Below are 144,179 nucleotides of genomic sequence, written 5' to 3'. Positions count from 1 at the left end.
AGAGTGTGCAAAGCAGTAATCAAAGCAAAAGGTGGCTACTTTGAAGAACCTAGAATATGACATATTTTCAGTTGTTTCACACTTTTTTTGTTATGTATATAATTCCACATGTGTTAATTCATAGTTTTGATGCCTTCAGTGTGAATCTACAATTTTCATAGTCATGAAAATAAAGAAAACTCTTTGAATGAGAAGGTGTGTCCAAACTTTTGGTCTGTACTGTACATAACAATTAACAATTACAGATATGATTATATACAGTGAGCGAGGCCCGTGTAGCAATATCATATGTAAGTTGTCATCTTGTTTAATTTCCTTTTTATTGATCATAAAAAAAGTCTCCCTTTTCATATTTCTTACTTTATTCAATGATGTTTTTATTGTCTGGATATTGCTTATTTAAAAATTGTTGTCTTAATTGAATAGCTTCATTTTCAAATTGTTCATCTAATGTACAATTACGTTTGTTATGTATATAATTGGGTAATCAGCGCCTGTATACTTACAAGCACTCGGTAGCAGAGAGGATGGAGGAGGCAGGCCGGGAGGATGGGCGCTGACAGCGTGAGTCACTATGTCACGGGCCTGCGCAGCCCACTTTGTGAATGAAGCAGGCGGCAATGGCGCATGACGTAGTGACTCGTGCTGCCAGCGCCCGTCCCACCTCCTCCCTCCTCTCTGCTACTGAGCGCTTGTAAGTATACAGGCGCTGATTACCCGATTATATACATAACAATTAACAATTACAGATTCGATTATATACAGTGAGCGGGGCCCGTGTAGTAGAATACAGTCACTGCACGGGCCCCGCTGTCATTATAAAAGCAGATGCGACCCCCACCCCCTGTATTGGGGTTCATTTACACTAGAGTGACACTGTTATGGAGGGTGTCTGTGGATGACACATAGCATAAGATGCTATATATGTGTCATCCACAGACCCCCCATAACAGTGTCATCCACAGATCCCCATAACAGTCCCATCCAGAGACCCCAATAAGTGTCACCCACATATCCCCCGTAGCAGTGTCACCCACAAATCCCCCATAACAGTGTCACCCACAGATCCCCCAAACCAGTGTTACCCACAGATCCCCATAACAGTGCGCCATCCACAGACCCCTGTAGCAGTGCATCATCCACAGATCCCCCATAATAGTGTCATCCACAGACCACCATTAGTTCAAAACCCACCAAAAGCACACCTTTTGGTTCAAAATATGTTTTTTCTTATTTTCCTCCTTAAAAACCTAGGTGCGTCTTATGGGCCGGTGCGTCTTATAGGGCGAAAAATACAGTAATTTGTTGCTGTTTTAACAAGCTATTAAGATGTAATTGTCTGTTCAAAGCCTGCATTCCTTGGTTATGATCAATTGGTGTATACAGTAAATTAACATCCATGGTGCCAAGTATCCAATCGTCTTGGACTTCTAGTTTCTCCAGAGTAGATATAATATCTGTAGTATCTTTTATATAAGACAGAATCTGTTTAACTGTAGTTTGTAGTAATTTATCTATATATTGTGACAAATTAGAGGATATTGAGCCTATGCCAGAGATTATGGGGCTCCCTGGTGGTTCAGTATAGTGCTTATGAATTTTAGGGATACAATAAAAATTATACATTATTATTTTTCTTTCTATACACCTCCGAGGTGAGCTCCCAACACATATACCATAGATATTGGGAGTTTTATGTTGGAAACAACTAGTAATCATATTAACCCATCAAGACCTACTGTAGATATGTTTAGGGAATTGGAGAAATTATTCTCTAAACAACTAAAACAAAAATGGGAAATTAAGTCACTTAATTATTTAGAAATTGGAATAATGCCCAAAAGTTTACTGATCACAAAGGACTTAGCACAAGATTTATATAGTGAGCAGTTTTACACAGAATGGGACAGGTTTTTGAAATCACAATCACATATGTTAATACAGATGATCCTAAAAAGATGGACACTGATTATATAGCCGACTGTAAAACAGATTACAATATTAAGAGAATACATTGACAAACTACTAAAGGATAAAATGTATATTAAATGGCAAAAGATAATTTGAAAATTAGAATTAGAACAGGAAATAATAACAAAAAAATTATAATAATTAGGACAAAACATACAAAAAGAACATACACCAAAGCATCCAGATAAAAATGTTAGAATGACACCAGACAAAGATGTGGTGGTAAATGAGAAAAGTAATAAGTAATAAAACAAATACACAAACCAATACAATATACCAACAACCAAAAGATATTAGTCATTATCAACAACAATTTTTTTTAGATCAGACCCTACCTCATCACAAACCAAGAACAAGACACATACACCAGCAATCCCCAAAAAGGAGATATATGAGGACACAACCACAACCACACAAATATAAATTGAGACAGAGGTATCACAACCACAAGGATAAGACAGAGGACAGTTGAGCGTCAGACCACAGATACAAGCACACAACATAATGACTAGTGTTGATCGAGCACCATAGTGCGCGGGTGCTCGGGGGCTTGGGCCGAACACATCGGGATGCTCGGGTGCTCTACCGAGCACCCGAGCACAATGGAAGTCCATGGGAGAACACGAGCATTTAACCAGGTACCCTCTGATTTGAAGAGGGGAGGATGCCTGGTTCATAGGAAAAGGTCAGAAATTGATGAAAACACCACCAAAATGGTTCGGGAACATCATGGGGGGATGTCTGGTTACATCTTGGACTCCCAGGTTGCTGCTGGGAACGATGTTATCCGAGTAGTATGCGACTTTTACAGACTGACAATAATACACACAAAACCGAAGAGAAAATCGATTTTAGAGGAAACATTGTTAGGAAACATTCTTTCCTGTATATTTACTTTTATATACAGTGCAAGTGCTGCCAAAAATTACAAGGAAGAGGCACTCCGATACAACCTGTATATCACATAAAGGCGGGCCTAATTCACATTGTGGTACAATTGTTCAAGTAGTAGGACTCCTACACTCATAAAGCCTATGCACTAAGTGAAAGAACTGCCAAAATTTACAAGGAACCAACACTTCAATACACCCTTTGTTACACATAAAGGAGGGCATCATACACAGCCTTGAAAAATTATGATTGATAGCCTGCTGGTGACCCTCAAAAGCATTTGGAGCAAGCGTCGGCTGATCTGACCATCTAAAACATTATGGGCGAGGGCCTGCTGCCGCTTTGGTGACTCTAGATAACCTGGGGCCAATCGCACGTCTCTGTGATGGTGACGATCCATTCGGATGTCTGCCCTATCAACTTTAGATGTTATTTTCAGCGCCAATCACGGTGACCACGGGTAAGAGGGAATCAGTGTTCATTTCCGGAGAGGGAGCCTGAGAGACGGCTACGACTACCACATCCAAGCAAGGCAGCGTGCGCGCAAATTACCTATTAGGTATAATTAGGTGAGGGCCTGCAGGTGAGATGACAATGTAAAAGATTGTAGGTGAGAGCCCTGCTGGTGAGCTGACCCTCTAAAACGTTATATGCGAGGGCCTGCAGGTGATCTGACCCTCTAAAAAATTATATGCAAGGGCCTGCTGCTGAGCTGACCCTCTAAAACATTATGGTTGAGGGCCTGCTGCTGAGCTGACCATTTAAAAAATGATGGGAGAGTGCCTGCTGCTTAGCTGACCATCAAATAAATTTACGGTGTTCAAAGCAGGCCGGGTCGCCTGAATACTTCAGCTAGGAATAATGGAATAGGACTCTTGTTCTATTTTGTTGGTTTTTGGAACTGGGGCCATGATTAAGAGGGATGTCTGGGGGCATCCGTATTGCGCCGCTAGAGGTGAAATTCGTGCTTCGGTGCAAGACGAATCAAAGCGAAAGCATTTGCCAAGAAAGTTTTCATTAATCAAAAACGGAAGTCGGAGGTTCGAAGACGATCAGATACCGTTGTAGAACCGATCATAAACAATGACGACCAGCGATCTGGTGGCGTTATTCCCATGACCCGCCAAGCTGCTTTTGGGAAACCAAAGTCTTTGGGCTGAGAGGAGAGTATGGTTTCAAAGCTGACAAAGTACACTGTATGTCACAGAAAAGGTTTTTGAAGTGCACACATTACACTGCAGATGTGGCCCTGGTAAGGTCACTGTTAGACGCGGACATCGTCTACAGAAAAATTACATTGTATGTCATAGGTAAATTTTTTAAGCACACACGTTACACTGCAGATGTTGACCTGGAAAGGTCACTGTCAGAAGCGGACACCGTCTACGGAAAAAGTACAATGTATGTTATCGAATTTTTTTGAAGTGCACACATTACACTGCAGATGTCGCCCTGGTAAGGTCACTGTCAGAAGCGGACAACGTCTACGGAAAAAGTACACTGGATGTCACTGATAGTGATGAATGGCATAGGCAATATTCAAATTTGCGATATTTCCTGAATTTTGGGCCGAATATTCGCCATAAATTAGCAAATTAGAGAATTCGTTATCTCCAGACATTTTTTACTTGATTGCGAAAAATCGGCAATGTAATATATTCGCGATAAATTTGCGATAAATAGAATATTCAACACTATTTGCAAATATGAAAATATAGCACTATATTCTAAATATTTGCAAATTCTCAAAGTGGCGATGTTCGCAATTAAAACTCGTAATTCGAATATTTGCGCTCAACACTAGTCACTGATATTTTAGGGATGCGCACATTTTACACATTAGATGTGACACAGCTAATCTCACTGTCTGCAGCAGACACCGTCTATTGAAAAAGTACACTGGATGTCACAGATATTTTTTGTATGCAAACACTTTACACTGGAGACGTGGCACGGATAATTTAACTGTCCGCAGCTGACACCGTCTACGGAAAAAGTACACTGGATGTCACTGATATTTTAGGGATGCACACACTTCACACAGGAGATGTGGAACCAATAATTTAACTGTCTGCAGCGGACACCGTCTATGGAAAAAGTACACTGGATGTCACTGATATTTTAGGGATGCGCACACTTAAAACAGGAGATGTGGCGCGGATAATTTAACTGTCCGCAGCGGACACCGTCTACAGAAAAAGTACACTGGATGTCACTGATATTTTAGGGATGCACACACTTTAAGCAGGAGATTTGGCTTGGATAATTCAACTGTCCGCAGCGGACACCGTCTACTTAAAAAGTACACTGGATGTCATGTATATTTTAGGGATGCGCACACTTTAAACAGGAGATGTGGTGCGATAATTTAACTGTCAGCAGCGGCCTATTACAAGATATTTAGTGCAGGATGCGCTAAAAATATATATTGCTGTTGTCACACACAATTGACCTTAAGTGGACTTTTTGGTCTCTGAAAAGTTTTCCGTATCTTCCTATTACACTCCCTACACTCTCTGTCCCTCCCTAACACTGAGCAATTTAGTGCAAGTTGTGCTACAAACATACAGTCCTGATCAAAAGTTTAAGACCACTTGAAAAATGGCAAAAAAAATCATATTTAGCATGGCTGGATCTTAACAAGGTTCTGAGTAGAGCTTCATCATGCAGCAAGAAGAAATGAGAGTGAGACAAAACATTTTTTGAGCATTCAATTTAATGAAAACAACAAATAAACTGAAACAGACTGTTTTTCAGCTGATCAAAAGTTTAGGCCCACACCTCCCCAAAAAAAACAACTAAACCCCCCCAAAACAGAAATCCAACTTTCAAACATGAACTCAGTAATGAGTAGCTCCGCCGTATTTGTTTATCACTTCAGAAATTCGTTTTGGCATGCTTGATGCAAGCGTTTCCATGAGGTGAGTGGGAACATTTCTCCAAGTGGTGAAGACGGCCGCACAAAGGCAATCTACTGTCTGGAACTGTTGTCCATTTTTGTAAACTTCCCTTGCCATCCATCCCCAAAGGTTCTCAATTGGATTTAGATCAGGGGAATACGCAGGATGGGCCAAAAGAGTGATGTTATTCTCCTGGAAGAAGTCCCTTGTCCTGTGGGCATTGTGTACTGTAGCGTTGTCTTGTTGAAAAACCCAGTTGTTACCACACAGACGAGGGCCCTCAGTCATGAGGAATGCTCTCTGCAACATCTGGACATAGCCAGCGGCCATTTGACGCCCCTGCACTTTCTGAAGCTCCATTGTTCCACTGAAGAAAAAAGCACCCCAGACCATTATGGTGCCCCCTCCACTGTGGCACGTAGAAAACATCTCAGGTGGGATCTGCTTGTCATGCCAGTAACGTTGGAAACCATCAGGACCATCAAGGTTAAATTTTTTCTCATCAGAGAATAAAACTTTCTTCCACCTTTGAATGTCCCATGTTTGGTGCTCTCTTGCAAAGTCCAAACGAGCAGTTCTGTGGAGTTCAAGGAGACAAAGTCTTTGAAGACGTTTTTTGTTTTTGAAGCCCTTCAGTCTCAGATGCTGTCTGATGGTTATGGGGCTGCAGTCAGCACCAGTAAGGGCCTTAACTTGGGTCAAGGATCATCCAGTGTCTTGACTGACTGCCAATTGGATCTTCTGGCTCAGTGCTGATGAATTTTTTTGGGGTCTTCCACTTGACTTTTTTGTTCCATAACCCTCAGGATCATTTAAGAAATTCCAAATGACTGTCTTACTGTGTCCCACCTCAGCAGCGATGGCGGGAAACCCTGTGAGAAACCCTGCTTATGCAGTTCAACAACTCGACCACGTTCAAAAAGGGAGAGTTTTTTTTCCTTTGCCATCACAACGTGTGACTAGCTGACAGAAAATGACAATGAATCCACATCTTTGCACTGATTTGGCCTTTTAACCACTTCAGCCCCGCTAGCTGAAACCCCCTTCATGACCAGGCCACTTTTTACACTTCGGCACTACACTATTTTCATCATTTATCGCTCGGTCATGCAACTTACCACCCAAATGAATTTTACCTCCTTTTCTTCTCACTAATGGAGCTTTCATTTGGTGGTATTTTATTGCTGCTGACATTTTTACTTTTTTTGTTATTAATCAAAATGTAACGATTTTTTTGCAAAAAAATGACATTTTTCACTTTCAGCTGTAAAATTTTGCAAAAAAAACGACATCCATATATAAATTTTTCGCCAAATTTATTGTTCTACATGTCTTTGATAAAAAAAAAATGTTTGGGCAAAAAAAAAAAATGGTTTGGGTAAAAGTTATAGCGTTTACAAACTATGGTACAAAAATGTGAATTTCCGCTTTTTGAAACAGCTCTGATTTTCTGAGCACCTGTCATGTTTCCTGAGGTTCTACAATGCCCAAACAGTAGAAAAACCCCACAAATGACCCCATTTCGGAAAGTAGACACCCTAAGGTATTCGCTGATGGGCATAGTGAGTTCATAGAACTTTTTATTTTTTGTCACAAGTTAGCGGAAAATGATGATGATTTATTTTTATTTTTTTTCTTACAAAGTCTCATATTCCACTAACTTGCGACAAAAAATAAAAAATTCTAGGAACTCACCATGCCCCTCACAGAATACCTTGGGGTGTCTTCTTTCCAAAATGGGGTCACTTGTGGGGTAGTTATACTGCCCTGGCAATTTAGGGGTCCAAATGTGTGAGAAGAACTTTGCAATCAAAATGTGTAAAAAATGACCGGTGAAATCCGAAAGGTGCACTTTGGAATATGTGCCCCTTTGCCCACCTTGGCAGCAAAAAAGTGTCACACATCTGGTATCGCCGTACTCAGGAGAAGTTGGGGAATGTGTTTTGGGGTGTCATTTTACATATACCCATGCTGGGTGAGAGAAATATCTTGGCAAAAGACAACTTTTCCAATTTTTTTATACAAAGTTGGCATTTGACCAAGATATTTATCTCACCCAGCATGGGTATATGTAAAATGACACCCCAAAACACATTCCCCAACTTCTCCTGAGTACGGCGATACCAGATGTGTCACACTTTTTTGCAGCCTAGATGCGCAAAGGTGCCCAAATTCCTTTTAGGAGGGCATTTTTAGACATTTGGATCCCAGACTTCTTCTCACGCTTTAGGGCCCCTAAAAAGCCAGGGCAGTATAAATACCCCACATGTGACCCCACTTTGGAAAGAAGACACCCCAAGGTATCCAATGAGGGGCCTGGCAAGTTCATAGTTTTTTTTTCGCAAAAGTTAGCGGAAATTGATTTTATTTTGTTTTTTCTCACAAAGTCTCAATTTCCGCTAACTTAGGACAAAAATTTCAATCTTTCATGGACTCAATATGCCCCTCAGCAAATACCTTGGGGTGTTTTCTTTCCAAAATGGGGTCAGTTGTGGGGTGTTTGTACTGCCCTGGCATTTGAGGGTCTCCGCAATCATTACATGTATGGTCAGCATTAGGAGTTTCTGCTATTCTCCTTATATTGAGCATACAGGTAATGAGATTTTTTTTTCCGTTCAGCCTCTGGGCTGAAAGAAAAAAATGAACGGCACAGATTTCTTCATTCGCATCGATCAATGTGGATGAAAAAATCTCTGCCAAAAAAAAAAGAATGGAGGGGAAAGGCGTCTGCCAGGACATAGGAGCTCCGCCCTACATCCATACCCACTTAGCTCGTATGCCCTGGCAAACCAGATTTCTCCATTCGCATCAATCGATGTGGATGAATAAATCATTGCCGGGATTTTTTTTTTTTCATATATATACAAAGTGTTTGCCAAAGCATAGGAACGCCGCCTCCTCCTCAGCTCGTATGCCTTGGCAAACGTATCTGTCACTGCAGAGGAGAAAATCCCGTCTTGCAGCGCCGCATACATCGACTTGCGTGTAATCTGACAGCAGCGCAATGCTTCTGTCAGAATGCACATCGGTGCTGCAGCTAGTAGATCGGTTGGTCCACCTGGAAGGTAAAAAGACAAAAAAAATGAAAAAAACAGGCCACAACGCAATAATTTTATTAACTTTGGAACAGAACATGTAACTTTAACTTTTTGAACTAAACATTAACGTGTTTGCTTACTGGTGTTTTTTTTTTGTTTTTTTTGTTTTTTTACCTTTATAGAACAAACCTCTCCTTCCCCATGGGTCAATGTGCAAAGCGCAAATCGCCCAAAGATGTGGCGAAGTGCATTATGCACTTTGTCCCATGTGAAAGGAGACGTTTGCAGCAGCTGTGAGTGAATGGGCCCTAATAGCCCTGTGTGCCTATCCTGGTGAGATGATCCCTATGCTAGGTGTACCTGTGTGTGGTACTTTCGGAAACACTCCCCTAAGCATAGGGCAGGGTGGTCAGGACAGTCAGGACAGAAATAGCGGGTGTCACGCCTTATTCCACTCCTGCTACAGACACAACATCTTTTTCGGGGTGACGGGTGGGTTGAGGTACCAGCAACGACATTGGGGAAATGTCGCTCGTGTAGACGGCTAACTACACTGGTGGATGGGGCCACGGAACCTCCTGGATACAGGAGGTTCTCGATGATCTCTTCCTGAAATTTGAGGAAGGATCCAGTTCTCCCAGCCTTACTGTAGAGAACAAAACTATTGTACAGAGCCAATTGAATTAAATATACAGACACCTTCTTATACCAGCGTCTAGTTCTGCGGGAAACTAAATACGGAGACAACATCTGGTCATTGAAGTCCACCCCTCCCATGTGGAGGTTATAGTCGTGGACTGAGAGGGGCTTTTTAATGACACGGGTTGCTCGCTCAATTTGTATTGTCGTGTCTGCGTGAATGGAGGAGAGCATGTAAATGTCACGCTTGTCTCTCCATTTCACCGCGAGCAGTTCTTCGTTACACAGTGCGGCCCTCTGCCCCCTTGCAAGATGGGTGCTAACGAGCCGTTGGGGGAAGCCCGCGCGACTAGTTCGCGCGGTACCACAGGCGCCAATCCGTTCTAGAAACAAATGCCTAAAGAGGGCCACACTTGTGTAAAAATTGTCCACATAAAGATGGTACCCCTTGCCGAATAAGGGTGACACCAAGTCCCAGACTATCTTCCCACTGCTCCCCAGGTAGTCAGGGCAACCGACCGGCTCCAGGGTCTGATCTTTTCCCTCATAGACACGAAATTTGTGTGTATAGCCTGTGGCCCTTTCACAGAGCTTATACAATTTGACCCCATACCGGGCGCGCTTGCTTGGGATGTATTGTTTGAAGCCAAGGCGCCCGGTAAAATGTATAAGGGACTCGTCTACGCAGATGTTTTGCTCTGGGGTATAAATATCTGCAAATTTCAGGTTGAAATGGTCTATGAGGGGCCGAATTTTGTGGAGCCGGTCAAAAGCAGGGTGGCCTCTGGGACGGGAGGTGCTGTTATCACTAAAGTGCAGGAAACGCAGGATGGTCTCAAATCGTGTCCTGGACATAGCAGCAGAGAACATGGGCATGTGATGAATCGGGTTCGTGGACCAATATGACCGCAATTCATGCTTTTTTGTCAGGCCCATGTTAAGGAGGAGGCCCAGAAAAGTTTTAATTTCGGAAACTTGGGCTGGTTTCCACCGGAAAGGCTGGGCATAAAAGCTTCCCGGGTTAGCGGTTATAAATTGTGTGGCATACCGGTTTGTCTCTGCCACAACTAAGTCTAAGAGCTCCGCAGTCAAGAACAGCTCAAAAAATCCCAGGGCCGAACCGATCTGAGCTGTCTCAACCCGAACTCCAGACTGGGCGGTGAAAGGGGGAACTACAGGTGCGGCTGAAGTTGGGGACTGCCAATCAGGGTTTGCCAGCACCTCTGGGATTCTAGGGGCTCTACGGGCACGTCTTTGCGGTGGCTGCGACGGGGTCACTACTGCACGTGCCACCGTACCAGCTTCAACTGCCCTTCTGGTGCTCGCTACTTCACCATGTTCTACGGCAGTGCTGGTACTAGGTCCAGGAAGGGCTGGGCTGCTGGTGTATGCCTCACCACGTAATCCGACAGCACCAGCCCCACTCTGCTGCTCTTGAAGCGGATCCTGCGCAACCTGCGGTCTAGCGACACGGGGCCGGGTACGCCTGCTGCTATCAGGGACCTCAGCCTCCTCGTCCGAACTTTGGGTCAGAGAGCCACTGCTTTCTACAGGTTCGTATTCTGACCCGCTGGATTCATCAGATGAGGGTTCCCACTCCTCATCCGACTGGGTCAGAAGCCTGTAGGCCTCTTCAGAAGAATACCCCCTGTTAGACATGTGGGCAACTAAATTTAGGGGTATTCCCTGAGACTACCCAAGAAAAAAAAAGCAAGCCTGTCTTACAAATGGGAGGCTAGCGAAGTACCGGAGGCCGCTGCGGTTGATAAAAAATATCAAAACTGATTTTTTTATCGCCGCAGTGCGTGTAAAGTGAATGTGCAGCGATCAAAAAAAAAATTTTTTTTGTCACTGCGGTGGGGCGGGCGTGGGCGAACACACGTGTGGGCGACCGATCAGGCCTGATCGGGCAAACACTGCGTTTTGGGTGGAGGGAGAACTAAAGTGACACTAGTACTATTATAGATCTGACCGTGATCAGTTTTGATCACTTCCAGATACTATAAAAGTACAAATGCTGATTAGCGATACGCTAATCAGCGAATAACGGACTGCGGTGCGGTGGGCTGGGCGCTAAACGAATCCCTAAACTACCTAACCAAGGGGCCTAAACTATACTGAAACCTAACGGTCAATACCAGTGAAAAAAAAAAGTGACAGTTTGCACTGATCACTTTTTTCCTTTCACTAGTGATTGACAGGGGCGATCAAAGGGGTGATCAAAGGGTTAATTGGGGTGATCTGGGGCTAGTATGTGGTGTAGTGGGTACTCACAGTGATGTGTGCTCCTCTGCTCCTCTGCTGGAACCAACCGACCAAAAGAAGGAGCAGAGGAGCACAGCAGCCATATAACCCCATCATATTTACTAATATGTGGGGTTAAATAGCTGCTGATTGGATTTTTTAAAAATCAGCAACCTGCCAGCCAATGATCGTGGCCGGCAGGCTGCTGACGAAATACTTGGCTACGAAATGCTGGCCCGCGATGCGCATGCGCGGGCCGGCTGTGACGTAATCTCGCGTCTCGCGAGATGACGCACCGATGCGTCCAGGAGGAACAAATCAACCACCTCCCGGACGCATCGGTGCGTTAGGCGGTCGGGAGGTGGTTAAAGGCATGTGGTCCAAAAATTTGGATCAGCTGAAAAACAGCCTGTTTCAATTTAATCATTATTTTCAATTAATTAAATGCTCAAAAACAGTTTTTTCTAATTTTCATTTCTTCTTGTTGCAAGTTGAAGCTCTACTTGGAACCTTGTTAAGATCCAACAATGTAAAATATAATTTTTAGCAATTTTTCAAGTGGTCTTAAACTTTTGATCAGGACTGTATATTGCTTCTGTCACACACAATAGTCTTTACAAGGACTTTTTTGTACAAAAAAAAATTCAATTATACTCCCTACATTCTCTTTCCTTTCCTATGCTCAGCTCTCCCTGGCTACCAATGAGCCAAACACATGTCATCGGGTGCTATATAGCCAGTAAATCACTGTAATGCCAGTAGCCAACATGGCTACTGGCATTACAGTGAGGGCAGTATTTACCTGTTCGTTTATAGGCTGCATAGCAGCCAAGAAACGTGTGGGGAGGAGACTCGAGCATGGCGCTCGAGCACATGCAGTACTCGGCCGAGTACCGCTATGTGCTGAGCATCGAGATGCTCGAGCAGAACAGGTGTTCGACCGACCATGCTCGATCATCACTAATAATGAAGTCCAACAATGCACGACCACATATAAGAAGACACGAAAGGGGGGACGCACAAGTTAGAGATATTCACAGACAATACAGAGCACGATCATAGAAGAAAACACCATAGTTAATATTAGTAAAACACCACTTACTTCAGCAGAGATTAGTCTCCTGAACAAAGGATTAAAATCTTCACCCACAAACAAATTAGATAAATCCACTGCGTACATTGGTGTAGAGGAAAATATGTTTGAAAAAATATTACATGAAGAGTCCTATATCATTAGAAAATGCAAATCTAACCATATACGAATAAACAGATTTAAACGAAAAATCTAAACAATACCCCAAACAGGAGATAAGAAATTAAATAGCCACATTTCGGCGCAATACTGAATTAGATATAAGGAAGTTAAAAAATAAGTCAACGTTTGATAATTTGATGAAACAGGAGAGGGAGGCTATTAAGCACCAACAATCTCAGCATAATATTATTATGGGTAATGTAGACGGCAAATATCCTACTTATGTACATATAAAACATTAAAAAGTGACACCACTCTTGAATACCACAGTGAGCTGGTGAAATACTGTCACATGGGACGTAATAGGGGAGTTCTTCTCGAACGTGAACATAAATACATAAGTGGAACATCAAAGCAATTGCCTGTTTTTAATTATAGCCCTAAAATTCATAAGCACTATACTGAACCACCAGAGAGGCCCATAATCTCCGGCATAGGCTCAATATCCTCTAATTTGTCATAATATATAGATAAATTACTACAACCTACAATTAAATTGATTCAGTCTTATATAAAACAGCAAATGATAGCCAGGGGATAGAGAAAGGCTCTCATAGGGTGAGTATGTTCAATACGTGGATAATCCACAAGAAAAATTGGTTTGCTCACCTATTTTGGTTGCACATATTGGGCGCAAACACAATGAAGGCTCAATGTAGATGGTTAACAGTTGGTGCAGCCCGGGTTTGTCCAAACACCTTGGGCGGGAGCCACCCCACCACTTAGGTGTGAAGTACAAATGGAAAGATGCTTGACTTTGTCAGTCTAACGTGTGGACAACAGGAGGTGCACTTACACAACTGGGTATTTCGCAATATTCAGTTTATTAGTAGATAATGCGTTTCGGGGTACTTATGACCCCGTTATCAAGTCTTGTGCGTACCAGAGGTTATTTTAAATGATGTAACACCTGTTTGTTGCAAATAAATAATATGTTTATTAATTGAAGGGGTTGGGTGAAAAAATTGCAGTGGTGATGTGTACTATGTCTGATATAAAATTATGCCAGAAGATATATATATATATATATATATATATATATATATACACACATTGATATGGAATTATGTGGAGTTATCCTAGAAGACATATGTAATCACAATCGTGTATATCATATTAGGACCTGATATACAGTTGCAAGAAAAAGTATGTGAACCCTTTCGAATGATATGGATTTCTGCACAAATTGGTCATAAAATGTGATCTGATCATAATCTAAGCCACAACAATAGACAATCACAGTCTGCGTAAACTAATAACACACAAAGAATTAAATGTTACCATGTTTTTATTGAACACACCATGTAAACATTCACAGTGCAGGTGGAAAAAGTATGTGAACCTCTTGACTAATGACATCTCCAAGAGCTAAATGGAGTGAGGTGTCAGCCAACTGGAGTCCAATCAATGAGATGAGATGAGATTGGAGGTGTTGGTTACAGCTGCCCTGCCCTATAAAAAACACACACCAGTTCTGGGTTTGCTTTTCACAAGAAGCATTGCCCGATGTGAATGATGCCTCACACAAAAGAGCTCTCAGAAGACCTACGATTAAGAATTGTTGACTTGCATAAAGCTGGAAAGGGTTATAAAAGTATCTCCAAAAGCCTTGCTGTTCATCAGTCCACGGTAAGACAAATTGTCTATAAATGGAGAAAGTTCAGCACTGCTGCTACTCTCCCTAGGAGTGGCCGTCCTGTAAAGATGACTGCAAGAGCACAGCGCAGACTGCTCAATGAGGTGAAGAAGATGCTTAGAGTGTCAGCTAAAGACTTACAAAAGTCTCCGGCATATGCTAACATCCCTGTTAGCGAATCTACGATACATAAAACACTAAACAAGAATGGATTTCATGGGAGGATACCACAGAGGAAGCCACTGCTGTCCAAAAAAAACATTGCTGCACGTTTACAGTTTGCACAAGAACACCTGGATGTTCCACAGCAGTACTGGCAAAATATTCTGTGGACAGATGAAAGTTGAGTTGTTTGGAAGAAACAGACAACACTATGTGTGGAGAAAAAGAGGCACAGCACACCAACATCAAAACTTCATCCCAACTGTGAAGTATGGTGGTGGGGGCATCATGGTTTGGGGCTGCTTTGCTGCCTCAGGGCTTGGACGGATTGCTATCATCAAAGAAAAAATGAATTCCCAAGTTTATCAAGACATTTTGCAGGAGAACTTAAGGCCATCTGTCCACCAGCTGACGCTCGACAGAAGAAGAATGTTGCAACAGGACAACGACCCAAAGCATAGAAGTAAATCAACAACAGAATGGCTTAAACAGAAGAAAATATGCCTTCTGGAGTGGCCCAGTCCTGACCTCAACCCGATTGAGATGCTGTGGCATGACCCCAAGAAAGCGATTCACACCAGACATCCCAAGAATATTGCTGAACTGAAATAGTTCTGTAAAGAGGAATGGTCAAGAATTACTCCTGACCGTTGTGCACATCTGATCTGCAACTACAGGAAACGTTTGGTTAAAGTTATTGCTGCCAAAGGAGGTTCAACCAGTTATTAAATCCAAGGGTTCACATACTTTTTCCACCTGCACCGTGAATATTTACATGGAGTGTTCAATAAAAACATGGTAACATTTAATTATTTGTGTGTTATTAGTTTAAGCAGACTGTGATTGTCTATTGTTGTGACTTAGATGAAGATCAGATCACATTTTATGACCAATTTGTGCAGAAATCCATATCATGCCAAAGGGTTCACATACTTTTTCTTGCAACTGTATAGATGTGATAACACATAGCTGCTGAGAGAGAGTCAATGAGAACCACTTCAGTAGGGATGAGTAGAGGTTGGGCTTGGGGTAATGCAAATTGGCCAATATTGATTGATTAGCATATGGTGTTATGTGCTATAAGGCAGATGTGAAGGAAATGGTAGACATGGCAAGTGTGTGTGTGACCCAGAGGAAGAGTTTGCGATTGCTGGGGGAGATGCTGAATTATCTGGTTTGAGTCAGCGGTGCGAGCGGAACGGCTGGTGTCAGCAGCACGTAGAGGATGCTGACCAACATTGCGCTCCCTCGCTGCTGTACGAGATAAAGGGGGGGGTGAGGAAGATGGGCCCTTGGAGGAACGTCCGCGAGGGAGGGGCGGGACTGAAGTGTGCAGTGATAGAGGAAATATGGGGAATAGTTACAGCTGAATAATTTTAGTATGGGATGATGGAAAGACAGGTAACTGCATGAAATGTATACTGTGTGCATAATAACATGGATGAGCTGTGCCCAATATGTCCCATAGGTGCTAGTGAAGCAGCACCTGGATCGATAGGTTAAAAATTGGAGGAGAGTCAAGTGATAACTGATGGGATGATGGTGATTGGTGTACTAGGGGGAGGGGGGAAAGAGGGGGATTTGCTTGTGTATGAGTCTAAGGTATGAACGGGACTGGACTGGTGGTTTAACTGATCTTGTGTTGGGATACTGAGGGGGGGAGGGGCCATGAGGAATGTGTTGGGAAGGGGAAGACAGAAAAATGGAATGGTAGGGCTCATAGGAAATGCTATGTACTTGAAGTTGAACTGTAAAGGGAAGGGGACCTTCATATGGAATTAGAAGCACTTGCTTTCTAAGCTTTTGTTTAGTCCGTAAGGTTCCAAATTTTGTAATATATATATTTTTTGTGTTCTAGCTCTCCTAAAGGTGATCTGTGGTCTATTCGGTATGTTATCTTTAAGACATGGGTCATTTATGAGTATATGCCAATGTTTTATTAAAATATTTCTTAGGGCCTCATGATTGGGATTATAAGTCGTGACAAATAAAGTTTTATATTTTTTGGTGTCCGCAGTTTCAGTGGGTTTCTTAATTTCCTTACCATTCAAACACTCCTCTTCACTCTAATTATTTGCTCATAGGAAAGCGTTCACTATAATCCCCTTGGGATAGTTCTTGTTCGCAAATCTGGACCGTAACAGCTCACTTTGGAAGAGAAAGTTGCTGGTGTCAGTACAGTTTCTTCTTATCCGTTTGAATTGACATATTATTTCTATGCAACAAACAGGTGTTATATCAATCAAAATAACCTCTGGTATGCACAAGACTTAATAAAGGGGTCAGAAGTACCCCAAAAAGCATTGTCTACTAATAAACAGAATATTGTGAAATACCCAGTTGTGAAAGTGCGCCTCCCGTTGTCCACACGTTAGACTGATAAAGTCAAGTCTCTTTCCATTTGTCTTATATAAAAGATACTACAAATGTTATATCTACTGTAAAGAAACTAGAAGTCCAAGACCATTGAATACTCGGCATTAGAGATTGCTTTGCAGTTCGCCCGGCGGTCGATGGGCGGCGAACTTTGCTCGATCGCGATTCGTCGAATGAACGAACATATGGCAATGTCTTCTGGTGCCATATTGTTTTACATTATAAAGAACTTTGACCCATGACATCCATCCATCAGGTGGTACAGGACAGCCAATTGAGACGTTTCAGCATATGGACATACCCCCTACACTATAAATAAACCCGATCTGGCCGCCATTTTATATTCAGTCTTTTGCCAGTGTAGGGAGAGGTTGCTTTGTGGAGCAGGGACAGACTGTTAGGGACACCAAACACCAGCTAATAGGGCCACAAAAGTCCTTTTAAGGACTGGTATAGGTGTGCTATCGATAGGTGAGACTTACTGAGGGATGTAATATATTTATAATATGCGTTCTAACAAAGAAAGTATATTATAGTACATTTGAATTGTGCAACAGTTGTGTGCGGTTCTGTTGCAAATACTGCAGCTACACAGAGTGCTAAACGTTAATTGAACAAATAATTTCTACTGGTGTGATATACCAGTTGCCCCCCAAAAAACTTATTGAAGCAGGGGTTTTAAATACTAATAATATGCTTGGGTACATTTGGGTAGTGCAGCATTTGTTTGCGGTTTTGCTGCGTTAACGCAGCTGCACAGAGTGACAAAAGCTATTGTAAAAATAATTTCTACTGGTGTGATATATTAGTTGCCACCCCAAAAAAAGAAAATTTAAGCAGGGGTGTGATATACCAATAATATACTTTCAATATAGTGCATTTGGGTAGTGCAGCATTTGTTTGCGGTTTTACTGTGGTACCCCAGCTACACAGAGTGACAAACGCTATTGGATAAAATAATTTCTACTGGTGTGATATACCAGTTGCCTTCCAAAAAAACTAATTGAAGCAGGGGTGTGATAAACCAATTATATACTTTCTATATGGGGCATTTCGGTAATGCAGCATTTGTTTGCGATTTTGCTGCCTTACCTCAGCTATACAGAGTAGGAAACTCTATTAGAACAAATAATTTCAACTGGTGTGATATAGCAGTTGCCTTCCAAAAAACTGATTGAAGCAGGGGTGGTATATACAAATAATATACTTTATATATATTGCATTTAGATAGTGCAGCATTTGTTTGCGGTTTTGCTGAGCTACCTCAGCTACACAGAGTGACATATACTATTGGAACAAATAATTAGAACTAGTGTGATATACTAGTTGCCCCCCCAAAAAACTGATTGAAGCAGGGGTGTTATATACCAATATTATACTTTCTATATAGTGAATTCAGGTAGTGCAGCATTTGTTCGCGGTTTTGCTGCTTTACCGCAGCTACACAGAGTGACAAACGGTATTGGAACAAATAATTTCAACTGGTGTGATATACCAGTTGCCCCAAAAAAATAGATCTTCTTCCACAAATACTTCTCTTCTATGGGGACTTTTTTCACAGGGTCATTTTGAAAATGCAAGTTCCAGCAGGAAAAAAAAAACTAAAATCACAATTTTATTGATATACCTTAAAAAGGATCCCGAATGGACCTTTTATACCAATGCAAAACAAAAAAATACATACAAGTTATGTGACTGATATATTACATCCAGTAACTTGATAATACACCTGGAGTATGGGAAAAAATTATCCCTATGTCTAGCCCTATCCTAGAAACTCAGCCCAGGGAAGACTCCTGATGGTGAAGGCCCCCTGTCCACGTTCCTAGACTATTATCCCTAAGTTGTCCCTAGAAGGGCAAAAAATGGAAATATTCTGGAGTGCCCCAGATATGAGGTGAGGATAATGAGGTACAGATGGTACAACTATAAGCTGGATGCAAAGGACAAAGTACAAACACAAAGAAAAATACAGATAGTCAGGGTTGACATTATAGTTACACACCTGGATTACCTGTAAGTAAACAACTTAAGCAGGGAGGAATCATTACTTCAGATGGAAAAAAGAAAATACGAATATTCAGAAAAACAAATATATAGCACCATATTCAATATAGTGCTATATATTTGTTTTTTAGAATATTTTTCAATGAAGAATTTTCTAAAAAAACAAATATATAGCACTAAATTGAATATAGTGCTACATATTAGTTTTTTCTAATATTCGCCATTTTTTTCTATCTGAAGTCATGACTCCTCCCTGTTTAAGTTGCTTGACAAGCAACTTAAACCGGGAGGAATCATAACTTCAGATGGAAAAGAAATTACGAATATTCAAAAAACGAATATATAGCACTATATTTGAAATATTCGCAAATTCTCGAAGTTGCGATATTCGCGATGAATATTCTTAATTTGAATATTCGTGCTCAACACTAGTCAGAACCCACAAAGCCACACTCCCGACGCTCCGCTTCCTGCCTCTTCTCCTTCTCCTCTTCCCTCCAATTTGTCCTCGACTCCACCTTCCACCTTCCACCATGCCGTTGTCGCGTTCATCTGGCAAAAGGCAGGCTTCCGTGGCCAAAATGTTTGAGCGAAAAATATGATGACGCCGGATAACCCTCTTGCCCAATGGCTGACCGCTGGCTTGTCGGAACTGCTAGCCCGCCAACAACTGCCATATAAACTGGTGGACTCGAAGACTCGAAGGCCTTTGTACTGTAGAGTTTCAGCTGGCAACGGCGGATGGCACGGTGGATTGTGTTCACTGACAATGGTTTCTGGAAGTATTCCTGAGCCCATTCTGTGATTTCCTTTACAGTAGCATTCCTGTTTGTGGTGCAGTGTCGTTTAAGGGCCCGGAGATCACGGGCATCCAGTATGGTTTTACGGCCATGACCCTTACGCACAGAGATTGTTCCAGATTCTCTGAATCTTCGGATGATGTTATGCACAGTTGATGATGATAGATGCAAAGTCTTTGCAATTTTTCGCTGGGTAACACCTTTCTGATATTGCTCCACTATCTTTCTGCGCTACATTGTGGGAATTGGTGATCCTCTACCCATCTTGGCTTCTGAGAGACACTGCCACTCTGAGAAGCTCTTTTTATACCCAATCATGTTGCCAATTGACCTAATTAGTGTTAATTGGTCTTCCAGCTCTTCGTTATGCTCAAATTTACTTTTTCTTATTGCTACTTGTCCCAACTTTTTGGGGATTTGTTGACACCGTGAAAATTTTAATCAACGTATTTTTCCTTTAAAATTATACATTTACTTGGATTAAACGTTTGATCTGTTATCTACGTTCTATTACAAATAAAATATTGACATTTGCCATCTCCACATCATTGCATTCAGTTTTTAGTCACAATTTGTTTAGTGTCCCAACTTTTTTGGAATCTGGTTTGTACACTGGCATGCTGTAAAATTGATATCTAATGACCGTGTAATCTACCTACAGCCACGTACTTACTTGTTCTTTTATGTACGCTGAATGCATATATTTTGCGGCCTGTAGCACACTGGCATGCTATAAAATTGATATCTAATGACTGTGTAATCTACCTCCAACCAAATACTTTCTTGTTCTTTTCTGTATGCTGAATGCATAATTGTTGCAGCCTCGGAGGAATTCAACACCAGTAATGACCAATTGTTATCAAATTTCAACTATTATCATTAGGTTTTTTTTTCAAGAGGGGAGATTTCATTAGCCATGTTTTAAATCCAATTTTATATTTTTAGTTATTTTAAATATATGTACAGTACAGACCAAAAGTTTGGACACACCTTCTCATTCAAAGAGTTTTCTTTATTTTCATGACTATGAAAATTGTAGATTCACACCGAAGGCATCAAAACTATGAATTAACACATGTGGAATTATATACATAGCAAAAAAGTGTGAAACAACTGAAAATATGTCATATTCTAGGTTCTTCACCTCTGCTGCAGAGGATAAGTTCATCCGAGTCACCAGCCTCAGAAATCACAGGTTAACAGCAGCTCAGATTAGAGACCAGGTCAATGCCACACAGAGTTCTAGCAGCAGACACATCTCTAGAACAACTGTTAAGAGGAGACTGTGTGAATCAGGCCTTCATGGTAGAATATCTGCTAGGAAACCACTGCTAAGGACAGGCAACAAGCAGAAGAGACTTGTTTGGGCCAAAGAACACAAGGAATGGACATTAGACCAGTGGAAATCTGTGCTTTGGTCTGATGAGTCCAAATTGGAGATCTTTGGTTCCAACCGCCGTGTCTTTGTGCGACGCAGAAAAGGTGAACGGATGGACTCTACATGCCTGGTTCCCACCGTGAAGCATGGAGGAGGAGGTGTGATGGTGTGGGGCTGCTTTGCTGGTGACACTGTTGGGGATTTATTCAAAATTGAAGGCATACTGAACCAGCATGGCTACCACAGCATCTTGCAGCGGCATGCTATTCCATCCGGTTTGCGTTTAATTGGACCATCATTTATTTTTCAACAGGACAATGACCCCAAACACACCTCCAGGCTGTGTAAGGGCTATTTGACCATGAAGGAGAGTGATGGGGTGCTGCGCCAGATGACCTGTCCTCCACAGTCACCGGACCTGAACCCAATCGAGATGGTTTGGGGTGAGCTGGACCGCAGAGTGAAGGCAAAAGGGCCAACAAGTGCTAAGCATCTCTGGGAACTCCTTCAAGACTGTTGGAAGACCATTTCAGGTGACTACCTCTTGAAGCTTATCAAGAGAATGCCAATAGTGTGCAAAGCAGTAATCAAAGCAAAAGGTGGCTACTTTGAAGAACCTAGAATATGACATATTTTCAGTTGCTTCACACTTTTTTGTTATGTATATAATTCCACATGTATTAATTCATAGTTTTGATGCCTTCAGTGTGAATCTACAATTTTCATAGTCATGAAAATAAAGAAAACTATTTGAATGAGAAGGTGTGTCCAAACTTTTTGTCTTTACTGTATTTGACCTGTATTTGTACTGGCCTGCAGTAAAATTGATATCCATTGACCATCTAATAGGCCTCCAGCCACATACTTACTTGTTCTTTTATGTACGCTGAATGCATAATGTTTGGGGCCTGTAGTCCAGTGGCCTACAGTAAAATTTCTATTTCAATGACCGTGTAATCTACCAGAATTTCTTTTATGTCGGGTGAATGCCTAATTTTTAAGGCCCGTACTCCCGTGGCCTAAAATATAATTGTTCTAGGCTCTAACAGGGCACATTTAAGAGAATTTAAGTCATATAAAAATGTCCCGTGATGATAGGCGGCGGAGCTAGCACCTGCACAGCATGGACACTTGAGGCTGCAGCTCCGTGACTGATATCACCACCGAAGCCTTTTATCATAAGCTGGTGCACCGATCATGGTGAAAATCAGAGGTCCCAGAACCAGAGACCAAGCCACACAAGACAGGGGAGTTCCCACCACCGGGGAGATGGATACATTTATCAAGAAAGCAGCGGCGCTGCATGTATCCAGGGAAACTAAGATGGCGCCGACCATGACTCGCGCCCCGCGCTCTAAACACTCAGAGCTGCTGGATCGAGCTGCCGGCGGGGAAGAAGACACAGATAGCCTCCCTATCTCACGTACCTTCCTGAAGGAGATACTATCCTCTTTCCTGGCCTCTGCCCTGGAACCTCTAAGCTCCAACCTAGCTGCTATTAAGTAGGAAATATCGCAAGTGGGAGGCCGAGTGGAAACACTTGAAAATACACAGGAAGCCATCATACGGCACCAAACAGAAGTGTCCCAGCGTTTCCAGGCCATTCAACACAAGATGAACTGCCTCTGCAATTCCCTGGAGGATCAGGAAAATAGAGGTAGGCGCAATAACTTGCGATTTCGCGGTGTCCCCGAATCCGTAGACACAGGAGACATTCCAAGCACTGTGGTGCAAATATGCATGTCCCTCCTGGGCCCAGAAACAGCCCATGAGGTTATACTAGAAAAAGCACACCGAGCTCTAAGGCCTAAACCTGCTGCCTCAGCCCCACCAAGGGACATTATATGCAAATTCCTCAGCTTCCCAGTTAAAGAGGCTGTCATTTTTAAAGCCTGACAATCCGGCAAAGTGTCCTGGGATGGACATGACATCCAAATCTACCAAGATATAGCCCAATCCACCCTGGACAAAAGAAGAGCCCCGAGACAGCTGACAAGCTGGCTCAGAGATCACAGGATCCCTTACAGATGGTCCTTCCCATTTGGCTTGTCATTTATGTATGAAGGCCGCAGAATCTCCTTATCCAACTATGCTGATCTGGACTCAGTTTACGACCATCTCCAGATAGAGCCCCTCAAGGTCGAAAACTGGGACCCCATTCAGGACTTATCCAACCTCCCTGAAATGCCACATCCCGGCATCTGGGAACGTCAAAGCACCCCCAACCAGCAAAAGAGCCCTAGGAATCCTAGAAGATCAACATCCAGAAGACTCCCTATGGACAACTGAATATATCCTCACATTATCTCTCATGTCCGCCAGATCTTTAACCATCTGATGATTACTAACGTGTTTCTCTTTTCTCCCCAAACTCCATTCTAGGCACTACCATGCCTATTCTCCAACTAGTAATGCTATTGCTGTTATTTGCCAGTTATATTGTTATTCCTTATGTTTCAGGATGTATATTGATCTGCAGATCCTTCAACTCCCCACAGGGGGAAAAAATATTATATGTCTATCCGTGCTGTGTAGAGGGTTATGAATCAATGCCTCTTGTGGTGAGAGGCGACGGAACAGTACCATTCACTCCATAACACTTTATGGCTGATTTACGAATTACCTCTTACAATGTAAAAGGTTTCAATGCCCCTTCCAAACGTTGCCAAATGTTCTCCAAATTAAAAAAAGAGGGCTGCTCCATCGTTGACCTTCAAGAGGTACATTTTAGATTTAACCACTATCCAAAGCTCTCCCACTCCTATTTCCCCACCTGGTATCATTGCGGTACTAACTCATCCGCTTCTAGAGGGGTCAACTTGGGCTTCAGTAAAAGTACCCCATTCACCTACTTTGATCATATTCAAGACCCTGAGGGCAGATTTATGATTTTGAAAGGCAACATAGCGAGCCAAATATACACGTTTATTAATGTATACGCTCCAAACGTCAACCAAGCTACATGGCTCCATAAAACTCTTCAGACGATTGACCACTTTAGAGAAGGAGTGACTGTTATGGGAGACAACTTCAACCTTACTTTGTTCCTTCGAGTGGACTCCTCTTCCCAAAAGTCTGCCATCTCAAATAAGGCTCTAAGCAAACTAAGAAAATCTCTTCATGACCGGCGCTTGGTTGACGTCTGGAGAACATTAAATCCTAACACTAAGGACTATACATTTTATTCCAATCCGCATGGTTCATACCAGCGCTTGGACTATCTATTGGTTTCCTCCGAACACATTCAGTTTGCTCTAAGATCCAAATTGGCTCTATCAGCCTATCCGACTATGCCCCTGTATGGATTCATATACTCACCCCCAACAGACCTATGAAAACGTTTAACTGGAAACTTACCGAACAATTGATCCAAACTCCAGAAAATATAGAAAAGGTCCTTAAATGGCTGAGAGATTTTTTTCTCATCCAGCAAAACCCCTGATATCCACCCCTACACCCTTTGGGACAACCATAAAGCTTATATCCGGGGTCAACTTGTAAGCTTAGGCTCCTATACAAAAAATTAAGACTAGCCCACATTGACTCCCTCCTGAAAGATATTAGGGATATTGAGACCCTTCATAAAAGGTCCCTGCTAGACTCCCACTAACAAAATTAGCGCTTTTTAGAGCTGACCTAAAAAATCTACTAAACACCTAATCTGTTAAATACTTCCTACACGCACAATATAAATACTTCACCCACGGAGACAATGTGTCCAAATTTATGATGTCTAGAATCAAAAAAAAGGAAGGCCCAAAACTTTATTTGCAAAATTCACAGTAATGAAGGGAATATGCTCACTAATACACAAGACATATCCCAAAGATTCTTGACATTCTATCGCTCCCTATATAACCTACCTTCCCAGAAAGGTGACACCTTGAGTTCTACACATCAAGACTCGATAGACCTTTTCCTCCGATCTATTAAAAAACCCCAAATTAACAAAGCTTATATAAAAGCCCTAAACTCTCCATTCACTAGCGATCAACTTCTCCTAGCAATCAAACAACTCCCCAAAGGGAAGGCCCCCGGCCCGGATGGGTTCCCGGCTCTTTATTTCTGTCCTTTAACTCTGTCCTTTTGCCATACTTGCTTAATGTTTGCAATCAAACCTTGCAGGGCGACCCTCTCTCCCATGAGATGGCAAAAGCTAATATTACCATCATCCCCAAAGAAGGGAAGGACCCAACTGAATGTGGCAACTACCACCCTATATCTCTATTAAATATAGACATAAAACTATTAGCTAAACTACTAGCAAATCGGCTAGCCCCTTTCCTACCCCAACTTATCCATAGAGACCAAACAGGTTTTTATTAAAGGAAGAGAGGGAAAGGACAACACAGCAAGAGTACTAAACATACTGCTCCACGCCTCAAAACACCACATTCCCTTAGTCCTGGTTAGCACCGACGCCGAAAAATCATTTGACCGAGTTCATTGGAATTTTATGTACAGCACCCTGAAGCAGTTTGGAATCCCAATTGCCTTTATACGCGCTATCCAAGCTATGTACACTAATGCCTTGGCGTCGGTGCTGATTAATGACACTATCTCACGATCACAGAATGACATTAAAGGTCTTAAACTAGGAGATCAAGAACATAAAATTGCAGCTTTTGCTGATGACCTCCTGATAATGTCCTCCAACCCTGAAAACTCTCTCCACCTTATCTACTGCTTTCAATTGGGATTCACCCTATATAACATACTTAGGAGTTAAAATTCACTCTGATCTCCCATCATTATATAAACTAAACCATCTCCCTCTACTAAGCGCTATCAAAAATCAACTAGAAGCTTTAATCCCTCTTTTGCTATCCTGGTTTGGACGTAAAAACATGGTTATGTCACTTGTCCTACCCAGACTAAATTACCTCCTCCAGGTCCTTCCCATCCCTATACCCAGCTCCTTTTTTCAATCCCTGGAGAAATCCATTCGCTCCTTCATATGGAACGGCAAAAAAGCAAGAATTAATATCAATAATTTACAGAGACCTAGAACTCAGAGTGGTATAGGCCTTCCAAACCCCCTATTATATAATAAAGCCATACTTCTTTCCAGTGCCCTAGACTGGCTTAAATGCCCTGAAAAAAAGTATTGGGTTGGTATGGAAACTCCAGAATATCTCCTGACACTTTGAGCCCTATTAGTGGATCCTCACCACAATATCCTTATAGCCCTTAAACACAATTCTTTGGTGACAGCTACTCTTGAGGCCTGGAGATGGTCCAAAGCTCAAATTGGGGTTTCCCATCTCCCTCCCCCCTGGCCCAGGTCAGAGATGTGATAAGCTTAGCCCCTCTAGAACTCAGACAAAGTGTTCCCAAAAGTCTACGTTCCTCTGAAGTACCTATCCTTACTATATTACTGAAGAGCGAGAAAGGAATATTGGACCTTGACTCTCTCATCTCCTCCCTTCCTGAGATCAAATCCCAGCCTCATACGCTCTCTTTCCTGTCTACATACATCAACAAAAATATTCCTCTGAGCTCTCTTCTCAGACCTCTCACCTGGTTTGAAAGCCTTATTTATAACCACTCTTCCCCGAGGTAACCTATATCCTCACTATACAGATATCTCAGTACTATTTCACCACCCAAACCTTCCTTTATAAGCCAATGGGAAAAATATTTGAATACCCATTTTTCACCTGAGGATCAACTCTTACTTTTTAAAACAACACATATATCCTCAAGATCTATCAGAATCCAGGAAAATGGATATAAAGTGCTAACTAGATGGTATAAAACACCTGATGTTACCTGCCGTTATGACAGCAGTGGTTCTGACGTCTGCTGGAGATGTGGTGAAGGTCATGGAACAATATTTCATATTTGGTGGGCTTGCCCTATTATCCTTAATTGGTGGGATAACATCTATAAAAAATGCAATGAAATTTGCAATTCAAATATCACTCCCTCACCATTGATGGCTCTATTGGGTCTGTCACAGGACCACAAAACAAAAACTCCCCCCCTTTTCAAGATCCTAATTGTAACCGCCCGACTCCTAATCCCTACACATTGGTTGTCAACAGATCTCCCTTCCTTAGATCACTGGTTCAACAAGGTTGACTCTATTTATAGATTTAAAGAGATAACGGCTTGGGAAAACAGATCCCACCACAAATTTAGAAATTGGAGATCCTTTAGAGGCTACCACTAACATAGTCACCCATGCTGCTTTGCTATACAGATATGTTTGTACCTATAGTCCTCTTTGGTGAGCCCGGATAAGAAGTCTACAGAACAAAAGCCTACATAATATACATCCTTATTGTTGTTATGTCGTTTAGTGTTTACTATTTGTTACCAAAGCAACTCTTTATATAACGGGAGTTTCCTCCTTCTTCTTCATTGAATTGGTACAAGTGTAACAGATATTTATTTTTTAATAAAGCTTTAGAAAATTTTAAAAAATAAATAACAAAATTAAAGTGAATGAGGCCCTCCGGGAACTTGTGGTTCGCGAACCGTCCTGGCCGATGTTCATCTATCACTACTCAGCACCATGGAAGTTAATTTACTGAATACTAGAGGTGGGACGAATCCAATTTTTTTCAAATCCAAATCCGAAAAGGTTCTTGAATCTATCGAATCTTTCGAATCTCAAATCCTACGAATCCTGTACATAAGAATTGTGTGAACGGTGTAAGAAACAAAGTGATCCAAACACTTATGGGGGGATCTGTGGATGACACTGCTATGAGGGGGATCTGTGGATGGCACTGTTATGGGGGATCTGTGGATGGCACTGTTATGGTGGGGATCTGTGGATGGCACTGTTATGGGGATCTGTGGATGGTACTGTTATTAGGGATCTGTGTATGGCACTGTTATGGGGGATCTCTGGATGGCACTGTTATGGGGGATCTGTGGATGGCACTGTTATGGGGGGATCTGTGGATGGCACTGTTATGGTGGGGATCTGTGGATGGCACTGTTATGGTGGGGATCTGTGGATGGCACTGTTATGGGGATCTGTGGATGGTACTGTTATTAGGGATATGTGGATGGCACTGTTATGGGGGATATCTGGTTGGCACTGTTATGGGGGATCTGTGGATGGCACTGTAATGGGGGATCTGTGGATGGTACTGTTATTAGGGATCTGTGGATGGCACTGTTATGGGGGATCTCTGGGTGGCACTGTAATGGGGGATCTGTGGATAGCACTGTTATAGGGGATCTGTGGATGGCACTATTATGGGGGATCTCTGGTTGGCATTGTTATGGGGGATCTCTTGATGGCACTGTTATGGGGATTTCTGTATGGCAATGTGATGGGGGGGATCTGTGGCTGACACATATATAGCATCTTATGCTATGTGCCATCCACAGATCCCCCCCATAACAGTGTCCCTGCAGTGTGAATGACCCCCAATACAGGGGCTGGGGTCGGCATCTGGATTAGGAATGACAGCGGGGACTGGTGCAGTCCCTGTATTCAAATGCACCGGCCCCGCTCACTGTAGTATAATCTTATGATCTAACTTGCATTGTTAAGATATAATAATCCATTTGTATTACTTACATTTGAACATTAAGTACCGTAGCAGAGAGGAGGGAGGAGGCAGGCCAGGAGGGCGGGTGGGCGGCGTGTCACTCACTACGTCACGCACCCTTGCAGCCTGCTTCATTCATAAAGTGGGCAGCGCAGGCACGTGACATAGTGAGTGATGCACCGCCCGCCCGTCCTCCCGGCCTGCTTCCTCTCTGCTACGGAACTTAATGTTGTAATGTAAGTAATACAGATGGATTATTATATGTTAACAATGCAGGTTAGATCATAAGATTATACTACAGTGAGCAGGGCCAGTGCATTAGAATACAGGGACTGCACTGATCCCCGCTGTCATGGATTCGCCGGATTAAAATTTAGTAAATGAGGTCCGGATTCGAGTCCACGAATCCCTCAAATCCAACAAGATTCGAGGGATTTGTGGATTCGACGGATTCGTTGTCCCACCTCTACTGTATACAATTATTGATCATAACCAAGGAATACAGGCTTTGAACAGGCAATTACAACTTAATAGCTTGTTAAAACAAGAACAAATTAGCTTTATCTTAGAGCATGTGAGATACATCCTAACCCATAATTATTTTACATATAAATCAGAGTTTTACCTACAGGAAAGAGGTACGGACATGGGTACCAGATTTACCCCAGCTATGCCAATTTATTTATTGCCCAGTGGGAGGCAGAGCATGTGAGATACATCCTAACCCATAATTATTTTACATATAAATCAGAGTTTTACCTACAGGAAAGAGGTATGGACATGGGTACCAGATTTGCCCCAACTATGCCAATTTATTTATTGCCCAGTGGGAGGCAGACACCCTCAGCCCAATGCTGGGGACGAATCTGGTACTATGGCGTTGTTACATATATGATATCATATTTGACTGGCAAAATACAGAGGATCTTTTGAATGATTTTTTATTACAGATCAATAATAATGAAAAAAAAACCTTGAAATTCACTACTAATGTAAACAAATTACTAGATAAAATGTTTGGATTTAACGATTAAAAATACTGATCATAGACTTATTTGTAATACTTACCATAAACCTGTTATGAAAAATAGTCATATCTTGTTTTCAAGTTGTCACCTTCCCAGATGATTACTAAACATTCCTACGAGCCAATTTAGATGACTCAAACGCAATTGTACATTAGATGAACAATTTGAAAATGAAGCTATTCAATTAAGACAACAATTTTTAAATAAGCAATATCCAGACAAAGTAATAGAAACATAATTGAATAAAGTAAGAAATATGAAAAGGGAGACTTTTTATAATTAAAAAAAGGAAATTAAATAAGATGACAACTTACATATGATATTATCTTTTCATTCACAACACTGGACAGTTGAAAAGATCATTAGAAAACACTGGCACCATCTATTGAGAGATAAAATAGTGGTCCATACTACCTACTACCCCCCTTATTACGTACACCAAAGCACCCAATTTAGGTTTGAAAGTTGCCCCGTCAATAAAAAAAAAAGAGAATAGACACGAAGACAAATTGGCTATTTACAAAAGGTTTTCACAGTTGTGCAACAACTGCAAAATACCTCAATTCCCTAAAAAAAATGCTAAAAGTACAGTCAACTCAAAACTTATTTTGTTACAGTATTAAAGATAGTTTAGCCTGCGACACGACAGATGTGATATATAAAATATAAAATGCTTTGCACTTGCGCCGAAAAATCAGTGCATTTTGCCGCGACGCACTCGCATCTTATCTGGCCCTCACACGAGATGCCCATGTGAAAGAGGCCTAACAGGTGCTCACACCATTAAGGTAAGCTTAAAGAACAGTCTATTTTCTCACTGTTATATAACAGTGCAGTAACATATATAGTTAACATGTATAACTCCAGTAAAGTGATCTGTAACGACCAAGAAGTGATGCCTATTATTACGCTTAGTGGCCAGTGTGAACACAGCAGGAGTTTATGGTTTTTGTTTAAATATAGACAATGACAAATTAAAAATAACATCACCAAAAACCCTTTAAAAAAAGAGTTAAACATAAAAACATTAAACAATAGGTCATTTACTGATGACACCTTCACTTCAATATGCCATAAACATGAATTACTTGTCAGCTCTACTAACTTTGCTGTTAGTCTTTGTTTGACAACTGCATTTATTAGCCAGGCAGAAAGTGGTTGAACAGGTTTGTGGGGGAGGGGTAGGTGCTATTGCAGTTGTCTGCAATTCACAAAGCTGTCTGGCTTGTACCTATTGATTTAACTGTGAGAAGACTATAAAGGGCTATAGAGACTTCAGTATCAGGAGGTAAATCACAGGCTATAGCTATTTAAAATATACTGCCTTTTGTTATGCACATAAGTAGTCTGCTGCCGAAAGGACCATACATTTTTTTTTTTTTTTTTTTCTAAGACAAAATAAGGCTACTTTCACACTCAAGTTTGGTGCGGATCCGTCATGGATCTGCAGAGATGTATTTGTTCAGATAATACAACAGCATGCATCCGTTTAGAACGGATCCGTTTATTGTCAAAATGGATCCGTCTTGAACACCATTGAAAGTCAATGGGGGATGGATCAATTTTCTATTGTGCCAGTGAAAACGGATCCGTCCCCATTGACTTACATTGTGTGTCAGGATGGATCCGTTTGCCTCCGCATCGTCAGGCGGGCACCAAAACGCTGAAAGCAGTGTTTAGGTGTCCTCCTCCAGAGCGGAATGTAGGTGGAACGAAGGCAAATAAATGCATTTTATACGGATCCTTATCTATTCAGAATGCATTAGGGAAAAACTGATATGTTTTGGACCGCTTGTGAGAGCTCTGAAACGGATCTAAAAACAGAAACCAAAACGCCAGTGTGAAAGTAGCCTAAGGTCACACATCATTAAATGGCTCCTTCCTATACACATGAATAGGAAGGAGTCGTCCCATTGAAATGAATAGGACTGTTTTTTGTAACTACACCCGTTCACCGCTGCAAAGTCGATGTCAAGCAGGTAAATAATATAGCTGATCAGTGGAGATGCCGGGTGTTGGATATTGATGACCTATCCTTACAAACTGACAGGCATATCGCTCACATGAAATAATATGATTATTACTGGATAGCCATGCTTTAAAACCCTTGCTATCAAAGCAAAACGGGAGGCCAAATTGCTTTATTACCAGGATACACTGTGTACGCAGCTTGCCTCAGCTTTAGTCGAGCAGACGCCTGCTGCCCATGTGTCTGACCAGAAGACCCCTTTTCTCCCCCCACTGAGACATCCATCTCCCACTGTCTCCACTTCCACAAGCAACAGAAACAATAGCACATAATACATATATGCTCCCAAATAAACCAGTGGCGTCCAAATATGATCACCAGTGGACAAAAAGAGCACATACTATATGTCCCAGGAATGCAAACTTTGTCCCGACGCTTTTCACTGAACCATTCTTTGGGGTCAGTTTATCAGGGGACCACATATAACAGAAAAACTACACAAATCAAACAATAAAAAAATGTAGGCAATAATATGTGTGCGAATTGTGATAAAGTATTGATATGGCTGTATAAGTAAAATTGGAATAACAGTAGGGAAGGCTAATCAAAGTAACTATCGATGCAGCAGAGAGTGGAAAATATGGTATTATACTTCCCTTAATCCCAACTAAAATGTCAGGCCTGGAGAGGGTATGATAATTAGATCATTCTGGGTCAGCACAGGAGGATTGGTGATGCAGTGGTGGCCATCTACATGGAAAGTCCAATATCAGAACATGAGAATTACCATTATCATATGGGCATTATCACAATAGTTTCATCTGATTCGCACACGTATTATTGCCTCCATTTTTGTATTGTTTGATTTGCAGAGTTTTTCTGTTATATGTGGTCCCGTGATGAACTGACCCCAGAGAATGGTTCAGAGAAACGCGTTGGGACAAAGTTTGCATTCCTGGGACATATGGTATGTGCTCTTTTTCCCACTGGTGATCATATTTGGATGCCACTGGTTTATTTGGGAGCATATACTGTATGTATTATGTGTGATTATTTATCTATGTTGTGACTTTATTATTTTCTGATACATGCATTGACCAATGACATTACTGTTCGACGGTAGTCATAATAGGTCTCTTCTCGGGTGGCGGTATCTATCCCTAGTCAGGGACATATGGGGCCTATCAGGAGGTTTCTGACACTGGATTTCCCCTATCGGGGCGGCCATTCCATTTTTGCCAGGCAGGGCTTGTAGTTTGATAGGGCAAGTGTGAGGGTTAGATATTTTTCTTTTCCTTTACCCGCCCAGCCTTATTGCCAATTGCTTTTTATGGGCACAATCTGGGTGAGTTTTAATGATCATCAGTAAAGGTTATGTTTTACACTGGTGATTATACTACACCAACATAGCCACACATATATATATATACTTGCTGCCACGTCTGTTTCATCCTATGCTGCTACTGCTGGGGCTACTATTGCTGCCACTATTACCGCTGCACACCTTACTCATTCCACATCCACACTGTACTGATGCTGCTCCGAAATAAAAGGGAGAATTGTTCAACTTCAGAACAAGCCTGTGTTTCTCCTTTCAATTAATAGTAGTGTGTGTATATAAATACGGGCAAGCATTCCGCACACATTAACGCAAAAAGGGATAACTCATGGACGGTTCCTAATAAGAAAAAGTATGGGATGGTGCAATGTGTTTTTTAACCCTCTGTTAACCCTCTGTTAGATATGTACACTGTTATTATTTGCTATTACTGTGATTGCATTCAAGAGCTTAAAAGAGGGGTGAGAGATAAAACATTTCTAAAAAAAGAAATAAAAAAAGATTTTAAAAAATCAAAACAATCTGATTCCTAGGAGACCTCAGAGTGTCATATACCAATTTTCAGGCCAATTGAAGTATCTTTAATTTGTGCAGGATCGATTCAGACACAAATTAAATTAAAAAAAGGTGGGAAATTGTCACAAACTGAATTTCAAGAAATGTGTTTTTTATATCTATATCTATCTATTCATCTATAGGGATGAGCGAACTCGAACTGTATAGTTCGGGTTCGTACCGAATTTTGGGGTGTCCGTGACACGGACCCGAACCCGGACATTTTCGTAAAAGTCCGGGTTCGGGTTCGGTGTTCGTCGCTTTCTTGGCGCTTTTGTGACGCTTTCTTGGCGCTTTTTGAAAGGCTGCAAAGCAGCCAATCAACAAGCGTCATACTACTTGCCCCAAGAGGCCATCACAGCCATGCCTACTATTGGCATGGCTGTGATTGGCCAGAGCACCATGTGACCCAGCCTCTATTTAAGCTGGAGTCACATAGCGCCGCCCGTCACTCTGCTCTGATTAGCGTAGGGAGAGGTTGCGGCTGCGACAGTAGGGCGAGATTAGGCAGATTAACTCCTCCAAAGGACTTGATTAACTGATCGATCTGCAGCTGTGGATCATTGAGCTGCTGATCCTCAATTGCTCACTGTTTTTAGGCTGCCCAGACCGTTTGTCAGTCACATTTTTCTGGGGTGATCGGCGGCCATTTTGTGTCTTGTGGTGCGCCAGCACAAGCTGCGACCAAGTGCATTTAACCCTCAATGGTGTGGTTGTTTTTTGGCTAAAGCCTACATCAGGGTGAAGCTGTCACACCAAGTGCATTTAACCAGCAATAGTCTGTTCATTTTTTGGCCATATACAAAATCAGGGGCAAGCTGCGCCTGTCACCAAGTGCATTTAACCCTCAATGGTGTGGTTGTTTTTTGGCTAAAGCCTACATCAGGGTGAAGCTGTCACACCAAGTGCATTTAACCAGCAATAGTCTGTTCATTTTTTGGCCATATACAAAATCAGGGGCAAGCTGCGCCTGTCACCAAGTGCATTTAACCCTCAATGGTGTGGTTGTTTTTTGGCTAAAGCCTACATCAGGGTGAAGCTGTCACACCAAGTGCATTTAACCAGCAATAGTCTGTTCATTTTTTGGCCATATACAAAATCAGGGGCAAGCTGCGCCTGTCACCAAGTGCATTTAACCCTCAATGGTGTGGTTGTTTTTTGGCTAAAGCCTACATCAGGGTGAAGCTGTCACACCAAGTGCATTTAACCAGCAATAGTCTGTTCATTTTTTGGCCATATACAAAATCAGGGGCAAGCTGCGCCTGTCACCAAGTGCATTTAACCCTCAATGGTGTGGTTGTTTTCTGGCTAAAGCCTACATCAGGGTGAAGCTGTCACACCAAGTGCATTTAACCAGCAATAGTCTGTTTATTTTTTGGCCATATACTACATCAGGGGCAAGCTGCGCCCGTCACCAAGTGCATTTAACCCTCAGTAGTGTGGTTGGTCAAGCTGTGACACCAAGTGCATTTAACCAGCAATAGTCTGTTCATTTTTTGGCCATATACTACATCAGGGGCAAGCTGCGCCCGTCACCAAGTGCATTTAACCAGCAATAGTGTGGTTATTTTTTGGCCATATCCCAGTCTAATTCTGTCACTAAATCCATACCGGTCACCCAGCGCCTAAATACTAGGCCTCAAATTTATATCCCGCTAAATCTCTCGTTACCGCTGTCCTGTTGTAGCTGGGAAAGTTATTTAGTGTCCGTCAAAGCACATTTTTTGTTCTGGGTTGAAGTACAATTCCCAATTTAGCAATTTCATAATTTAGTGGTTTCTGCTATATCAGAGCTATTTGAAATCTATCCCTAAAAGGGTATATAATATTCAAGGTGCACATTGGGTCATTCAGAATAACTTCACACACACCCGCTACTGTGTATTTTCAAGTCTAATTCTGTCACTAAACCCATACCTGTCACCCAGCGCCTAAATACTAGGCCTCAAATTTATATCCTGCTAAATCTCTCGTTACCGCTGTCCTGTTGTAGCTGGGAAAGTTATTTAGTGTCCGTCAAAGCACATTTTTTGTTCTGGGTTGAAGTACAATTCCCAATTTAGCAATTTCATAATTTAGTGGTTTCTGCTATATCAGAGCTATTTGAAATCTATCCCTAAAAGGGTATATAATATTCAAGGTGCACATTGGGTCATTCAGAATAACTTCACACACACCCGCTACTGTGTATTTTCAAGTCTAATTCTGTCACTAAACCCATACCTGTCACCCAGCGCCTAAATACTAGGCCTCAAATTTATATCCTGCTAAATCTCTCGTTACCGCTGTCCTGTTGTAGCTGGGAAAGTTATTTAGTGTCCGTCAAAGCACATTTTTTGTTCTGGGTTGAAATACAATTCCCAATTTAGCAATTTCATAATTTAGTGGTTTCTGCTATATCAGAGCTATTTGAAATCTATCCCTAAAAGGGTAGATCATATTGAAGGTGCACATAGGGTCATTCAGAATAACTTCACACACACCCGCTACTGTGTATTTCCAAGTCTAATTCTGTCACTAAACCCATACCTGTCACCCAGCGCCTAAATACTAGGCCTCAAATTTATATCCCGCTAAATCTCTCGTTACCGCTGTCCTGTTGTAGCTGGGAAAGTTATTTAGTGTCCGTCAAAGCACATTTTTTGTTCTGGGTTGAAGTACAATTCCCAATTTAGCAATTTCATAATTTAGTGGTTTCTGCTATATCAGAGCTATTTGAAATCTATCCCTAAAAGGGTATATAATATTCAAGGTGCACATTGGGTCATTCAGAATAACTTCACACACACCCGCTACTGTGTATTTCCAAGTCTAATTCTGTCACTAAACCCATACCTGTCACCCAGCGCCTAAATACTAGGCCTCAAATTTATATCCTGCTAAATCTCTCGTTACCGCTGTACTGTTGTTGCTTGGAAAGATATTTAGTGTCCGTCAAAGCACATTTTTTGTTCTGGGTTGAAGTACAATTCCCAATTTAGCAATTTCATAATTTAGTGGTTTCTGCTATATCAGAGCTATTTGAAATCTATCCCTAAAAGGGTATATAATATTCAAGGTGCACATTGGGTCATTCAGAATAACTTCACACACACCCGCTACTGTGTATTTTCAAGTCTAATTCTGTCACTAAACCCATACCTGTCACCCAGCGCCTAAATACTAGGCCTCAAATTTATATCCTGCTAAATCTCTCGTTACCGCTGTCCTGTTGTAGCTGGGAAAGTTATTTAGTGTCCGTCAAAGCACATTTTTTGTTCTGGGTTGAAATACAATTCCCAATTTAGCAATTTCATAATTTAGTGGTTTCTGCTATATCAGAGCTATTTGAAATCTATCCCTAAAAGGGTATATAATATTGAAGGTGCACATAGGGTCATTCAGAATAACTTCACACACACCCGCTACTGTGTATTTCCAAGTCTAATTCTGTCACTAAACCCATACCTGTCACCCAGCGCCTAAATACTAGGCCTCAAATTTATATCCCGCTAAATCTCTCGTTACCGCTGTCCTGTTGTAGCTGGGAAAGTTATTTAGTGTCCGTCAAAGCACATTTTTTGTTCTGGGTTGAAGTACAATTCCCAATTTAGCAATTTCATAATTTAGTGGTTTCTGCTATATCAGAGCTATTTGAAATCTATCCCTAAAAGGGTATATAATATTCAAGGTGCACATTGGGTCATTCAGAATAACTTCACACACACCCGCTACTGTGTATTTCCAAGTCTAATTCTGTCACTAAACCCATACCTGTCACCCAGCGCCTAAATACTAGGCCTCAAATTTATATCCTGCTAAATCTCTCGTTACCGCTGTACTGTTGTTGCTGGGAAAGATATTTAGTGTCCGTCAAAGCACATTTTTTGTTCTGGGTTGAAGTACAATTCCCAATTTAGCAATTTCATAATTTAGTGGTTTCTGCTATATCAGAGCTATTTGAAATCTATCCCTAAAAGGGTATATAATATTCAAGGTGCACATTGGGTCATTCAGAATAACTTCACACACACCCGCTACTGTGTATTTCAAGTCTAATTCTGTCACTAAACCCATACCTGTCACCCAGCGCCTAAATACTAGGCCTCAAATTTATATCCTGCTAAATCTCTCGTTACCGCTGTACTGTTGTTGCTGGGCAAGATATTTAGTGTCCGTCAAAGCACATTTTTTGTTCTGGGTTGAAATACAATTCCCAATTTAGCAATTTCATAATTTAGTGGTTTCTGCTATATCAGAGCTATTTGAAATCTATCCCTAAAAGGGTATATAATATTCAAGGTGCACATTGGGTCATTCAGAATAACTTCACACACACCCGCTACTGTGTATTTCCAAGTCTAATTCTGTCACTAAACCCATACCTGTCACCCAGCGCCTAAATACTAGGCCTCAAATTTATATCCTGCTAAATCTCTCGTTACCGCTGTACTGTTGTTGCTGGGCAAGATATTTAGTGTCCGTCAAAGCACATTTTTTGTTCTGGGTTGAAATACAATTCCCAATTTAGCAATTTCATAATTTAGTGGTTTCTGCTATATCAGAGCTATTTGAAATCTATCCCTAAAAGGGTATATAATATTCAAGGTGCACATTGGGTCATTCAGAATAACTTCACACACACCCGCTACTGTGTATTTCCAAGTCTAATTCTGTCACTAAACCCATACCTGTCACCCAGCGCCTAAATACTAGGCCTCAAATTTATATCCCGCTAAATCTGTCCCTAGTGCTGTAGCTGGGCGAGTTATTTAGTGTCCGTTCAAGCACATTTCTTGTTCTGGGTTGAAATACAATTCCCAATTTAGCAATTTCATAATTTAGTGGTTTCTGCTATATCAGAGCTATTTGAAATCTATCCCTAAAAGGGTATATAATATTCAAGGTGCACATAGGGTCATTCAGAATAACTTCACACACCCGCTACTGTGCATTTCCAAATCTAATTCTGTCACTAAACCCATACCTGTCACCCAGCGCCTAAATACTAGGCCTCAAATTTATATCCCGCTAAATCTCTCGTTACCGCTGTCCTGTTGTGGCTGGGAAAGTTATTTAGTGTCCGTCAAAGCACATTTTTTGTTCTGGGTTGAAATACAATTCCCAATTTAGCAATTTCATAATTTAGTCGTTTCTGCTATATCAGAGCTATTTGAAATCTATCCCTAAAAGGGTAGATCATATTGAAGGTGCACATAGGGTCATTCAGAATAACTTCACACACACGCTTCTGTGCATTTCCAAGTCTAATTCTGTCACTAAATCCATACCGGTCACCCAGCGCCTAAATACTAGGCCTCAAATTTATATCCCGCTGAATTTGAATACAATACATTGGGCCAAATAATATATTTGTTGTTGTGGTGAACCATAACAATGAGAAAAACATCTAGTAAGGGACGCGGACGTGGACATGGTCGTGGTGGTGTTAGTGGACCCTCTGGTGCTGGGAGAGGACGTGGCCGTTCTGCCACATCCACACGTCCTAGTGTACCAACTACCTCAGGTCCCAGTAGCCGCCAGAATTTACAGCGATATATGGTGGGGCCCAATGCCGTTCTAAGGATGGTAAGGCCTGAGCAGGTACAGGCATTAGTCAATTGGGTGGCCGACAGTGGATCCAGCACGTTCACATTATCTCCCACCCAGTCTTCTGCAGAAAGCGCACAGATGGCGCCTGAAAACCAACCCCATCAGTCTGTCACATCACCCCCATGCATACCAGGGAAACTGTCTCAGCCTCAAGTTATGCAGCAGTCTCTTATGCTGTTTGAAGACTCCGCTGGCAGGGTTTCCCAAGGGCATCCACCTAGCCCTTCCCCAGCGGTGAAAGACATAGAATGCACTGACGCACAACCACTTATGTTTCCTGATGATGAGGACATGGGAATACCACCTCAGCATGTCTCTGATGATGACGAAACACAGGTGCCAACTGCTGCGTCTTTCTGCAGTGTGCAGACTGAACAGGAGGTCAGGGATCAAGACTGGGTGGAAGACGATGCAGGGGACGATGAGGTCCTAGACCCCACATGGAATGAAGGTCGTGCCACTGACTTTCACAGTTCGGAGGAAGAGGCAGTGGTGAGACCGAGCCAACAGCGTAGCAAAAGAGGGAGCAGTGGGCAAAAGCAGAACACCCGCCGCCAAGAGACTCCGCCTGCTACTGACCGCCGCCATCTGGGACCGAGCACCCCAAAGGCAGCTTCAAGGAGTTCCCTGGCATGGCACTTCTTCAAACAATGTGCTGACGACAAGACCCGAGTGGTTTGCACGCTGTGCCATCAGAGCCTGAAGCGAGGCATTAACGTTCTGAACCTGAGCACAACCTGCATGACCAGGCACCTGCATGCAAAGCATGAACTGCAGTGGAGTAAACACCTTAAAACCAAGGAAGTCACTCAGGCTCCCCCTGCTACCTCTTCTGCTGCTGCCGCCTCGGCCTATTCTGCTGCTGCCGCCTCGGCCTCTTCCTCCGCCTCTGGAGGAACGTTGGCACCTGCCGCCCAGCAAACAGGGGATGTACCACCAACACCACCACCACCACCTCCGTCACCAAGCGTCTCAACCATGTCACACGCCAGCGTTCAGCTCTCCATCTCACAAACATTTGATAGAAAGCGTAAATTCCCACCTAGCCACCCTCGATCCCTGGCCCTGAATGCCAGCATTTCTAAACTACTGGCCTATGAAATGCTGTCATTTAGGCTGGTGGACACAGACAGCTTCAAACAGCTCATGTCGCTTGCTGTCCCACAGTATGTTGTTCCCAGCCGGCACTACTTCTCCAAGAGAGCCGTGCCTTCCCTGCACAACCAAGTATCCGATAAAATCAAGTGTGCACTGCGCAACGCCATCTGTGGCAAGGTCCACCTAACCACAGATACGTGGACCAGTAAGCACGGCCAGGGACGCTATATCTCCCTAACTGCACACTGGGTAAATGTAGTGGCAGCTGGGCCCCAGGCGGAGAGCTGTTTGGCGCACGTCCTTCCGCCGCCAAGGATCGCAGGGCAACATTCTTTGCCTCCTGTTGCCACCTCCTCCTTCTCGGCTTCCTCCTCCTCTTCTTCCACCTGCTCATCCAGTCAGCCACACACCTTCACCACCAACTTCAGCACAGCCCGGGGTAAACGTCAGCAGGCCATTCTGAAACTCATATGTTTGGGGGACAGGCCCCACACCGCACAGGAGTTGTGGCGGGGTATAGAACAACAGACCGACGAGTGGTTGCTGCCGGTGAGCCTCAAGCCCGGCCTGGTGGTGTGTGATAATGGGCGAAATCTCGTTGCAGCTCTGGGACTAGCCAATTTGACGCACATCCCTTGCTTGGCGCATGTGCTGAATTTGGTGGTGCAGAAGTTCATTCACAACTACCCCGACATGTCAGAGCTGCTGCATAAAGTGCGGGCCGTCTGTTCGCGCTTCCGGCGTTCACATCCTGCTGCTGCTCGCCTGTCTGCGCTACAGCGTAACTTCGGCCTTCCCGCTCACCGCCTCATATGCGACGTGCCCACCAGGTGGAACTCCACCTTGCACATGCTGGACAGACTGTGCGAGCAGCAGCAGGCCATAGTGGAGTTTCAGCTGCAGCACGCACGGGTCAGTCGCACTACAGAACAGCACCACTTCACCACCAATGACTGGGCCTCCATGCGAGACCTGTGTGCCCTGTTGCGCTGTTTCGAGTACTCCACCAACATGGCCAGTGGCGATGACACCGTTATCAGCGTTACAATACCACTTCTATGTCTCCTTGAGAAAACACTTAGGGCGATGATGGAAGAGGAGGTGGCCCAGGAGGAGGAGGAGGAGGAGGAGGAAGAGGGGTCATTTTTAGCACTTTCAGGCCAGTCTCTTCGAAGTGACTCAGAGGGAGGTTTTTGGCAACAGCAGAGGCCAGGTACAAATGTGGCCAGCCAGGGCCCACTACTGGAGGACGAGGAGGACGAGGATGAGGAGGAGGTGGAGGAGGATGAGGATGAAGCATGGTCACAGCGGGGTGGCACCCAACGCAGCTCGGGTCCATCACTGGTGCGTGGCTGGGGGGAAAGGCAGGACGATGACGATACGCCTCCCACAGAGGACAGCTTGTCCTTACCCCTGGGCAGCCTGGCACACATGAGCGACTACATGCTGCAGTGCCTGCGCAACGACAGCAGAGTTGCCCACATTTTAACCTGTGCGGACTACTGGGTTGCCACCCTGCTGGATCCACGCTACAAAGACAATGTGCCCACCTTACTTCCTGCACTGGAGCGTGATAGGAAGATGCGCGAGTACAAGCGCACGTTGGTAGACGCGCTACTGAGAGCATTCCCAAATGTCACAGGGGAACAAGTGGAAGCCCAAGGCCAAGGCAGAGGAGGAGCAAGAGGTCGCCAAGGCAGCTGTGTCACGGCCAGCTCCTCTGAGGGCAGGGTTAGCATGGCAGAGATGTGGAAAACTTTTGTCAACACGCCACAGCTAACTGCACCACCACCTGATACGCAACGTGTTAGCAGGAGGCAACATTTCACTAACATGGTGGAACAGTACGTGTGCACACCCCTCCACGTACTGACTGATGGTTCGGCCCCATTCAACTTCTGGGTCTCTAAATTGTCCACGTGGCCAGAGCTAGCCTTTTATGCCTTGGAGGTGCTGGCCTGCCCGGCAGCCAGCGTTTTGTCTGAACGTGTATTCAGCACGGCAGGGGGCGTCATTACAGACAAACGCAGCCGCCTGTCTACAGCCAATGTGGACAAGCTGACGTTCATAAAAATGAACCAGGCATGGATCCCACAGGACCTGTCCGTCCCTTGTCCAGATTAGACATTAACTACCTCCCCATAACCATAGATTATTGGACTCCAGGGCACTTCCTCATTCAATCCTATTTTTATTTTCATTTTACCATTATATTGCAAGGCTACCCAAAGTTGAATGAACCTCTCCTCTGCCTGTGTGCTAGGCCTAAATATATGCCAATGGATTGTTGCAGTGGTGGCTGACGTGAAGCCTCATTCTCTGCTATGACATGCAGACTGATTCTCTGGTGACATGAAGCCAGATTGTCTGTTACGGGACCTCTCTCCTCTGCCTGGGTGCCGGGGCCTGAATTTATGAAAATGGACTGTTGCAGTGGTGGGTGACGTGAAGCCTGATTCTCTGCTATGACATGCAGACTGATTCTCTGGTGACATGAAGCCAGATCCTCTGTTACGGGACCTCTCTCCTCTGCCTGGGTGCTGGGCCTAAATATCTGACAATGGACTGTTGCATTGGTGGCTGACGTGAAGCCTGATTCTCTGCTATGACATGCAGACTAATTCTCTGCTGACATGAAGCCAGATTGTCTGTTACGGGACCTCTCTCCTCTGCCTGTGTGCTAGGCCTAAATATATGCCAATGGATTGTTGCAGTGGTGGCTGACGTGAAGCCTGATTCTCTGCTATGACATGCAGACTGATTCTCTGGTGACATGAAGCCAGATCCTCTGTTACGGGACCTCTCTCCTCTGCCTGGGTGCTGGGCCTAAATATATGAAAATGGACTGTTGCAGTGGTGGGTGACGTGAAGCCTGATTCTCTGCTATGACATGCAGACTGATTCTCTGGTGACATGAAGCCAGATCCTCTGTTACGGGACCTCTCTCCTCTGCCTGGGTGCTGGGCCTAAATTTATGAAAATGGACTGTTGCAGTGGTGGGTGACGTGAAGCCTCATTCTCTGCTATGACATGCAGACTGATTCTCTGCTGACATGAAGCCAGATTGTCTGTTACGGGACCTCTCTCCTCTGCCTGTGTGCTAGGCCTAAATATATGCCAATGGATTGTTGCAGTGGTGGCTGACGTGAAGCCTGATTCTCTGCTATGACATGCAGACTGATTCTCTGGTGACATGAAGCCAGATCCTCTGTTACGGGACCTCTCTCCTCTGCCTGGGTGCTGGGCCTAAATATCTGACAATGGACTGTTGCATTGGTGGCTGACGTGAAGCCTGATTCTCTGCTATGATATGAAGACTGATTCTCTGCTGACATGAAGCCAGATTGTCTGTTACGGGACCTCTCTCCTCTGCCTGTGTGCTAGGCCTAAATATATGCCAATGGATTGTTGCAGTGGTGGCTGACGTGAAGCCTGATTCTCTGCTATGACATGCAGACTGATTCTCTGGTGACATGAAGCCAGATCCTCTGTTACGGGACCTCTCTCCTCTGCCTGGGTGCTGGGCCTAAATTTATGAAAATGGACTGTTGCAGTGGTGGGTGACGTGAAGCCTGATTCTCTGCTATGACATGCAGACTGATTCTCTGGTGACATGAAGCCAGATCCTCTGTTACGGGACCTCTCTCCTCTGCCTGGGTGCTGGGCCTAAATTTATGAAAATGGACTGTTGCAGTGGTGGGTGACGTGAAGCCTCATTCTCTGCTATGACATGCAGACTGATTCTCTGCTGACATGAAGCCAGATTGTCTGTTACGGGACCTCTCTCCTCTGCCTGGGTGCTGGGCCTGAATTTATGACAATGGACTGTTGCAGTGGTGGCTGACGTGAAGCCTGATTCTCTGCTATGATATGAAGACTGATTCTCTGCTGACATGAAGCCAGATTGTCTGTTACGGGACCTCTCTCCTCTGCCTGGGTGCCGGGGCCTAAATATCTGAGAATGGACTGTTCCAGTGGTGGGTAACGGGAAGCCAGATTCTCTGCTATGATATGAAGACTGATTCTCTGCTGACATGAAGCCAGATTGTCTGTTACGGGACCTCTCTCCTCTGCCTGGGTGCTGGGCCTAAATTTATGAAAATGGACTATTACAGTGGTGGGTGACGTGAAGCCTGATTCTCTGCTATGACATGAAGACTGATTCTCTGCTGACATGAAGCCAGATTGTCTGTTACGGGACCTCTCTCCTCTGCCTGGGTGCCGGGGCCTAAATATCTGAGAATGGACTGTTCCAGTGGTGGGTGACGGGAAGCCAGATTCTCTGCTATGGAACCTCTCTCCAATTGATTTTGGTTAATTTTTATTTATTTAATTTTTATTTTAATTAATTTCCCTATCCACATTTGTTTGCAGGGGATTTACCTACATGTTGCTGCCTTTTGCAGCCCTCTAGCCCTTTCCTGGGCTGTTTTACAGCCGTTTTAGTGCCGAAAAGTTCGGGTCCCCATTGACTTCAATGGGGTTCGGGTTCGGGACGAAGTTCGGATCGGGTTCGGATCCCGAACCCGAACATTTCCGGGATGTTCGGCCGAACTTCTCGAACCCGAACATCCAGGTGTTCGCTCAACTCTATTCATCTACTTTTTTTTTTAGAAAAGCTCTGCTGACCTTTTATTTTGCCTTCCCAAACCCCATTATTTTGTAGCAGTTTTATTGAAAATGATGCACTAAAAAGAACATTTATAAGAAAATGAGAATGAATGATGTTTTTTTTTTTCCCCCCATTTTTCCCCCTTCCAAACTCTAAGGAGCTCAATGAAGATCAAACAGTTTTTTATCTGTAATCATGTATTTTATTGTGTGACCTTTAAAAGTCATATATTGTACACTAACACCATTCCTATAGGATCTAGCACTATATGAAATCCTGGCCTCCAATTAATAAAATAACATGACTGCACTTGGTTTGGTTCTGATGTTTCTTGTCTTTGTAGCAGAAAAGATAACTGTAGAACAGAATGTGTGTAGTGAGGGGGATGGGTGGTGATAACCATGGACAATGTGATCTCTGTTATTCTTGTTCACATGAGTCATGTGTTAGCTATGTGTAACTTTCTCAAAAATAGTTTAAATGAACTGTTTGTGTGACAAATGTGTCAGACTTTTATCTAGTTGAATTTGCCACTGAACTGCTAGTGGCAATAAGTGGGTTAAATAAAGACTTTCTTTTCATCTAAGTCTGTACATGGAAGACTGATCATCAATCATTTTCTTTTTGTATGTTACAAACTGTTATCAAAGACTCCAAACAAGAAGAGTGCAGGGGAGAAAACACAATGGAGTACAAAGAGAAATTACACTGCTTCCAGTTGAAAAGAGTTATGTATCATGTCTTCTAAAGACATCAAGATGTTTCAGTAAGTTTTATAGCGGAATAAATACTTTATACTCATGCAAGGACAGAATAAACAAGTTGAACATTGAGATGAAAAGTCATACCTGGTAGAATAAACAGGAGGGAGTTAATATAGAACATGAAAACACATTAATGAAATTCTAAAGTTGGAAAAAGTTTGCCATATAGTAACATAGTACATAAGGCCGAAAAAATACATTTGTCCATCCAGTTCGGCCTGTTATCCTGCAAGTTGATCCAGAGGAAGGAAAAAAAAAAAACCCTATGAGGTAGAAGCCAATTTTCCCCACTTTAGGGGAATAAAAAATTCCTTCCTGACTCCAATCAGGCAATCAGAATAACTCCCTGGATCAACGACCCTTCTCTAGTAGCTATAGCCTGTAACATTATTACGATATATAGCGCCAAAGTATACTGTAGTGGCGTGCAGATATTGCCATCACTCAATTGAGCATTTTTATCTCAAATATACTCGGACCAATCTCTAGGAAACCCAATTAACTCTCAGTATGTGATTTGAAAGGTGGAAGGAATACAGAGTACCTACAGGAAACTCACACAAAGAAAAAAAACTCCATGTAAATGTTCTTGCTGGTCAGATTTCAAACCAGGAACCCATGAATACAGTGGAAACTAGAAATAAGCTAATCGATTCTAAATAGAGTTGAGCGAACACCTGGATGTTCGGGTTCGAGAAGTTCGGCCGAACATCCCGGAAATGTTCGGGTTCGGGATCCGAACCCGATCCGAACTTCGTCCCGAACCCGAACCCCATTGAAGTCAATGGGGACCCGAACTTTTCGGCACTAAAAAGGCTGTAAAACAGCCCAGGAAAGAGCTAGAGGGCTGCAAAAGGCAGCAACATGTAGGTAAATCCCCTGCAAACAAATGTGGATAGGGAAATGAATTAAAATAAAAATTAAATAAATAAAAATTAACCAAAATCAATTGGAGAGAGGTTCCATAGCAGAGAATCTGGCTTCCCGTCACCCACCACTGGAACAGTCCATTCTCAGATATTTAGGCCCCGGCACCCAGGCAGAGGAGAGAGGTCCCGTAACAGAGAATCTGTCTTCATGTCAGCAGAGAATTAGTCTGCATGTCATAGCAGAGAATGAGGCTTCACGTCAGCCACCACTGCAACAGTCCATTGGCATATATTTAGGCCCAGCACCCAGGCAGAGGAGGGAGGTCCCGTAACAGAGAATCTGTCTTCATGTCAGCAGAGAATTAGTGTGCATGTCATAGCAGAGAATGAGGCTTCACGTCAGCCACCACTGCAACAGTCCATTGGCATATATTTAGGCCCAGCACACACACAGGCAGAGGAGAGAGGTCCCGTAACAGAGAATCTGGCTTCATGTCAGCAGAGAATCAGTCTGCATGTCATAGCAGAGAATGAGGCTTCACGTCAGCCACCACTGCAACAGTCCATTGGCATATATTTAGGCCCAGCACACACACAGGCAGAGCAGAGAGGTCCCGTAACAGACAATCTGGCTTCATGACAGCAGAGAATCAGTCTGCATGTCATAGCAGAGAATGAGGCTTCACGTCACCCACCACTGCAACAGTCCATTGGCATATATTTAGGCCTAGCACACAGGCAGAGCAGAGAGGTCCCGTAACAGACGATCTGGCTTCATGTCAGCAGAGAATCAGTCTGCATGTCATAGCAGAGAATGAGGCTTCACGTCAGCCACCACTGCAACAGTCCATTGGCATATATTTAGGCCTAGCACACAGGCAGAGGAGAGAGGTCCCGTAACAGACAATCTGGCTTCATGTCAGCAGAGAATCAGTCTGCATGTCATAGCAGAGAATGAGGCTTCACGTCAGCCACCACTGCAACAGTCCATTGGCATATATTTAGGCCCAGCACCCAGGCAGAGGAGGGAGGTCCCGTAACAGACAATCTGGCTTCATGTCAGCAGAGAATCAGTCTGCATGTCATAGCAGAGAATGAGGCTTCACGTCACCCACCACTGCAACAGTCCATTGGCATATATTTAGGCCCAGCACCCAGGCAGAGGAGGGAGGTCCCGTAACAGAGAATCTGTCTTCATGTCAGCAGAGAATTAGTCTGCATGTCATAGCAGAGAATGAGGCTTCACGTCAGCCACCACTGCAACAGTCCATTGGCATATATTTAGGCCCAGCACCCAGGCAGAGGAGGGAGGTCCCGTAACAGAGAATCTGTCTTCATGTCAGCAGAGAATTAGTCTGCATGTCATAGCAGAGAATGAGGCTTCACGTCAGCCACCACTGCAACAGTCCATTGGCATATATTTAGGCCCAGCACACACACAGGCAGAGGAGAGAGGTCCCGTAACAGACAATCTGGCTTCATGTCAGCAGAGAATTAGTCTGCATGTCATAGCAGAGAATGAGGCTTCACGTCAGCCACCACTGCAACAGTCCATTGGCATATATTTAGGCCCAGCACACACACAGGCAGAGGAGAGAGGTCCCGTAACAGAGAATCTGTCTTCATGTCAGCAGAGAATTAGTCTGCATGTCATAGCAGAGAATGAGGCTTCACGTCAGCCACCACTGCAACAGTCCATTGGCATATATTTAGGCCCAGCACACACACAGGCAGAGGAGAGAGGTCCCGTAACAGACAATCTGGCTTCATGTCAGCAGAGAATTAGTCTGCATGTCATAGCAGAGAATGAGGCTTCACGTCAGCCACCACTGCAACAGTCCATTGGCATATATTTAGGCCCAGCACACACACAGGCAGAGGAGAGAGGTCCCGTAACAGAGAATCTGTCTTCATGTCAGCAGAGAATTAGTCTGCATGTCATAGCAGAGAATCAGGCTTCACGTCACCCACCACTGCAACAGTCCATTGGCATATATTTAGGCCCAGCACCCAGGCAGAGGAGGGAGGTCCCGTAACAGAGAATCTGTCTTCATGTCAGCAGAGAATTAGTCTGCATGTCATAGCAGAGAATGAGGCTTCACGTCACCCACCACTGCAACAGTCCATTGGCATATATTTAGGCCTAGCACACAGGCAGAGGAGAGGTTCATTCAACTTTGGGTAGCCTCGCAATATAATGGTAAAATGAAAATAAAAATAGGATTGAATGAGGAAGTGCCCTGGAGTCCAATAATATATGGTTATGGGGAGGTAGTTAATGTCTAATCTGGACAAGGGACGGACAGGTCCTGTGGGATCCATGCCTGGTTCATTTTTATGAACGTCAGCTTGTCCACATTGGCTGTAGACAGGCGGCTGCGTTTGTCTGTAATGACGCCCCCTGCCGTGCTGAATACACGTTCAGACAAAACGCTGGCTGCCGGGCAGGCCAGCACCTCCAAGGCATAAAAGGCTAGCTCTGGCCACGTGGACAATTTAGAGACCCAGAAGTTGAATGGGGCCGAACCATCAGTCAGTACGTGGAGGGGTGTGCACACGTACTGTTCCACCATGTTAGTGAAATGTTGCCTCCTGCTAACACGTTGCGTATCAGGTGGTGGTGCAGTTAGCTGTGGCGTGTTGACAAAAGTTTTCCACATCTCTGCCATGCTAACCCTGCCCTCAGAGGAGCTGGCCGTGACACAGCTGCCTTGGCGACCTCTTGCTCCTCCTCTGCCTTGGCCTTGGGCTTCCACTTGTTCCCCTGTGACATTTGGGAATGCTCTCAGTAGCGCGTCTACCAACGTGCGCTTGTACTCGCGCATCTTCCTATCACGCTCCAGTGCAGGAAGTAAGGTGGGCACATTGTCTTTGTAGCGTGGATCCAGCAGGGTGGCAACCCAGTAGTCCGCACAGGTTAAAATGTGGGCAACTCTGCTGTCGTTGCGCAGGCACTGCAGCATGTAGTCGCTCATGTGTGCCAGGCTGCCCAGGGGTAAGGACAAGCTGTCCTCTGTGGGAGGCGTATCGTCATCGTCCTGCCTTTCCCCCCAGCCACGCACCAGTGATGGACCCGAGCTGCGTTGGGTGCCACCCCGCTGTGACCATGCTTCATCCTCATCCTCCTCCACCTCCTCCTCATCCTCGTCCTCCTCGTCCTCCAGTAGTGGGCCCTGGCTGGCCACATTTGTACCTGGCCTCTGCTGTTGCCAAAAACCTCCCTCTGAGTCACTTCGAAGAGACTGGCCTGAAAGTGCTACAAATGACCCCTCTTCCTCCTCCTCCTCCTCCTCCTCCTGGGCCACCTCCTCTTCCATCATCGCCCTAAGTGTTTTCTCAAGGAGACATAGAAGTGGTATTGTAACGCTGATAACGGTGTCATCGCCACTGGCCATGTTGGTGGAGTACTCGAAACAGCGCAACAGGGCACACAGGTCTCGCATGGAGGCCCAGTCATTGGTGGTGAAGTGGTGCTGTTCTGTAGTGCGACTGACCCGTGCGTGCTGCAGCTGAAACTCCACTATGGCCTGCTGCTGCTCGCACAGTCTGTCCAGCATGTGCAAGGTGGAGTTCCACCTGGTGGGCACGTCGCATATGAGGCGGTGAGCGGGAAGGCCGAAGTTACGCTGTAGCGCAGACAGGCGAGCAGCAGCAGGATGTGAACGCCGGAAGCGCGAACAGACGGCCCGCACTTTATGCAGCAGCTCTGACATGTCGGGGTAGTTGTGAATGAACTTCTGCACCACCAAATTCAGCACATGCGCCAAGCAAGGGATGTGCGTCAAATTGGCTAGTCCCAGAGCTGCAACGAGATTTCGCCCATTATCACACACCACCAGGCCGGGCTTGAGGCTCACCGGCAGCAACCACTCGTCGGTCTGTTGTTCTATACCCCGCCACAACTCCTGTGCGTTGTGGGGCCTGTCCCCCAAACATATGAGTTTCAGAATGGCCTGCTGACGTTTACCCCGGGCTGTGCTGAAGTTGGTGGTGAAGGTGTGTGGCTGACTGGATGAGCAGGTGGAAGAAGAGGAGGAGGAAGCCGAGAAGGAGGAGGTGGCAACAGGAGGCAAAGAATGTTGCCCTGCGATCCTTGGCGGCGGAAGGACGTGCGCCAAACAGCTCTCCGCCTGGGGCCCAGCTGCCACTACATTTACCCAGTGTGCAGTTAGGGAGATATAGCGTCCCTGGCCGTGCTTACTGGTCCACGTATCTGTGGTTAGGTGGACCTTGCCACAGATGGCGTTGCGCAGTGCACACTTGATTTTATCGGATACTTGGTTGTGCAGGGAAGGCACGGCTCTCTTGGAGAAGTAGTGCCGGCTGGGAACAACATACTGTGGGACAGCAAGCGACATGAGCTGTTTGAAGCTGTCTGTGTCCACCAGCCTAAATGACAGCATTTCATAGGCCAGTAGTTTAGAAATGCTGGCATTCAGGGCCAGGGATCGAGGGTGGCTAGGTGGGAATTTACGCTTTCTATCAAATGTTTGTGAGATGGAGAGCTGAACGCTGGCGTGTGACATGGTTGAGACGCTTGGTGACGGAGGTGGTGGTGGTGGTGTTGGTGGTACATCCCCTGTTTGCTGGGCGGCAGGTGCCAACGTTCCTCCAGAGGCGGAGGAAGAGGCCGAGGCGGCAGCAGCAGAATAGGCCGAGGCGGCAGCAGCAGAAGAGGTAGCAGGGGGAGCCTGAGTGACTTCCTTGGTTTTAAGGTGTTTACTCCACTGCAGTTCATGCTTTGCATGCAGGTGCCTGGTCATGCAGGTTGTGCTCAGGTTCAGAACGTTAATGCCTCGCTTCAGGCTCTGATGGCACAGCGTGCAAACCACTCGGGTCTTGTCGTCAGCACATTGTTTGAAGAAGTGCCATGCCAGGGAACTCCTTGAAGCTGCCTTTGGGGTGCTCGGTCCCAGATGGCGGCGGTCAGTAGCAGGCGGAGTCTCTTGGCGGCGGGTGTTCTGCTTTTGCCCACTGCTCCCTCTTTTGCTACGCTGTTGGCTCGGTCTCACCACTGCCTCTTCCTCCGAACTGTGAAAGTCAGTGGCACGACCTTCATTCCATGTGGGGTCTAGGACCTCATCGTCCCCTGCATCGTCTTCCACCCAGTCTTGATCCCTGACCTCCTGTTCAGTCTGCACACTGCAGAAAGACGCAGCAGTTGGCACCTGTGTTTCGTCATCATCAGAGACATGCTGAGGTGGTATTCCCATGTCCTCATCATCAGGAAACATAAGTGGTTGTGCGTCAGTGCATTCTATGTCTTTCACCGCTGGGGAAGGGCTAGGTGGATGCCCTTGGGAAACCCTGCCAGCGGAGTCTTCAAACAGCATAAGAGACTGCTGCATAACTTGAGGCTGAGACAGTTTCCCTGGTATGCATGGGGGTGATGTGACAGACTGATGGGGTTGGTTTTCAGGCGCCATCTGTGCGCTTTCTGCAGAAGACTGGGTGGGAGATAATGTGAACGTGCTGGATCCACTGTCGGCCACCCAATTGACTAATGCCTGTACCTGCTCAGGCCTTACCATCCTTAGAACGGCATTGGGCCCCACCATATATCGCTGTAAATTCTGGCGGCTACTGGGACCTGAGGTAGTTGGTACACTAGGACGTGTGGATGTGGCAGAACGGCCACGTCCTCTCCCAGCACCAGAGGGTCCACTAACACCACCACGACCATGTCCACGTCCGCGTCCCTTACTAGATGTTTTTCTCATTGTTATGGTTCACCACAACAACAAATATATTATTTGGCCCAATGTATTGTATTCAAATTCAGCGGGATATAAATTTGAGGCCTAGTATTTAGGCGCTGGGTGACCGGTATGGATTTAGTGACAGAATTAGACTTGGAAATGCACAGAAGCGTGTGTGTGAAGTTATTCTGAATGACCCTATGTGCACCTTCAATATGATCTACCCTTTTAGGGATAGATTTCAAATAGCTCTGATATAGCAGAAACGACTAAATTATGAAATTGCTAAATTGGGAATTGTATTTCAACCCAGAACAAAAAATGTGCTTTGACGGACACTAAATAACTTTCCCAGCCACAACAGGACAGCGGTAACGAGAGATTTAGCGGGATATAAATTTGAGGCCTAGTATTTAGGCGCTGGGTGACAGGTATGGGTTTAGTGACAGAATTAGATTTGGAAATGCACAGTAGCGGGTGTGTGAAGTTATTCTGAATGACCCTATGTGCACCTTGAATATTATATACCCTTTTAGGGATAGATTTCAAATAGCTCTGATATAGCAGAAACCACTAAATTATGAAATTGCTAAATTGGGAATTGTATTTCAACCCAGAACAAGAAATGTGCTTGAACGGACACTAAATAACTCGCCCAGCTACAGCACTAGGGACAGATTTAGCGGGATATAAATTTGAGGCCTAGTATTTAGGCGCTGGGTGACAGGTATGGGTTTAGTGCCAGAATTAGACTTGGAAATACACAGTAGCGGGTGTGTGTGAAGTTATTCTGAATGACCCAATGTGCACCTTGAATATTATATACCCTTTTAGGGATAGATTTCAAATAGCTCTGATATAGCAGAAACCACTAAATTATGAAATTGCTAAATTGGGAATTGTATTTCAACCCAGAACAAGAAATGTGCTTGAACGGACACTAAATAACTCGCCCAGCTACAGCACTAAGGACAGATTTAGCGGGATATAAATTTGAGGCCTAGTATTTAGGCGCTGGGTGACAGGTATGGGTTTAGTGCCAGAATTAGACTTGGAAATACACAGTAGCGGGTGTGTGTGAAGTTATTCTGAATGACCCAATGTGCACCTTGAATATTATATACCCTTTTAGGGATAGATTTCAAATAGCTCTGATATAGCAGAAACCACTAAATTATGAAATTGCTAAATTGGGAATTGTATTTCAACCCAGAACAAGAAATGTGCTTGAATGGACACTAAATAACTCGCCCAGCTACAGCACTAAGGACAGATTTAGCGGGATATAAATTTGAGGCCTAGTATTTAGGCGCTGGGTGACAGGTATGGGTTTAGTGCCAGAATTAGACTTGGAAATACACAGTAGCGGGTGTGTGTGAAGTTATTCTGAATGACCCAATGTGCACCTTGAATATTATATACCCTTTTAGGGATAGATTTCAAATAGCTCTGATATAGCAGAAACCACTAAATTATGAAATTGCTAAATTGGGAATTGTATTTCAACCCAGAACAAGAAATGTGCTTGAACGGACACTAAATAACTCGCCCAGCTACAGCACTAAGGACAGATTTAGCGGGATATAAATTTGAGGCCTAGTATTTAGGCGCTGGGTGACAGGTATGGGTTTAGTGCCAGAATTAGACTTGGAAATACACAGTAGCGGGTGTGTGTGAAGTTATTCTGAATGACCCAATGTGCACCTTGAATATTATATACCCTTTTAGGGATAGAGTTCAAATAGCTCTGATATAGCAGAAACCACTAAATTATGAAATTGCTAAATTGGGAATTGTATTTCAACCCAGAACAAGAAATGTGCTTGAACGGACACTAAATAACTCGCCCAGCTACAGCACTAGGGACAGATTTAGCTGGATATAAATTTGAGGCCTAGTATTTAGGCGCTGGGTGACAGGTATGGGTTTAGTGCCAGAATTAGACTTGGAAATACACAGTAGCGGGTGTGTGTGAAGTTATTCTGAATGACCCAATGTGCACCTTGAATATTATATACCCTTTTAGGGATAGATTTCAAATAGCTCTGATATAGCAGAAACCACTAAATTATGAAATTGCTAAATTGGGAATTGTATTTCAACCCAGAACAAGAAATGTGCTTGAACGGACACTAAATAACTCGCCCAGCTACAGCACTAAGGACAGATTTAGCGGGATATAAATTTGAGGCCTAGTATTTAGGCGCTGGGTGACCGGTATGGATTTAGTGACAGAATTAGACTGGGATATGGCCAAAAAATAAACAGACTATTGCTGGTTAAATGCACTTGGTGTGACAGCTTCACCCTGATGTAGGCTTTAGCCAAAAAACAACCACACCATTGAGGGTTAAATGCACTTGGTGACAGGCGCAGCTTGCCCCTGATTTAGTATATGGCCAAAAAATGAACAGACTATTGCTGGTTAAATGCACTTGGTGTGACAGCTTCACCCTGATGTAGGCTTTAGCCAAAAAACAACCACACCATTGAGGGTTAAATGCACTTGGTGACAGGCGCAGCTTGCCCCTGATTTTGTATATGGCCAAAAAATGAACAGACTATTGCTGGTTAAATGCACTTGGTGTGACAGCTTCACCCTGATGTAGGCTTTAGCCAAAAAACAACCACACCATTGAGGGTTAAATGCACTTGGTCGCAGCTTGTGCTGGCGCACCACAAGACACAAAATGGCCGCCGATCACCCCAGAAAAATGTGACTGACAAACGGTCTGGGCAGCCTAAAAACAGTGAGCAATTGAGGATCAGCAGCTCAATGATCCACAGCTGCAGATCGATCAGTTAATCAAGTCCTTTGGAGGAGTTAATCTGCCTAATCTCGCCCTACTGTCGCAGCCGCAACCTCTCCCTACGCTAATCAGAGCAGAGTGACGGGCGGCGCTATGTGACTCCAGCTTAAATAGAGGCTGGGTCACATGGTGCTCTGGCCAATCACAGCCATGCCAATAGTAGGCATGGCTGTGATGGCCTCTTGGGGCAAGTAGTATGACGCTTGTTGATTGGCTGCTTTGCAGCCTTTCAAAAAGCGCCAAGAAAGCGTCACAAAAGCGCGAAGAAAGCGACGAACACCGAACCCGAACCCGGACTTTTACGAAAATGTCCAGGTTCGGGTCCGTGTCACGGACACCCCAAAATTCGGTACGAACCCGAACTATACAGTTCGAGTTCGCTCATCCCTAATTCTAAACTAACCAAATTTGTTACGAATTTCTCAAAAAATTCACATTCTAGAGAATTAGAAACTTCTGAGATTCGTCTTGGACACAATGCTCTAAATGGCAGCCACCATTTCACCAGTCATAAGACTGAGAAGAAGGCATCTACCTCCAAAAAGGGATAATTTTTGACCATTTATTAATTTAAAAAATCTGACAACGCAGTGTGCTTTTATTTTTTAGCCTGGCTTTTATTTTTATATTTTTTCTTCCCTCTGCCTAAAAGATTTAATTTTGTTTTTCAATTGAGTTGTACGGTTTATAGATCACATTAAAGGTGGAAAAAGTTCTGAAATGATTTATCTTTGTCTCATTTTTTTACATCACAGAAACCTGACATTTTAACAGGGAAGTGTAGACTTTTTATATCAATTGCATATCATTGTCACTTTATCATTACTAATGCTGTCTTGGTGTTAAAGATCATGAAAGAGGTTGGATACAGTCCTAGGAGACCCCATAGTGCAATGCACAACTTCTTGGGGCAATTGTGGCACTTTCCAATCAGGTCCAATTTATGCAGATCTGAATCAAATCTGACAAAGAATTTGTTTGAATTGGATCCAAAATGAATTTCAAGAAATTAAATTCGCTCATCTCTAATGTTAACCACTGAGCTTCTGTGCTGCTTGTTATAAATCTGTTTTCTGATGCTAAACATAAAGGTGGCCATATACAGGGAGTGCAGAATAATTAGGCAAGTTGTATTTTTGAGGATTAATTTTATTATTGAACAACAACCATGTTCACAATGAACCCAAAAAACTCATTAATATCAAAGCTGAATATTTTTGGAAGTAGTTTTTAGTTTGTTTTTAGTTTTAGCTAAATTTAGGGGGATATCTGTGTGTGCAGGTGACTATTACTGTGCATAATTATTAGGCAACTTAACAAAAAACTAATATATACCCATTTCAATTATTTATTTTTACCAGTGAAACCAATATAACATCTTAACATTCACAAATATACATTTCTGACATTCAAAAACAAAACAAAAACAAATCAGTGACCAATATAGCCACCTTTCTTTGCAAGGACACTCAAAAGCCTGCCATCCATGGATTCTGTCAGTGTTTTGATCTGTTCACAATCAACATTGCGTGCAGCAGCAACCACAGCCTCCCAGACACTGTTCAGAGAGGTGTACTGTTTTCCCTCCTTGTAAATCTCACATTTGATGATGGACCACAGGTTCTCAATGGGGTTCAGATCAGGTGAACAAGGAGGCCATGTCATTAGATTTTCTTCTTTTATACCCTTTCTTCCCAGCCACGCTGTGGAGTATTTGGACGCGTGTGATGGAGCATTGTCCTGCATGAAAATCATGTTTTTCTTGAAGGATGCAGACTTCTTCCTGTACCACTGCTTGAAGAAGGTGTCTTCCAGAAACTGTCAGTAGGACTGGGAGTTGAGCTTGACTCCATCCTCAACCCAAAAAGGCCCCACAAGCTCATCTTTGATGATACCAGCCCAAACCAGTACTCCACCTCCACCTTGCTGGCGTCTGAGTCGGACTGGAGCTCTCTGCCCTTTACCAATCCAGCCACGGGTCCATCCATCTGGCCCATCAAGACTCACTCTCATTTCATCAGTCCATAAAACCTTAGAAAAATCAGTCTTGAGATATTTCTTGGCCCAGTCTTGACGTTTCAGCTTGTGTGTCTTGTTCAGTGGTGGTCGTCTTTCATCCTTTCTTACCTTGGCCATGTCTCTGAGTATTGCACACCTTGTGCTTTTGGGCACTCCAGTGATGTTGCAGCTCTGAAATATGGCCAAACTGGTGGCAAGTGGCAGCTTGGCAGCTGCACGCTTGACTTTTCTCAGTTCATGGGCAGTTATTTTGCGCCTTGATTTTTCCACACGCTTCTTGTGACCCTGTTGACTATTTTGGATGAAACGCTTGATTGTTCGATGATCATGCTTCAGAAGCTTTGCAATTTTAAGGGTGCTGCATCCCTCTGCAAGATATCTCACTATTTTTGACTTTTCTGAGCCTGTCAAGTCCTTCTTTTGACCCATTTTGCCAAAGGAAAGGAAGTTGCCTAATAATTATGCACACCTGATATAGGGTGATGATGTCATTAGACCACACCCCTTCTCATTACAGAGATGCACATCACCTAATATGCTTAATTTGTAGTAGGCTTTCGAGCCTATACAGCTTGGAGTAAGACAACATGCATAAAGAGGATGATGTGGTCAAAATACTCATTTGCCTAATAATTCTGCACTCCCTGTACATTATATACATTTTGGCCGAACCGGTCAATTTGAAGACCAAACCAAGAAAGCCAACTTGTTTTTTTTTAAGGGTGTCCATCACTAGTATTTTTTTCCAATTAAAACCAGATTCTGAAACATATTCATGACTAGGACCTCTTGTCTAAACATATTGACTATTTTGTGAGAGTGTTCTCGAAATTCTATGTGACCTGTACAGAAGTCATTGTGCAGAGAGGGGGAGGAATTGTGAGTTGCAATCATCATCTATTGTCAGAGTTGGATCCTGTCTGTGCCTCCAGCTTAAAGGCGTTCTCCAGGAATTAAAAAAATAATAATACTTAAATATTATTTTATAATTAATAAATTCACAAATACCCTTCATTACTTAGAATGGCTTGTTCTGTTTAGGGAGCAATCATTAGGAGAAATAAAATAGCCGCCATCCTATTAGTACACACAAAACCTGTCCAAATCACACAGGAGGACAAGTTACTTCACCACAATGGGCCATAGTGCTGCCTCATCCTCCTCTCTGCTCTGCTTGTCAGGAATCATGATCCTGAAAACAGGTGAATCTCTGTGGGAATGGAGATGATGATGAGACATGAGAGGAGGGTGAGGTGTAGCTAATGAGCAGCAGCACTTGTTTAGTCTACATTACTACAGCCTGTCCTGTCTGTCCTCTCTGTACTTTATGTCTCCTCATTACCTAAATTTCCCAGAGATTCAGCTAAAGATCTTATCATCTGTATTCAGGATCATAATCCCTAACAAGTAGAAAAGACAGGAGGATGAGGCAGCTCTTTACCTCAGTGCTGTAAAGTAACTCGTCCTCATGTGTGATCAGGGCAGGTTTTGTGTGAACTAATGGGACAGCAGCCATTTTGTTTCCCCTGATTATTGCTCCGCAGACAAAACGAGCCATTATAAATAATGAAAGAAATTTGAGAATATATTTATAATAAAGTAATATTTAAGTATTTTCATTTTCCTAATTCCCGGAGAACCCCTTTAATAATAAAGGTGTTAGCTGCCATTGCAATCTTTCATTTGATGATAATGGGAGTGAGCTCTACAAGTAGTGTCATTTTATTAGTGATCAGGGTGGAAACAGCAATATTTCAGGAAAATATAGTACCATGAAAAATCACTAAAAATCATTATTATTATTTATTTAAACGGGTTAAAGAGAATCTGTCACCTATTAAACTGTTTGCATAGACACATAGTTGTGGTTCACTGGTTAAAAGGCTGTTTTTCTTTTGCTGATCCGAGACCCAGTTCCCAAATTATAATACTTTTTAATAGGCAAATTAGGCCTTTGTTGCACTGGGGGTGGCACCATTGCTTATGTTACACCCAAGCTCAGTTGTCTTTTATGGCCAGCCCCTCTTATTGCTTTGACTGAGTGGGCCAGGCAGTATGCAAACAGCTGGGGAGCTGACCACAGAAAAAAGTGGATCCAGTGAGGGGCTGACCACATACAGAAGTGGAGTTGAATAGGCAGGTTGCCGGTGACAAAAGGGTTCTCCCATGAAAAATATTCTACATTTTTGAAACTGTCAACTGAATGCTTTTGTAATGGCTTGTAATGAAAAATGAGTTATTCACCAAAATATATCTGTGTAGTGCTACCTACTAGTGTTGAGCGAGCACATCGTGGAGTTCGGTCGAACACCGTGTGTGCTCGAGCGCAATGCTCAAGTCAGTGTATTTAAATCAAATTTAGCCTTTATTTCTATGCAGAAGATCGATGTACAGTCAGGGAATCCCTCAGTGGGAGTCTGAGGCTTAGGAGTCCATGCTCTGACTCCATATATAGCTATGTCCATATATGGAGTCAGAGCTTCGGGACACCCGAGTGTATTTAAAGGGAATCTGTCACCAGAATCATCACCATTAAACTAAAACTATTGTCTTGTAGCACTTACTACCTCCTTTCCAAATATACCTTTCTTTCCTTGCTGCTTGGTTTTTATCTTGAAAAAAATCCACTTTATTCCTTATGCAAATTAGGCAGTAAGGTGCCCAGAGGGGTGTTATTTTTGTTCAAAGGTGCCCAGGAACACCCCCATTGAGTGCCCAGGCCCAACCTGGAGAGCCCAAGCACGCCTCTCCTCGGCTCATACTCTACGCCCCCAGCAGTGCTGTTGTCCACCCCCTCCCACTATATCACTAACAGCAGATAACCCCGCCCACCCTTGCTTTCAGCGCCGCTGACTAATATCGCTGCAATCTTCCAGCAGCTGATGAAACCGTCACTGGGCTCGGCGCATGCCCAGTGAAACATTTTATCAATTAGATTCAAGTCTGGACTCTGGCTGGGCCACTTCAAAATGTTAATGTTGTTGTCTGCTAACCATTTCTTCACCACTTTTGCTGCGTGTTTTGGGTCATTGTCATGCTGAAATGTCCACTGGTGCCCAAGGACAAGTTTCTCTGCAGACTGCCTGATGTGGTCGTTGAGAATCCTCATGTATTGCTCGTTTTTCATGGTGCCATTTACTGTGAGTAGGTTCCCTGGTCCATTGGCTGAAAAACACCCCCAAAGCATTAGGTTCCCACCACTATGTTTGACAGTGGAGATGGTGTTCTTTGGGTTGAAGGCTTCTCCTTTTTTAGGCCAAATGAAGTAAACATCATTGTGACCAAACAATTAAATTTTTGTTTCCTCTGACCATAACACAGAAGACCAGAAGTCTTCTTCTTTGTCCAGATGAGCTTTTGCAAAGGCCAAGCAAGCTTTTGTGTGCCTTATCTGGAGAAGTGGTGTCCTCCTTGGTCTGCATCCGTGGAACCCAGCAGTGTGCAGTGTCCATTGGATTATCTGCCTTGAGACATTGCTACCAGCAGAGCCCAGATTGACCAGGATGGCCTTGGTGGTGATCCTTGGATTCTTTTTCACCTCTCTAACTATCCTCCCGGCCAGCACAGGTGTCACTTTTGGCTTCCGACCACATCCTCTGAGATTTTCCACAGTGCGGAACATCTTGCATTTTTTTTATAATACTTTGCACTGTAGCCACTGGAACATGAAAACATTTAGATATGGCCTTGTAGCCCTTTCATGACTTGTGAGCAGCCACAATGCGCAGCCGCAGGTGCTGACTGAGCTCCTTTGTCTTAGCCATGACTGTCCAGAAACCAACTGCAGAGAGCTGCTGTTTTTCACCTGTTGAGTTGATTAAAACAGCTGTTCCCAATTAATCAGGGTAATAAGGATGCTTTAGAACAGCTTGGTCTATTTGGAATGGTATAGAACTTTTGATTTTCCCATAGACTGTGACAGTTTGTGAAGGGTATGAATAATTTTGGACTGGACACTTTTTGCTCAAATGTAAATAAAAGCTGAGAATTTTTTTTTTCCCCCACAATAATGCCTCTTGTACATCGTCTTATTATCTTTTGGGAGACACCTATGTCATTTCCCGTCAACAAATGACTTGCTGGTTGAATAAAAGTAACTTTAAGTCAAAATTTGCCAGGGGTATGAATAATTATGGGCAACACTGTATATGTAGATATATATATATATATATATATATATATATATATATATATATATATATTTAAACACACAATCCAAATAAATGTAAAGCATCACTCCTTAGATAAAAAGTGAAAAAATACAAAATGTATTCAACACATGTTGATACAGGCAACGTTTCAGCTCTCTCAAAGAGCCATTATCAAGCCAAGTGACTTGGCTTGATAATGGCTCTGTGAGAGAGCTGAAATGTTGCCTGTATCAACATGTGTTGAATACATTTTGTATTTTTTCACTTTTTATCTAAGGAGTGATGCGTTACATTTATTTGGATTGTGTTTGGACCCCAGGACCAAGGGGAAATGCTGGCACCTTAATCCTTGAATCACTTGAAGCTAGGAATGCTGCCCTGCCATTTTCTGGACATATATATATATATATATATATATATATATATATATATATCAGAGAAAAATGGCAGCACTAGCAAAAAGTGTGGGTGCACGTTCTTGAGGGAATAGGCTTCTTACCCCAATAAATAGTCCAGAAAATGAACGGCACTCCAGTAGATCATGAACAAATAACTCCTTTATTCACCCGGTGAATAAAGGAGTTATTTGTTCATGATCTACTGGAGTGCCGTTCATTTTCTGGACTATATATATAGATATATATATATATATATATATATATATATATATATATATGTATATATATATATATATATGACTTCTACTGTACTGTACTTCTACTGAGACCTATACAGTAGAAGCCTCATATTTTTTATTTTTTTATTTTTTATTATTATTATTTTTTATTACTGGCTGTGCAGCTATATAGTGTAGTGGTTAAAGTTCTGGGCTAATATGCAGAAGCTATGAGTTCAAATCCTATCACAAACTTTTTCAGAAATAGAGGTTACATTTATTTTATATATTTTATACTTTGCTTAGTAATTGTAAAAAATGTATGGCACAAAATAAATGTGTAAATACTAGAAAAAAATATAGCTAAATCACACTTCTAATATATATGAATGCATAATATGTGGGAAACTACTATTGATGTTTTAGCCATAATATATATTACAGATATTATAATATATTATATATTCTAAATATATAATAATATATGTAAATGTATTATGGCTAAAAATGTATATGTTAATGATATTTAAATTTAGTTTAGCCTCTATTTCTGAAAAAGTTTGTGACAGGATTTGAACTAATAGCTTCTGCATTACAGCCCAGAACCTTAACCACTACACTATATAGCTGCATAACCAAGGACTTAAAAATAAATAAATAAATGAGACTTCTACTGCATGGGTCTCAGTAGAAGTACAGTACAATAGATAATATACAGTATATATATATATATATATATATATATATATACATACAGGTCCTTCTAAAAAAAATTGGCATATTGTTATAAAGTTACTTATTTTCTGTAATGTAGTGATAAACATTAGACTTTCATATATTTTAGATTCATTACACACAACTGAAGTAGTTCAAGCCTTTTATTGTTTTAATATTGATGATTTTGGAATACAGCTCATGAAAACCCAAAATTCCTATCTAAAAAAAAATAGCATATCATGAAAAGGTTCTCTAAACGAACTATTAACCTAATCATCTGAATCAACTAATTAACTCTAAACACCTGCAAAAGATTCCTGAGGCTTTTAAAAACTCCCAGCCTGGTTCATTACTCAAAACCGCAATCATGGGTAAGACTGCCGACCTGACTGCTGTTCAGAAGGCCATCATTGACACCCTCAAGCAAGAGGGTAAGACACAGAAAGAAATTTCTGAATGAATAGGCTGTTCCCAGAGTGCTGTATCAAGGCACCTCAGTGGGAAGTCTGTGGGAAGGAAAAAGTGTGGCAGAAAACGCTGCACAACGAGAAGAGGTGACCGGACCCTGAGGAAGATTGTGGAGAAGGACCGATTCCAGACCTTGGGGGACCTGCGGAAGCAGTGGACTGAGTCTGGAGTAGAAACATCCAGAGCCACCGTGTACAGGCGTGTGCAGGAAATGGGCTACAGGTGCCGCATTCCCCAGGTCAAGCCACTTTTGAACCAGAAACAGCGGCAGAAGCGCCTGACCTGGGCTACAGAGAAGCAGCATTGGACTGTTGCTCAGTGGTCCAAAGTACTTTTTTCGGATGAAAGCAAATTTTGCATGTCATTCGGAAATCAAGGTGCCAGAGTCTGGAGGAAGACTGGGGAGAGGGAAATGCCAAAATGCCTGAAGTCCAGTGTCAAGTACCCACAGTCAGTGATGGTCTGGGGTGCCATGTCAGCTGCTGGTGTTGGTCCACTGTGATTTATCAAGGGCAGGGTCAATGCAGCTAGCTATCAGGAGATTTTGGAGCACTTCATGTATCCATCTGCTGAAAAGTTTTATGGAGATGAAGATTTCATTTTTCAGCACGACCTGGCACCTGCTCACAGTGCCAAAACCACTGGTAAATGGTTTACTGACCATGGTATTACTGTGCTCAATTGGCCTGCCAACTCTCCTGACCTGAACCCCATAGAGAATCTGTCGGATATTGGGAAGAGAAAGTTGAGAGATGCAAGACCCAACACTCTAGATGAGCTAGAGGCCGCTATCGAAGCATCCTGGGCCTCCATAACACCTCAGCAGTGCCACAGGCTGATTGCCTCCATGCCACGTCGCATTGAAGCAGTCATTTCTGCAAAAGGATTCCCGACCAAGTATTGAGTGCATAACTGAACATAATTATTTTAAGGTTGACTTTTTTGTATTAAAAACACTTTTCTTTTATTGGTCGGATGAAATATGCTAATTTTTTTAGATAGGAATTTTGGGTTTTCATGAGCTGTATTAAAACAATAAAAGGCTTGAACTACTTCAGTTGTGTGTAATGAATCTAAAATATATTTTAAGTCTAATGTTTATCAGTACATTACAGAAAATAATGAACTTTATCACAATATGCAATTTTTTTGAAGGACCTGTATATATATATATATATATATATATATATATATACAGACGTGGACAAAATTGTTGGTACCCTTTGGTCAATGAAAGAAAAAGTCACAATGGTCACAGAAATAACTTTAATCTGACAAAAGTAATAATAAATTAAAATTCTATAAATGTTAACCAATGAAAGTCAGACATTGTTTTTCAACCATGCTTCAACAGAATTATGTAAAAAAATAAACTCATGAAACAGGCATGGACAAAAATGATGGTACCCCTAACTTAATATTTTGTTGCGCAACCTTTTGAGGCAATCACTGCAATCAAACGCTTCCTGTAACTGTCAATGAGACATCTGCACCTCTCAGCAGGTATTTTGGCCCACTCCTCATGAGCAAACTGCTCCAGTTGTGTCCGGTTTGAAGGGTGCCTTTTCCAGACTGCATGTTTCAGCTCCTTCCAAAGATGCTCAATAGGATTGAGGTCAGGGCTCATAGAAGGCCACTTTAGAATAGTCCAATTTTTTCCTCTTAGCCATTCTTGGGTGTTTTTAGCGGTGTGTTTTGGGTCATTGTCCTGTTGCAAGACCCATGACCTGCGACTGAGACCAAGCTTTCTGACACTGGCTAGTACATTTCTCTCTAGAATTCCTTGATAGTCTTGAGATTTCATTGTACCCTGCACAGATTCAAGACACCCTGTGCCAGACGCAGCAAAGCAGCCCCAGAACATAACAGAGCCTCCTCCATGTTTCACAGTAGGGACAGTGTTCTTTTCTTGATATGCTTCATTTTTTCGTCTGTGAACATACAGCTGATGTGCCTTGGCAAAAACTTCGATTTTTGTCTCATCTGTCCACAGGACATTCTCCCAGAAGCTTTGTGGCTTGTCAACATGTAGTTTGGCATATTCCAGTCTTGCTTTTTTATGATTCGTTTTCAACAATGGTGTCCTCCTTGGTCGTCTCCCATGTAGTCCACTTTGGCTCAAACAACGACGGATGGTGCGATCTGACACTGATGTTCCTTGAGCATGAAGTTCACCTTGAATCTCTTTAGAAGTCTTTCTAGGCTCTTTTGTTACCATTCGGATTATCCGTCTCTTAGATTTGTCATCAATTTTCCTCCTGCGGCCACGTCCAGGGAGGTTGGCTACAGTCCCATGGATCTTAAACTTATGAATAATATGTGCAACTGTACTCACAGGAACATCTAGTTGCTTGGAGATGGTCTTATAGCCTTTACCTTTAACATGCTTGTCTATAATTTTCTTTCTGATCTCTTGAGACAGCTCTTTCCTTTGCTTCCTCTGGTCCATGTCGAGTGTGGTACACACCATATCACCAAACAACACAGTGATTACCTGGAGCCATATATATAGGCCCAATGGCTGATTACAAGGTTGTAGACACCTGTGATGCTAATTAGTGGACACACCTTGAATTAACATGTCCCTTTGGTCACATTATGTTCTGTGTTTTCTAGGGGTACCATCATTTTTGTCCATGCCTGTTTCATGAGTTTATTTTTTTACATAATTCTGTTGAAGCATGGTTGAAAAACAATGTCTGACTTTCATTGGTTAACATTTATAGAATTTTAATTTATTATTACTTTTGTCAGATTAAAGTTATTTCTGTGACCATTGTGACTTTTTCTTTCATTGACCAAAGGGTACCAACAATTTTGTCCACGTCTGTATATATATACATATATATATATATATATATATATATATATATATATAATTATTATTATTATTTTTTTTTAGGTAAATGGCTATGCAGCTATTATAGCTAAGTGGTTAAGTTCCTTTCCTCTAATATGGAAGGTTGTGAGTTTGAATCCTGGCTGAAACTTTTCTGAAATACAGGCTAAATTAGATTTAAATACACTGGGGTGTCCACAAGCACTGACTCCATATATGGTCACTCGAGCACATGAACACTTTGGTGCTCGATCAACACTTTTACCTACTGTTTGCTCTTTTTCAAATTCTCTGTCCTGCTTACCGACATGGAAGACATGCTCAGTTCCATCCTTCAATTGCCACCAGCTGCAGTAGAAAGTACATGCCCCTTGAGAAAGTGTATCTTCCCTAAGCTGCCAGCTGGAAATAAATTGGAGCAATGAATGGGAAGATCTCTGGATCCATTTGAGGTACAGGACTAGCTCTAAATTTGTTAGAAAGAACTGTCATGTACTATATTATTAGTGTTGGTCGAGCACCAAAGTGCTCTGGTGCTCAAGTAGAACACTTCCTTATATATATATAGCATTAAAGGATGAGGCAGCACTCCAAATGAGGTGAAAAAATGGTGGATCTTTTATTCCCCTGGCAACGTTTCAACCGCTCAATGCGGTCTTTTTCAAGCATGAGAAAGACCGCATTGAGCGGTTGAAACGTTGCAAAACCGGTGACCCACACTCTTCAAAGTGACATCAAAGCCTCTTTATTTGCATAGTGGTGACAGGTTGGGGCCAATTCTGTATCACCTCTATTTTGTTCACTTGGGGTTTGATGACTCTGTGCCCAATGACATACCCCAGGTAATTAGTCTCTTCTTACCCTATCACACATTTATTTGGGTTAGCGGTTAGGCTTGCTTTCCAAAGGGAGTCCACTACAGCCTGAACTTTGGTTAGGTGACTTTCCCAGGCGGTAATGTGGATGACAATATCATCTAAGTAAGCCGAAGCGTACTAACGATGTGGACGAAGGACAATGTCCATTAGTCACTGAAAAGAGTAAGACCTTATATTGATACAGCCCCCCAGGCTTGATGAAGGCAGTTTTCTCTTTGGCAGCCTCTGTTAAGGGCACCTGCCAGTACCCTTTCGTGAGGTCCAAAACACTCTCAATGAGGTCCTACACTCTCAATGAGCTCATCCACTCAGGGCATAGGATACGCATCGAATTTGGAAACCTCGTTAAGTTTTGGAAAGTCGTTACAAAACCGCAACATCTCGTCCGGCTTGGGTATCAATATTATAGGACTGGCACACTCACTTTTTGACTCAATGATGTCAAGCTGCACCTCCTCCAATATGGATTGTCACCGAGCCTCGGGTACCCGGTATGGTTTTAATCGGACTTTTGTCTGAGGCTCAGTGAACATGTCATGCTGAATTAATCTGGGTAACGTACCCAATGACACTTTTATGTGGAGTGTTTTTTTTCCCACGCCTCTTTGGCCACGTCCAAGAGACCGCGAGGGTGTCTGCCATATAGTAGTTCAAAGGGCGAGAACCCCATAGAGGCCTGGGGTACCTCTCGCACTGCGAGCATTAAATAGGGCAGAAGGAGGTCCCAGTCCTTCCCATCTTTAGACACTATCTTTTTCAACATATTTTTTAATGTTTGGTTAAACTGTTCTACCAGACCGTCCGTTTGCGGATGGTAAACAGACGTCCATAGTTGTTTTATGTGCAGCAACTTACTGAGTTTCCTTATCACCTTGGACATAAAAGGGGTCCCTTGGTCGGTTGGAACCTCTTTAGGTAGCCCCACTCGGGAAAACATCTCCATTATTCCTTAGATAGGAGAGTTTGCCCAGTTATGTCGCAGTGGCACCACCTCCGAGTACCGAGTGGCATAGACTAGAATGACTAAGATGTGTTGATGCCCTCTGGCGGATTTCGGTACTGGGCCTATGAGGTCCATAGCTATTCAGTCAAAAGGTGCTTCGATAATCGGGAGAGGTACTAGGGGACTACGGAAATGTGGCTGGGGGGCTAGTTATCTGACAAGTCGGGCAAGACAAAATCCTTCCACTTCTTTGAATATGCTGGGACAGTAAAACTGCTGTAGAATACGATCTGAGTTTTCTGCAGCCCCAGATGACCCCCGAGAACGTGTTGGTGGGCTAGATCTAACACAAGCTTGCGATAAGCCTTGGGGACCACCAGCTGTTCAATAAACTCACCTCGTAGTTGGTTTACCCGATACAACATATCCTGATTAACCACAAAATGGGTTCATTAACACATTTTCCCAGGTGTGGGATAGGTTTGGGTCCCAACGTTGGGCGGTACCAAAATTATTCACAGAGAAATTGAGGTCTGCCAATTCAGGACCCAGCGGCAAGTCCTCCACATCTCCCACCATCACACATAGCGTGGTTGACTCCCCCTCTTTCACTGAAGTGGAATTCACCCCTACTGCTGGCCCTTCGGTCTCAAGATCCCAGGATTCTGATCTCCCCCCTGAGCCGAGCCACTCTGCTAGGGTAACCCATGTTTCATGGGTATATGTCACTCTCATAGCAGGCCACAGTTTCAGGAAGCCCAGGAAGTCTCTCCCTATTATAAGTTCATGGTGTAAATTTGGGGAAACTGCCACTTTGTGAGTCCATCTGCCAGCCCCTGTGGTTAGAGACACCAGGGTGGTGGGATAGTCTTTTAAGTCTCCATGGATGCACATGACCCCGACTTTCCGGCCAGTATACTCCGCTGACCGTACCAGGGGAGCCTTTTCTAGGGACACCAGAATCCCTGATTCCAGCAGAGCCTCCGCTGGAGTGTCTCCTACCTCCACCTGGCATAGGTGGTTTTGAGTTTTTGGGGTACCTGCTGCACATGGCTTCCTGGCATATAGTGACTGAAGGTAGCGATAGTTCGACATGATATCCATGGGTTCCATCTGATGGTGAAAGTCAGCTCTTAAATGGCACGGCTCATGACACTGCCAGCAGACTATCGGAGCCAGGTCCATAGAGGGTACACCCCGGGTGGGTTTGGTTGGTACAAGTCGCCGGGTCTGGGATGGAGATTTACGGGGTTTGACTGCCCCTTGACAAAAGAACCCCCTGTAACAGTCTTAGTAGCCTCATAGCACTTCACCAGGTGCATCATTTTTAGGGCTTGCCAGGAGACACCTGACTGATCCAGTGCTGGAGAGGGGGTAACATAGCCCTCCAGAACATATCAGCCAATAGTCTATCCAGCATAGCCGTGGGACTCAGCACATCAGGCTGTAGCCACTTTTGCAAGAGGTGGAGTAAGTCATAATACTGGGTCCTCGCAGGCTCATACGGCTTAAACTCGCACTGATGTACCCCTAGTCTTGCAAAAATCTCAACCTTTACTTTTTGGTAGTAGGCCGCTTGATTGTCCGGCAAGTCGAAATACACCCGCTGGGAATCAGATGCCAGGAATGGAGCGAAGACCTCAGCTGACTGGTCACAGGGTAGCTTTTCCCTGATGGCCACTTTCTCGTACATAACCAGGTAGGTTTCTATGTCGTCTGTGGGGGTCATCTTAGCAATCGCGGCATGGACTGCTTTCTGGGCATCGTGGATGCTCGGGGTTGCTCCTGCTGCCTGCAAAGTTATAGCAGCAACTGGTTAGTCTCATGCTGCTTATTAGCCTCACATTGCTGCAGGTTTGTCTCTCGTGCTGTAGATTAGCCTCCATGAGGGCCTTCACAACAGCCCCCATTTTATCGTGGGGCACTGGTTGTAATAAAGCTGGTTTAATGTACGACATACAACCGTGCCTGAAAAATGCAGAAACCAAATAATTTGGCGTTCACGCCAGCCTTAATGCTCTTGCACGCATCCTCCACCAATTGTGTGGTTTAGCTCTGGCAAATAGAGTAAGTGGGTGCAGTACACTCAAAATGTCAGTGTTTATTCATACTTGAGGCAATTGCACAAAACAGCAAGTAAATTTGCAGTCTTGGTGTTAACTCACACACAATGGAAAGTTCATATAACGCAAGTCACCTTGCTGGCAGTTCTGCCTCCAGTAATCTACAGCAGGCTTTAGGGGCCTGTTTCCCCAGCATGCTGCTCTCAGCCCTCCAGCATGGCACAAAGCCTAAGATACAAAAAACTGAGACATCTCTGGGTTTTGGCAGCACCTGGCTGTCCTTAAATAGGCAGCTGAGCCCAGCTGCCTATTTAAGGACAGCCAGGTGCTGCCAAAACCCAGACTGGCACTTATACTCCGGTCCGGAATTTGACCTCACCTGGCTAGAAACCAGCCCAGCCGCACATGCTAGGAGGAAAATACCCGCCTTGCCAGAAACAAACCCCATATATATATATATATATATATATATACACACATTATTTTTTTGTATTTACAATTGCTTAAAATAATATAAAACATAAATTTAATCTCTATTACTGAAAGGATTTGAACTCACAACCTTCTACATTACAGCCCAGAATGTTAACCACTACACTATAGAGCTGCGAAGACATTTATAAAAAAAAATTAAAATATGAGACTTTTGCTGTATAGGAATACTTACTACTAGTGAGTATTCCTATAAAGCATAGGTCTCATTTATTATTTTTTTGGTAAGTGGCCATGTAGCTCTATAGTATAGTGGTTAGCATTCTTGGCTATAATGTAGAGGGTTGTGAGTTTGCATCATGCCAGAAACTTAAATTAGATTTACATACACTGGCTCAAGTACATTTGATATTCGGCTGAGCATAGTGGTGTTCAGGCAATCATGCTTACCCAACACTATATATTATATCTGATTTTCATTTTTTATATTAATCATGGTATAACCCCTTTAAGGTAACATTTACATTCATTGCAGAACTGATATCTTGAACATGATTTTTTTTTGTCATATTCAGATGCCATAGTGATTATTTTTGTACAACATCAGTTATAATTGCAGTCATTTTCATAGACATTGTAATCTTTTAATGCCAGTGTTTATCTCATAGTTGAGCTGGCCATATCTGAGAAGAGATTTCTGAGCAGTTTTTTTTTATGGTAATCATTTAAGTGAAAACTTTACTCAGTATACGTGTATAACACAGCAAAAAAGAAAAATTCCTTCTCAATTTCATATACCGCAGAAGTCTATTTAAAGTTGAATGCTGTAGACAACTCTTTACCATATGCCCTTTTAGAGCATGTTAAGCTAACAAAGAGCAGTTCCCCTATTCAGAACTTTCCACAATCGGCTAGTCTCAGGAGGACTGGACAGTGAGAGGTTTAAGAGGTTTACTGGTTTGGTTTAACTGCTAAGTACATACTGTATTGCAAAATGAGCACATTTGTCAGCTAATTGGATCTTTTATGCAAAAGTATAACAGTAAACGGGATATTCTGTCGACATAATACAAAAGAATGGCTGCACAAACCATCATAGTAGTGAACTATCATTCATGTGGAAGTTCATTGGGGAAATTATATGCTCATGTAAAAGGTCTTTAAATGAGTACTAATCAACTTGCTATATAATTGGCACTCGTTAGGGTCCTTTTACATGGGAGATTTTCAGCCCATTAATGAGTCTTGCTAGACAATACAGCATCTTGGACATTTATAGCATATTGATAACATATTTTGGGACACACTTCAATCTTGAAAACAGGGCTTGCTATAAACAAAGAGCACACTGGCGATGCTCTGCTTTTTTTATTCACTGCTGTAGGAATTCTAAAAATAGCTAGATGCTGGCTTAACTGTTTGTGAATAAAGAAGTGACCAAACATGTGCTGTGTCCTATCGATTCACTGCTACAGAAATTCCAAAAATACTCAAGTGCACTTGATCGACTATTTTTGGAAGTCCCCTAGAAGTTACTGAAAAGGATTCTGCACAGAGCTTAATCTACATTCAATTTGGGGTCCCATTCTTGAGATATAGACGGGACCTGCACCTAGTCGACATTTATGGTATATCCTTTAGATATAAATGTCCAGATGAGAAAACCCCATTAAATGCAATTTATATTTGTCATTATCATAAATATGCAGAAGAGCAATTGTTATTGCATCATGAATGATCTCCATTCATGGTGGGCTCAGTTTTTGTTACGTTTGGCAAAGATGTAAAAGCTCATGTAAAGGGGCCTTATAGAAAGAACTATGCCTAAGAAAAATTATCCTTATTACAAGGCTATAAACATATCCTATATAAATAAATTGTATTATTAAGAGAAAATTAAATTAATGGCTTTTAGTTTTAAATGCATCCAGTTAAATGCAGACACCTGAAGATTTGCATCACTGTTATTTCTTTATAATCATTAAAATAAAAACTATCTTACTTATGTCTTTATGCTTCATTTATGCCTTTTGCTTACATCTCTATTTGTATTCTCTTTACGGTTGCAATGCATTATTCTATTCAGGTGTATCAGCTATCTTAAATTGTGCAGAAATCTGCAATCAATATATGAAAGCTTTTTGTATTCTATGCTAACAGTGTTTTGATATGTTTTTTTTTCCCTGTTTCCTTAACTGCCCAAGCTGTTTGGCTATGTCTGAATTGCTGATGATGAAGCCTTTGCTGGCAGATTGCCCAGACTGCAGTGCTCCTGTAGATTCCAGTTTCTCTAGGAGCTGCTTGCCTTCAACATAATGGGCAACATTGAAAGCACCAAGTCATTTGGTCGACAAGGTCAGAGTGCCTTTCATTCCTGCAATAATCAACCAATGTAGCTCTTCTTTAGACCCAGGGAGAGAGAAGATAGAGGTCAAAAGAGCAATTACATTTCACATTGACTCCAGGAAAGGCTTAGAAGACCAAACCGAGAAACTGAGAAAAAAAGCAGAAATTCATTCTTGTTCATTTCCTATCTGTTCATTTTTTTTAAACACTGCAAATCCCAAAACACTGTGACAAGCATCAAATTGTTGTGTCCTTTATTAAATCACAAACCTTCAGCATTTTAAAAATTCTATAACACTGAAAATAACACAAAGCAATAACATAAAGCAATACAAATAAAAAACACCCACAATCAAATCTTCTACTTTTCTTTCTTCCTCTCCAATTAACAAGTAACTATTCATTTAATGATATAATGCCAATCAAGTTTATTTAACATTAATCAGGCAGTTTGGGAAATATAATTTCGGTTTAAATGCAAGTAATTTGTTCTGGCATATTGTTGTTACTAAACTACCTTTACTTGACCTTACATCTGCCAAGCCTAATTACATTTGAAGTGCTGACCATTCTTGTAATGCATCTGGTAATTGCTATTACTATGTAATTTGTCTACAAATCTGCATCTCAAAGATTATCAGGTGCATTAGACTAAGTGTGGGGAAAATGACACACTTCCCACCCTTACAATTAGATCCAGGTTAATCTAGGCTTATATTGATTACATGATCCATATTTCCCCCACCATTTTTTTTTCTTTCTCATAGTTTATCAAGGCAGAAAGAGGTAAAGAAAAGTGTTTCCATCAAATTATTAGTAAGGTCTGCATTAGCTTGTCTACTGGCATATGTTAAAACCCTAGACCCTAAAGAAAAATCTGTAATAGGAGTCTCTAACTATCATTCATAATTAATTATTTATAAACCACAAGGAGTATTGCCTAGCCTATAATAGTCATCTGATATACTAAATGGTCTCCATAATAGAAGTAGTACCCACATAGAGGTCACCAAGGCCTCTTAGCTAGAAGAGCCAATTCTGTCAGCTTTGCTCTTATAAAGAGCTTTTGTCTGGGAATAATTATTTGTAGCTGTTATGTTAGAAAGACTGTTTAAAAGGCTGAAAATTGATTGGATGGCAAAGCTGTATCTGTGGGTGAAAAATTAATCTTTTTTCAAATCCTTTTGGAAAGAAATTTGACTTGCACATATTTTCCACGTGCAGATCTCTCTCTTGATTTATGTGAACCAAATCACAAAATATTTGGGCTTGTTTTGCTAGAATTGCAATTTTTTTAAAATTTGGGATGAATTCAAAATTGATAGAATTGTGTATTTATACATGTCTTCTTCTGCTTCATAGATCCATTTTCCTCTATTTTTTATTCACTACGTTTTTGTTGGTAGTCTTGAACTGTTTAATTAGTGTTTTTCATATTGGATTTCCCCCTGGTGGCAGGCTCAAATTTTTAATGTTTTATCTATTGTCATGGTTGTGCTCCATAAATCAATTGTCCTCCATTTTTGAATTCACTAATGGGCTCATTTATGAAACTGGTATAAAGTAGAACTGACTTAGTTGTCCCTATTAGCCAATTAGATTCCACCTTTCATTTTTCCAAAAGGTGCTGTCAAAAATGAAAGGTGGAATCTGATTGGTTGCCATGGGCAACTAAGCCAGGTAAAGTTTACACCAGTTTCAAAAATGACCTCACAAGTTTTGGTGGTAGCCTTGAACTTTTCAATCAGTGTTTTTTATTTTATTTTTATATATAACTATATTTTCCTCTGGTGGTAGCATCAAACTTTCCAATCAGTGCTTTTTTATAATAAGATTTTTTTTTTTTTATCTATTGCCCCATAGAATGCTTCTCTGGAAAAGAAACATGCAAGCCATCTTCCTTTCCATAAGGAAAGGAAAACTGAGCATCTTATACCTGGAACACTACTTATTCTGGATAACTACTCTTTAACAGAGCAGAGCAAAAAAAATGTGTTTGGCTGCATAAGTGGCCTTGGTTGGGGTACCATTTTTTTCTTACAGAGAGTGGCAAGTACACACAAGCTTTAGAATAATAACTTCACAGAGTATCCTGCAACTATAGTTTTGGTAATGGCTGTTTCTCTAACATTCAAAATGACAAGCAGTGTTGCTAGCTAGTTTGAGCCAAATAATTATTGAAAAAACAGTCACATGATTGCTGCCGAGTCTTATTCGAGACCCAGCACAGTCCTACACCTGACAACTATGTCAGGACTGTTTATTTTTTCTGATTGATTGGGATTTTATGGCAGCTTTAGTTACAGGGGAGAAAATGTAGCATTAAAAAAGGACCATTTGTTTGGCATACTGAATGAAAAACATTAACTAATAGGACTTCAGGTCAAAGTTTGAGTTCGGGACCTGAACTTGACCCTGAACCCGGACCCCATTAAAGAAAATGGGGACCCGATCTTCACGTTATTATTTTCCGTTATAACATGGTTATAACGGAAAATAGTAGCATTCTTAAGACAGAATGCTAAATAAAATGGCCATGGAGAGGTTAAAAATAATAAACAAAACTCACCTCATCCACTTGATCGCGCAGCCTTGATCGCGCTTGTCTTCTTTCTTCAGGACCTGCGAAAGGACCTGCGATAAAGTCACCGTGCTCACCAATGTTGCGAGCACGGTGACGTCATCGCAGGTCCTTTCACAGGTTCTGAAGAAAGAAGACCTGCGTGATCAAGGCTGCACGATCAAGTGGATGATGTGAGTTTTTTTTAATTATTTTTAACCCCACCATGGCCATTTTATTTATCATTCTGTCTTAAGAATGCTATTTTCCGTTATAACCATGTTATAACGGAAAATAATAAAATCACCAAAACACCGAACCCGACCTTCAATGAAAAAGTCCGGGTAAGGGTCCGTGGACCCGAATTTGACAAAGTTTGGTACGAACCCAAACTTTACAGTTTGGGTTCGCTCAACCCTATTAATTCAAAATCATAATAAAAAATAAAAGTAAAACATAACATTTCGGAAGTCCTAGCCCCAAAATAATTCTCCTACAAGAAATATATCAAAATATTATACAGGGTGGCCCACGAAAAAGTAACCGGCCTCCAGCGATAGTATGACAAGATGAAGGAGCAAGTGATTTTTTAAAAAAAATACTTGCAAGACATAAAAGATGCTGCAAGTGGTCCCTGTTCAAATATGTGCATCTTTGGGCACATCGGATTATGTTGGCTGATACTGCTTGCAGCTCTTCAACAGTGATGCTGCAGAAGAAAAAAAAAATCCAGCTTTTTTCAACAAGATGAGCTGTGGAGGAGCGAACTGTAAGCAAGGGGTTATGGCCACCATAAGGGGTTATGGCCACCATAAGGGGTTATGGCCACCCAGACTTATCCACTTAATTTTTATCTCTGGGGAAATTTAGGGTAACAGAAAATGTATGCTAACAATCCACATAACCTGGATGAACTCAAGGAAAACATCACAAATAGTGTTGAGCAGATCAGTGGATGTTTGGGTTCGCCTTGTTCGGCCGAACTTCTGGTCAAAGTTCAGGACCCAAACTCAAACTCGAACCCCATTGCAGTCAATGGAGCCCCGAACTTTGGTGCACTAAAATAGCTGCAAAATAGTTGTAATAAGGGCTAGAGGGCTGCAAAATGAAGCAGAAAGTAGGTAAGAGCAAGATAATTGCCCTGCAAACAAATCAGTTTAGAAAAAAAATAATATAACCTTGAACTAGGAGGTGGAGGTCAAAGTGGAGTAGGAGGTTGAAGAGCCGGTGGACAGGGTGGTCTAGGTGTAAGCGGCGGCTTAGTTTTTTTAAATTTTTAAATTTTTTTATGTTAGTTTTTTCTTTATTATTATTAATAGTATGATTATAATTACTATTATTATATTTTTATACATTTGGGAAGGCCCCAAAACATTGGGAAATAGATAAGAGAATGCACAAAGTGTGCTGCAGTATAACAATGGCTGGGTGCGGCCAGTATACTTGTCTACTCAGCACAAGGGGTACAGACAAGTCCTGTGTGATCCATGCCTGGTTCATTTTAATAATTGTGAGCTTGTCCATGTTGGCTGTGGACAGGCGTATGCACTTGTCTTTGATCACCCCCCCTGCCGTGCTAAACACACATTTAGACAATATACTGGCCAAAGGTGTAAAGGACAAGCTCAATTTGGAGCCCAGAAGTTGAATAAGGGAGACCGTCGGTCAGTACATGCAGATTAACCATTGTATTTCCCAGCCACGGATGTAATGCAGCGGTATCTCAGACCAAATATGGGTTTATGTCACCCACAGAACTAACAGAAAGATGAACTATTGTATTTCCATGTCATTGATGCAATGCAACTGTATCTGACACCAAAAATGGGTGTATGTCACCAACAGAACTAACAGATTAACTATTGTAGTCCTTGTCACAAATGCAATGCAGGTTTATATGACTCCAAAAATGGGTTCATGTCACCCACAGAACTAACAGACATATCAACTATTGTATTTCCCTGTCACAGGTGCAAATGAGGTTAATCTCACACCAAAAATTGGGTCTCCGTCACGCACCAAATAAACAGACAGATTAACTATTGTATTTCCCTGTCACAGATGCAATGCAGGTGTATCTCTCACCAAAAATGGGTTTATGTCACCTACAGAACAGATTATTTATTGTATTTCCCTGTCACGGAAGCAATGCAGGTGTACCGTATATGACACTAAAAATAGGTTTATGTCACCCACAGAACTAATAGACAGATGAACTATTATATTTCCCTGTCATGGATGCAATGCTGGTGTATCTGACACCACAAATGGGTGTATGTCTCCCACAGAATGAACAGACAGATTAACTATTGTATTTCCCTGTCACGGTTGCAAATGAGGTGAATTTCACACCAAAAGTTATCATGGATGCAATGCAGGTGTATCTGGTGCCAAAATGGATTTATGTCACCCACAGAGTTAACAGCCAGATAAATTATTATATTTCTGTGTCAGGAGTGCAAAGCCTGTGTATTGCACCCACAAAAAGCTACTATGGGTTACCCACAGAATTAATAGCCAGGTTAAATTCCCAACACTCTCCCTCAGTTCAGCTGCTGCTTCCTGTCCCTGCACTACTACTCAGAGCTATTGATTGGTGCTACACGTGACCCAGCCTGTATAGAGGCAGGGTCACATGATGCATCGGCCAATAACAGCCATGCCATTATTAGGCATGACTGTCATAGTTTGTAAGTGCCCACAGCTTAAAAGCTTGTTGATTGGCTGCTCTGTAGTCTTTTGACAAGCTTTAATAAATGTCTGAACACCGAACCCAAACTTTTGCAGCAAATTTGGGGTTTGGGAACGGGTACCCAAACTGGAAAAGTTCAGTATGGACCGGCACTTTGCAGTTCGGGTTCGCTCAACACTAATCACAAACACTATCAGCAGCAATACTGTTGAAGAACTGCAAGCAGTATCAGCCAACATAATTAGATGTGCCCAAAGATGCATGGATGTAAAAGGGACCACTTTCAGCATCTTTTGTGACTTGTGGGTAATAAAAAAATAAATAAAAAATCCACTAGCTCATTCATCTTGTCATACTATCGCTGGAGGCGGGCTGCTTTTTCATGCGTCACCCTGTATATTAGAAAAAACGGCAGACATCGGTAGACAAAATTTATAATTTTTTTTTTTGTTTTACTAAACCTTGTTGACATTGCTGGGCTACACAAAACCTGCTGCAGATAATAATTGCATCCAACTATGCAGCTAAGCAGCACAGTATGTATAGGCTAAGGGTACTTTCACACTTGCGGCAGGGCGGATCCGACAGGCTGTTCACCCTGTCGGATCCGTTCTTCTGCTGTTTCGCCATGCCGCTGGACCGCCCCTCAGTCCCCATCGACTATAATGGGGACGGGGGCGGCACTCCGGCGCAGTACGGCAGTGCACGGCGAAAGGCCACTGGACTAAAAGTCCTGCATGTCCGACTTTTTTGTCCTGCGGCCTCTGACCGCAAACTGCCGTACTACGCCGCAGCGCCGCCCCGTCTCCATTATAGTCAATGGGGACGGAGCGACAGTCTGGCGGCATGGCGAAACAGCGCAAAGATGGATCCGACAGGGTGAACAGCCTGTCGGATCCGTCCTGCTGCAAGTGTGAAAGTACCCTAAAACTTCAAATCCATAGACAAAACGGCATTTCAATTGATACTGTGACTTCTGGATGTGTTTACTGTATCTCAGCCACACTGTATGCCCCCTTAGGTAAATGAAGGCATTGACATGGATGAATCTTTATTTTTTGTGTTAAGAAATTTCAGAATGACCATGACTTGTTTGCCTTCATTACAGTGTGAAAGAAATGTTATATTTGTTTTTAAAAGTTTATATTACCAAGGCACAGGACTTGGGTAGTTCTTGTTTTGAGCGATTATACACTGCCTATCCAAAAAAAAGTCGCCACCTGGATTTAACTGAGCAAATAGTTATGAGCCTCCTATTAGATAATTACTGCATGGTAAATTATCTTTTAGCTGGCAATAAGTTATTTAAACCCAACTGGTGCAGTGAGTTGCTTCTCATTTCTTAAACAACCATGTCGAAAGACACATCTCGTGGTTGTGGAAAAGATGTTAGTCTGTTTGAGAAGGGTCAAATCATTGGTATGCATCAAGCAGAGAAAACATCTAAGGAGATTGCAGAAACTACTAAATTTGGGTTAAGAACTGTCCAACGCATTATTAAAAACTGGAAGGATAGTGGGACCCCATCGTATTCGAGGAAGAAATGTGGTGGGAAAAAAATCCTGAATGATCATGATCGGCGATCACTTAAACATTTGGTGAAATCAAATTGAAGAAAAACAACAGTAGACACCAGGGCTATGTATAATTGTGAAAGTAAGAGCATTTCCACATGCACAATGCGAAGGGAACTCAAGAGATTGGGACTGAACAGCCTTAGGAAAACCACTAATCAGTGAGGCAAACCAGAAAAAAATGCTTCAATTTTCTAGGAAGCATAAAGATTAAACTCTTAAGCAATGGAAGAAAATCATGTGGTCTGATGAGTCCAGATTTACCCTGTTCCAGAGTGATGGGTGCATCAAGGTAAGAAGAGAGGAAGATAAAGTGATGCACCAATCATGCCTAGTGCCTACTGTACAAGCCTGTGGGGGCAGTTCTGATGGCACAGGCATATTCCAAGATGACAATGCCAGGATTCATAGGGCTCAAATTGTGAAAGAGAAGCATGAGACATCATTTTCACACATGGATTAGCCACCACAGAAGTCAAGACTAGGGATGAGCGAACTCGAACTGTATAGTTCGGGTTCGTACCGAATTTTGGGGTGTCCGTGACACGGACCCGAACCCGGACATTTTCGTAAAAGTCCGGGTTCGGGTTCGGTGTTCGTCGCTTTCTTCGCGCTTTTGTGACGCTTTCTTGGCGCTTTTTGAAAGGCTGCAAAGCAGCCAATCAACAAGCGTCATACTACTTGCCCCAAGAGGCCATCACAGCCATGCCTACTATTGGCATGGCTGTGATTGGCCAGAGCACCATGTGACCCAGCCTCTATTTAAGCTGGAGTCACATAGCGCCGCCCGTCACTCTGCTCTGATTAGCGTAGGGAGAGGTTGCGGCTGCGACAGTAGGGCGAGATTAGGCAGATTAACTCCTCCAAAGGACTTGATTAACTGATCGATCTGCAGCTGTGGATCATTGAGCTGCTGATCCTCAATTGCTCACTGTTTTTAGGCTGCACAGACCGTTTGTCAGTCTCATTTTTCTGGGGTGATCGGCGGCCATTTTGTGTCTTGTGGTGCGCCAGCACAAGCTGCGACCAAGTGCATTTAACCCTCAATGGTGTGGTTGTTTTTTGGCTAAAGCCTACATCAGGGTGAAGCTGTCACACCAAGTGCATTTAACCAGCAATAGTCTGTTCATTTTTTGGCCATATACAAAATCAGGGGCAAGCTGCGCCTGTCACCAAGTGCATTTAACCCTCAATGGTGTGGTTGTTTTTTGGCTAAAGCCTACATCAGGGTGAAGCTGTCACACCAAGTGCATTTAACCAGCAATAGTCTGTTCATTTTTTGGCCATATACAAAATCAGGGGCAAGCTGCGCCTGTCACCAAGTGCATTTAACCCTCAATGGTGTGGTTGTTTTTTGGCTAAAGCCTACATCAGGGTGAAGCTGTCACACCAAGTGCATTTAACCAGCAATAGTCTGTTCATTTTTTGGCCATATCCCAGTCTAATTCTGTCACTAAATCCATACCGGTCACCCAGCGCCTAAATACTAGGCCTCAAATTTATATCCAGCTAAATCTGTCCCTAGTGCTGTAGCTGGGCGAGTTATTTAGTGTCCGTTCAAGCACATTTCTTGTTCTGGGTTGAAATACAATTCTCAATTTAGCAATTTCATAATTTAGTGGTTCCTGCTATATCAGAGCTCTTTGAAATCTATCCCAAAAAGGGTATATAATATTGAAGGTGCACATAGGGTCATTCAGAGTAACTTCACACACACCCGCTACTGTGTATTTCCAAGTCTAATTCTGTCACTAAATCCATACCGGTGACCCAGCGCCTAAATACTAGGCCTCAAATTTAATTCCCTCTAAATCTCTCGTTACCCACCGCTGTACTGTTGTTGCTGGGCAAGATATTTAGTGTCCGTCAAAGCACATTTTTTGTTCTGGGTTGAAGTACAATTCCCAATTTAGCAATTTCATAATTTAGTGGTTTCTGCTATATCAGAGCTATTTGAAATCTATCCCTAAAAGGGTATATAATATTGAAGGTGCACATAGGGTCATTCAGAATAACTTCACACACACCCGCTACTGTGTATTTCCAAGTCTAATTCTGTCACTAAACCCATACCTGTCACCCAGCGCCTAAATACTAGGCCTCAAATTTAAATCCCTCTAAATCTCTCGTTACCCACCACTGTACTGTTGTTGCTGGGCAAGATATTTAGTGTCCGTCAAAGCACATTTTTTGTTCTGGGTTGAAGTACAATTCCCAATTTAGCAATTTCATAATTTAGTGGTTTCTGCTATATCAGAGCTATTTGAAATCTATCCCTAAAAGGGTATATAATATTGAAGGTGCACATAGGGTCATTCAGAATAACTTCACACACACGCTTCTGTGCATTTCCAAGTCTAATTCTGTCACTAAATCCATACCGGTGACCCAGCGCCTAAATACTAGGCCTCAAATTTAATTCCCTCTAAATCTCTCGTTACCCACCGCTGTACTGTTGTTGCTGGGCAAGATATTTAGTGTCCGTCAAAGCACATTTTTTGTTCTGGGTTGAAGTACAATTCCCAATTTAGCAATTTCATAATTTAGTGGTTTCTGCTATATCAGAGCTATTTGAAATCTATCCCTAAAAGGGTATATAATATTGAAGGTGCACATAGGGTCATTCAGAATAACTTCACACACACCCGCTACTGTGTATTTCCAAGTCTAATTCTGTCACTAAATCCATACCGGTGACCCAGCGCCTAAATACTAGGCCTCAAATTTAATTCCCTCTAAATCTCTCGTTACCCACCGGTGTACTGTTGTTGCTGGGCAAGATATTTAGTGTCCGTCAAAGCACATTTTTTGTTCTGGGTTGAAGTACAATTCCCAATTTAGCAATTTCATAATTTAGTGGTTTCTGCTATATCAGAGCTATTTGAAATCTATCCCTAAAAGGGTATATAATATTGAAGGTGCACATAGGGTCATTCAGAATAACTTCACACACACGCTTCTGTGCATTTCCAAGTCTAATTCTGTCACTAAATCCATACCGGTGACCCAGCGCCTAAATACTAGGCCTCAAATTTAAATCCCTCTAAATCTCTCGTTACCCACCACTGTACTGTTGTTGCTGGGCAAGATATTTAGTGTCCGTCAAAGCACATTTTTTGTTCTGGGTTGAAGTACAATTCCCAATTTAGCAATTTCATAATTTAGTGGTTTCTGCTATATCAGAGCTATTTGAAATCTATCCCTAAAAGGGTATATAATATTGAAGGTGCACATAGGGTCATTCAGAATAACTTCACACACACGCTTCTGTGCATTTCCAAGTCTAATTCTGTCACTAAATCCATACCGGTGACCCAGCGCCTAAATACTAGGCCTCAAATTTAAATCCCTCTAAATCTCTCGTTACCCACCGCTGTACTGTTGTTGCTGGGCAAGATATTTAGTGTCCGTCAAAGCACATTTTTTGTTCTGGGTTGAAGTACAATTCCCAATTTAGCAATTTCATAATTTAGTGGTTTCTGCTATATCAGAGCTATTTGAAATCTATCCCTAAAAGGGTATATAATATTGAAGGTGCACATAGGGTCATTCAGAATAACTTCACACACACGCTTCTGTGCATTTCCAAGTCTAATTCTGTCACTAAATCCATACCGGTGACCCAGCGCCTAAATACTAGGCCTCAAATTTAAATCCCTCTAAATCTCTCGTTACCCACCGCTGTACTGTTGTTGCTGGGCAAGATATTTAGTGTCCGTCAAAGCACATTTTTTGTTCTGGGTTGAAGTACAATTCCCAATTTAGCAATTTCATAATTTAGTGGTTCCTGCTATATCAGAGCTATTTGAAATCTATCCCAAAAAGGGTATATAATATTGAAGGTGCACATTGGGTCATTCAGAATAACTTCACACACACCCGCTACTGTGTATTTTCAAGTCTAATTCTGTCACTAAACCCATACCTGTCACCCAGCGCCTAAATACTAGGCCTCAAATTTAAATCCCTCTAAATCTCTCGTTACCCACCGCTGTACTGTTGTTGCTGGGCAAGATATTTAGTGTCCGTCAAAGCACATTTTTTGTTCTGGGTTGAAGTACAATTCCCAATTTAGCAATTTCATAATTTAGTGGTTTCTGCTATATCAGAGCTATTTGAAATCTATCCCTAAAAGGGTATATAATATTGAAGGTGCACATAGGGTCATTCAGAATAACTTCACACACACGCTTCTGTGCATTTCCAAGTCTAATTCTGTCACTAAATCCATACCGGTCACCCAGCGCCTAAATACTAGGCCTCAAATTTATATCCCGCTGAATTTGAATACAATACATTGGGCCAAATAATATATTTGTTGTTGTGGTGAACCATAACAATGAGAAAAACATCTAGTAAGGGACGCGGACGTGGACATGGTCGTGGTGGTGTTAGTGGACCCTCTGGTGCTGGGAGAGGACGTGGCCGTTCTGCCACATCCACACGTCCTAGTGTACCAACTACCTCAGGTCCCAGTAGCCGCCAGAATTTACAGCGATATATGGTGGGGCCCAATGCCGTTCTAAGGATGGTAAGGCCTGAGCAGGTACAGGCATTAGTCAATTGGGTGGCCGACAGTGGATCCAGCACGTTCACATTATCTCCCACCCAGTCTTCTGCAGAAAGCGCACAGATGGCGCCTGAAAACCAACCCCATCAGTCTGTCACATCACCCCCATGCATACCAGGGAAACTGTCTCAGCCTCAAGTTATGCAGCAGTCTCTTATGCTGTTTGAAGACTCCGCTGGCAGGGTTTCCCAAGGGCATCCACCTAGCCCTTCCCCAGCGGTGAAAGACATAGAATGCACTGACGCACAACCACTTATGTTTCCTGATGATGAGGACATGGGAATACCACCTCAGCATGTCTCTGATGATGACGAAACACAGGTGCCAACTGCTGCGTCTTTCTGCAGTGTGCAGACTGAACAGGAGGTCAGGGATCAAGACTGGGTGGAAGACGATGCAGGGGACGATGAGGTCCTAGACCCCACATGGAATGAAGGTCGTGCCACTGACTTTCACAGTTCGGAGGAAGAGGCAGTGGTGAGACCGAGCCAACAGCGTAGCAAAAGAGGGAGCAGTGGGCAAAAGCAGAACACCCGCCGCCAAGAGACTCCGCCTGCTACTGACCGCCGCCATCTGGGACCGAGCACCCCAAAGGCAGCTTCAAGGAGTTCCCTGGCATGGCACTTCTTCAAACAATGTGCTGACGACAAGACCCGAGTGGTTTGCACGCTGTGCCATCAGAGCCTGAAGCGAGGCATTAACGTTCTGAACCTGAGCACAACCTGCATGACCAGGCACCTGCATGCAAAGCATGAACTGCAGTGGAGTAAACACCTTAAAACCAAGGAAGTCACTCAGGCTCCCCCTGCTACCTCTTCTGCTGCTGCCGCCTCGGCCTATTCTGCTGCTGCCGCCTCGGCCTCTTCCTCCGCCTCTGGAGGAACGTTGGCACCTGCCGCCCAGCAAACAGGGGATGTACCACCAACACCACCACCACCACCTCCGTCACCAAGCGTCTCAACCATGTCACACGCCAGCGTTCAGCTCTCCATCTCACAAACATTTGATAGAAAGCGTAAATTCCCACCTAGCCACCCTCGATCCCTGGCCCTGAATGCCAGCATTTCTAAACTACTGGCCTATGAAATGCTGTCATTTAGGCTGGTGGACACAGACAGCTTCAAACAGCTCATGTCGCTTGCTGTCCCACAGTATGTTGTTCCCAGCCGGCACTACTTCTCCAAGAGAGCCGTGCCTTCCCTGCACAACCAAGTATCCCATAAAATCAAGTGTGCACTGCGCAACGCCATCTGTAGCAAGGTCCACCTAACCACAGATACGTGGACCAGTAAGCACGGCCAGGGACGCTATATCTCCCTAACTGCACACTGGGTAAATGTAGTGGCAGCTGGGCCCCAGGCGGAGAGCTGTTTGGCGCACGTCCTGCCGCCGCCAAGGATCGCAGGGCAACATTCTTTGCCTCCTGTTGCCACCTCCTCCTTCTCGGCTTCCTCCTCCTCTTCTTCCACCTGCTCATCCAGTCAGCCACACACCTTCACCACCAACTTCAGCACAGCCCGGGGTAAACGTCAGCAGGCCATTCTGAAACTCATATGTTTGGGGGACAGGCCCCACACCGCACAGGAGTTGTGGCGGGGTATTGAACAACAGACCGACGAGTGGTTGCTGCCGGTGAGCCTCAAGCCCGGCCTGGTGGTGTGTGATAATGGGCGAAATCTCGTTGCAGCTCTGGGACTAGCCAATTTGACGCACATCCCTTGCTTGGCGCATGTGCTGAATTTGGTGGTGCAGAAGTTCATTCACAACTACCCCGACATGTCAGAGCTGCTGCATAAAGTGCGGGCCGTCTGTTCGCGCTTCCGGCGTTCACATCCTGCCGCTGCTCGCCTGTCTGCGCTACAGCGTAACTTCGGCCTTCCCGCTCACCGCCTCATATGCGACGTGCCCACCAGGTGGAACTCCACCTTGCACATGCTGGACAGACTGTGCGAGCAGCAGCAGGCCATAGTGGAGTTTCAGCTGCAGCACGCACGGGTCAGTCGCACTACAGAACAGCACCACTTCACCACCAATGACTGGGCCTCCATGCGAGACCTGTGTGCCCTGTTGCGCTGTTTCGAGTACTCCACCAACATGGCCAGTGGCGATGACACCGTTATCAGCGTTACAATACCACTTCTATGTCTCCTTGAGAAAACACTTAGGGCGATGATGGAACAGGAGGTGGCCCAGGAGGAGGAGGAGGAGGATGAGGAAGAGGGGTCATTTTTAGCACTTTCAGGCCAGTCTCTTCGAAGTGACTCAGAGGGAGGTTTTTTGCAACAGCAGAGGCCAGGTACAAATGTGGCCAGCCAGGGCCCACTACTGGAGGACGAGGAGGACGAGGATGAGGAGGAGGTGGAGGAGGATGAGGATGAAGCATGGTCACAGCGGGGTGGCACCCAACGCAGCTCGGGTCCATCACTGGTGCGTGGCTGGGGGGAAAGGCAGGACGATGACGATACGCCTCCCACAGAGGACAGCTTGTCCTTACCCCTGGGCAGCCTGGCACACATGAGCGACTACATGCTGCAGTGCCTGCGCAACGACAGCAGAGTTGCCCACATTTTAACCTGTGCGGACTACTGGGTTGCCACCCTGCTGGATCCACGCTACAAAGACAATGTGCCCACCTTACTTCCTGCACTGGAGCGTGATAGGAAGATGCGCGAGTACAAGCGCACGTTGGTAGACGCGCTACTGAGAGCATTCCCAAATGTCACAGGGGAACAAGTGGAAGCCCAAGGCCAAGGCAGAGGAGGAGCAAGAGGTCGCCAAGGCAGCTGTGTCACGGCCAGCTCCTCTGAGGGCAGGGTTAGCATGGCAGAGATGTGGAAAACTTTTGTCAACACGCCACAGCTAACTGCACCACCACCTGATACGCAACGTGTTAGCAGGAGGCAACATTTCACTAACATGGTGGAACAGTACGTGTGCACACCCCTCCACGTACTGACTGATGGTTCGGCCCCATTCAACTTCTGGGTCTCTAAATTGTCCACGTGGCCAGAGCTAGCCTTTTATGCCTTGGAGGTGCTGGCCTGCCCGGCAGCCAGCGTTTTGTCTGAACGTGTATTCAGCACGGCAGGGGGCGTCATTACAGACAAACGCAGCCGCCTGTCTACAGCCAATGTTGACAAGCTGACGTTCATAAAAATGAACCAGGCATGGATCCCACAGGACCTGTCCGTCCCTTGTCCAGATTAGACATTAACTACCTCCCCATAACCATATATTATTGGACTCCAGGGCACTTCCTCATTCAATCCTATTTTTATTTTCATTTTACCATTATATTGCGATGCTACCCAAAGTTGAATGAACCTCTCCTCTGCCTGTGTGCTAGGCCTAAATATATGCCAATGGACTGTTGCAGTGGTGGCTGACATGAAGCCTGATTCTCTGCTATGACATGCAGACTAATTCTCTGCTGACATGAAGCCAGATTGTCTGTTACGGGACCTCTCTCCTCTGCCTGGGTGCTGGGCCTAAATTTATGACCATGGACTGTTGCAGTGGTGGCTGACGTGAAGCCTGATTCTCTGCTATGACATGCAGACTGATTCTCTGCTGACATGAAGCCAGATCGTCTGTTACGGGACCTCTCTGCTCTGCCTGTGTGCTAGGCCTAAATATATGCCAATGGACTGTTGCAGTGGTGGGTGACGTGAAGCCTCATTCTCTGCTATGACATGCAGACTGATTCTCTGCTGACATGAAGCCAGATTGTCTGTTACGGGACCTCTCTGCTCTGCCTGTGTGCTAGGCCTAAATATATGCCAATGGACTGTTGCAGTGGTGGGTGACGTGAAGCCTCATTCTCTGCTATGACATGCAGACTGATTCTCTGCTGACATGAAGCCAGATCCTCTGTTACGGGAGCTCTCTCCTCTGCCTGGGTGCTGGGCCTAAATTTATGACAATTGACTGTTGCAGTGGTGGGTGACGTGAAGCCTGATTCTCTGCTATGATATGAAGACTGATTCTCTGCTGACATGAAGCCAGATTGTCTGTTACGGGACCTTTCTCCTCTGCCTGGGTTCTGGGCCTAAATTTATGAAAATTGACTCTTACAGTGGTGGGTGACGTGAAGCCTGATTCTAGGCTATGATATGAAGACTGATTCTCTGCTGACATGAAGCCAGATTGTCTGTTACGGGACCTTTCTCCTCTGCCTGGGTTCTGGGCCTAAATTTATGAAAATTGACTCTTACAGTGGTGGGTGACGTGAAGCCTGATTCTCTGCTATGATATGAAGACTGATTCTCTGCTGACATGAAGCCAGATTGTCTGTTACGGGACCTCTCTCCTCTGCCTGGGTGCTGGGCCTAAATTTATGACAATGGACTGTTGCAGTGGTGGCTGACGTGAAGCCTGATTCTCTGCTATGACATGCAGACTGATTCTCTGCTGTCATGAAGCCAGATTGTCTGTTACGGGACCTCTCTGCTCTGCCTGTGTGCTAGGCCTAAATATATGCCAATGGACTGTTGCAGTGGTGGCTGACGTGAAGCCTCATTCTCTGCTATGACATGCAGACTAATTCTCTGCTGACATGAAGCCAGATTGTCTGTTACGGGACCTCTCTCCTCTGCCTGGGTGCTGGGCCTAAATTTATGACAATGGACTGTTGCAGTGGTGGCTGACGTGAAGCCTGATTCTCTGCTATGACATGCAGACTAATTCTCTGCTGACATGAAGCCAGATTGTCTGTTACGGGACCTCTCTCCTCTGCCTGGGTGCTGGGCCTAAATATATGCCAATGGACTGTTGCAGTGGTGGCTGACGTGAAGCCTCATTCTCTGCTATGACATGCAGACTAATTCTCTGCTGTCATGAAGCCAGATTGTCTGTTACGGGACCTCTCTGCTCTGCCTGTGTGCTAGGCCTAAATATATGCCAATGGACTGTTGCAGTGGTGGGTGACGTGAAGCCTCATTCTCTGCTATGACATGCAGACTGATTCTCTGCTGACATGAAGCCAGATTGTCTGTTACGGGACCTCTCTGCTCTGCCTGTGTGCTAGGCCTAAATATATGCCAATGGACTGTTGCAGTGGTGGGTGACGTGAAGCCTCATTCTCTGCTATGACATGCAGACTGATTCTCTGCTGACATGAAGCCAGATTCTCTGTTACGGGACCTCTCTCCTCTGCCTGTGTGTGTGCTGGGCCTAAATATATGCCAATGGACTGTTGCAGTGGTGGCTGACGTGAAGCCTCATTCTCTGCTATGACATGCAGACTAATTCTCTGCTGACATGAAGACAGATTCTCTGTTACGGGACCTCCCTCCTCTGCCTGGGTGCTGGGCCTAAATATATGCCAATGGACTGTTGCAGTGGTGGCTGACGTGAAGCCTCATTCTCTGCTATGACATGCAGACTGATTCTCTGCTGACATGAAGCCAGATTCTCTGTTACGGGACCTCTCTCCTCTGCCTGTGTGTGTGCTGGGCCTAAATATATGCCAATGGACTGTTGCAGTGGTGGCTGACGTGAAGCCTCATTCTCTGCTATGACATGCAGACTGATTCTCTGCTGACATGAAGCCAGATTCTCTGTTACGGGACCTCTCTCCTCTGCCTGTGTGTGTGCTGGGCCTAAATATATGCCAATGGACTGTTGCAGTGGTGGCTGACGTGAAGCCTCATTCTCTGCTATGACATGCAGACTAATTCTCTGCTGACATGAAGACAGATTCTCTGTTACGGGACCTCCCTCCTCTGCCTGGGTGCTGGGCCTAAATATATGCCAATGGACTGTTGCAGTGGTGGCTGACGTGAAGCCTCATTCTCTGCTATGACATGCAGACTAATTCTCTGCTGACATGAAGACAGATTCTCTGTTACGGGACCTCTCTCCTCTGCCTGGGTGCCGGGGCCTAAATATCTGAGAATGGACTGTTCCAGTGGTGGGTGACGGGAAGCCAGATTCTCTGCTATGGAACCTCTCTCCAATTGATTTTGGTTAATTTTTATTTATTTAATTTTTATTTTAATTCATTTCCCTATCCACATTTGTTTGCAGGGGATTTACCTACATGTTGCTGCCTTTTGCAGCCCTCTAGCTCTTTCCTGGGCTGTTTTACAGCCTTTTTAGTGCCGAAAAGTTCGGGTCCCCATTGACTTCAATGGGGTTCGGGTTCGGGACGAAGTTCGGATCGGGTTCGGATCCCGAACCCGAACATTTCCGGGATGTTCGGCCGAACTTCTCGAACCCGAACATCCAGGTGTTCGCTCAACTCTAGTCAAGACCCTAACCCCATTGAGAATCTTTGGGATGTACGGGAGAAGGCTTTGCAGAACAGTCAGACTCTACCAACATCAATGCAAGATCTTGGTGAAAAATTATTGCAACACTGGATGAAAATAAATCTTGTGATATTGCAGAAGCTTATCGAAACAATGCCACAGCAAATGTGAACCGTAATTAAAGCTAAAGGATTTTTTTGGTGATGACTAGGGTTGAGCGAACCCAAACTGTAAAGTTCAGGTTCGTACCGAACTTTAGGATTTTTTGACCGCGGACCCGAACCCGAACATTTCAGTAAAAGTTTGGGTTCGAGTTCGGTGATCGGCGATTTGATGGTGCTTTTTGAAAGGCTGCAGGGCTATCACAGGGCCTACTAATGGCATTGCTGTGATTGCCCAGTGCAGCACGTGACCCAGCCTCTATATAAGCTGGAGTCACATAGCGCTACACATCACTCTGCTCTTACTAGTGTAGGGATAGGAATAGGAAAGAATCTATCTGACATCAGAACTTGTCGTTAACTGCGTGCAGTGCAACATTTTTGTACCCTGCCCTGAGCCCAGTGACGCAGAAAAAAAGGTTTTATCTGTCTGTTAGTTAGGTGGTCGGTGGCGGCCATTTTGTGCAAGTTCATTGCACCAGCACTGCATATGTGCCAGGGACAATAATGTAACCCTGTTATTTTAGTTCAGTGTGCAGCATATACCCATTTTTTAAGTGCACCTGCACTGCATATGTGCCAGGGGAAGGGAAAATAATATAGGTAATCCGTCTGGGAGTTCAGGGACCCAGGGGGTGACATATTTACATTTTTTTTTGTAAAGTACAATCCAAGTAAATCCATCTGTTAGATTCTGTGGGGACAAATTATTATTATTTTTTTGCTTAAAAGTAAATTTGCACCCTGCACTGCATTTGTGAAAATCTGTAAATCCATCTTTTTAAATGTGGGTGAAAAAAATCATATATTTTTTTCCATAAAGTACCTTTGCTGCATTTCTGACAGTTCAATACAAGCATTAGATACTGCTGTTATATTCTGTTTTTTTTTTAAAACACCCATTTTGTGCAAGATACTACATTTGCAGTCTTTGCTGCATTTCTGACAGTCCAATACAAGCGATATATACTGCTGTTATATTCTGGTTTTAAAAAAAAAACAACCATTTTGTGCTAGATACTACATTTGCGGCCTTTGCTGCATTTATGACAGTCCAATACAACCAGTCAATACTGCTGTTACATTGTTGTTTGACAAAAAAAAATTGTGACCGTGAAGTAATGGTATCAAATTTGCCTGTCACACTATTGTGTGACCTCAAGAAATGTTTCCTCTTTATGACACCGGCACTACCTTACTGTCAGTGAACTTCATTGTTGACTATTGACAGTTACATGATTTCCTGACATAAACCATCTGTTAGCTTGGTGGGGGAACGCAAAGAATGAGGAGAGTGTCAAATAAGGGACATGGCCCTGGTCGTGTTGCTGCTGGTGTTGGTGGAGCTCCTGTTGCAGGGAGAGGACGTGGTCGATGTGTGCCAGCTACATTCATAAGTGAAACACCATCTTCAGGTGCGAGTAGGCGACAGAACCTTCAGCGTTATTTGGTAAGGCCGAATGCGGCTCTACGAATGGTAATGCCAGAACAAGTACAGGCGATAGTAGATTGAGTGGCTGACAGTGCCTTCAGTTCCTTCACATTGTCTCCTACCCAGTCACTTGCTGAAAGATCAGAGTTGGAACCTGCCCTTGGCCATCAGTCTTTCACCTCACCCCCTTGCAAATCAGCCAAGCAGTCTGAGCCCCAAGTCATGCAGCAGTCTCTTCTGCTTTTTGATGACTCTGCTAGCAGGGTTTCCCAGGGCCATCGACATAGCCCTGCCCCAGAAGTGGAAGACATTAAGTGAACCACTTATGTTTCAGGATGAGTACATGGGAGGACCACCACAGCACGTCTCGGATGTTGACGAAACAAAGGTGCCAACTGCTGTGGTTTTCTGCAGTGTGCAGACCGACAAGAAGGGCAGTGGTGAAGACTGGGTGGAAGATGATGTGGAGGACGATGAGGTCCTCGACCCCACATGGAATCAAGGTCAAGCAAGTGACCTGTCTAGTTCGGAGGAAGAGGTCATAGTCACCAGCACAGCAAAAGAGGGAGCAGGGTGCAAAAGCGGAGCGGCCGTCCTCTAGATAGTACGCCTGCTACTGCCCACTGCACCAAGGGACCGAGCACACCAAAGCCAGTTCCAAGGAGTTCCCTGGCGTGGCAGTTCTTCAGACAATGTGCTGACGACAAGACATTAGTGGTTTTCACGCTGTGCAATCAGAGCCTGAAATGAGGCATAAACATTCCAAACCTGAGCACCAGCTGCATGACCAGGCATCTTAGTGCAAAGCACGAGCTGCAGTGGAGTAGACACCTCAAAAACCAAGAAATGTCTCTGGCTCCTCCTGCTTCCTCTTCTGCTGCAGTCTCGGCCTCTTCATCCCCCTCTGGAGTGACAGTGGCACCTGCCACTCTGCAAACAGAAGATGTGCCAAAAAGGCCACCACCTGGGTCACCAAGCATCTCCACTCAGCTGTCTATCTCCCAAACACTGGAGCGAAAGAGGAAGTACCCTCTACCCACCCATGATCCCTGGCCCTGAATGCCAGCATTTCAAAATTCCTGGCCTTTGAAATGCTGGCATTCTGCCTGGTGGAGACAGAGAGTTTTAAAAGCCTTATGGCGGTGGCTGTCCCACAGTACATCGTTTCCAGCCAACACTACTTTTCCAGACGAGCCATCACTTCCCTGCACAGCCAAGTGGGGGTCAAAATCAGGTGTGCACTGTGCAACGCCATCTGTGGCAAGGTCCACCTAACTACGGATACGTGGACCAGTAAGCACGGTCAGGGATGTTATATCTCCCTAACTACACACAGGGTAAATACAGTGGTGGCTGCGCCTGAGGCGGATAGCAGTTTGGCACGTGTCCATCCACCACCGAGGATTGCAGGGCGTTTCTCTTTGCCTCCTGTTGCTTCCGCCTCCTACTCTGCTTCTTCATCCTTTATTGCATCCTCATCTGGTCAGCGTAACACCTTTACCACCAACTTCAGCACAGCCAGGGGTAAACGACAGGCAGGCAGTTTTAAAACATATCTGTTTGGGGGACAAACCCCACACCACGCAGAGCTGTGGACGGGCATGGAACAACAGACCGATGAGTGGTTGGTGCCAGTGAGCCTCAAGCCCGGCCTGGTGGTATGCGATAATAGGCGAAATCTCGTAGCAACTCTGGGACTAGCCGGTTTGATGGCCGGTTTGATGCACAGCCCTTGCCTTGCGCATGTGCTGAATTTGGTTGTGCAGAAATTCCTGAAAAATTACCCCAATATGTCAGAGCTGCTGCATATAGTGCGGGCTGTCTGTGCGTGCTTTCGGCATTCTCGCCCTGCTGCTGCTCGTCTGTCAGTGCTGCAGCGTAACTTTGGCCTTCTCACTTACAGCCTTATATGTGATGTGCCCACAAGGTGGAACTCCACCTTGCACATGCTGGCCAGACTGTGCGAGCAGAAGCAGGCAATAATGGAGTTTCAGCTGCAGCACGTACGGGTGAGTCACTCTGCGGAACAGCACCACTTCACCACCAATGAGTGGGCCTCCATGCGAGACCTGTGTTCCTTGTTGCACTGTTTCGAGTACTCAAACAACATGGCCAGTGCTGATGATGCCGTTCTCAGCGTTACTATCCCACTTCTATGCCTCCTTGAAAAAACGCTTCTGGAGATGATGGAAGAGGATGTGGCACAGGAGGAAGAGGGATAATTTACAAGGGTTTCAGGCCAGTCATTCACAAGTGGCTCCGAGGGTGGGTTCCTGCACCAACATACGCCAGGTACACAATTGTCCAGCCAGGGCACAGTTCTCAAGTATGACAAGGTGGAGGATGAGGAGGAGGAGATGGAGGAGGAACTGTATTTACAGCAGGGTGGCACCCAAACCAGCTCATGGCCATCACTGGTGCATGGCTGGGGGAATACAGAGGACACAGACGATACACCTCCCACAGAGGACAGTATGTCGTTGCCTCTGGGCAGCCTGGCACACATGAGCATTTACATGCTGCAGTGTCTCCGCAATGACCGCTAAGTTGGCCACATTCTAACTTGTGCTGATTACTGGGTGGTCACACTGCTGGATCCCCGTTACAAGGACAACGTACCGTCCTTAATTCCATCACTAAAGTGTGATCGTAAGATGCACAAGTACAAGCGCACGCTGGTAGACGAGCTGCTGATGGCATTCCCATCTGACAGCGGTGGCACAGTGGAAGCACAGGGCGAAGGCAGAGGAGGAGGAAGAGGTCACCAACGCAGCTGGGGCACCGCCCGGAACCTCAGAAGGCAGGGTTAGCATGGCCGAAATGTGGAAAAGCTTTGTCAGCACACCACAGCAACCACCACCACCAGATCATATGGAACTTCTTAGCAGGAGGCAGCATTTCAGCAACATGGTGGAGCAGTATGTGTGCACATGCCTAAACGTACTGACTGATGGGTCTGCCCCCTTCAACTTCTGGGTCTCCAAATTGGGCACATGGCCTGAGCTTGCCCTTTACACTTTGGAGGTGCTGGCCTGCCCTGCAGCCAGTGAATTGTTTGTTTAGCATGGCAGTAGGGGGTTATCAAAGAGAAGCGCAGCCGCCTGTTCACAGCCAATGTGGACAAGCTCACTTTCATTAAAATGAACCAGGCAGGGATCCCACAGGACTTGTACATACCTTGTGCAGAATAGACATGTATACCGGCCTCACTCAGCCATTGCTGTACTCCAGCGCACTTTCTCTTTGTCTTATTTTTTATATTTCCCAATGTTTTGGGATCTACCCAAATTTGAACAAAAAAAATATTAAATAATAAAATAAAAAACAAAAACCAGTGTTGGCTACCTCCTCCTCCCCCGCCGCTTCCACCTACACCGCCACATCCACCGCCTCCTCAACCTCCTATTCCATATGTTATTTTAAGTCATTTCCCTATCCACATTTGTTTGCAGAACACTTGCCATGTTCTTAACCACATTTTGCTGCCCTTTGAAGCCCTCTAGCCCTTTCCATGACTTTTTTAGAGCCATTTTAGTGCTCCAAAGTTCGGGTCCCTATTGACTTCAATGGGGTTCGGGTTCAGAGTCAAGTTCGGGTCCCGAACTCAAACTTTTTTGTGAAGTTCGGACGAACCTTTCAAACCCGAACATCCAGGTGTCCGCTCAACACTAGTGGCGTTTTTTTTTTGGGACAGGCAGTGTATTTTTAAGTCGTCTACCCTATTAATCAATTGTTCACAAACCTGAACATATTCTATTAAAACAATGCATACAATGATTCCAGTGTATGCAGTTCTTTGCTATTTTCTATGTGCAATATTCTAATATTTTGCTTATTCTATTGCCTAATATGTTCATCACCTCCTGTATTGTCAAAATCTCTTTTACACGTATTTAGTGCATTGCTTTTGCTTCACACATCTGATGTTTCTAATACTGTCACACTAGAAAGATTTTATCCAGCAAATGAGAATATGTGTTGCAAGGTAGGAAACACCCAAGTCTGCTTTTCAATGCTTGGTTTCTAACTATTCAAGCAGTTCACTCAACCCTACTGAAAATTCACCTATTCAGAGCAGCATATCCTGAGCGTTGACAACCATACAATTCTCTTGCACAAAACCTCAGTAACCCTTCCCTCTGATTCAGACACAACTCTCTTTCAACTGGAACCGTGTAGCTGGCACAGACCCAACTCATTCCACATTAAATGTATTCAAGCAGCTGCTTTCACAGGGCTATTTTGCATTTTAATTCCTCTTGTTGGTATAAGTACTCTGCACTCAGTTAGTCTTATGCTCCTCCCACTTGGGTCCACTTGTTTTTTTCACTGCACATTAAAAGATCCTTAGGTATATTTTTGCATATAAATATTTCAGATTTAGAAGCTTGGTTGTATTTTGAATATATTACTGTAATAACTGGAAACTCGTGAAGCATGTATTCTTCATAGCTAAAAAGAGGTTGTTTTATCATCACAGTAACTGATCCTTAAATATTATTTAAAATAACTAGATGCATTTTTTCTTTGTTTTCAGGCGTCATTTGATAAAACCTTTAACATGTTTTCCAGGGAATCATTTGGGGAGAAATAAAAAAATAAAAAATAAAACTGTTGAAAAAGCGAGAGACAAGAGAGAAAAAAATCTAGGAGCTAGGACACCTCAGAGCGTCATACACAAATTTTGAAGCCGATAAGAGCACTTTGGATTCGGGTAAAATCATTCCTGTCTCAAATAAAATTTGTTGATGGATTTAGCAAAATCAAATTTTGAGGGATTTGCTCATCTCTACAATCCACCCTGTCTTGTGCTTTCCACTTCATGGCCCTGGGGTCCACACACAGGAAAAGGTTTGGACTACACGCTCAGCTAATCACTTGCTGAGACAGGTCACTGGAGTACACCCTCATTTCCTTTGTGTCAAGCCTGGGACCAAGAAGTAGAGACCATTGGAGACTGGAGCAACATCAAAACTGACAAAGGAGACTAGTTTGGGTTAGTAGACACAATTTTTTAGTTTGAACTCATTCCACCCCTGTTTAAAAAAGGAATCCCTTTTATAGTATCAATAACCTCTATTATTCCATGATTTTATATATATTCGATCAATGATGCATAATCCAGTGCCAGAATAGAGTTTCTTGGGACCATCAGAGAAATTATTCTGAGGTCTCACCATTCATCTAAATAGAACATTTGAATAATTACTTTCAATTACATTTTAGACTTTTATGAGCCCAAAGCATAATTTTACTTAATTATTTTAGATTCAATCCAAAATATATAGACCTTAAGGACATCTGATTCTATCACAAGTAAGCTACATATAGAGTTTTTTTTCTGCGTAACCTTTGGGCCCAGGGAAAAATTGAAGCTCTCCAATAGTTGTGAAAATCAAACAATTTTTATTCAATGCAATGCAGCAACATTTTGACCGTTTCAAGCCTTAGGCCCCAGCATTACATCACAGCCTTAACTCACTGGAGGATCCTCTGCTACTTTGGCTGGACGGTGGTACCTTGATGTCTGCTGTGATTTAGCCTAGGATAAATAGAGCTATACACAGATGAAGCCAAGCTAAAATGTATTATGATAACATATGTCACTGTGTTATCTCGGTTAACTTGTGACAAAAGCCATTGAAATCCATTTAAGTTTTCTTGCTTTTCTTTACTTAATGCGTTAACCATCAAGTTTAGCTCGGCTGCATCTGTATCTTGAAGTGTTTTCAGTATGCATACTCTATGCACTAGAAACGAAAACAGGCAGCACTCTGGTCTTGTGATGAAGATAAGGTGAAATTTATTACACCCAAAAGCAATGCAGCATTTCAGCTCTCTCAATGGAGCCTTTGTCAAGCTAGTGAATACAGTGCTCTAAACATATTTAAATAGGTAGATGTCAACAGTGTTACATAATTGGTCATCAATAAATAAATACAAATATACAGTGGAAAACATGATTAAAAATATTGTTTCAATATGATACATGTGCACAAAATGCAGTGTTATAATATAGTGTTCGTGATTACAATGAATAGTTATTCCATATCCATGATTCAGTGTTACATTCATAATTACCATTAATTCATACATAAAGTGCATCTGTGCTTAATCATAAATCAATTAAAAAAGAGAGGACCAACCCAAGTCATGAATTCTCACATGTGTAGCCAAACGTCAGCGTCCCATGCCCGGTACTACGCAGGTGCCGGCATACATCCTAGGAATGCGATATTCCCTCAGGTCCCGCGCATGTGCACCGTACGCCTGCACTGGATATATTGGCTTGTGTGGTAATCAACCACTGCGCATGACCAGCAGATCGGGATCTGACATTGTTGTCATCCTGTGACCATAGTAACCATTATCATGTGTGGCAGAAGGAAACAATAATCATATGAGACCGGAGGGTGTCTATAACGGGATACACACTAAGCGTCAACTTAAGTGTATAAACCCCGTCATGATAGGGGATCAGGGGCAAGTCATTGGCCCCGTCCCCAGCCACTACATCCCCGATGTCACATGCAATAATGCCCCTGATCCCCATCACGACGGGTTTATACACTTAAGTTGACGCTTAGTGTGTATCCCGTTATGATAATGGTTACCATGGTCACAGGATGACAACAACGTCAGATCCCGATCTGCTGGTCATGCGCAGTGGTTGATTACCACACAAGCCGACATATCCAGTGCAGGCGTACGGTGTGCATCCGCGGGACGTGAGGGAATCTTGCGTTCCTAGGATGTATGCCTGAGTAGTACCCGGCATGGGACGCTGTAGTTTGGCTACACATGTGAGAATTCATGACGTGGGTTGGTCCTCTCTTTTTTAATTGATTTATGATTAAGCACAGATGCACTTTATGGATGAATTAATGGTAATTATGAATGTAACACTGAATCATGGATATGGAATAACTATTCATTGTAATCACGAACACTATATTATAACACTGCATTTTCTGCACATGTATCATATTGAAACAATGTTTTTAATCATGTTTTCTACTTTGTATTTATTTATTGATGACCAATTATGTAACACTGATGAGATCTACCTGTTTAAATACGTTGAGAGCACTGTATTCACTAGCTTGACAAAGGCTCCATTGAGAGAGCTGAAATGCCGCATTGCTTTTGGGTGTAATAAATTTCACCTTATTTTCATCACAAGACCGGAGTGCTGCCCTATTTTCATCGTTCCTAGTCTACTGTTCCTGGTCTGGGAATTATTGTGGGACTTGCATCTGGCATACCTGTAGAGTGCTGCTGTTTGTTTTTCTTTTTCTACTCTATGCACTAGATATCTAGTTTCCATAGAAAAATTATTATGGTTATGACTCAATAAGGTCTTGGTAGGTTTTCAAAGGTATCTGGAGCTATACTGACAGCATTGCATCCCACAGCTGCTGGGGAGTGTGTGGGGGAGGATCCATACATCGAACGCAACGATTGAGGTGGTCCCACAGATGCTCAATTTAGTTCAAGTCTGGAAAATTAGCGGGGCAGGGTAGGACTTGGAAGTCTTAGTCATAGTCGTCCAACCAATGTTGGATATTTCTATCCATGTGATATATTGCATTGTCTTGCTGGAAGATCCCATCTGCCCCTGGGAGGACAATCAGAATGTATGGGTGTATGTGATTTGAAAGGAAGGATTCATATCCAAAACGCTTAAGAGTGCCTTCCATATGGATGAGTGGGCCTAGAAAATGCCTCGAAAAACATTCCTTAGACCATAATGCTGCCACCACCAGTTTGTCTTCTTCCAGCAATAGTTGGAGGTTGTTTGTCCTCCGATGTTTCTTGCCTGACATTCCAACGTTCATCAGTTTGATGAAGCAGAAAATGTGACTCATTGTAGCAGGCAATCCTTTACCTGTCAGCAGAGGTCCAATTCCGATACTGGCACAAAAATGAAACCTTTTCAGCCAATGAAAATTAGCAGAGGTGCAGTGACCATCCATCTGCTTCAGATCCCCATACAAAGTAGGGTTCACTAAACTATTGTATTAGACACACATCTGGTAGTCCTCTGGTTCATTTTAGCAGTGACCTGTTCCACTGGACCGCCTCATATCAATGGCATGTGGTGCTCCGCAGTTTCCAAGTCCCTTATTCACAATGATGTCATTTGTTTACTCATAATATCCTTTCACCACAGCAGCACACAAACAATTCACAGGCTGCACAGTTTCAGAAATACTGCCACCCTCAGTCCAAAAGCTATAAAGATCCTTTTTTGCAATATGTGTGCACTGTGCAGTCTACAAAATTATGAGCAAAATTTTAAAAATTTGATTCAGCCGATTCACAGATTTTTCTGAAAAAATGTGCTTCGATCCAAATTTATTTGCGGCCAATCGGGTTAAAAAAACACCTATTTCATGGCTGCTGAGAGCCTTTATAGTGGTGTAGAACATTGTGCCTTGCAGTAACACGCATAGGGAGTCTGCTTTAATAGTGAAATAATACTGTGAGACCATATGACATGCAGATGACAGGCGTTGCTCTTAAAATCACACTTTACTTATTAGGGCAGTCACGGGGTCAAAACTGACCAAATAACTCAAGTATGAACTTAGCCTTACAGGTCGATGTAAGTGCCAAGAAGAAGCGCACTCCTTTTACACTGTCGCAAGCTGAACCTGTTCTATCAAACTCTTATACAAGTAGAACCACCAGACAGAGTCGCTGATTAATTTCTCTGATCCATCAGAACAATAACCTACAAAAACTGAACCTGTCTGTGGAGCATACACCTTCAATTGGTCAGCATTTGCTCAATAATCCATCAGTATTGCTAATGCCAAAAAAACAGGAGTGAATGTAAAACAGAGATGACACGTGAATGGAATATTTGCATCTCTTCTGTGTTTTCTGCTTTTGGCTACCAAATCACAAGCCAATTCTGATGAGACCATACAGGCCTTACAGCTGCTACACAGACATGATCAATTGTGCGTCTTATTTTTCCTTCCTTCTGACAGATCAGAAGAAGGGTCAAATAAATAATTATGTCAGCCAGGCCGAAAAGGCAAAATAATGTACCAGTCATAAAGTCAGAAGAGTGGTAACAGCATGAGAAGGTCACCGAGTAGCACAATGACAGAGTCTGCAGCTGGCAGCAGTATGAGGAGGCCACCAAGTGGCACAATGACAGAGTCTGGAGGTGGCAGATGCAGCAGCAGCAGCATCATGAGAAGGCCACCGAGTTGCACAATGACAGAGTCTGTAAATGGAAGCACTATGATGAGGCCATGGAGTGGCACAATGACAGAGTCTGGAGGTGGTGGCAGCATCAGGAGGTTGTCATTGTTTTCATGTACTTTTTGTATGTTTGTTATTTCATAATATATATTTTCTTCACACTTTCAGACATCACACAACCTCACACGTCATTCGGTCCATACAGCAAAAGGAGTTTTTCAGTCAACCATCATTTTTACCGAAAAAAAAAACAAAAACACTTTGAAGTGGCACAATAAAAGAGTCTGTAGATGGCAGCAGCATGAGGAGACCACAGAGTGGAAAGGTGACATAAAGTGGAGATGGCAGCATCAGCATCAGGAGACCACAGAGTGGCAAGGGGACATAGTGTTGAGATGGCAGCAGCATGAGGAGGCCACAGAGTGGCAATGGGACATAGTGTGGAGATGGCAGCAGCAGGATCAGGAAACCACAGAGTGGCAAGGTGACATAGTTTGGAGGTGGCAGCAGCATCAGGAGACCACAGAGTGGCAAGGTGATATAGTGTGGATATGGCCGCAGCATGAGGAGGCCACATAGTGGCTAGGTGACATAGCATGTAGATCGCAGCAGCAGCAGCATCAGGAGACCACATTGACATAGTATGGATATGGCAGCAACATGATGAGGCCACAGAGGCAAGGTGACATAATGTGGAGATGGCAGTAGCAGCAGCATGAGGAGGCCACAGAGTGCAAGGTGACATAGTTTGGAGATGGCAGAAGTAGCTGCATCAGGATACCACAAAGTGACCCGGTAAGAGAGTGGGGCGATGGTTGGCAATACTAGTACTAGCTGACGAGGTGGGTGCAAGAAGGATCTTTTGCATCAGATGTGTGGTATCAGGATCGTTGGGTTGCAGCATCACTAGTAGCTGAGGCAGGTAGTCAGAAGAAACCGGTCTCTTTTATCAAAGTGTTGGTGTGGCATAATGGATGATTTAGTCTGATCAGGAATCAGGAATTGGTGGTTGGAAATCCTGGCTGATCCACGTCTGATTCATCTTGACAAAGGTCAGTCTCTCCGCATTTTGGGTGGACAGGCGAGTTCTCCTTATGTTAACTATGCCCCCCGCCGCACTTAACACCCGCTCTGATGCCACAGTACTGGCCGGGCAGGACAGCTTTTCCAGGGCAAACTCTGCTAGTCCTGCTAGGATACAAATCCAATTTGGCTACCCAGTAGTCCAGCGGATCTTCAATGTGGGGTAACAGCGTGCTGTCTAAGTATGACACCACCTGCTGGTTCAGGTACTGCTCCAGGTTTACCTGCTGATGCTGGTGAGTAGTTTCTTGACTATGCGGGTAAAGAAAGCTACTCACCAGTGACTGTAGACTCAGGCTGCTGCTGATGGAGCTGGTACTGCTCTTGCCACCCCTCCCCAGCAGCCATGGCAGTGGAACGTGAGTGCAGAGGGACCCCTGGTCAGACCTGCGAGAGGATGGACGATGACTCAGATAGGCAGCCGCCAACTGACTACATAGGATGTCTCTGTAGCAGTTAGGTTTGTCCTTCCTCTCGGTGGGTGTAAAAAAGGCATGCATTCTGGACCGGTAGCGAGGGTCCAACAAGGTGGACAAGTCATCCCCTTGCCGAATGGTGACAATTCGGCTGTCACTACGCAAGCAGGTGAGCATGCATCGTGCCATTTGTGCAAGTGACTCAGAAGGACTCCCTGCCTCCATCTCCACTGCATACTGCCACGGTGTGTAAGGGTCCTCTGTCTCGTCTTCCTCATCGCCCTGTAGCCCCTCTGACTGATCCTGCTCCTCCTGTCCTGTCAACTGTCCTGTCACCTCTGTGCTCCATGTGTCTCTGATTCTAGTCTGGTTGCAAGAGCCCCTTGTTCCTGGCTTCGGGCTCCTATATCCGCCTCAAAAACAGCCCACCTCCCCCCTCCTCAGGGATGTGACATCATAGTGTGCCTTCCTCAAATCCCCAGAGTCCTCCCTCCTAGTCCCAAAATACTGGGAGTAGGGGCATGGAGTTTAGCCATGGGGCAGAGGTGTGGAAAACAGGTTTATGATGTCTCTTGTTAGAAAGCCCTCTGACAAATGGTGTCAGAGAGTCTGATTGTTTGGGGTCTGAACAAAAGAGGACTAGATACTAATCAGCTGTTATCCTACGGCTATCAGCACAAGTTTTTCTCTAAACATGGGGGATGAACTGTTGATAAGAGTTGATAGGGAATTGAATACACTTCCCTCTACATATATATATATATATATATATATATACAGTCATGTGAAAAAATTAGGACACCCTTTGAAAGCATGTGGTTTTTTGTAACATTTTTAATAAAAGGTTATTTCATCTACATTTCAACAATACAGAGAGATTAAAGTAATCCGACTAAACAAAGAAAACTGAAGAAAAGTCTTTTCAAGATCTTCTGTAAATGTCATTCTACAAAAATGCCTATTCTAACTGAGGAAAAAGATAGGACACCCTTGCCCCTAATAGCGAGTGTTACCTCCTTTGGCTGAAATAACTGCAGTGAGACGGTTCTTGTAGCCATCTACCAGTCTTCGACATCGGTCTGAGGAAATTTTACCCCACTCCTCAATGCAGAACTTTTTCAGCTGTGAGATGTTTGAGGGGTTTCTTGCACGTACAGCCCTTTTCAAGTCACCCCACAGCATCTCAATGGGATTCAAATCTGGACTTTGACTTGGCCATTCCAGGACTCTCCATTTCTTCTTTTTCAGCCAATCTTTGGTTGATTTACTAGTATGTTTTGGGTCATTGTCATGTTGCATGGTCCAGTTCCGCTTCAGCTTTAATTTTCTAACTGATGGTCTCACATGTTCTTCAAGCACCTTCTGATACACAGTAGAATTCATCGTGGATTCTATGATGGTGAGCTGACCAGGTCCTGCTGCAGCAAAGCAGCCCCAAACCATGACACTTCCACCTCCATGCTTCACAGTTGGTATGAGGTTCTTTTCTTGGAATGCTGTGTTTGGTTTACGCCAAACATGTCCTCTGCTGTTGTGTCCAAATAATTCAATTTTGGACTCATCTGTCCAAAGAACATTATTCCAGAAGTCCTGGTCTTTGTCAACTTTATCTCTGGCAAATGTCAGTCTGGCCTCGATGTTTCTCTTGGAAAGCAAAGGTTTCCTCCTTGCACACCTCCCATGCAAGTTAAACTTGTACAGTCTCTTTCTGATTGTAGAGGCATGTACTTCTACATCAACAGTAGCCAGAGCCTGCTGTAGTTCTCGAGATGACACTTTAGGGTTTTTGGAGACCTCTTTTAGCATCTTGCGGTCTGCTCTTGGGGTGAACTTGCTGGGGCGACCAGTCCTGGGCATGTTGGCAGTTGTTTTGAAAGCCCTCCACTTGTAGACTATCTTCCGGACAGTGGAATGGCTGATTTCAAAATCTTTTGAGATCTTTTTAAATCCCTTCCCAGACTCATAGGCTGCTACAATCTTTTTTCTGAAGTCCTCTGACAGCTCTTTTGCTCTCACCATGGTGCTCACTCTCACTTCAACAGTCAGGAGCACACCAAACTAAATGTCTGAGGTTTAAATAGGGCAAGCCTCATTCAACATGCAGAGTAACGATCTACTAATTATGTGCACCTGGTGTGATATACCTGTGTGAGATCTGAGCCAATTTAAGAGGGAATACATGTGAGGGTGTCCTATCTTTTTCCTCAGTTAGAATAGGCATTTTTGTAGAATGACATTTACAGAAGATCTTGAAAAGACTTTTCTTCAGTTTTCTTTGTTTAGTCGGATTACTTTAATCTCTCTGTATTGTTGAAACGGAGATGAAATAACCTTTTATTAAAAATGTTACAAAAAACCACATGCTTTCAAAGGGTGTCCTAATTTTTTCACATGACTGTATATATATATATATATATATATATATATATACTTATTTGGGGGGCACATATTTTATATTATAAGGGAGCACTCCTTGCAGGGACCACATATTTCCCACAGGGGCCACCATGAGCCCCTGTGAACCACCAAGGGCAGATGTGCACAGATGCTGAGCACATCTGCGCACATCCTCCTATACAGTGACCATTAATGCATGCATATATATCATACATGCATGCACGTGTTTGCATGCATATATGTATATATATGCATGCGTCTCAACCCTTCCTCAACATGGACCCTTAATGATACACAAATGGCAGCAAAAGTAAAGTAATATCTATCTGAAGTACTCAAGTAAATAAGTCCCCATACACAAAGCCATCTAATAAAAGCTATAAACAAAGCTCGCCCGTAGGCACCTGGAGGAAAATCATGACATACCACGAGACATGATGGAGGGCAGAAACAGCAGGCACAGGACAGGCTGAAAACCCCTATATGGAGTCAGTGCTTGGGAACACGCCAGTGTATTTAAATCTAATTTAGCCTGTATTTCAGAAAAGTTTCTGCCAAGATTTGAACTCACATCCTTCTGTATTAGAAGCAAGGCACTTAACCACTAAGCTATAATAGCTGCATATCCAGTTATTTTAAAAAAATAAAATAAAAGGCAAAAAAGAAAATAGACTATTGTACTGTACTTCTACTGAGACCTATACAGTAGAAGTCTCATATATTTTTATTTATTTTAGTGACTGGCAATTTAGCCATATAGCATAGTGGCTAAAGTTCTGAGCTTTGATGCAGGAGCTGTGAGTTTAAATTCAGTCACAAAATTTTTCAAGGCTAAACTTAATTTAAGCATATATATATATATATATATATATATATATATATATATAATAATATATGTAAATATATTGTGGCTAAAGCATCAGTAGTAGTTTCCTACATATTATGCATTCATATATTTCAGACGTATGAATATAATTTTAATTTTTTTGTAATTACACATTTATTTTGTGCAATACATTTTTTACAATTACTAAAAAATATATATATAAATCTAATTTAACCTCTATTTCTGAAAAATTTTGTGACAGGATTTGTACTCACAGGTTCTGTATCATAGACTAGAACTTTAACCACTACACTCTATAGCTGCCTAGCCATTCACTAAAAAACAAATTAAATTTGAGACTTCTACTTTACAGGTCTCAGTAAAAGTAAAGTATAGTAGAAGTATATATATATTTTTTTTTTAAGCAACTGGATATGCAGCTATTATAGCTGAGTGGTTAAGTGCCTTACCTCTAATGCAAACTCTCATACAAAGGTATAGCAGCCTTCTCATTTGCCCACAAGCAAGAATGGAGGTTCCAATTTTTATTTAATTTTTTTGAATATTCAAAATTACTATTTATTACCATATTCTAAATATTCGCTAATTCTCGAAGTGCCAATATTCGAGATTAATATTCGCAATACGAATATTCACGCCCAACACTAAAGATGAAGCCCCTTCTTTCCCCGGCTTCCAAGTGCGATCGGCTTTATCATCATCGAGTAGTTTCTGCACATCACTGATGTCCTCCTCAACGGCCTCTGGGTCAGTAGCCTGACCACTCGCAACACAAGCTCCTGTGCCACTCTTTTCATCATTACTTGCCCGTCTAGCGGAGGAAGTGGTGGAAGTCTCCTGGCTGGGCAGTAGCTGCTAACTCTTGTCTAGTAGCTCCTTCTTGCGGTGATAGAACAGATAAGGCCAGAGGCAGGTTGAGGACAGGTGAGGGCATAGGGCCTACTCCCAGGCCATGCTAACTAAGGATTGTGTCTGACAAACCCACCGAATGTTGGCTGGGGGTGTCTGATGTGACTTGGGATGACTTGGATTACAGAGTTAACCAATCAAGAACCACATGGTTGCTGATCAACACACGACTGCTAGATGACACAGGGAGCTCAGGCCTCTCGCTGCGACTACTGCTGCCACGACCCCTTAGTCTGATGCGACCTCTGCTTGCGTCAGAAACATTCAGACCTCTGCCACTCATCTGTGCATGGACTGGCACTTCTCTGCCTGACATACTTGTAGCTGAACTAAACAAATGAAATGGAAATTAAAACACCCCTAAAAGCAACGAATATCTTTTTGTACTGAAATAGGCCACTAAATGCTTTCACCACAATTAACTGCTGAAATGCACTGAGACTATATTTTTCTTGTTGTACTAAAATACGACCCTATACGCTTTGACCAGAAAAAAAATTAAAGAGTAAAGTGCGTATATATATTTCTTGCAGTACTGAAATACGCCCCTATATGCTTTCACCAGAAATAACTGCAGCAGTAAACTGAGAATATATATTTCTTGTTCGACTGAATTAGGCCACTGTACGCTTTGACCAGAAAAAAATTAAAGAGTGAAGTGCGCATATATATTTTTTGCAGTACTGAAATACGTCCCTATATGCTTTCACCAGAAATAACTGCAGCAGTAAACTGAGAATATATATTTCTTGTTCGACTGAATTAGGTCACTGTACGCTTTGACCAGAAAAAAATTAAAGAGTGAAGTGTGCATATATATTTTTTGCAGTACTGAAATACGCCCCTATATGCTTTCACCAGAAATAACTGCAGCAGTAAACTGAGAATATATATTTCTTGTTCGACTGAATTAGGTCACTGTACGCTTTGACCAGAAAAAAATTAAAGAGTGAAGTGTGCATATATATTTTTTGCAGTACTGAAATACGCCCCTATATGCTTTCACCAGAAATAACTGCAGCAGTAAACTGAGAATATATATTTCTTGTTCGACTGAATTAGGCCACTGTACGCTTTGACCAGAAAAAAATTAAAGAGTGAAGTGTGCATATATATTTTTTGCAATACTGAAATACGCCCCTATACGCTTTAACCAGAAATAACTGCAACAGTGCAGTGCATATTGTGGGAATTCTCTCTGGTAGACAGGATAAGCGGACGCAGTATAGAGGCACCAACCAGTTCTTAAATCAAACATTTCAGTGTTTATTCACACTTTTGGCAAGTTCATAAACAAAAAGTCACATTCAACACAAAAAGTCACCTTTTGGTTTTGGTGTTAGTTTACACTCAGCTGGCAGTTCGGCCTCAAAGAGTCCATGAACAGACTTTAGGAAGCCTGTTTCCCCTCACACTGGTCTCAGACCTCCAAGCAACTACAAGCCTCAGATCCCAATACAGATATCCTTTCTGCTGTACCCAGCTGTCTTTTAAAGGCAGGTAGGTGTTGTCAAAACCCGGACTGGCACGGGTCCAGTCCGGTTTTTGACCCCACCTGGCTGCTAATCAATCCAGCAGCACACACTGGGAGGAAAATACCCCACCTTTGGTCAACCTTGAGGGGGTGAACACATGCCAAACAGTGCACCAGGGACAAGGCATCCACAATCGGCCTGCTCTGTGTTCTACAGAGAACTTAAAGTTCTGTAAGGATAAGAACCATCTGGTGATCCGAGCATTTCTCTCTTTGGCCTGGCTCATCCACTTGAGAGGGGAGTGGTCGGTCACCAGATGGAACTTTCTCCACTTGAGTGGACATTTGATGGCCAGGTACTCTCTCTCTCCACTATACTGTAGTGGCTGGGGTGAGTTTGCGGCTCAGGAAAACAAACGGGATGTTCCTCCCCATTGATTTCCTGAGAGACTACAGCTGCGAGGCCTACTTCAGAGGCATCGGTCTGTAACACAAACTCCCTTTTGAAATTGGGCGCCACCAAAACCGGTGACCCGCACAGGACCGACTGCAACGCGGAAAAAGCCTCTTCCGCCTGGACATTCCAGCGGACCATCACAGACTTTTGTCCCTTCAAGAGCAGTGTCAACGGAGCCGCTAAAGTGGCAAAATGGGGAACGAACCTTATATAATAGCCCACCATTCCCAGGAATAACTTTACTTGCCTAGTGGTGACAGGTCAGGGCTCTTTTTTGTTCAATTGGGGTTTGAGGAGTCCGCGCCCAATGACATATCCTAGGTATTTAGTCTCCTCTAACCCTATTGCACATTTTTTTGGGTTAGCGGTTAGTCCAGCCTTCCGAAGGGAGTCTACTATGCCCTGCACCTTGGGCAGGTTACTCTCCTAGTCGGTACTATGAATGACAATATCCTCCAGGTAAGCCGAGGTGGATGAATGGGGACGAAGTACAATGCCCCTTAATCGTTGAAATGTGGTGGGGGAGCCATGAAGGCCAAAGGGTAACACATTATACTGATACAGTCCCTCAGGGGTGATAAAGGCAGTTTTTTATTTGGCGGCCTCCGTTAAGGGCACTTGCCAGTACCCTTTGGTGAGGTCCAAGACCAAGAAATACCTTGCCTGTCCTAACCGCTCGATTAGCTAATCCACCCAGGGCATAGGATATGCATCAAATTTAGAAATCTCATTTAATTTATGAAAATCATTACAGAACCGTAATGATCAGGAGAGGTACTAAGGGACTACGGAAATGGGTCTGGGGGCTAGTTATCTGGCAGGTAGGACAAGACTTGCAAAACTCTTCTACCTCTCTAAACACACTGGGCAGTAAAACCGCTGTAGTATACGTCCTGTGCTTTCTGCAATCCCAGATGACCCCAAGAACATGTTGGTGTGCTAGATCTAGTACCAGTTTGTGATAAGTCTTGGGCACCACCAACTGTTCCACATTTTCCACAAAATGCGGAAATATTGACTGTGGTTCTCCATCGATCATTAACACATTCTCCCAGGCTCGGGATAATGTCGGGTCCAAGTGTTGCGCTGTACCGAAATTATAACCAGAGACATTCAAGTCTGCCAATTCAGGGCCCGGCGGCAAGTCCTCCACCTCCCCAACCATCACATTCATTGGGGATGTTCTCCCTCATCCACCGAAGTGGCGGTCACCATTCCGCTGGCTCTTAGGCCTCAGGTGCCGAGGGTTATGGCCTCTCACTTAAGCAAAGCCAATCCCCTGGGGTTATCCATGACTCTTGGGGACCGGTAAATCAAATAGCTGGCCACAGTTCTGGGAAGCCGGAAGCCGAAGTCTCTTCCTATTATTAGTTTGTAGTGAGGATTTGTTGTAATGGCTACTTCATCAATCCTCCTGCCAGCAACCGTGGTTATAGACACCAGAGCGGTGGGGTAGTCTTTTAAGTCACCATTTATGCACATTACCCCAACTTTCCAGCCAGTAAACTCAGCGGGTCGCACCAGGGTAGCCCTTACCAGGGTCACCAGACTCCTCAAATCCAGCAGAGCCACCACTGGAGTGTTTCCTACTTCCACCTGGCACAGGTGATTATTATCTAGAGACTCCCTGGTACCTGTTACACACAGTTTCCTGGTATATAACGACAGACGGTAAACATAGATAGTGTCAATGGACTCAAACCTATGGGGAAAGTCAGCCCTTACGTGAACAGGCTCATGACAACGCCAACAGATTACCAGAACCAGGTCCGCAGTGGGTACCTCCCGGGCGGGCTTTGTCAGCTCCAGTTTCCGGGTCTGGGGTGGGGATTGTCGGGGTTTAACTGCCCCCTTACCCAAAGAGCCCCTGTGATGAATACCACCCTCGTGCCCGCTGACGTCAACCACGTCGAGCTCACGAGACCTGGTATGATCACAGGGTTTACCAAAAACGTGAAGTTACGCCCTCCAGAGGAGCACGTAAGGTCAGGCTGGTATAGTTTACACACACAGCTCCTGTCCACGCGGGCACAGAGAGGCAACAAGCTGAGAGAGCCTTTTCACTGCCGCAGTGAAAACAGCGCACACTCAGCCCGGGTAACTGCCACCAGTTTCTCGTTTGATATAAGCCCGGTCCGCTAACGGGATTATACAGTATAGGGTCAGAAACCAACCCGCGGTAGCTTATAACTAGGCCAAAACACGGACGTGGGGATTCGTGATCGAGATACAAGATAGCACAAGATTAAATTTTAGATTTAATCGCTGTAAGACCACACTAGATATGACACAATATACACAGACAATATATACAGTGGTCGGAGGTTCCAGATTACAGGTTATATGGTTACAACAGGGTTAAGCAGTGTGAAAGTCAGTTACCGAGTATGATGAAAGTTCCTTTGAGATGTTCTTTTGCTGGAGTCCACATGAAGGGCCGTGGTCTCCTGCTATTTCCTGGGTCCCTCTAAACACATGTATAGGATGCGACCCCTCTTCAGAGAAAGACGCGCCTACTTGCTGGCACCATACTTTTAACCTGTAGCCGGCCCATCCCCTCCCTGCCTCAGGGAGGGGTCAACTCCCCCTCTTCTGGGCTGACAGCAAATGACCCACAAAACCCTTTAGGGTTCATAGCTCCAGACCAGAGGGTCACAGGGAGATGGTTCTGGGACTAATGGACCTGCCTGGGTTCCGGCTACAAGTAGAGCCCAAACCTGGTACCGTTATGTGGTTTCTATGGGGAGATATGGGTATCTCCCTACCCCAACTGTGTACTAACAAACAAAGACCATGGGAACGTATCTCGTGGCCACCGGGACACAAATATGTATCCGGTTTGCGCCTGTGATGGCCAGGCGATCCATAATTCCTTATGAACTTTAGGTTCCAACATGTCTGGGAAGTCTCATTGATCCCCCCACAGCAGGGGTTTTTCCTGCAGATTCAGGTGGCTCCAAACTGGTGCACAGAGGTGTGACCTTCTCCTTGAAGCCTGGACCCCCTGAGGGGTGTCTTCCTGGCCAACTGACACTCAAATGGCTGGGGGGGGGGGGGGGAACTTATTTTGCATGTACACTGAATCATGCCAAGAGGTGCATCAAATTACAATCAGGGCTGGGGGCTTTGAAGCAGGGAAATCCTGTGGATTTCCCTACCTCTGCTGTCTGTCAGCAAATGGGGGGTGTGAGGACATGGCTGAAAGTAAATATTAATCCATATTCCTCACAGCCCCCCTTTATTTTCCTGGTAGCCTCATATCATTCAACCAGGCCACCATCTCAAGGGCATTAAAAGGAGATGCCTGGCCAATCCAATGCTGAAGAGGGTATGGCAAAGCCCTCCAGAACATATCAGCTAAAATACGGCCTAGCATAGCAGTGGGACTCAGTATGTCCGGTTCTAGCCATTTTTGAAAAAGGTGGAATAAAGCCTAATACTGGGGCCTCGCGGGCTCACCCGGGATAAACTCCCACTGGTGCACCCTCTGGGCCCGGACCAACACATTCACCCCCAGCCTCACCAGGATCTCATCCTTGACTTTCTGGTATTTAGCCGCTTGCTCGTCTGGTAAGTCGAAATACACCTCCTGGGACTCGGATACCAGGAATGAAGCGACGACCTCAGCCTATTAACCTCGGGGTAGATTCTCCCTCATAGCCACTTTCTCGAATACCGCCAGGTAGGTTTCAAAGCCATTCATTAGTGCCATCTTAGGGATCGTGTATGAACCGGTTTCCAGGCATTGTGAACGTTCGGGGATACTCCTACCATCTGTAGAGCCATCACGTGTTGCAGCAGCAGCTGGTTTGTTTCTTGCTGCTCACATGTTCCGGTGCACTGGAGCTGTGGGATCTCCGTGGCAACGCGATGCTTAACTGTGGGACTGCGCGATCTCTGCAATGCTGCGTTCGGCTGACAGCTGACGTCAGCTATCGCGGAATCTCACCCCTGACGATCGTGCGTGACTTAGAGTAGAGCCGCCGTTGCAGAGACATGTGCAGTATGGAATGAGGACGCGGACCACAATGAGAAACATGTTATCCAATTCACTAGCTTAGCCACATCTAGCGTCCTTTCGCCCGTGTAACCAGTCATGTAACTACGACTCTAGTGATCACATGACCAGCCAGCACAGTTGCGCATCCAGCGTCGCCCAGCTTCTCCCGAGCAACCGGTCACGTGATCACAACAGTCGCGATCACATGACTGCCCGGGAAGAGTACATATCCGGCAACACTCCTCTTCTCTTGAGCAACTGGTTTCTTTCTTTTCATTTACATCTACAACCTGAGATTCTAATAACTATGTGTTGACACTGAAAACATGGAATGCAAAATGAAATGCCTCTTGAAGGCTTCCATTTGCATTCGGTCACAATTGAAGTCTATGGGCAGCATAACCAATCCGTTCTGGTTTCCATTATGCAGGACAAGACACCTGAATTACAGAAACCAGGACAGATCCATTATGCTGCCCATAGACTTCTATTATGACCGAATGCAAAAAGGAATATCTCTAAAGGTTTCTGTTTTGAATTCTGTCTTAAGAATGCCATTATTTTTCGATGTAACCATGTTATAACAGAATATGAAAAGTGAAGTTCGGGTCCCCATTGACTTCAATGGGGGTTCGGGGTCAAGTTTGGTCCTCTAGTCATCAGTATTGAACCCTCAGACAACCCACTTAAGATCAAAATTATAGTACTAACAATGACTACAGAATACAACTATTTAATTACATGAAAAGAGGAAGAAACAAGATTGCTGAGCAGTATAAAGAAGTTCAAGCTGTACACAGGTTCTTTTTTGTATTATGTAAAGTTATGTTAAATCCCTGTATTAATAATGTACAGCAAGAACATTTTGTGCTATGGTTGATTTACTGAAACTTTGTTGTTTGGTACATTATTTCTACTAAAGTCATTCTTAAGTTATTTAGCCCATATAACACTCCAAGCTGTAAATGATCCACTATAAGATAAATTGCCTACAGCTAGCATTCCATAAGTGATAAACCCAGCTTGGAATTTCCACTTTTGATTGTTTCATGCTATTATTGTTCACTTTATTGGTAGAATGGTTATACTGTTCAATAATATCTGATACTTAAAATAGAATTCAACCCAAAAAATATATTTTTTTATTTGCAGATTAATTTCTGGAAACATTATGGAATATCTATGTAGCAAACAGTGACAAGCTGCAGGGGCAAAGTTTTTAAATTTGCGATATTTCAGCATATTTTTGTGAATTCGAGAATTTGTGCTCTCCAGACATTATTTTCTTGATTGCAGGAATCGGCAACCGGAAAATTTGTGAGAAAAAAATTTGGCGATGCGAAAATTTGCGATCAACACTACTCCTAAAGTCAAAGATATAAACTTCTCATTGGTCAACAAGCAAGAAGCAGTGAGGGATCATGGGTACTGATGAAAAAAAAATCTAGAATATTTGCGGTATATTTATCCATCACACCGCATGTACTGGTAGTACCTTAGAATAATGACAATAAAACTAATTAAGAGCATAGGCGGGATTACTCATAGTCTGATATGGAGGCTGATAACAAATAAGCATGAGTCTCAGCTTTAAATCTTAAAGGATAATTGTCATATTTTCAGCAAAAAAAATCTATTTTAGCATATGTTCCTGCTGCAGCAGCATTATGCATAAAGCCATCTTTAGTTTCTTCACTTACCACTGTTTCCCTGAGTTTTCCCCTTAGTTACAGCTGTTTTGAATCCTACATTATGAGGATCTTCTCAAGATGGCTTCTCTGCCAAAACTACATTCCCTCAGGTCACATACAAACTTGCTGTAGCCAGCAGCTCCCTGACAGCCAATCAGACTGGATTACTGAGAGACACGCCTCCTCACTCTGAAGCCTAATGCAGGCATGCAGTGTGAAGGACCGCCCCTCTGTCTTCCTAGCTGGAGACAGATGAGCCATAGCAACGGTCTTCTAAGGGAGCAGTGAAAAGAGTCAGGGGACATTAATGAAAGCTGTTATTATATGGTAATTACAGATCTTTTGGCAATCTTTGACAGACTTTCTCAGGTATACATGCCTAGCTCTAGTAAACTAGCAAATACAAAAATATATGACAGTTATCCTTTAAATGGTAGAGACAGGTTAACTTTGATTTGAACTTGCAGTATGGAAAAAGGAGATATGATATTACATTTTAAATGAAATAAAAAGGGAGGAATTTATCAAGCCCTGCAGTCCAGAATTATGGATTCAAAATGTCACAAAATATGGCTTTGCACCTTTTGAAGGCAAATTTGTGCAAATATTTTGTGACTTTTTTGCATTTTTAACCATTCATTCCAGTTTTAAAAAAACAGATACAAATGTGGGCATGGCTAGCCTGTCATGCTGTATTAAAAAACGCTTTTACTTATCCAGGCCATTCTGAGATTGTTTTCTCGTCATATATTGTACTTCATGACAGTGGTAAAATCGAGTCAAAAATTTTCATTTTGCTGTTTCTTAGGTGTTTAAATACTTATGTTCAGCAGTACAAGACAAATATATTATTTATTTGTGATTTCTTGAATTTATTTTTTAAAATTCTGTCTTTCAGAGTGGGAATGCACCTACAATGTGAATTTCAGACTCCTACATGATTTCTAAGTGGGAGAACTTGTAAAATCGCAGGGTGTTCAAATATTTCTGTTCCTCACTGTATGGGCGCACAGCATGCTTCAGAGTGGAAGGAGCACCATATGGCTTTTGGAGAGCGGATTTAGCTGGAACGGTATTTGGGAGCTATGTCGCATATGAAGGCCCTACAGTAGAAACTCCCAAAAAGTGACCCCATTCTGGAAACTACACCCTTCAAGGAATATTTCAAATTGCGTAGTGAGCATTTTGACCCATCAGGCGTTTCACAGAATTAGGAAACGATTGGCTGTGAAAATGAAAAATTCCAAATTTTTCCACAAAAAGTTGCTTAACACCCACATTTTTCACTTTCACAAGGGAAAACAGGACAAAATGCACCCCACATTTTGTTCCCCCCCAAATACACCAACACCCTATATGTGCTAAAAAAATTATGTATGGATGCATGCCAGGGTTCAAAGGGAAGTAGCCCGATAGGGATTTTGGAGGACAGATTTTTCACCATTTGCTTTTGGGAGCTATGTCCCATATAAAGACACCCTGTGGTACCCCTAGAGTGGAAATCCTTAAAAAGTGACCCCATTCTGAAAACGACACCCCTCAAAGAATATTTCAAGATAAAAAATAGCTTTTTTGGCACGTTTTTTTTTTTTTGGTATTTACAACATTCATCTGACAGGTTAGATCATGTGGTAATTTTATAGAGCAGGTTGTCACGGACGCGGCAATACCTAATATGTATACAATTTTTTTTATTTATGTACGTTTTATACAATAACTTCATTTTTAAAACCCCCAAAAATTTTTGTGTCTCCATAGTCTAAGAGCCATAGTTTTTTCAGTTTTTGGGCGATTATCTTGAGTAGGGTCTCATTTTTTGCGGGATGAGATGACGGTTTGATTGGCACTATTTTTGGGTGCATATTACTTTTTGATCGCTTGCTATTACACTTTTTGTGATGTAAGATGACAAAAAATGCCATTTTTTACACCTTTTTTATTTTTTATTTTTTACGGTGGTCACCTGAGGGGTTAGGTCATGTGATATTTTTATAGAGCCGGTCGATACGGATGTTGAGATACATAAATAAAAATAAAGTATACATATTAGGTACGTTTTACACTATGAATTTCATTTAAAAAAAAAAAAAAATCATGTTTTAGTGTTTCCATAGTCTAAGAGCCATAGTTTTTTCAGTTTTTGGGCGATTATTTTGAGTAGGGTCTCATTTTTTGCGGGATGAGATGACGGTTTGATTGGTACTATTTTGGCGTACATGCGACTTTTTTGATCACTTTTATTACCTTTTTTGGGAAGTTTTTATTTTTTTATTTTTATGTTTATGGCGTTCACCGTGCGGGGAAAGTAACATGACCGCTTTATATATCAGGTCGTTATGGATGCGGCGATACCTAATATGTGTAGTGTATTTTACTTTAAATTTTTTTTTTTTTTTTTTTTTTTTTTTTTTCATATCTCTTTATTGAAGTAAGAAATCACTTGTACATCAATAAATAACACGACAGCGCAACGTACAATAAGGCATCAAAGCATAATGTACAGACGATGCTGATGAAAATGTGATCTCTCGCTTCACAATTTTATAATTTTGTGCCCCAGGTCCCCTCCCTCCCACAACCCATAACCCCCCCCCCCCATTCCCCCCAACCCTGAACACCGATCCAAAACCTCGGACTTGAAATGGTCCCGGCCCACGACTATTCTCCCCTCCTCCAGCAGCACACCCGGCCCGGCGCTAGATCATAGAGCTAATCGCCCCAACTTGTCTGCTAGTTGAGCTTTTAAATACCATCCTGTGAACTTGAATGGGGTTATGAGTTCCTGGATTTCAACATCAGACAGTAGTTTCTCTACAAACCTCCTCCATTTTTTTATAAACTTCTCAACCAAACGCTCCTTATCTTGTTCTACTTCCAGCCTTTCCAAATAGAGAACATTTTTCATCGTCCCTATGACCTCCTCCCACACTGGTGCTTCCTTTCCTAACCAGTGCCGCAAGAGAGATTTCTTCACCGACATTAGCAGGAGATGAATGCACGGCTTAGCGACTAACGACCCCATCTCCTCACCCTGGTTCTTAGTTACATAGTGGAATATACATTGCTGCGGCGAGAAACCCACCTCATCACCCCAGATGTCTTCTATAGATTTCACGGCCTGTTTCCATAACGGTTGTACTTTTGGACATTCCCATATGGCATGTAATAAACCTGCCTTCGAGAGGCCACACTTAGGACATTCTCGCAGATAATGAGCAGGGGCATCTTGATAGGATAGATTGATGGCGTACGTCGCCCTATGTATGAGTCTCAGTTGCGTCTCTCTCCATTGTTCATTGTACGTCGCCCTCCTGACCAATTCCATACCCTCCCTCAACTTCTTTGCTATATTTGGGTCAGATAATTCCCTTTCCCAGGGTTTGTAAGCCCCTTTCACCAAACCTATGGTCGGAATACTATGGAGTCTTCGGTGCAGCTCAGAGAGAGGCATGTGAGAGCCATCCTTGCCTAGCAGTGCCGCAAACCACGCTAGCCTATCAGAGTCACCCACGGACTTTGCCTGCGCATTACAGTAGCTTTTAATTTGCTGAAAAGGGAGATAATGGGCATCCCGTAAGTCAAACCGCGCCTTCACCTGGTCCCAATCTAACCAGTGGAGACTGGGAGTGTGTAATAGGTCTTGAAGAATCCTTATATTTTTTTCCCTCCATACCAGGAACATACTACACTCTCTGCCCTGAGGGAATGCCGGTAATGACCACAATGGTAACCTGGGTGACAAATAGTAGGGAAGCCCATAAATCTTCCTAATCGCCTTCCACGCCATTATGGTATCCTTTAATAAAATAGACTGCCTAATTGACACCGGTATGTCCTTCATCCTGGTGTGTAATAGGGCCTCTAGATTTTCCCCCTCCGCTAATTCCCTTTCAATGGTAATCGCCGAATAGTGTCTCGTGCCCCACACCCAATCACGCACATGCCTGAACAGCGATGCCAGGTTATAGTTATTCAGTGATAAATGTTTTTTTTTAATCTTAACTTTTTTCACTTTTTTTTTACATTTTTTTTGACCCAGACCCACTTGGTTCTTGAAGATCCAGTGTGTCTGATGTCTGTATAATACAGTACAGTACAATATATATTGTACTGTACTGTATTTTACTTACACTTTGTCTGAACAGATCTATGCCTTTAGCATAGATCTGTTCAGCACCATGGACAGCAGGAGTCCTGAGAAGGCGTCCTGTTGCCATGGGAACCTTCCCCGTCCCCTTTTGCAGATGGGGAAGGGTAAGCACAGGGCTGAGCGGGGCTGTCGGGGGGCTCTCTCCATCGGGGGGCTGCAAAGGCACAGCAGCCCCCTGATGGAGAGGGAGGGAGCTCCCTGACCGATGACAGTTAACCTTTTCCATACCGCGGTCCGTACTGGCCGTGGTATGGAAAGGGTTAAATGGCTGACATCTGCACAGATGTCAGCCGTTTATACCAGGGTGTCAGCAATGTGCTGACACCCTGGTATACCCACTAGAAGCCAACAAATTTTCAAGGGGAAGCGGGTGGGGGATCGCGATCCCGCAACGCCCCCACCTCCTGAGACCCCCCCCCCGCACCACCCGCCGGCATAAAATCGTGCAGGAGTGCAGGGGGGGGGGTGAAAAATCTTTACTTTAGGCACTCAAAAGTTTCTGATTCCCGCAGTCTGAATTGACCTGCAGTTTGCTGCGATCGCCGACACGGGGGGGGGGGGGGTCACATGACCCCCCTGTCGTTGTGACAGGATGCTGGCTGAATGATTTCAGCCGGCATCCTGTTCAGATTAACCCCTGGGGCGCCGGAATCCCGATGTAAAGTTAGGACGTACCGGTACACCCTGTGTCCTTAAGGGGTTAAAGGCATTTAGTGAGCACTTTGACCCATCCGGCGTTTTGCAGATTTTGGAAACGCTTGGTTGTGAAAATGAAAAAATAAAAAAAAAATCCAGAAAAAGTTGCTTTACACACACATTTTTCACTTTCACAAGGGGTAACAGGACAAAATGCACTGCACTTTTTGTTCCCAACTTCCCTTTAAATACACCAACAGCCCATATGTGCTCAAAAAATTATGTATGGGCGCATAGCAGGCTTCAGAGTGGTAGGCGCACCATATGGTGTTAGGAGAGCATATTTTGCTGGAAGGGTATTTGGGAGCTATTTCGCATGTGAAGACACACTGAGGTGGCCCTACAGTGGAAACACCCAAAAAATGACCCCATTCCATAAACTACACCCCTCAAGGAATATTTCAAAGTGTGTAGTGAGCACTTTGACTAGTCAGAGCACCCAAGTATAATGGAAGTCAATAGGAGAACCCGAACATTAAAATCAGGGTGTCTGGTTCATTGGAAAAGGTCAGAAATTGATGGAAACACCACCAAAATGGTTCGGGAACAGCATGGGGAGGATGTCTGAATGCATCTTAGACTCCCAGGTCGCTGCTGGGAACGTTGTTGTCGAAGTAGTACGCCAATTTTACAGATTGACAATAATACACACAAAATCAAAGATAAAATCTATTTTAGATAACAAATTGTTAGGAAACATTCTTTCCTGTATATTTACTTGTATATAAAGTGCAAGTGCTGCCAAAAATTACAAGGAAGAGGTACTCCGATACATTCTGTATATCACATAAAGGATGGCCTCATTCACATTGTGGTACAATTGTTCAAGTAGTGGGACTCCTACACTCAAAGCCTATGCACTAAGTGAAAGGGGTGCCAAAAAATGACAAGAAACCTGCACTACAATACACCCTTTGTTACACATAAAAGAGGGCATCATGCACACCCTTGAAAAATTATGATTGATGGCCTGCTGGTGATCCTCAAAAACATTTAGCGCAAGGGCCTGCTGATCTGACAAACTAAAACATTATAGGTGAGGGCCTGCTGCCCCTTTGCTAACTGAAGATAACTTAGGGTCGATTGCACGTCCCATGATGGCGAAACTGTAAAAGATTTTAGGTGCATGCATGCAACTGAGCTGACCCTGTAAAAGATTTTAGGTATGGGTCTGCTGGTGAGCTGTCACTGTAAAATATTGTAGGTGAAGGCCTGATAGTGAGCTGACCCTGTAAAAAATTATATGCGAGGACCTGCTGGTGAGCTGACCCTGTAAAAGATTTTAGATGTGGGCCTGCTGGTGAGCTGACCCTGTAAAAGATTTTAGGTGCGGGCCTGCTGGTGAGCTGACCCTCTAAAATGTTGTAGGTGAGGACCTGCAGGTGAGATGACCCTGTAAAACATTATATGCAAGGGCCTGCTGGAGAGCTGACCCTGTAAAACATTATATGCGAAGGGCATATATGCGAGGGTATTATATGCAACGAATAAGCATGTGTTGATATGATGGAAGAGGAGAAGGAGGATGAGAAAAGGAAGATTCAACCATATACCCTTGTTTCTGGTGGAAGGGGTTCATGGGAATACAGTGTATTCAGTTCTTTGCAAGCAACACATTTAAAGTGCCTTTACGTTCATCAGCTTTCCTCTGGTTGCGTTGAGATGTAATGGTCAATCCAGGCTTGTTCATTTTTATAAGAGTCAACCTGTAAGCATTTACAGTTGACAGGCGGATACGCTTATCTATTATAATCCCACCAGTAGCACTAAATACCCGCTCAGATAAAACGCTGGCGCAGGGCAGGCCAGCACCTCCAAAGCGTAGCGCGCCAGTTCGTGACTCAAGTCCAGCTTGGACACCCAGTAGTTGTAAAGCACTGAGGGATCATTGAGGACGCTGACACGGTCTGCTATGTACTCCTTCATCATCTTCCAAAATGTTTCCCTCATTGTGACAGTAGGCCTAACATCAGGGTGAGGGTGCGGGCGGGGTGTAATTAAACTTTCCCAGGCTTTGGATAATGTTTCCCTGCCTCTGTTGGAACTGCTGTGTGTTCCCCTTGTCTCCCCTCCTTGGTTGTCCAAGGAACTATGGACTCTGCCCCCAGCGTTTTCAGATGGAAATTTTTGGAGCTATTTTTCAACAAGGACCTTCTGGTATTGAACCATTTTGCTCGTCCTCTCCACCAGAGCAATGAGAGATGAGAAGTTCTCTTTGTAGCGGGGGGTCGAGAAGGGTGAACTACTGGTAATCTGTGTTGTCTAAAATGCGTATAACGCGCAGATCAGGGAAAAAGGCAGCCGGACATGAAGTCAGCCATGTGTGCCAGAATACCAACAGGCAAGACTTTGCTGTAGTTCGTCATCAGGATAATCACTCTCAATCTCCTCATCCTCTTCCTCCTCTCCATGGGTACTACCCTCTGTAGCGGAGGCAACCGTCTCCTGCTCCTTCTTCTCCTCCTCCTCCTCCTCCTCTTCATCATCAAATTTGCACTGAGAAGCCGAACTGAGGGTGGTCTGGCTTACCCTATTTCCACCTTTTCCACATGCAAAGCGTTTTCCTTAATTGTGAGCAGCAAGCGTTTAAGTAGACACAGAAGTGGGCTGGTTACGCTGATAATAGCATTATCGCCACTCACCATCTGTGTTGATGCCTTAAAGTTTCTTAAAACCTCACAGAGGTTAGACATCTATGCCCACTCCTCGCTTGTAAATATTGGAAGCTGACTGGAAATGCGACAACCATGTTGCAGCTGGTATTCCAATACTGCCCTCTGCTGCTCACAAAGTCTGGCCAACATGTGGAATGTGCAGAATATCTACCCCTTGGCAAGGGAGATTTCCACATGGGGTGCTCTGTGGAACAGTTGCGTGCCTGTTTGGTGTGAGCAGCCTTCTCCCTTTTGCCACCCCACTGCCTCTTCCAGCCTGTTGTGGTGCTGCAGATCCCTCCTCCTCTGTACTGCTGTCCTCGCTCGGCTTTCCACATTCCCATGTTGGGTCAGTGACCTCATCATCCTCCACCTCCTCTTCCACTTCCTCACACTGATCATCCTCCAGATTTGTTGACCTAACCACAAGCTCAGTGATTGACTACTGTGTCTCATCCTCTTCATCAACCTCTTGAGACAGTAATTGCAGGTGACTAATTGGCAACTGTGTCTCATCATCATCCACCTCATTAAACACTAATTGTTGTTCCCCACTGTCATGTTCTTGTGACTGTGGATGCTCAAGAGGTTCAGAATCAGAGCCCAAGATCTCATGTACCTCTTCAAGCTTGCTTGGCGAGAGGGCCAAATCAAGTCAAGGCGATAAAAAGAGGTCCTCGGAATATCCAAGTGTGGGATCACTTGTTTGGCCAGACTGTACATGGTGGGAGGAAGGAGGATCAGGGTGAGGATTGTGTTGACCAGACTCCTGGATACTAAGAGTAGACTTGGTGGAAGACAGGGTGGTGCTTAACGGTGCTTAATGGTGCTTGGACTTAAAGCATTATCTGCTGCAATCCAACCGACTGCCTGGTCACACTGGTATGACTTCAAGAGTGGTGTCCTGCTCCGCCCTGCAAACTGGGACATGAAGCTAGCTATCGTGGATGATTGTTTTTCTTGTGCTCTGGCAGCAGGCACAGTTTCTCCGCACCCAGGGCCATAGCCTCTGCATGCACCATCAGGATCACGGCCACTTACCCGTCCTTTACTGCTCGCCTTCTTCATTTCAAATGTGATATATGCTTGAAAGTATGTCACATGTACAGTAGCGTAGGATTTGGAAGTGTATGCACAAAAAATTTTACAAAGGTATTTGTGATTAGGAAACGTTATACAGGACAGGTATCACAGGTAATGTCACTGTTTGCAGTGTCTACGGAATAATGGTACACTGGATGTCATTGATATTTTAGGGATGCACCCACTTTAAACAGGAGATGTGGCACGGATAATTTATCTGTCCGCAGCGGACACCGTCTACGAAAAATGTGTACTGAATGTCCCCATTTTCTCTCTTTTTTGCAAACATCCATATGTGCTTGTAGCTTGCTGTATTGGCGTACAGCAGGTCTCTAGAGGCAAAGTGCAAGTATGAATAAACAAATGTGTATTTTAGGTGCCATGTCACATTAAATACATTTCCTGAGGTCCCCAGAAATGAAAAACCCCAAGAAGTGACACCATTTTGGAAAGAGCACCCCCGTACAAACATTTTAGGGGTGGAAAGGGCACTATTGCCCTAACAGCTGTTTCACATAAATGAATGTGTAGTGATTGGTGAAAAGTGGATATGTAAGCTATGTGGACTAAATCAGAGATATAAGGTGGTAAAACTACAGGCTACATCATGGATGAAATTAAATTAATACTCCATGGATCAGTGGTAGATTCTAAAGCACTCCTGCATGCATAGGCCAGGTTTTTAAGGGCAGGTTTCGCAATGGTAAATTGTGTCTATCCTTATCCCCCTTTTGGAACACACCCTGCATCCTTTTGGGGTCCTTCCCTTGCTTGCTGTCTGGGGAACTTGACCTGGAAAATATTGCCCTGGTTCAACACGGGCACCATAACTTCCAGAAGTACTGGGACCCTACCCGGCCTGGCTTTGAAAAATTAGGGCCTTGATACTTGGAACTGAAGAAAAGTTCCTCTGTGGCTTGCAGAATGAAATATCACGTACGCATTGCACATTGCCATCTGTACAATGTGTACGGGCAGCTTTTCGTACCACACTTTCGTTTTTCATGTGGCACTGTAGGGCTTCATAATTTGATCTGCAAGATTCACCCCTCCCATGTGCCTGTTGTAGTCCAGGATACAAACTGGTTTGAGGGTAGTGCTTGTGGTACCTTGTACAGGAGCAGGGGAGCTGTTGTTAGTGTGAATGGTGGTCAGTACAAGGACGTCCCTCTTGTCCTTGTACTTAACCACTATCATGATCTCATTGTGGAGAGCTCTACTTTTCCTCATTCTCAGTGGTTGCACTACTAGGGATCTGATTTTTGTGCACTATGCTGCAAGCCACAGTTCCTCTGTCAGTTAGGGACCTGAATAGGGGTATGCTGTTATTATAGTTATCCACATAGAGGTGGTAACTCTTATCCAGCAGTGGGTGCAGTAAGTCCCACACAATCTTCCCACTAACTCCTAGGACAGGGGGGAATTCTGGGGTTCTATCCTGGAATCTTTCCCTTCATAAGTGCGGAATTTGTAGGTATACCCGGAGAAACTCTCACAGAGTTTGTATATTTTTATGCCATACCTTGCCCTTTACTAGGCAGGTACTGGGAGAATCTAATCCTCCCTTTGAACAGTAATAGGGACTAAGCTGCAAAGAAAATTTTCTCTGGGTTGTACACCTTAGCAAACATGGTGCTGAAGTGGTTAATGACAGGCCTAACTTTAAACAGACGGTCAAATGTCCAATATTGCCTAACGTTTTTTTTTTTTTTTACTATGCCCATATGCACGAGTCCCCAAAACTTCATCATCTCTGCTGCATCTTCTGGGGTCCAACCTAGGGGTCTAGCCTATGGCGAAGTAGGGTTCTGGGAAATAAATTGTTGGGAGTATAAATTGGTTTGGGCCCCCATTAAATTGACAAAATCTTCAGAGAAAAAGATTTAGAAAAAATCTAGCTCAATGAAGTCCTCACAATCTGAATTCCTGAGTTGCCAACAAACTCAGGAATTCGGGGCTGATATTCATCAGGGGGTGGGGTCCATATGGGGTCTCTCTGGGGGGGCTACCTCCTCTGCTACCCTATGGTACCTTCTAGAGGGTCTCTCATCAGTGGATGATAATGAGGAGGAGGAGGTAGAGGAGTAGAGGAAAGTGGCATACTCTTCTCCCTCACTAGCAGACTGAGTATCAGAGGCAAGCGTGGTGTATTTATTGGGGTGTAACGTGTGAAACATGTAAACCTTTATTTAGTGTGGGGTGTATGTAGTGTTTTCACACATGAAGGGGCTTGAAATAAATTTGAAATATAGAGAAAAGGAGTACAGAAAAAAAGTTGTACAATTTTTTATTTTCTGCAAAGAAAAGTCTTTTCTGTAAAAAAAAGTCTTTTCTGCACAAAAAAAGTCTTTTCTGCATAAATGTCTTCTGCACAAAAAAGTCTTTGCTGTACAAAAAAAAGTATCATATTTTTAACTTTATAAGACACACTTTTCCCCCCAAAAAAGAGGGGGGAAAATGTCAGTGCGTCTTATAAAACGAATACTAGTTAGCACTTTCATTATGGAAGTGCTCACTAGTATGTATTAGGAGTGTGGAGCGAAGCGCCGCAAATGCAGGTAATACTTACCCTCCCTGGTGTGCGCAGCGGCTTCTCTTCAGCTGTCGCGCTCCCATCTTCACGACCTGCGCTGCACTGTCCTGACCTCGTACAGTGTCAGGATGTAGTGCACGCACTATGACCTGACGCTGCACGCAGTCATGTGACACTGCAGTGCAGGCCGGGAAGATGGGAACGTGACAGCTGAAGAGAAGCTGCAGCGCATGACAGGTAAGATGATTTTTTATTTTAGTATATCTATAGAACTCTCTCTATATATATATAAAACCCTAACTACTTTTTTATTATTTTTTAACCAAAAGAAATAAGGGACGGAGACAGAAGGGACAGGGAAGGAGGGTGGTTTAGTGATCTGGAACAGCTACATATGAAAAAAAAATCCGTGCAGCTATTCCAGATGTTCTTTTTTCTTCTTTTCTTCTTCTTTTCAGCAGGAAAGGAGTTAAATCTCAGCAAGCCACAAGCAGCACAGAAAGGCACAGAACCTCTCTGCATTCAGTCACCAGCTAGAATGGTTGCATGCAGGGAAGTTCTGCCTCTTCCTCTGCAGCTATAGCGCTGCCATTGGCTGGAGAGCTGTTCCAGCCCAAAACACTAATATCCCCTGCCTGACCTAGGAGGAGAAAGGTGCTGAGTTGTTCAGCAGCGGTCACCTCTAGATGACACCCCCATCACCCCCTGCAGCTCTGTATTAGAGCCAGAGCTGCGATGCACATGCCTTGAGAATCTGGCCAATAGCAGCGATCGGGGCTGCAGGGGGGCGGTTCAGCACCATGCTGCCCTTACCAGGCATGGCTGCCTGCCGTAGGAGCAGGCATGTTTCCACAACTCACCCCCGATGCTTCCCCAGAGCCCCATGGACCTTGTGCTGTACATGTACAGCGCGGCTCCTTAAGGGGTTAAATGTGAAACATCATGTAAATATAATTGCGCATCAGCAAAATCAATCTTTTCTCAATTACTTTGCCATTCCAGTGTTGGAACAACTTTGGGGAAATATCAGCATAAAAACAAACTGTTTTACTTTTCAGAAATGTTTTGTTCCTTTTCTGCATGAATAACCAGGTGACAGCTTTTTGATACTATGCCGCTTTTCTTAACAACAGTGATATTGTTTTCTTTTCATTGTAACAATGCATTTTTGAAAATCTTAAGAAATGTATCACTAAAACATGTTTTATAGTTCTATCTTAATTGTAGTTTAGAATTATTTTTAGTCTGCTAAATATAAGATTTCTCCCAAGTTTTTATTTTATTTGTAAAGAACCAGAAAAAAACATGTCCCTGAAAAAAGGGAAGGAGAATAACATACTCAATACTATAGGTAGGACACAAGCTAATAAATAAATAAAAAAATAGGTAACAAAAATGGAGCCTGTCAGTTTCATTCTATTCTAATCACAGACAGGCTTCCTCATATACAAATCATTCAAAAAAGATGTGTTTTACTCTGGTACACATTGGCAATTCTAACAAAACATTGTTCTAAAAAGAATGGGGTGACTTGTTCACTGGATTGCTCCTCTCACGCTTCCTCCTGCCTAGCTTATCTTGACAGGTCAGTCCCTAGTGGCATATCATGAGAGAGCTCTCCAGTTGAGCCATCAGGGTAGTACTGGCAGTACAGCAGTCAAAAGTTCAGAGCAGCTGGGGGCCCAGGCACTTTGGTTTTTTTGACACAATGAACCTCATTAGTATTCATTTCAGTGAATATTATTGAAGCTGTGTGGCCCATTCTTTTTTATATTGGTTGGGGAACGAGCCTTCTCCAGTATTTGGACATTTACTAAAGAAATTATTTTGCAGGTTCCTAGGGGGAATTGAAACTCAAAACCTACTGCATGGAAGGTAGCAAGTTTAACCACTTCCCATCAGGGCCATTTGCCCCCTTCCTGACCAGGCATATTTAGCAAATCTGACATATGTCACTTTATTTTTAAGAAAATTGCCAAAACCCACTTTTTAAAGACCAGTTCAGGTCTGAAGTCACTTTGTGGGGTTTACATAGTGGATACCCCCCCATAAATTACCCCATTGTATAAACTACACCCCACAAGTTTGTTAAAACTAATTTGATAAACTTTGTTAACCCTTTAGGTGTTCCACAAGAATTAAAGGAAAAAGGAAATCAATTTTAATCCATTTTCTTCTTTAACACATCGTGGGTTAACAGCCAAACAAAACTCAATATTTATTACACTGTTTCTGCGGTTTACAGAAATACCCCACATGTGGTCGTAAACTGCTGTAAGGGCACATGGCAGGGCAAAGAAGAAAAGGAGCGCCATATGGTTTTTGGAAGGCAGATTTTGCTGCACTGGTTTTTAGATGTCATGCCCCATTTGAAGCCCCCCTGATGCACCTTTACAGTAGAAACTCCCAAAAAGTGACCCCATTTTTGAAACTAGGGGATAAGGTACCAGTTTTAATGATACTGTTTTGGGGTATATATGATTTTAATTGCTCTACACTCACCTAAAGAATTATTAGGAACACCTGTTCTAGTTCTCATTAATGTGATTATCTAGTCAACCAATCACATGGCAGTTGCTTCAATGCATGTAGGGTTGTGGTCCTGGTCAAGACAATCTCCTGAACTCCAAACTGAATGTCAGAATGGGAAAGAAAGTTGATTTAAGCAATTTTTAGCATGGCATGGTTGTTGGTGCCAGACGGGCCGGTCTGAGTATTTCACAATCTGCTCAGTTACTGGGATTTTCACGCACAACCATTTCTAGGGTTTACAAAGAATGGTGTGAAAAGGGAAAAACATCCAGTATGCAGCAGTCCTGTGGGCGAAAATGCCTTGTTAATGCTAGAGGTCAGAGGAGAATGGGCCGACTGATTCAAGCTGATAGAAGAGCAACGTTGACTGAAATAACCACTCATTACAACCGAGGTATGCAGCAAAGCATTTGTGAAGCCACAACACGCACAACCTTGAAGCAAATGGGCTACAACAACAGAAGACCCCACCGGGTACCACTCATCTCCACTACAAATAGGAAAAAGATGCTACAATATGCACAAGCTGGACTGTTGAAGACTGGAAAAATGTTGCCTGGTTTGATGAGTCTCGATTTCTGTTGAGACATTCAAATGGTAGAATCCGAATTTGGCGTAAAACGGAATGAGAACATGTATCCATCATGCCTTGTTACCACTGTGCAGGCTGGTAGTGGTGGTGTAATGGTGTGGGGGATGTTTTCTGGGCACACTTTAGGCCCCCTAGTGCCAATTGGCCATCGTTTAAATGCCACGGGCTACCTGAGCATTGTTTATGACCATGTCCATCCCTTCATGACCACCATGTACCCATCCTCTGATGGCTACTTCCAGCAGGATAATGCACCATGTCACAAAGCTCGAATCATTTCAAATTGGCTTCTTGAACACGACAATGAGTTCACTGTACTAATATGGCCCCCACAGTCACCAGATCTCAACCCAATAGAGCATCTTTGGGATGTGGTGGAACGGGAGCTTCGTGCCCTGGATGTGCATCCCTCAAATCTCCATCAACTGCAAGATGTTATCCTATCAATATGGGCCAACATTTCTAAAGAATGCTATCAGCACCTTGTTGAATCAATGCCACATAGAATTAAGGCAGTTCTGAAGGAAAAATAAAAATAATTATTTAGGTGAGTGTATATTAAGTTTTTTGTGAGGCAAGGTAATCAAACTATTATATTTTTTTTTTACAACATTCATATGACATGGTAGATCATGTGCTATTTTTATAGAGCAGATTGTTACGGACGCAATGATATAAAATATGTCTACTTTCTTTGTTTGTTTCAGTTTTACATAATAAAGCTTTTTTTGGTCTCCATTTTCTGAACACCATATCTTTTTATTTTTCTGCTGATCATCTTGTGCAGAGGCTTGATTTTTGCAGGAAGAGTTGACATTTTTATTGGCACCATTTTTGGGCACATATGATTTTTTGATCATTCATTATAACACTTTTATGGGGCAAGGTGACCAAAAAATTGGTTGTTTTAGCACATTTTTTATTTATTTATTTTTACTGTGTTCACCTGGGGGGGTTAGGTCATGTGCCATTTTTATAGAACAGATCATTATGGATGTGGCGATACCTAACATGTATACCTTTTCTTATTTATTTAAGTTTTACACAATAATAGCATTTTTTAAACTAAAAAAAATATGTTTTAGTGTCTCCATAGTCTAAGAGCCATAGATTTTAAAATTTTTGACCGATTGTCTTATTTAGGGACTCATTTTTTGCGGATAATACACTATAGAACCACAGTGTTAATAAAGGAAAGCTGGAAAGTAAAGGTTACATTTTTCTGTAAAGTGAATGTCGCTGGAAAAAATTATGGAGCAAAAAGCATTACGATTAAAGTATCTTTGTACAGTACTTTTAAGTTTCACAAAACAGTATTCGGTATCCCTGTAATCATAACCTATAACATATAGTGAACAAATTATTTATTGTGATCTGTAAATAAAAAAATGGAGCATATTTAACCCAACAGACACAAAAAAAAATGTTGGGTGTTATGGTTATGAATGTGAGAAGGGCTGGTGGTAGTGGTGGGGGGAACATAGTTTGTCTATACGGGGTCCTGACATTCCTGATGACAGCCCTGGAGTTCTCAAACAAATCAATAAAGGGAGGAAGAACCCAGAGGAAAGCCACCGAGTGGGCACTTCAAAGATTATGTATACTCTGAAACACAGCAGTGTTTAAGATTAAAATATTAATCTTTGTATTGTGGGAACCTATCGCTGTCTCACACTGCTTGTGGTTAGGGCAACATGAGACAGTTGACAATTTTTCTTTAACTAATTTGTAATAGGGCTCATGTATATATATGACTGTGTCCAATTCATTGGCATGTGAAGTTGCTGTGGGTCAATATTTTGTTTTTTTATGGGTGTCATATTTTCAAGGATAGTTTTGATCAAGACAACTCATCTTCAATAAAAACTAGCCTAGTGATAGATTGTTGCAGATCTGGCTTCTGAAAATGCTGGAAAATTCAGTAGTTGATATAATCTGGGTGAGTTGGAATTAGCCAACAATTTTACCTGCAGAAGCTGGGGTAGTGGGGCACTTGAGAGTGAAACCTACTTTCATGATGCCTATGTATTCTTCGAGGGCATTTGGGAAAGAGTATGGGTGGGGTTGGGTGAAATGTATAACATGAGCCAATTGGTTGACAAACCTATAAAATGTATATATTGTTGCTCTTTTAAAACTAAGAAAATCATTTATATTTTTTAACATTATACCTTATATTTAACTTTGTTATCATATAAATTGAGTTTATATTGAACATAGATTCTAAACACAAACCAGAATGCAAATTTTAGCATTTTCTTTTTGGAGGATGCCATGGTAGTATATTTTCACATCAATAAACTATTAACAAATTCAGTGCTGAAGGCAGTAAGAAAACAACTGAGAATAGATGATTTTCTAACTCATTAATCTTTGCCCACTTTAACTGTGCTAAACATCACAAGGCACAAAGAACACTGAAGGAATGTGCTCTTGTTAACCTGCAATGTCAGCACCATAATACTACTTAAACAGTCATTTAATAATAGAGCACAATTAAAAAAGTAAAATGGAAAACCTGGTTACTGATCCATTTCACTGAAAGTGCTTTGTTCAGTTATTTACTAGCACACTACGCACAATAATCCTTATATTAAACCATACTAATTAACTTCCTTAACTTTTTTTTTATACATAATGCTGGATTTATTGTGGATTTATTATGACTGGTAATAGAAAATATAATTGGTGATAAAAGCATAGACGTTAGCAGAAGAAAAGAATCATTACAATCAGAAATGATTGTACAATACTAAAGTTTAGAGATTCTCGTTTAGAGTTCTTATTCTAATTAACGTGAATTTTGTGTGATTTGATTTGGGAGAATAAAGACAGAGAAAAAGAAGGAGAGAGAGAGATAGAGAGAGAGAGAGAGGGGGGAGAGGGAGAGAGAGGGGGAGAGAGAGAGTAACATTTACAGTTACATTTAAAATTAGGAACCAGGTGATGCTTTTGGCAGCGATCGATCAAGATAAAAAATTGTGATAATTCTTGGGGTTCTCCAGGAATTAAGAAAATGAAAATACTTAAATACAAACCAGATTCCCAAAAAGTTGGGACACTAAACAAATTGTGAATAAAAACTGAATGCAATGATGTGGAGATTGCAAATGTCAATATTTAATTTGTAATAGAACGTAGATGACAGATCAAACGTTTAATCCGAGTAAATGTATAATTTTAAAGGAAAAATACGTTGATTAAAATTTTCATGGTGTCAACAAATCCCAAAAAAGTTGGGACAAGTAGCAATAAGAGGCTGGAAAAAGTAAATTTGAGCATAACGAACAGCTGGAAGACCAATTAACACTAATCAGGTCAATTGGCAACATGATTGGGTATAAAAAGAGCTTATCAGAGTGGCAGTGTCTCTCAGAAGCCAAGATGGGTAGAGGATCACCAATTCCCAATATGTTGCACAGAAAGATAGTGGAGCAATATCAGAAAGGTGTTACCCAGCAAAAAATTGCAAAGACTTTGCATCTATCATCATCAACTGTGCATAACATCATCCGAAGATTCAGAGAATCTGGAACAATCTCTGTGCGTAAGGGTCAAGGCCGTAAAACCATACTGGATGCCCGTGGGCCCTTAAACGACACTGCACCACAAACAGGAATGCTACTGTAAAGGAAATCACAGAATGGGCTCAGGAATACTTCCAGAAACTATTATCAGTGAACACAATCCACCGTGCCATCCGCTGTTGCCAGCTGAAACTCTACAGTGCAAAGAAGAAGCCATTTCTAAGCAAGATCCACAATCTCAGGCGTTTTCACTGGGCCAGGGATCATTTAAAATGGAGTGTGGCAAAATGGAAGACTGTTCTGTGGTCAGACGAGTCACGATTCGAAGTTCTTTTTGGAAATCTGGGACGCCATGTCATCCGGACCAAAGAGGACAAGGACAACCCAAGTTGTTATCAACATTTAGTTCAGAAGCCTGCATCTCTGATGGTATGGGGTTGCATGAGTGCGTGTGGCATGGGCAGCTTGCATGTCTGGAAAGGCACCATCAATGCAGAAAAATATATTCAGGTTCTAGAACAACATATGCTCCCATCCAGACGTCATCTCTTTCAGGGAAGACCCTGCATTTTTCAACAAGATAATGCCAGACCACATTCTGCATCAATCACAACATCATGGCTGCGTAGGAGAACGATCCAGGTACTGAAATGGCCAGTCTGCAGTCCAGATCTTTCACCTATAGAGAACATTTGGCGCATCATAAAGAGGAAGGTGCAACAAAGATGGCCCAAGACAATTGAACAGTTAGAGGCCTGTATTAGACAAGAATGGGAGAGCACTCCTATTTCTAAACTTGAGAAACTGGTCTCCTCGGTCCCCAGACGTCTGTTGAGTGTTGTAAGAAGAAGGGGAGATGCCACACAGTGGTGAAAATGGCCTTGTTCCAACTTTTTGGGGATTTGTTGACACCATGAAATTCTGATTCAACATATTTTTCCCTTAAAATGGTACATTTTCTCAGTTTAAACTTTTGTTCCGTGATTTATGTTCTATTCTGAATAATATATTAGAAGTTGGCACCTCCACATCATTGCATTCCGTTTTTATTCACAATTTGTATAGTGTCCCAACTTTTTGGGAATCCAGTTTGTATTACTTTATTATAAATATATCCTCAAATACCTTTCATTATTTATAAAGGCTCATTTTGTCTAGGGAGCAATCATCAGGGGAAACAAAATGGCCACTGTCCAATTAGTTCACACAAAACCTGTCCTGATCACACATGAGGACAAGTTACTTTACAACACTGAGCTAAGGAGCTGCCTTATCCTCCTCCTCTTCTCTACTTGTCAGGGATTATGATCCTGATTACAGATGATAAGAACTTTAGCTGAATCTCTGGGGAATTTAGTTAATGAGGAGACATGAAGTACAGAGAGGATGGACGGAACAGGGTGTGTAAATTTTTTGCTATGGTGCTGGAGGCTGCTTACAAGAGCTGCTGCTCATTATCCACACCTTACTCTCCTTTGATGTATCCTCATCATCTCTATTCCCGAAGAGATTTACCTGTATTCAGGATCATGATTCCTGACAAGTAGAGCAGAGAGGAGGATGAGGCAGCACTATGGCTCATTGTAGTGAAGCAACTTCTCCTCCTGTGTGTTAGTTCTCCTAATGATTGTTCCCAAGACAAAGGTATTTTTTGAATATATTAATTATAAAATAATTATAAAATAATATTTAAGTATTTTCATTTTTTTTTTTTTATTCCTGGAGAAACCCTTTAACTTTGAACAGTTATTGTTATAGAAATGAGAGAAATCTTGCAAATTACCACAGAAATTTGGCCTGTAGAAATGTGTTAACATGTGAATAAGACAAAAAATAATTAGGACCTGGATTAGTATCTTAAGAGTGGCGCTGTCCGGTCAAGGGAACTGCATGCAGATTTTTGCTAATTGCCAGGCTGCTCCTGTTCTTTCCTAACTCATGTGAAAAGGCCCCAATGCATGGCTGATCGGAGTCTTCCCGAGAGAGATCCAATGTTTGCTAGTGTAGGGGAAGGAAGCGACATCTATATGTCTTAATAGGGGAATATATAGAATAGAGATTTATTCTTGTCATTTTTGGATCCAATATCTGTTAGCTAAAAAGCATGCAATAACGAACTGTGTGAAGAAGGCTTTAGTCTAAATCTGAGATAGCTTTGTTTCACAGGATCATCATAGACTTTAAAACGTTTTTATACTCAGTTCTTGGTATGAACTGAAACACATGCATTAGTGAATCCATACAGTTTGTCAATTTGCTACTCTTTTTAACTTCATAAAAAAAAAATAGGGGGTTATTTATGAAACTGGTGTAAAGTAGAATTGGCTTAGGCGCCCATAGCCATCAATCACCTTTCATTTTGGACAGCTCCTTTGGAAAATACAAGTTGGAATCTGATTGGTTGCTACTTTACACCAGTTTGATAAATTACCCCCATATATTTTGCAGTATTTCTGTTGTATTTGAGTGATCTGGATATATTGGAATTTTTCCCATCTGAGATAAAACAACTATATAGTGCTCCTTTTTCATTTTTATAAACACAACACATTTAAGAGTAACACTTTTTGGTCTTTACAATTAGCTTGCTCAGTTTTCATTAATTTTTATTGAACTTAAAACTAGAGATGAGCAAATCAATGCTAAACTAATTGGATTCTGCATCATTTTTGCAAGAATTCGATTTATTTCCAATTCCATTTTTTTCTGTCATTCAATTCAGGTGAATTGAAGGGGAAAGGGGGGGGGGGGTGAGCAGAGAGAGCAAGAAGAAAAAAAAAGTAAAGAAAAACATGAGAGACTAAACATAAAAATATGAGTCCTAGAAGACCTTAGAGTGTTATATACAAATTTTCAGGCCAATTCGAGCTGTTTCGATTTGGGTAGAATCAATTTGGGCTCAAACTGAATTGTGAGTGATTTTTAAGCTCAAAACTAGGGATGAGCGAACTCGAACTGTATAGTTCGGGTTCGTACCGAATTTTGGGGTGTCCGTGACACGGACCCGAACCCGGACATTTTCGTAAAAGTCCGGGTTCGGGTTCGGTGTTCGTCGCTTTCTTCGCGCTTTTGTGACGCTTTCTTGGCACTTTTTGAAAGGCTGCAAAGCAGCCAATCAACAAGCGTCATACTACTTGCCCCAAGAGGCCATCACAGCCATGCCTACTATTGGCATGGCTGTGATTGGCCAGAGCACCATGTGACCCAGCCTCTATTTAAGCTGGAGTCACATAGCGCCGCCCGTCACTCTGCTCTGATTAGCGTAGGGAGAGGTTGCGGCTGCGACAGTAGGGCGAGATTAGGCAGATTAACTCCTCCAAAGGACTTGATTAACTGATCGATCTGCAGCTGTGGATCATTGAGCTGCTGATCCTCAATTGCTCACTGTTTTTAGGCTACCCAGACCGTTCGTCAGTCACATTTTTCTGGGGTGATCGGCGGCCATTTTGTGTCTTGTGGTGCGCCAGCACAAGCTGCGACCAAGTGCATTTAACCCTCAATGGTGTGGTTGTTTTTTGGCTAAAGCCTACATCAGGGTGAAGCTGTCACACCAAGTGCATTTAACCAGCAATAGTCTGTTCATTTTTTGGCCATATACAAAATCAGGGGCAAGCTGCGCCTGTCACCAAGTGCATTTAACCCTCAATGGTGTGGTTGTTTTTTGGCTAAAGCCTACATCAGGGTGAAGCTGTCACACCAAGTGCATTTAACCAGCAATAGTCTGTTCATTTTTTGGCCATATACTAAATCAGGGGCAAGCTGCGCCTGTCACCAAGTGCATTTAACCCTCAATGGTGTGGTTGTTTTTTGGCTAAAGCCTACATCAGGGTGAAGCTGTCACACCAAGTGCATTTAACCAGCAATAGTCTGTTTAATTTTTGGCCATATCCCAGTCTAATTCTGTCACTAAATCCATACCGGTCACCCAGCGCCTAAATACTAGGCCTCAAATTTATATCCCGCTAAATCTGTCCTTAGTGCTGTAGCTGGGCGAGTTATTTAGTGTCCGTTCAAGCACATTTCTTGTTCTGGGTTGAAATACAATTCCCAATTTAGCAATTTCATAATTTAGTGGTTTCTGCTATATCAGAGCTATTTGAAATCTATCCCTAAAAGGGTATATAATATTCAAGGTGCACATTGGGTCATTCAGAATAACTTCACACACACCCGCTACTGTGTATTTCCAAGTCTAATTCTGGCACTAAACCCATACCTGTCACCCAGCGCCTAAATACTAGGCCTCAAATTTATATCCAGCTAAATCTGTCCCTAGTGCTGTAGCTGGGCGAGTTATTTAGTGTCCGTTCAAGCACATTTCTTGTTCTGGGTTGAAATACAATTCCCAATTTAGCAATTTCATAATTTAGTGGTTTCTGCTATATCAGAGCTATTTGAAATCTATCCCTAAAAGGGTATATAATATTCAAGGTGCACATTGGGTCATTCAGAATAACTTCACACACACCCGCTACTGTGTATTTCCAAGTCTAATTCTGGCACTAAACCCATACCTGTCACCCAGCGCCTAAATACTAGGCCTCAAATTTATATCCCGCTAAATCTGTCCTTAGTGCTGTAGCTGGGCGAGTTATTTAGTGTCCGTTCAAGCACATTTCTTGTTCTGGGTTGAAATACAATTCCCAATTTAGCAATTTCATAATTTAGTGGTTTCTGCTATATCAGAGCTATTTGAAATCTATCCCTAAAAGGGTATATAATATTCAAGGTGCACATTGGGTCATTCAGAATAACTTCACACACACCCGCTACTGTGTATTTCCAAGTCTAATTCTGGCACTAAACCCATACCTGTCACCCAGCGCCTAAATACTAGGCCTCAAATTTATATCCCGCTAAATCTGTCCTTAGTGCTGTAGCTGGGCGAGTTATTTAGTGTCCGTTCAAGCACATTTCTTGTTCTGGGTTGAAATACAATTCCCAATTTAGCAATTTCATAATTTAGTGGTTTCTGCTATATCAGAGCTATTTGAAATCTATCCCTAAAAGGGTATATAATATTCAAGGTGCACATTGGGTCATTCAGAATAACTTCACACACACCCGCTACTGTGTATTTCCAAGTCTAATTCTGGCACTAAACCCATACCTGTCACCCAGCGCCTAAATACTAGGCCTCAAATTTATATCCCGCTAAATCTGTCCTTAGTGCTGTAGCTGGGCGAGTTATTTAGTGTCCGTTCAAGCACATTTCTTGTTCTGGGTTGAAATACAATTCCCAATTTAGCAATTTCATAATTTAGTGGTTTCTGCTATATCAGAGCTATTTGAAATCTATCCCTAAAAGGGTATATAATATTCAAGGTGCACATTGGGTCATTCAGAATAACTTCACACACACCCGCTACTGTGTATTTCCAAGTCTAATTCTGGCACTAAACCCATACCTGTCACCCAGCGCCTAAATACTAGGCCTCAAATTTATATCCCGCTAAATCTGTCCCTAGTGCTGTAGCTGGGCGAGTTATTTAGTGTCCGTTCAAGCACATTTCTTGTTCTGGGTTGAAATACAATTCCCAATTTAGCAATTTCATAATTTAGTGGTTTCTGCTATATCAGAGCTATTTGAAATCTATCCCTAAAAGGGTATATAATATTCAAGGTGCACATTGGGTCATTCAGAATAACTTCACACACACCCGCTACTGTGTATTTCCAAGTCTAATTCTGGCACTAAACCCATACCTGTCACCCAGCGCCTAAATACTAGGCCTCAAATTTATATCCAGCTAAATCTGTCCCTAGTGCTGTAGCTGGGCGAGTTATTTAGTGTCCGTTCAAGCACATTTCTTGTTCTGGGTTGAAATACAATTCCCAATTTAGCAATTTCATAATTTAGTGGTTTCTGCTATATCAGAGCTATTTGAAATCTATCCCTAAAAGGGTATATAATATTCAAGGTGCACATTGGGTCATTCAGAATAACTTCACACACACCCGCTACTGTGTATTTCCAAGTCTAATTCTGGCACTAAACCCATACCTGTCACCCAGCGCCTAAATACTAGGCCTCAAATTTATATCCCGCTAAATCTGTCCCTAGTGCTGTAGCTGGGCGAGTTATTTAGTGTCCGTTCAAGCACATTTCTTGTTCTGGGTTGAAATACAATTCCCAATTTAGCAATTTCATAATTTAGTGGTTTCTGCTATATCAGAGCTATTTGAAATCTATCCCTAAAAGGGTATATAATATTCAAGGTGCACATTGGGTCATTCAGAATAACTTCACACACACCCGCTACTGTGTATTTCCAAGTCTAATTCTGGCACTAAACCCATACCTGTCACCCAGCGCCTAAATACTAGGCCTCAAATTTATATCCAGCTAAATCTGTCCCTAGTGCTGTAGCTGGGCGAGTTATTTAGTGTCCGTTCAAGCACATTTCTTGTTCTGGGTTGAAATACAATTCCCAATTTAGCAATTTCATAATTTAGTGGTTTCTGCTATATCAGAGCTATTTGAAATCTATCCCTAAAAGGGTATATAATATTCAAGGTGCACATTGGGTCATTCAGAATAACTTCACACACACCCGCTACTGTGTATTTCCAAGTCTAATTCTGGCACTAAACCCATACCTGTCACCCAGCGCCTAAATACTAGGCCTCAAATTTATATCCCGCTAAATCTGTCCTTAGTGCTGTAGCTGGGCGAGTTATTTAGTGTCCGTTCAAGCACATTTCTTGTTCTGGGTTGAAATACAATTCCCAATTTAGCAATTTCATAATTTAGTGGTTTCTGCTATATCAGAGCTATTTGAAATCTATCCCTAAAAGGGTATATAATATTCAAGGTGCACATTGGGTCATTCAGAATAACTTCACACACACCCGCTACTGTCTATTTCCAAGTCTAATTCTGGCACTAAACCCATACCTGTCACCCAGCGCCTAAATACTAGGCCTCAAATTTATATCCCGCTAAATCTGTCCTTAGTGCTGTAGCTGGGCGAGTTATTTAGTGTCCGTTCAAGCACATTTCTTGTTCTGGGTTGAAATACAATTCCCAATTTAGCAATTTCATAATTTAGTGGTTTCTGCTATATCAGAGCTATTTGAAATCTATCCCTAAAAGGGTATATAATATTCAAGGTGCACATTGGGTCATTCAGAATAACTTCACACACACCCGCTACTGTGTATTTCCAAGTCTAATTCTGGCACTAAACCCATACCTGTCACCCAGCGCCTAAATACTAGGCCTCAAATTTATATCCAGCTAAATCTGTCCCTAGTGCTGTAGCTGGGCGAGTTATTTAGTGTCCGTTCAAGCACATTTCTTGTTCTGGGTTGAAATACAATTCCCAATTTAGCAATTTCATAATTTAGTGGTTTCTGCTATATCAGAGCTATTTGAAATCTATCCCTAAAAGGGTATATAATATTCAAGGTGCACATAGGGTCATTCAGAATAACTTCACACACCCGCTACTGTGCATTTCCAAATCTAATTCTGTCACTAAACCCATACCTGTCACCCAGCGCCTAAATACTAGGCCTCAAATTTATATCCCGCTAAATCTCTCGTTACCGCTGTCCTGTTGTGGCTGGGAAAGTTATTTAGTGTCCGTCAAAGCACATTTTTTGTTCTGGGTTGAAATACAATTCCCAATTTAGCAATTTCATAATTTAGTCGTTTCTGCTATATCAGAGCTATTTGAAATCTATCCCTAAAAGGGTAGATCATATTGAAGGTGCACATAGGGTCATTCAGAATAACTTCACACACACGCTTCTGTGCATTTCCAAGTCTAATTCTGTCACTAAATCCATACCGGTCACCCAGCGCCTAAATACTAGGCCTCAAATTTATATCCCGCTGAATTTGAATACAATACATTGGGCCAAATAATATATTTGTTGTTGTGGTGAACCATAACAATGAGAAAAACATCTAGTAAGGGACGCGGACGTGGACATGGTCGTGGTGGTGTTAGTGGACCCTCTGGTGCTGGGAGAGGACGTGGCCGTTCTGCCACATCCACACGTCCTAGTGTACCAACTACCTCAGGTCCCAGTAGCCGCCAGAATTTACAGCGATATATGGTGGGGCCCAATGCCGTTCTAAGGATGGTAAGGCCTGAGCAGGTACAGGCATTAGTCAATTGGGTGGCCGACAGTGGATCCAGCACGTTCACATTATCTCCCACCCAGTCTTCTGCAGAAAGCGCACAGATGGCGCCTGAAAACCAACCCCATCAGTCTGTCACATCACCCCCATGCATACCAGGGAAACTGTCTCAGCCTCAAGTTATGCAGCAGTCTCTTATGCTGTTTGAAGACTCCGCTGGCAGGGTTTCCCAAGGGCATCCACCTAGCCCTTCCCCAGCGGTGAAAGACATAGAATGCACTGACGCACAACCACTTATGTTTCCTGATGATGAGGACATGGGAATACCACCTCAGCATGTCTCTGATGATGACGAAACACAGGTGCCAACTGCTGCGTCTTTCTGCAGTGTGCAGACTGAACAGGAGGTCAGGGATCAAGACTGGGTGGAAGACGATGCAGGGGACGATGAGGTCCTAGACCCCACATGGAATGAAGGTCGTGCCACTGACTTTCACAGTTCGGAGGAAGAGGCAGTGGTGAGACCGAGCCAACAGCGTAGCAAAAGAGGGAGCAGTGGGCAAAAGCAGAACACCCGCCGCCAAGAGACTCCGCCTGCTACTGACCGCCGCCATCTGGGACCGAGCACCCCAAAGGCAGCTTCAAGGAGTTCCCTGGCATGGCACTTCTTCAAACAATGTGCTGACGACAAGACCCGAGTGGTTTGCACGCTGTGCCATCAGAGCCTGAAGCGAGGCATTAACGTTCTGAACCTGAGCACAACCTGCATGACCAGGCACCTGCATGCAAAGCATGAACTGCAGTGGAGTAAACACCTTAAAACCAAGGAAGTCACTCAGGCTCCCCCTGCTACCTCTTCTGCTGCTGCCGCCTCGGCCTATTCTGCTGCTGCCGCCTCGGCCTCTTCCTCCGCCTCTGGAGGAACGTTGGCACCTGCCGCCCAGCAAACAGGGGATGTACCACCAACACCACCACCACCACCTCCGTCACCAAGCGTCTCAACCATGTCACACGCCAGCGTTCAGCTCTCCATCTCACAAACATTTGATAGAAAGCGTAAATTCCCACCTAGCCACCCTCGATCCCTGGCCCTGAATGCCAGCATTTCTAAACTACTGGCCTATGAAATGCTGTCATTTAGGCTGGTGGACACAGACAGCTTCAAACAGCTCATGTCGCTTGCTGTCCCACAGTATGTTGTTCCCAGCCGGCACTACTTCTCCAAGAGAGCCGTGCCTTCCCTGCACAACCAAGTATCCGATAAAATCAAGTGTGCACTGCGCAACGCCATCTGTGGCAAGGTCCACCTAACCACAGATACGTGGACCAGTAAGCACGGCCAGGGACGCTATATCTCCCTAACTGCACACTGGGTAAATGTAGTGGCAGCTGGGCCCCAGGCGGAGAGCTGTTTGGCGCACGTCCTTCCGCCGCCAAGGATCGCAGGGCAACATTCTTTGCCTCCTGTTGCCACCTCCTCCTTCTCGGCTTCCTCCTCCTCTTCTTCCACCTGCTCATCCAGTCAGCCACACACCTTCACCACCAACTTCAGCACAGCCCGGGGTAAACGTCAGCAGGCCATTCTGAAACTCATATGTTTGGGGGACAGGCCCCACACCGCACAGGAGTTGTGGCGGGGTATAGAACAACAGACCGACGAGTGGTTGCTGCCGGTGAGCCTCAAGCCCGGCCTGGTGGTGTGTGATAATGGGCGAAATCTCGTTGCAGCTCTGGGACTAGCCAATTTGACGCACATCCCTTGCTTGGCGCATGTGCTGAATTTGGTGGTGCAGAAGTTCATTCACAACTACCCCGACATGTCAGAGCTGCTGCATAAAGTGCGGGCCGTCTGTTCGCGCTTCCGGCGTTCACATCCTGCTGCTGCTCGCCTGTCTGCGCTACAGCGTAACTTCGGCCTTCCCGCTCACCGCCTCATATGCGACGTGCCCACCAGGTGGAACTCCACCTTGCACATGCTGGACAGACTGTGCGAGCAGCAGCAGGCCATAGTGGAGTTTCAGCTGCAGCACGCACGGGTCAGTCGCACTACAGAACAGCACCACTTCACCACCAATGACTGGGCCTCCATGCGAGACCTGTGTGCCCTGTTGCGCTGTTTCGAGTACTCCACCAACATGGCCAGTGGCGATGACACCGTTATCAGCGTTACAATACCACTTCTATGTCTCCTTGAGAAAACACTTAGGGCGATGATGGAAGAGGAGGTGGCCCAGGAGGAGGAGGAGGAGGAGGAGGAAGAGGGGTCATTTTTAGCACTTTCAGGCCAGTCTCTTCGAAGTGACTCAGAGGGAGGTTTTTGGCAACAGCAGAGGCCAGGTACAAATGTGGCCAGCCAGGGCCCACTACTGGAGGACGAGGAGGACGAGGATGAGGAGGAGGTGGAGGAGGATGAGGATGAAGCATGGTCACAGCGGGGTGGCACCCAACGCAGCTCGGGTCCATCACTGGTGCGTGGCTGGGGGGAAAGGCAGGACGATGACGATACGCCTCCCACAGAGGACAGCTTGTCCTTACCCCTGGGCAGCCTGGCACACATGAGCGACTACATGCTGCAGTGCCTGCGCAACGACAGCAGAGTTGCCCACATTTTAACCTGTGCGGACTACTGGGTTGCCACCCTGCTGGATCCACGCTACAAAGACAATGTGCCCACCTTACTTCCTGCACTGGAGCGTGATAGGAAGATGCGCGAGTACAAGCGCACGTTGGTAGACGCGCTACTGAGAGCATTCCCAAATGTCACAGGGGAACAAGTGGAAGCCCAAGGCCAAGGCAGAGGAGGAGCAAGAGGTTGCCAAGGCAGCTGTGTCACGGCCAGCTCCTCTGAGGGCAGGGTTAGCATGGCAGAGATGTGGAAAACTTTTGTCAACACGCCACAGCTAACTGCACCACCACCTGATACACAACGTGTTAGCAGGAGGCAACATTTCACTAACATGGTGGAACAGTACGTGTGCACACCCCTCCACGTACTGACTGATGGTTCAGCCCCATTCAACTTCTGGGTCTCTAAATTGTCCACGTGGCCAGAGCTAGCCTTTTATGCCTTGGAGGTGCTGGCCTGCCCGGCAGCCAGCGTTTTGTCTGAACGTGTATTCAGCACGGCAGGGGGCGTCATTACAGACAAACGCAGCCGCCTGTCTACAGCCAATGTGGACAAGCTGACGTTCATAAAAATGAACCAGGCATGGATCCCACAGGACCTGTCCGTCCCTTGTCCAGATTAGACATTAACTACCTCCCCATAACCATATATTATTGGACTCCAGGGCACTTCCTCATTCAATCCTATTTTTATTTTCATTTTACCATTATATTGCGAGGCTACCCAAAGTTGAATGAACCTCTCCTCTGCCTGTGTGCTAGGCCTAAATATATGCCAATGGACTGTTGCAGTGGTGGCTGACGTGAAGCCTCATTCTCTGCTATGACATGCAGACTGATTCTCTGCTGACATGAAGACAGATTCTCTGTTACGGGACCTCCCTCCTCTGCCTGGGTGCTGGGCCTAAATATATGCCAATGGACTGTTGCAGTGGTGGCTGACATGAAGCCTGATTCTCTGCTATGACATGCAGACTAATTCTCTGCTGACATGAAGCCAGATTGTCTGTTACGGGACCTCTCTCCTCTGCCTGGGTGCTGGGCCTAAATTTATGACAATGGACTGTTGCAGTGGTGGCTGACGTGAAGCCTCATTCTCTGCTATGACATGCAGACTAATTCTCTGCTGACATGAAGACAGATTCTCTGTTACGGGACCTCTCTCCTCTGCCTGGGTGCCGGGGCCTAAATATCTGAGAATGGACTGTTCCAGTGGTGGGTGACGGGAAGCCAGATTCTCTGCTATGGAACCTCTCTCCAATTGATTTTGGTTAATTTTTATTTATTTAATTTTTATTTTAATTCATTTCCCTATCCACATTTGTTTGCAGGGGATTTACCTAC

Source organism: Bufo gargarizans, chromosome 1 (genome assembly GCF_014858855.1).
Source record: "Bufo gargarizans isolate SCDJY-AF-19 chromosome 1, ASM1485885v1, whole genome shotgun sequence".
NCBI lineage: Eukaryota > Metazoa > Chordata > Amphibia > Anura > Bufonidae > Bufo > Bufo gargarizans.
The sequence above is the reverse complement of the archived record's forward strand: the minus strand, read 5'-3'. Positions refer to the sequence as shown.